This window comes from Desmodus rotundus, chromosome 3 (genome assembly GCF_022682495.2).
Source record: "Desmodus rotundus isolate HL8 chromosome 3, HLdesRot8A.1, whole genome shotgun sequence".
Classification (NCBI taxonomy): Eukaryota; Metazoa; Chordata; class Mammalia; order Chiroptera; family Phyllostomidae; genus Desmodus; species Desmodus rotundus.
The window spans coordinates 95,982,277-96,126,455 of record NC_071389.1 but is presented as its reverse complement, the minus strand read 5'-3'; the positions used below and the strand labels follow the sequence as shown (position 1 = coordinate 96,126,455).

The window sequence follows — 144,179 nt, the reverse complement described above, 5'->3', positions numbered from 1 at the left end:
CATTGTTCCTTTCCTGAGCCTTCTCTGGAAAAAGCCACAGATCTGGCAGATAGGCGCCGTATCTGAGACTACATCAACCTGGCTCACAATGTTTGCTCCACCCTGGTGATTCCCTGAGCCCCTGTTTCACTCAACTTTCAGGCCCACCCATGCTGTTTCCAGTGTCTTTTTTCATGTGAATGGCTTGTCTTGGCCCATGCCTCGGATTTTCCTGAATTCTCTCAAACAAGCAGCATCTGGCTTCAGCAAGAACCATACCTCTCACTAAGTTGCCTTAGGCTAGGCACTAGCAGCACTCAGCCTTGGTTCACAGCTTGGCCTCTCTTGGGCACCTCCAAACCCAGCACAAGAGGCAGTCATCAGCAGATTGCTTTGTAACTAATGTTCTGTGACCCCAGAGAGAACACAGGCAGTGACTGACCTTGGATATACCAACAGCTACCAAGGTCCAATTACAAAAGGAGGGTGTACACAGCCTTCCACAGTGGGCACACCTTGAGTACTCAGCTTGGGTAATAGGGGAAGCTGTGCCACTGCACCCTACAGGACACCTACTATATTAGGCCACTCTATCAAACATGGGAGATGTAACAGCTCTACCTAATATATAGAAACAAACACAGGGAGGATGCCAAAATGAGGAGACAAAGAAACATGGCCACAATTAAAGAACAGAACAAAACTTCAGAAAAGAAACTAAACAAAATGGAGAAAAGCAATCTATCAGATGCAGAATTCAAAACGGTGGTTATAAGGATGCTCCCAAGGAACTTAGAGAGGACCTCATAAACATAAGAAAGACCCAGTCAGAAATGAAGGATACACTAAATGAAATAAAGAACAACTTATAAGGAATCAACAGTGGAGTGGATGAAGGTGAGAATCAAATTAGAGATTTGGAATGTAAGGAAGCAAAAAACAACCAATCAGAACAGCAAGGAATCCAAAAAAAGAATTAAAAAAAAAATGAGGATAGTGTAAGGAGCCTGTGGGACAACCTCAAGCATATCAACACTGGCATCATAGGGGTGCCATCATAGAAGGAGAAGAGAAAGAGCAAGAAATTGGAAACCTATTTGAAAAACTAATGACAGAAAACTTCACTAACTGGATAAAGGAAATAGACATACAAGTCCAGGAAGCACAGAGTCCCAAAAAAGATGCTTGCAAAGAGGCCCATTCCAAGACACGTCATAATCAAAATGCCAAAGGTGAAAAACAAAGAGAGAATCTTAAAAGCAGTAAGAGAAAAGCAGTGAGTTACCTACAAGGGAGCCCCCACAAGGCTGTCAGCTAATTTCTTGAAAGAAACTTTGCAGGCTAGAAGATTTTGGCTAGCAATATTCAAAGTGGTAAAAGTAAGGAGATACAACCATGATCACTCTACACAGATAAGCTATCACGCAGAATCAAAGGATAGATAAAGAGCTTCCAAGCAAGTAAAAGCTAAAGGAGTTCATCATCACCCAACCAGTTTTATATGAAATGTTAGAGTGTCTTCTGTAAGGAGGAGGAGGAGGAAAAGGAAGAAGAAGGGAAAGAATAAAAATATGAACAATAAAATGGCAATAAATACATATGTATCAACAACTGAATTCTAAAACACAAAATAAACAAACAAGCAGAACCAAACAAAATCATAGGTATAGAGAACATTTTGCTGGTTCCCAGATGGGAGGGAGGTTGGGGGGATGAGTGAAAAATGTGAAAGGACTAATAAGTACAAATTGTTAGTTACAGAAAGTCACGGAGATGTAAAGTACAACATAGGGAATAGAATAGCCAAAGAACATATATGTAGGACCCATGAACATGGACAACATTGTGGGGATTGTCTGAAGGAGTGAGGGGTGCTTGGTGGAGGGGGCCAAAGGGGAAAATCTGGGACAAATGTAAGAGCATAAAAAATAAAATATACAGGAGTTCCAGCCAAGATACAGGCATAGGTAGAAACCCCTTGCTTCCTTGCCCAACCAAAAGCAGGATAACAACCAATCTAAAATCAATAAACAACCAGAAGAGCCAGAAAACTGCATAGAACTCTGACAACCACTGAATCAAACAGAACAACCAGACTGCAAGGTGGTGGACAGAGAGAACCCAAAGCGAGACTGTACAGGTGGGGCTGACTTAAGGGGAAACAGAGACTCAGAGCGGGTTGTGGACTATGGCGGTTGCTGTGGTGGGTGAAACTCCCAGTCTCACATGACAGTTTGTTGGAAAGTGAGCTAGAGACCAGCAGGGGAGCTGCATTGTTCCCTCTCTTGCCCCTTCCCAACAAGGAGCTTCACAGCACAGCAAGGAGGGTTGCCCTGCCCGAGTGAACACCAAAAGCCCCACCCTCTTACAACTGAACAGGTGCCCCGAACAAAGAAATAGGACCAAAATGAAAGAACAGAGCAAAACTTCAGAAAGAGAGCTAAGAGATGAGGACATAGCCAACCTATCTGATGGAGAATTTAAAGCCTTGGTAATCACAATGCTCACACAACTGATTGAGCTTGGTTGAAAAATGAAAGATACCCAAAATGAAATAAAGCAAAATATTCAGGGAACCAACAGTGATAGGAAGGGAACCAGGACTCAAATCAGTGATTTGGAACAAAAGGAAGAAATAAACATCCAACCAGAACCGAATGAAGAAACAAGAATTCAAAAAAATGAAGAGAGACTTTTGAACCTCTGGGACAACTTGAAACATTCTAATATCCAAATTATAGAGGTGCCAGAAGGGGAAGAACAACAGCAAGAAATTGAAAATTTCTTTGAACAAATAATGAAGGAAAACTTCCCCAATCTGGCAAAGGAAATAGACTTCCAGGAAGCCCAGAGAGTCCCAAAGAAGTTGGACCCAAGGAAGCACACACCAATACACATCATCATTAAGTTACCCAAAATTACAAAGAAAGAATCTTAAAAGCAGCAAGTGGAAAGGAAAGAGTTACCTACAAAGGAGTGCTCATAAGGCTATCAGCTGATTTCTCAAAAGAAAACATGTAGGCAAGAAGGGGCTGGAAAGAAGTATTCACAGTCCTGAGAGGCAAGGACCTAAAACCAAGAATACTCTATCCAGCAAAGCTATTATTTAGAATGGAAGGGCAGATAAAGTGCTTCCCAGATAAGGTCAAGTTAAAGGAGTTCATCATCACCAAGTCCTTATTATAGGGAATGTTAAAGGGACTTTATAAGAAAAGGAAGATAAAAAATATGAACAGAAATATGACAACAAATTTACAATTATCAACAAATGAACCTTATAAAAAAGAACGAGAAATGAAAACAAAAACTAAGCAAATAACTAGAACAGGAACAGAATCAGAGAAGTGGACATCACATGGAGGGTTTTCAGGGGGGAGGGGGAAAAGAGGAATAGGGTGGAAAAGTTACAGGGAAGAAGAAGCATAATGGGTAGGCATTAAATAGATGGGGAGAGGTCAAAAATGGTATAGGTAACAGAGAACTCAAATAATTCATATGTACAATCCATGGACATGAACTAAGGGGGGAGGAATGCTGGAGGGTTGGGAGGTGCAGGGTGGAGGGAGGATAAAGGGGGAAAATTGGGAAAACTGTAATAGCGTAATCAATAAAATATACTTTAAAAAATAGACAGGGGAAGGTTAAGAATGGTATGGGAAATGGAGAAGCCACAGAATTTATATGTACAACCCATGGATGTGAACTAAGGTGGGGGAGTGCTGGTGGGACTGTGAGTACAGGGCAGAGAAAAATAAAGGGGAGAAAAGAAATGGGACAACTGTAATAGTATAATCAATAAAATATATTGAAAAATATTAAAACACTGAATATGAAAACATCAAAAAATGAAGTATATTAAAAAAGAAGTGGAGATAGAAAAACATGAAGGAGATAAATTTTTATTATATGGGTTCTTGAAGAAGATAAAGAGGGGCAGATAACTTATTTAAAGAAATAATAGCTGAAAACTTCCTCAACCTGGGGAAAGAAACAGATGTCCAGATTCAGTAAGCCAGAGAGTTCTACACTAAGACACATTATAATTAAAATTTCAAAAGTTAAAAATAGGGGTTCTTGAAAGCAGCAACAGAAAAACAACTTGTTACATAGGAAGGAAACCCCATAAAGCCTCCAGCAGATTTTTTGAATAGAAGCTTTGGAGGCTAGAATGAAATGGCATGTCATATTTAAATTTTTAAAAGGTAAAAATTCCCAACTAAGATATTCTATCCAGCAAAGTCATCATTCAGAATTGAAGGAGTTTTTCAGTCAAGGAAACCTAAAGAATTCATCACCACTAATATGGCCTTATAAAAGATATTAGGGGCTTCCGGCCAAGATGGAGGCATAGGTGGACATACTGTGCCTCCTTGCACAACCAAAAGAAGGACAACAACAATTTAAAAACAAAAAAATGAAAGGATTTCTTAGGCTCTGCCAAGGAAGAAATGCCAATCAGCCAAAAAATTAGGCAGTACAGAGCTTTATTGAGGTTTGCGGACCCGGGCGAGATTCTCTGGTCCACAGAGTGGGCTGAGGAAGTCGAGCCCAAGCAGGGAATATGGTGGGGTTTCATGCACTAAATCCTGGTTGGCTCCCCTCGGGGGGTAGGGATTGGTCTCCTCGAAAAAAGTGGCAATCCATCATTGGTGGTTCCCCTCGGGCCGAGGTTGCCAGGCGGATATCCCTGCCCATACTGACAAAAACAACCAGAACTGACAGAAAATTGAACTGTATGGAAGTCTGACAATCAAGGAGATAAAGAAGAAACATTCATACAAAGTGGTAGGAGGGGTTGAGACAGACAGCTAGGGCAGAGAGGACTCAAAGGAAGGTGGCAGCTGTCGGACCCAGGGAGATGGTGGATTGTGGAGCTGGGTGGGCAAGGCCACAAGTAGCAGACCCCACAGCCCACATTCGCGCAGAGATAAACTGGGAGGAATGGCGGGGGACCGAAGCAGACCCCACAACCCAGGGCTCCAGCTCGGGGAAATAGTCTCAAACCTCTGATTGAAAACACCCATGGGGGTTGAGGCAGCAGTGGGAAAGACTCCCAGCCTCACAGGAGAGTTCGTTGGAGAGATGCACAGTGGCCTAGAGCGTGCACAAGCCCACCTGCTTAGGAATCAGCACTGGATGGCCCTAGTTTGACTGTGGGTAGCAGAGGGAGTGACTGAAATCCAGCAGAGAGTGGAGCAAGCGCCATTGCTCCCTCTCGGCCCCTCCCCCACTTACAGCGTCACAGTGCAGTGACCAGCATTACCCCACCCTAGTGAACACCTAAGGCTCCACCCCTTGACATAACAGGCACGCCAAGGCAAAAAAAGAAAAAAAAAAGGCACAAATGAAAGAACAGATCAAAGCCCCAGCAAAAATACAACTAAGCAAGGAAGAGATAGCCAACCTTTCGGATGCACAGTTCAAAACACTGGTAATCAGGAAGATTACAGAATTGGTTGAATTTGGTCGCAAATTAGATGAAAAAATGAAGGCTATGCTAAAGAGAAACAAAGGAAAATGTACAGGGAGCCAATAGTGATGGGAAGGAAACTGGGACTCAAATCAATGGTGTGGACCAGAAGGAAGAAAGAAACATCCAACCAGAAAAGAATGAAGAAACAAGAATTCAGGAAAATGAGGAGAGGCTTAGGAACCTCCAGGACATCTTGAAACATTCCAACATCTGAATTGTAGGGGTACCAGAAGGAGAAGAGGAAGAACAAAAAATTGAAAACTTATTTGAACAAATAATGGAGAACTTCCCTAATCTGGCTAAGGAAATAGACTCCCAGGAAGTCCAGGAAGCTCAGAGAGTACCAAAGAAGTTGGACCCGAGGAAGCACACACCAAGGCACATCATAATTACATTACCCAAGATTAAACAGAAGGAGAGAATCTTAAAAGCTACAAGAGAAAAGGAGACAATTACTGACAAAGGAGTTCCTATTAGACTGTCAGCTGATTTCTCCAAAGAGACGTTACAGGCAAGAAGGGGCTGCCAAGAAGTATTCCAAGTCATGAAAGGCAAGGACCTACATCCAAGATTACTGTATCCAGGAAAGCTATCATTTAGAATGGAAGGGCAGATAAAGTGCTTCTCAGATAAGGTCAAGTTAAAGGAGTTCATCATTACCAAGCCCTTATTATAGGAAATGTTAAAGGGATTTATCTAAGAAAAAGAAGATAAAAATATGAACAGTAAAAATGACAGCAAACTCACAGTTATTAACAACCACACTTAAACAAAAACAAAAGCAAACTAAGCAAACAACTAGAACAGGACAGAAGCACAGAAATGGAGATCACGTGGAGGGTTATCAACAGGGGAGTGGGAGGGGGAGAGAGGGGGAAAAGGCACACAGAATAAGTAGCATAAATGGTAGGTAGAAAATAGACAGAAGGAGGGTAATAATAGTATAGGAAATGAAGAAGCCAAAGAACTTATAAGTATGACACATGGACACAAACTATGGGGGGGGGGGGGGAATGTGGTAAGGAAGGGGTGGACAGGATGGAGTGGAGTGAAAGGGGGGAAATGAGACAACTGTAATTGTATAATCAATATATATGTATACATATGTATTTTTTATTTTTTAAAAATTTTTACTGTTATTCAATTACAGTTGTCTGCATTTTCTCCCCATCCCTCCACCCCACCCCATCCAAACCAACCTCCCTCCCCCACCTCCACGCTCCATCCTCTCCCTTGATTTTTCCCATGTGTCCTTATAGTAGCTCATGTAATCCCCTCTCCCCACTGTCCCCTTCCCACTCCCATCTGGCTATTGTTAGATTGTTCTTAACTTCAATGTCTCTGGTTATATTTTGTTTGCTTTTTTCTTCTGTTGATTACGTTCCAGTTAAAGGTGATATCATATGGTATTTGTCCCTCACCGTCTGGCTTATTTCACTTGGCATAATGATCTCCAGTTCCATCCATGCTGCAAAAAGGGTATAACCTCCTTCTTTCTCTCTGCTGCATAGAATTCCATTGTGTAAATGTACCCTAGATTTTGGAACCACTCATTTGCTGATGTGCACTTAGGTTCCTTCCAGTACTTGGCTATTGTAAACTGTGCTGCCATGAACGTTGGGGTGCATAGGTTCTTTTGGATTAGTGTTTCAGGATTCTTAGGGTATAATCCCAGCAGCAGAATTGCTGGGTCAAAGGGCAGTTCCATTTTTAGTTTTCTGAGGAAATTCCATACTGTTTTCCACAGTGGCCTCACCAGTCTACATTCCCACCAACAGTGCACTAGGGTTCCTTTTTCTCAGAATCCTCTCCAACATTTGTTTGTTGATTTGTTTATGTTGGCCACTCTGACTGGGGTGAGATGGTACCTCATTGTGGTTTTAATTTGCATCTCTCTGATGGCTAGAGATGCTGAGCATCTTTTCATATGTCTCTGGGCCCTCTGTATGTCTTCCTTGGAGAAGTGTCTGTTCAAGTCATTTGCCCATTTTTTAATTGGGTTGTTTGTCTTCCTTGAGTGCAGTCGTGTGAGTTCTTTATATATTTTGGAGTCAGGCCCTTGTCTCAGGTATCATTAGCAAATATGCTTTCCCGTATGTTTCCCATACTGTTGGTTTTCTTTTTATTTTAATGCTGTTTTCTTTAGCCATGCAGAAGCTTTTTATTTTGATGAGGTTCCATTTGTTTATTCTTTCCTTTATGTCCCTTGCTTTAGGGAACATGTCTGTGAGGATGTTGCTGTGTGAAATGTCTGAGATTTTCCTGCCAATGTTTTCCTCTAGGACTTTTATGGTGTTACTACTTATATTTAAGTCTTTCATCCACCTTGAATTTATTTTTCTGTATGGTTTAAGTTGGTGATTGAGTTTTATTTTTTTGCACGTAGCTGTCCAGATCACCCAAAACCATTTGTTGAAGAGGCTATTTTTGCTCCATTTTATGATCTTGCCTCCTTGGTCAAATGTTAATTGACTGTAGAGACTTGGGTTTATTTCTGGGTTTTCTGTTCTGCTCCATTGGTCTATGTGCCTGTTCTTATGTCAGTACCAGGCTGTTTTGATTACACTGACCTTTTAATACAGTTTGATATCAGGTATTGTGATCCCTCCTGCTTTGTTCTTCCTCCTCAAAATTGCTGTAGCTATTTGGGGTCGTTTATGGTTCCATATGAATTTCTGAAATGTTTGTTCTACATCTGTGAAATATGTCATGGGCACTTTAATAGGAATTTCATTGAAACTATAAATCAGTTTGAGTAATATAGCCATTTTGATGATGTTAATTCTTCCAATCCATGAGCATGTACATGCTTCCATTTGTTTTTTTCTTTAATTTCTTTCTTCAGTGTTGTGTAGTTTTCTGAGTACAGGTCTTTAACCTCCTTGGTTAGGTTTATTCCTAAGTAGTTTGTTTTTCTTGTTGCTATATGAAATGGGATCTTTTCCCTGATTTCTGTTTCTGCTGTTTCATTGTTGGTATACACAAATGCCTTTTATGTCTGATAATTGACTTTGTATCTGGCTGTTTTTCCAAATTTGTTTATTAGGTTGAATCGTTTTTTGGTGGAGTTTATAGGATTTTCCATGTACACTGTCATGTCATCTCTAAACAATGACAATTTCGTTTCATCCTTTCCAATTTGGATGCCTTTTCTTTCTTTTTCTTGTCTGATTGCTGTGGCTAGGACTTCCAATAGTATGTTGAATAGGAGTGGTGAGAGAGGGCATCTTTGTCTTCTTCCTGATCTTAGTGGGAAAGCTCTAAGTTTTTGTCCATTGAGTATGATGGTGGCTGTATGTCTCTCATATATGGCCTTTATTATGTTGAGGAATGCTCCCTCTACTCCCACTTTGCTGAATATTTTAATCATAAATGGGTGTTCTATCTTATCAAATGCTTTTTCTGCATCTATTGCTAGGATCATGTGATTTTTGTCTTTAGTTTTCTCTATGTCATCTATTGTGTTTATTGATTTGCAAATATTGTACCACGCATGACTCCCTGGAATGAATCTCACTGGATCACAATGTATGATATGTTTAATGTATTGTTGGATGGGGTTTGCGAATATTTTGTTGAGGATTTTAGCATTATGTTTATCAACGATATTGGTCTGAAGTTTTCTTTCTTTGTTATGTCTTTATCTGGTTTTGGGATTAGGATGATGTTGGCTTCATCAAACGAGTTTGGGAGTCTTCCATCTTCTTGAATTTTTTGAAATAATCTGTGGAGGATGGGGGTTAACTCTCCCTTAAGTGCTCTGTAGAATTCTCCTGTGAAACTGTGTGGTCCAGGGCTTTTGTGTGTTGGAAGCTTTTTCATTACTGTTTCAATTTATTGAGGTGTTATTGGTCTGTCCAGGCTTTCTTCTTCTACATTCAGTTTTGGAAGGTTATATTTTCTAGATATTTGTGCATTTCATCTAGGTTTTCAAATTTCTTGGCATATAATTTTTCGTAGTAATTTCTTACAATCCTCTGTATTTCTGTGTTATCAGTTGTAGTGTCTCCTCTTTCATTTCTGATTGTGTTTATTTGGGTCCTCTCTCTTTTTTCTTGATGGGCCTGCTTAAAGGCTTGTCAATTTTGCTCATCTTCTCAAAGAACCAGCTCCTGGATTTATTGATCCTTAAAATTGTGCTTTTAGTCTCTATGTCATTTAGTTCTGCTCTGATCTTGGTTATTTCCTTCCTTCTACTTGCTCTGGGTTGTCTTTGTTGTTGTTCTTCGAGTTCTTGTAGGTATACAATTAGGCTGTTTATTTCAGATGTTTCTATTCTTTTTAGGTAGGCCTGTATTGCTATGAACTTCCCTCTCAGGACTGCCCTTGCTTTGTCCCATAGGTGTTAGATTGCTGTGAGTTCATTTACATTTGTTTCCAGAAAGTTTTTGATTTCTTCCCTAATCTCATTCTTCACCCATGAATTTTTCAATAGCATGCTATTCAACCTCCATGTTTTTGAGTGTTTTGGGTTTTTTTCCTTGAGATTTCTTTCTAGTTTCAGTCCCTTGTGGTCGGAGAAAATGCTTGATATGATTTCAGCTTTCCTGAACTTGTTGAGGCTTGCTTTGTGTCCTATCATGTGGTCTCTTTTTGAAAATGTTCAATGTATATTTGGAAAGAATGTGTTTTTTGTTTCTTTGGGATGAAAAGCTCTCTATATATCAGTTAAGTCCATTTCATCTAGGGTATTGATAAGTGACACAATATTTTTGTGGATATTTTGTTTGGAAGATCTGTCCATTTTTGACAGTGGGGTGTTAAAATCCCCTACTATAATTGTGTTGCTGTCAATATCTTTCTTGAAGTCCTCCAAGATTGTCTTTATGTATTTGGGTGCTCCTATGTTGGGTGCATATATATTTACAATGTTTATGTCTTCTTGGTGCATTATTCCTTTGAGTATTATGAAGTGACCTTCTGGGTCTGTCTTTATGGCCCGTTTTTAAAGTCTATTTTGTCTGACATGAGTATTGCTACCCCTGCTTTTTTTCCTGTCCATTTGCTTGGAAAATTTGTTTCTAGCCCTTCATTTTCAGTCTGTGTAGGTCTTTTGTCCTGGGATGGGTCTCTTGTAGGCAGCATGTGTATGGGTCATACTTTCTTATCCATTCAGCTATTCTATTCTATGTCTTTTGATTGGAGCATTTAGTCCATTTACATTAAAGGTTATTATTGATAGGTACTTATTCATTGCCATTTTTTTGTACCTGTGTTCCTCTCTCTCTCTCTCTCTCTTTTCCTTCTTTTCCTTTAAACAATCCATTTGGCATCTCTTGGAGAGCTGGTTTGGTGGAAGAGTATTCTTTTAGACTTCTTTTGTCTGGGAACCTCCTTATTTGGCCTTCTATCTTGTTTGAGAGCCTTGCTGGGTGAAGTAGCCTTGGTTGCAGGCACCTGGTTCCCATTACTTGGAATATTTTTTGCTATTCTCTTCTGGCTTGGAACGTTTCCATTGAGAAGTCAGCTGCTAACCTTATTGGGGCTCCCTTTTATGTTACTTACTGTTTCTCCCTTGCTGCCTTTAAGATTCTCTCTTTTCCTTCGAATTTTGCCATTATAATTATGCTGTGTCTTGCAGCGGGCCTCTTTGGGTTCCTCTTGCTTGGGACTCTGTGTTTCCTGGATTTGTGTGACTTTTTCTCTCCTCAGATTTGGGAAGTTTTCCATCATTACTTTTTCAAGCAGGCTTTCTGTCCCTTGCTCTTCTTCTTCTCCTTCTGGTATCCCTATTATACGGATATTATTATGTTTCATGTTGTCCTGCATTTCCCTTAACCCGTCTTCATTCTTTCTGAGCCTATTTTCCTTTTCTTGCTCATTCTGGGTGTTTTTTGCTACCTCGTCCTCCAGTTCACTGATCCGATCCTCTGCTTCATCAAGCCTGCTTTTGATTCCTTCTACTGTGTTCTTCAGTTCAGAAATTGTATTCTTCATTTCCTCTTGGCCCTTGTTGATAGTTTCTATATCCTTTTTCATGTTGATATAGTTTGCAGTGAGTTCATTGTATTTTCCCTGTAGTTTCTGACAATTCTCTGTGAGCTCATTAAGCTTCCTTATAACCAATGCTTTGAACTCAATATCTGATAGTTGACTTGCCTCTTTTTCATTTAGCATTCTTTCTGAGACTTCCTCCTTTCCTTTCATTTGGGGATTGTTTCTTTGTCTTCCCATTGTTGGTGAGACTCTTCCTGTTAGCCTCTGCTTCTTAAGTTTCTCTGTCTCGCCCCCTGCATTGATGGTGTAAACTTCTGTGGTAGAATACCTGTGCGATTCAGTGGTATAGTCTCCCTGATCTACCAAGTTTGCTGATCTTGGGCTGTGGTTTATGTTGGCTCTGTGTATGTCTTTAGTTTTTGGTTGTTGTTGGGTCTGTCTTTGGTGTGTCCTTCCCACCAGCTGGTTTTTTGGGGGTCAGTCTGTCCCCCTTATCTTGTTTTCTGTTGTACAGGTGTGGTCAGGTTGTGTTGGAGCTGGTTCTTCCATGTGTACACAGTTTTCATGCTTTTGTCTTGCTCTTGTTCAGTTGTTTGTTCTGAGTAATTTCTGCACTATTTAGTTGTATTTTCAGATAGGTCCTCGGTTGAGTTACTGTGTCTTTCACTCCCTCCTTCACCTTCTTCTGTTCTTATCTCTTGGTGTTTCATTTGTTGGTCAATTCCCTCTTCTAGGAGGTATCATGGTGTTCACAGCTTCTACATACTCTTTTTGGGGTTTTTTTTTTGTGTGTGTGTGATAGGGTGTAAAGGGAAAGCGAAATGGTTTAAGACAGCAGGAGAGAGTTCTATGATATTTCAAGTACCAGCCCTTAGAGAAGAGATAGGAGATCCTTTGGATATGTATAATGTTAACCATAAGAATTCACCCACCTAGCCACTTTTTAGAAAGAGTGGAAAGAAGATAAGACTCTTGTTGTGCGGGGAAAGGATTGAGTTGGATCTAGAAAGCTGTGAGCTTGTGGGAGGTCAAATTATGAAGTAAAGTGAGAGTAAGGGTAGAAGATAGGTGTAATGTGTGAGAAAATAGAGTTAACCACACCAGAAATAAAGTTCAGGAAACAGTGAAGTGGACTGAGATCTGGGAGGGGTTCTATGTAGTATTTACAAATGTATGAAACAGCTATTATTTATAATAGTAATGGAGCAACAATCATATGACAGAATCTATGTGATCTGGATAATAAGAATATGAAGCGTAGGATGTAAAATAGTATGCTCGTGGAAACCAAGTGAAGTGAGGACAGTTAATTAACAACACACTATGAAAGAGAGAACAAGAGGAAACCAGTCAAACAATGCAAATTAACCCATGAAGCGAAGAAGACTAAACAGAAAGAAGAGATATACAAAAATACTAATAAAAAGAGTGATGTAAGAAAAATGAAAAGAATAATAATAGAAATATACAATAACTTGCATGTTCTCTGGAGTAACAAAGTGAAATTTGTTGCACTGTATCAGCTGTTGGGATGCCCCTCTTTGGGTCCAAATCTGGTCTTTTCACAGTTCCAGGTTTTATTGTCTCACTTGTGGGTATTTAAAAAAAAAGATGCAAGGAAGAAGAGATATAAAGGGAGAGAAAGAAGGAGTAGAACAAGAAAGAAGGAAAGAGAGGAAGAAGGTGTGAAAAGAAAGAAAAAAATAATAATAAAGAATTAGTTTAAAAAAGAGAGAGGAAAAAAACAAAAAAAACAAACAAACAAAAAATGAGCCTCCTGGCCTCAAACTGGTCAAGCCAGTTTTGCTGGTCTTTTTGGCTGCAGCCAACTCAGGGGGCCTAACCCAGCTCTTCTCCAGTCCTAACCAGCACTAGGGCAGCCTCAGGCCGAGCTCTCCAGCAGCCCCTGACCCACAAGTTCAGGCACTCACCCTCCTCCTGACTGTATGGGCGGGGCCTTCCATGATGTGCACTCCCCTCAGTGCCTGTGGTCTCAGGCCCACCTCCCCTCCGAGGTGTGCACTCTCCCTGGTGCTTCAGATTTGGCCTTGATACCCTGCACATCCCTGTAGGATTGCCCAGCGGCCGGGTGGAGAGAAGACTGGAGCTGTTGCTGCAAGAGAATTTCCCAAACTGCCCCCAAGTGTCTTTTTCTTTTTGAGAAAATCCTCCTGCTCAATCCTGCCACCCCATACAAGGAAGGGCCTGTCCTCTCACACAGCCCACCTCTCCAGCTAGACCAGGAACTGTCCAGGTCAGGGCCCCACAGGGCCCAACTGTCAACTCTCCCTAGCCAGCACCCACAGTCTCCGTGGGTTTACCACTTTGTCCTTATTCCCCTCCCTGCGACTTCAAGCTACCAGGTCTCTCTCGGTGCTGCTCAAGCCTTGTTTGGCAGGGGAGGGAGCCATTAACTGGGCTCAATCCCAGGAGTCCTGCAGCAGGCCCAGTGGCCGCGGTTCTGGGGCTTCAGTTGCCCTGGTCCCCAGGCTGGTCCCAGGGACCCTTTTGTCCTGAAGTGATCACCTGACTGTCTGTTTTTTCAGTGTCCTCTATACTTTTTGGTCTCCTATCTTCATAAACGCAGGGGTACTGTTGGCTGTTCGCTTTGTTCCTCTGTAGATCAGCTAGGTGTTTCACCCATGTGCAGGGGGAAGTGGACTCCCCTCCCACCTATCTCCCTGCCATCTAGCTACAGCAATCTTAATAAAGAAGAACAAAGCTGGAGGTGTCATGCTCTCAAATTATACTACAAAGATATAAGCAATCAAAACAGTACGATATTGACTTAAAAGCAGACACAAAAGTCATTGAAATATATTTAAGAGCCCAGAAATAAGCCCACTCATTTATATATACTGGATCTTAGCCAAAAGGCTGAGAAGTGATTCTCCACACATATATGTACAAATAATTTATGATAAAGATGCCAAGAATATACAATGGGGAAAGGACAATTTCTGCAGTAAATGGTATTGGGAAAACTGGACAGCTACATGCAAAAGAATAAAACTAGACCACTAACTTATATTATACAAAAAATTAACTAAAAATGGATTAAAAACTTGACTGTAAGACCTGAACCATAAAATTCTTAGAAAAAACATATGCAATAAGCTTGTAACATTAATCATAGCAATATTTTATCAGATGACTCCAAAGCAAGGGAAACAAAACATAAATAACCAAATGGAACTACAGCAAAATAAAAAGTTTCTGCACAGTGAAGAAAACCACCAACAAAATGAAAAGGCAACCTACTAATAGGATAAGATATTTGCAAATGATATATTTCATAAGGGGTTAATATCCAAAATATATAAAGATCACATACAACCAATTAACATAAAGACAAATAACACAGTTTAAAAAACAGGCAGAAGATCTGTAGTTGTAGCAAAGAAAGACAAACACTATTTGATTTCACCCATGAATGAAATCTGAAAAAAAACCTAAATAAAACATACAAACAGAACAAAACAAAAACAAACTCATAGATACAGAGAACAGTCTGGTGGTTACCCAGGGGAAGATGATTGGGGGAAGGGCAAAAGGGTTAAAGGGAGCAATTATATGATGATGGGTGGTGACTAGACGTACAATAATAAACACTATGCAGTGTACATAAATACCGAATTATAATGTAAACCTAAAATATATATAATCTTGTATACCAATATTATCACAATAAGAATGTCAATCCTAATAACAATAAAACAATCATTAAACACAACATACAACAAAATATTTAAGCCTATAGATTTAAAAAAATTATATAAGAATTGAGAAAGCTTAAAATATAAGAAATTTATAGACAGAAAAACAATTATTTTACATTTGTGTAAATTAAATTTTAATTTTGATTAGTAAACAGAATTCTAATTATTCATTTTTAAAAGTTTTGATTTTTAAAGAAGATGTAAAGAAATAGGAAAACATTCCATGTTCATGGATCAGAAGATTTAATTAACATTGTTAAGATGGCAATACTTGCTAAACTGATTTACGGGTTTAATGTGAATTTTTCACACTCTTAGCTGACTTCTTTGTAGAATTGACAAGCTGATTCTAGATAACATGTGGAATTGCAAGAGTCTTAGTATGTGAGGCTATCAGAAGTCTGTAACTTGGGAAAGGGCTTTTACCTGCTCATGCTGGCAGCCTGATCTTGGACTTCCATCCTCTAGAACCGTGAGAAATACATTTCTTTTTATAAACCACCCAGTCCATGGAATTTTGTTATAGCAACCCAAACAGACTAAGACAAAAATGTTCTAACATTGACTGTGGGTGATGGTTGCACAAACCTGTGAACTAAAAATCATTGAATTGCTTTCAGTTGATTAAGTGGTTGTTTGGTATGTGAATTATATCTCAATTAAGCTGTTAAAAGTTGGAAAGTGTGAGGAGAGAGTCTGTAGCTACATCCAGTTCTTCAATAGGTCTGGTGTTCAAAAAAGACCATTTCAGAAGGACTGACATAGGCAGATTTTCTGTGGGGTACCATGGGTTTCAAGGTCTTTGAGCAAAACTTCATTTGTTTCTCTCACTTGAAAGACATTTAGGTAGGTAAAAATTTGATATTTCAACCCTTAAGCTGGGAGGAAGAGGAAGAAACAAGCAGCTAGAAGAGCAGCTATTCTGAGGGACTAATGATTCATTACACCTGGCCAGAGTATAGCCCCTCACTGTGCACATTCACCTCCCAGCTTTGAGCCATCAAAAGTCAGCAGCCACTTGTGCTTGACATAAATTTTATTTGAACTTGATATTGACTTCAGAACCATTTGGCAAGATATTAAGCCACTTCATATTTCACCAATATGAAATACTGAATTCCTCCCCGCTAGTGGTTTTCAACTTGAGCTGTAGTTTAGAATCATCTGAGGAGCTTTGTAAAAGAGAGTAATGCCTGGCCTCCAGGCAAATTGAAATCAAATCACTTTTGGAGTAAGACCTGGGCATCTGACTCTTTTACAAACCCCACAGGTGATTCTAAAGCACCGTGAGGCCTGAGGATCACTCCACATAGGCAGGGAGATAATGCAGTTCCCCCACTAAACTGAAGATCTGTAAGAATTTGACATCTCAAATGTACATCCTCTATCCAGAGATCCAGACACTCAATAATGTCATTATTGTTTACAGTTTTGATGGGACATAAACTGTCATCTAATCCAATTGTCTTAGTCTTCAGATGTGTAAAGAACCCCAAAGATGTGAGGGTCTTGCCAAGGCTGTCTGATTTAGCCCTTGTCCCCAAAAGACTAGGAAATATTCTCAGGCTGGATTCTGAAGAGTAGTACTGTGCTCCATTCCCTTCAAAGAAGGTGGCTATTGCAGAACAGGTCAGGAATGCAGCTACCTTTCTAGCTATGCCTCTCTTCATCTAACTCTGAAGCCTTGTTCGAATTCGGTTACACCAGCAGATAACAGAGAGTGGCCTGGGAGGGCTAATGACACCACAGTGAGATTGCATGAAACATGCTACCCTGATCAAAATGTCAGCTCCCCACAACAAAATGGGGTGATCAAAACACTGGAATAAATGCATGAAATATTCATGAATTACTAAGAGCACCTGCATGAAGACTTTTGAGTGAACACTGTATAGTATTTAAAAGGAGTTTAAAATAGTTCCATGGAAACATAAACTTTCTTGGTTGTACTCACTTCAGCTTTTTCTTTTGTTGCCCCCTCCCAAAAAGGCAAAGTTGCACATGTTTGTTCAGCAGCTTAAAGCTGTCATACCAGAAATTCCATCCCATCAAGACTAATGGAATACGAAACGTGATTTGTTTTCAAAGCAGCAGATTCATAAAAGTAAAAACATGCTCAGTGTCTATAATGAATAATAAGAGTAAGGTTACCTCAACAAGCAGTAATTAGAGCAAAGATCCAATCACAGAATGACAATGCACCTTTTTCTAGTCTATTTTAGTCCCAGAGATAAAAACAAACAAACAAACAAAAACAAAACAGGATTGTCCAGCCACGTAGTTAGAAGTGGAACCAAGGTGCAGAAATAAAGTGCTGCTGTTTTTACCCAAATCCCATGTTTTCCTCACAAATATTAACCCACCTCAGTTTTATTATTAATCTGTTTCATTACATGGTTTACTTTATAATAAAATATATTCCCCTCAGTAATATGTGCTGGATGCCTGTTAGTGTCCCCTACTTATGGAGATACAACAGTCTCATGGATGCAGAAGGCATGGGCTGCTGGTAGAATTAAGAATCTCACTGCTCTGGTTCCTACCGAAGGAGACCACCAACTGGCTGGTCCCAAATTCAGCTCTTCTCTTAGGGATACCTTTCACCACAGAACCCATTCAAACTCAAGAACCCTGTGAAGCCAGCTAGCTCACTTAGTGATCTAGGCAACACATTTACTTTAGAGGAAATGCAAAGAAACTCTATTGCTCAAAGTCAAATGCTTTATAGCAGCTTTAGTGAGGGGCGTATGTGTATGAAGTGAACAGCAGATAAAGAAACCATTTGGTTAAACCAAATTTTAATGGTGGGTGAGCTGAGAAGTTTGTGGCCATGTGGTGAGATGCAGAATGTGAGGACCCTGTCTGTATCCTAGAGATTACTCAAAATAACTTTTTGGAGAAAATCTTAGTCCTCCTTGCTATATGCCTCCTCTCTCATAGAGGAGTTAATCTATGCCAAGGCCAGTTGGCTACATATCACATGCAGCCACGGACAGAACTTGGAACTGCCCTTTGACTCAGTGCTATTTATAGGGGAAAGGAGAGCACATGATCTACCAGCTCTCTCTCCCATCTCTGTTGCTAAGGTCCTACTGATCCTTTTCTTATTGGGTGTAGTCACTCTGTGCATGTGAGAGGTACAGGTCGAGGAGAACAGCCCCCTAGTACACAGGCCCTGCACGCTTTGTAAGAAGTCAAACTCCAAGAATATATTCTGTGCCCCAGCATTTATTTAAATCTAGGCCCTGGATTGAGCCAGCAGTGCACATGAAGCAAGATAAATGCTTGCTTCTCTCCCCAGCTCTTGGTGAGCTTCTTCCTGGAAGCTCTGAGGAAGCCAGCCTGCCTCCAGAAGAATCACGGTTGCCACAGAAGAACTACAAAGAGGGCTGTGTGGTCTTTACTTGGCAAGACTCCAAAAGGAAACAGGGCATAGTGTTATGCCAGGAAAGGCAGAAGGTTTTGGGTATCCCATCCCAAAAGGGGTCCATAGACTAAGGTAAGAAGAGAGAAGATGAGGCATGACCTTGGGGTGGGTGAGGGAATAATGAGAGCTGAGTGGGGAGGAAGAAAGGGCAAGGAAAGCCTAAGGATCCTTTGGTGGACCGCATCCGAGAACCAGACAGTCTGGACACCATGCACCCAACTCATTTACTCACTTAGTAAATACTTGTTGAGTGACTACCATGTGCAAGGTTCTGTTCTAAGCACTGGGGACTCGGCAGTGAACAAAAGAAACCAAACCTTTGGTTATCACAGGCTTACATTTCAGGGAGGTGAGGGGAAGACTAAGAATAAACAGGCAAGGTTTTTCTGTCATACCCACTTCCCTTGGTTAATAGACTTTCTGGAAGGCTTCCTATTCCTCACTCAGTAAGAGGAGGTGCTCCAACCTAAGTCCAGAGATATCTTGGGGTCCCGGTACAACCCCAGCATGTCTGTGAGCCCCACCTCCATTTCATAGAGTGAGGGTCTCAATGCCAGAAAGTGATGGCAGGTTGGAAGCAGAGGTGCCAGTGCCTGGTTTTGGCAGGGCCTGGACAGGGGACAAATCCACTGTCCTTGATATGATGCTTATTCACCCTGGGTACTCTTGACGATTATCCAAACTGCCCATTGGCACTATGCCAGCAACCTTCCTTTAAAGAGAAAATGAATACTCTCCCTGTGGGCTGGCTTTTCCTGCAGCATTCCTGTCATCTCTGAGGCTCTGTGAGAAGCACCATGGTATATTTAGTAGGAACCAAATATACTTACAAAATAAGGTGATCAAGTGAAGGAACTTGATCACCTTATTCTGTAATTTCTCTTTTCTTAGGAGAAAAGTCTCTGTTCTCAGCACCAGGAATGGCACTTCTGAGCACTGCTGGGCACATTATATATGGACATGGTGAGTCACAAAACTGAGGTCTAATCTTTACATTGTCCAGTAGAAAGCTCAGAGCCTAATTTTTGCACCAGAAAATGTACAGGACACCCAGCAAGTACTTTGTGAACCAATTTACTCCTGATTTATCTTTTTCTATTTATTTTCTTCATTCCACTGTTGTCATTCACCCACTTTAACTGTATCTTACCATGAAGATCCCTGCAAGATTCTGCTCAAGTACTGTCCTAGGAAGCCTTCTCTGAAAGTCCGAATATGACTGACCTCTCTCTGCTTGAGCGCCCACAGATCTCTGGACTGCACCTCCCCATCAGACCTCATGGAGCAGTCCAGCCTGGCCCCAGAAATGTGCCAAATGAATTCACAAGTGAACAAGCTCACAACTTTGTGAACCTTGAGAAAGGAGACACCTGCAAAGAAGGCTCCTGGTGGCTAACCAGGCTCAAATTAAAGAATAAACAAAACAAAACAAAAATGGAGCCAAGCAGCCATTTCTGCACAGGTTCCTCTCATGCAAACCACACTTCAGGGAGAAGCCAGCACTGAACTACCTGCCTCTGCACTGAACTGCTACTTGCACTGTTTCTGCCATCCTAGCCAGCCCTTATAAAGGAGTTCCTGGAATCCTATTTCAACCAATAGGACTAAGGCTTTTCCCATCCAATCAGAGCTGCACAGTTCTGACCAACCAGAGTGGCTCTATTCTGACCATCCAGGACAGTGTCTTTTGGACCAATCAAACTGCCAGGATTTAGAGTCCTCATGCAAATCAGGGCCAGACCAATCAGGGGCCTGGGTCAGGGACTTCTGTCCACATAAGCCACCTCCCCTTTGGCTGTGGAGCTTACTTCCACTTTCCACTTTCCACTGAAGACTGAAGAATGCATCTCCCTGGCTGAGCAGAAACACCAAAGATGTCTCCCAGGAGCAAAACAGACTAGTCTGACACAGAATGGGAGGAGCAGACCAGCATAGCACAAAGCAGACAGGCAGGAAATATAGCAGACCACTGAGGAGCAGAGCTGACCAGCTAGAGAGGGGCCTGGCCCCAGAGTACCCTCACAGCTGTTGGCACTGAATAAACTTCCTTCCTTCACTACACCTCACATTGGGGATTCCTACTGGCATTGAATTGGCATCAACAACTACCAATTAACACCTTAATATTGAATACATGGCAGGAAGTTCATCCCTGTAAATGAATACTTCACTTTCAAGTATAGTAATTATAAGATTAACACAGAAGGAGGGGAAGGAAGGGAATGAAGGGAAGGTAGTGAAGAAAGGAGCTCAAGGGCTGGACCAGCAGGTACAGTTTTTAACAAGAGCTGCAATCTATTCTATGCCAAACCCTGTGTTAAATTCTTGACTCACATGTGATTAAGCTTAATATCCATTGTACAGATGTGGAAACTGAGGTTAGGTAATTTTTGAGGAGTGTGCTTGAGATGTTAGATAGGAGGGATTCAGTGCAGTGGGTTGTGGAGGCAAGCTAATTCAGACCAACAACTACCTGTTTTTTGCAATGGCCACACACAGAGAAATGTTTTGGGGAGAAGCTGGAGAGGGAGGCAGGAGGCTTCTTGGGGTCACCATGAAGAGTAGGCATGGGAGCCAAAGGCAGTGTAGGGAGTACCTAAGGAATCCAGTGTTAGAAGGTAGCTCTGGCAGAGACAAAGACTGGTGGGTGGACAGGGCAACAAGCAGGTTAGAGGGAGCAGAGAGCCACCTGGGTGGGCCAGCCATCAAGTGGTGGACCAGGAGAGGCTGGCCACCATGCAGGTTTCAGGCCCATTCCAGGCACTTTTGGTTCAATGTGTGGCTTTTTCTCAGCAGGAAATTCAGAGCCCTGCCTGTCTCTGAGTGTGCCATCTCAGGGATGAACACAAAAGTCAACAAATAAAAAAACACCTGGCTTTGTTTCTGGTCAGGTCTCACGTCTGATGTGGGATAGGGAATTCCAGCTGTGGGGGCCGTGCCTGCCTGGGGGTAGCTGGAGTGGTACTGGATGTCAGCTGGTCAAGGGGCTGTCCAGCTGTCTCCAGGCTTGGTGTGTGGGGGCTGGGCCTGGTCATGGTCCTCTGGTGGCAAAGGAATCGCTATAGAGAGGTACCTGGTTGGAACCAGGATTGCATGCAACCAACCCTTTTGGTTTCCCAGCCACCCTATGCATTGGCCAGAAAGCTGCTAAGGGGGATCTCCCCTGTGCCCTGGGCCACCTGCCCCAGTCCACCAACTGGGAGCTATACCATGAGGCCATTGGCTTTTAGTGAGGGAATTGACATTTCCAGGCTGCTGGCAGTGATCAGATTTTGGATTTGGAGACATTGCTCATTTTTGCAATACACTCACTTTATTTTGGGAGAATCCCTAGGACGGACAATTTAATTACCAATAAAAGCGGGGAGGAATTAGAGATAAGTGCTCTGCCTTTGAAAGAAATGTAAGTCACCATGAATGTAAATGCAGTGGCTGCAGACAGAGGTGGTGAATTAGTCATGTGAATTGGGTGTCTTCCTAATCAGAGTGCTCTTGAAAAGTTGGCAAATGTTCTTCCTAAACATGTATTTCATTGGGCTCTGGGTAAACCCCATGGTGCTGAGATGTGATGTGTGTTGTGGACCATAGGACCCTTCTGGCTACACCCTGATGCTGTGGCTTTGGTCTACACAGAACAACATGGATGTCTGCTCTCAGTTATGTCAGGAAGATCAAACAGGATTTTCCTGGAGGGAAGGACACACTCTGGACAGAGGGACTGAAGACTTTCAGACTTCAATGGAACCAAGACATGTGGCAGGAAGAGGGGTCAACTGGCCCCAGCCTTTGGATAGGCCAGCATTGAAGCAGCAGCTCTATGCCTATGGGTGCCAGGTGTAGAGAGTAATGAAAGAGCCCTCTGCCCAAGCTTGGGGCACATAGGTATCATATGGAGGGCAGCAACATGAGGAAATGTGCCATGGCACAGGGGGACAGGCAGGGCCCAGCAGCAGCCAGTGTGGAAATTAGAGGTGGGCCCAGGGAGTGTGGAAACAGCAGATGTTCCCTCCAGGTGGGTTGGAGGGATCGGGGAGAGAGCCCCGGAAGCCAGGAGTTACTGTCCAGCTAGAAGGGTATTAGGGTTTGGTTAGTAAAAGAACTTTGGCTTCATCTTGTGGCCCAACTAGGAGGAGACATACCAGTCACAGTTCTTAGATCAAATTAACAACAGAGTAAAATTCACATTTCTGTGGCCTAGCAGAGTCTATGTAGTGCTCTCATAGTCTGCATCTCACTTAATCTTTTAAAAGAAGTCCAGGACAGAATAATGTAATGACACTAGGAAGATAAGTACAGCTTTCTGAGGTTGTGTTTTTTCTTTTGCAAAATGGGGCTGATGACAACCACCTTAAGGACACTTTTCTGAATTATGAGGGTTAGACAGGTATGGTTATTAACCACCTTTGTTACTAGGCTACTAACAAGTTTTATGACCATGGCAAACTACTAACTTTATTAATCCTTCCAAACAAGGAATCATTAAAGTTTTTATTTTATTTTTAAGTATATTTTATTGATTGTGCTATTATAGTTGTCCCATTTTTCCTCCCGCTTATTGCCCTCCACCTGGTACCCACATTCCCTCCAGCATTCCTCCCCACCATAGTTCATGTCTATGGGTCATACATATAAGTTCTTTGGCTTCTCCATTTCCTATACTATTGTTAACCTCCCCCTGTCTATTTTGTACCTACCAATTATGCTTATTATTCCCCGTACTTCACCCCCCCCATTTTCCGTCCTCCCCCTCCCCTCTTATAACCCTCCATGTGATCTCCACTTGTGATTCTATTCCTGCTTTAGTTGTTTGCTTAGTTTGTTTTTGTTTAGGTTCAGTTGTTGATAGTTGTGAGTTTGTTTTCATTTTACCGCTTATAGTTTTGAACTTCTTTTCTAAGATAAGTCCCTTTAACATTTCATAAAATAAGGGCTTGGTGATGATAAACTCCTTTAACTTACCTTATATGGGAAGCACTTTATTTATCCTTCCATTTTAAATGATAGCTTTGCTGGGTAGAGTAATCTTGGATGTAGGTCCTTGCCTTTCATGACTTTGAATACTTCTTTCCAGCCCCTTATTGCCTATAAGTTCTCTTTTGAGAAATCAGCTGATATTCTTATGGGAACTCCTTTGTAGGTAACTGTCTCTTTTCCTCTTGCTGCTTTTAAGATTCTCTCTTATTTTTAATCTTGGGTAATGTAATTATGATGTGTTTTGGTGTGTTCCTCTTTGGGTCCAACTTCTTTGGGATTTTCTGAGCTTCCTGAACTTGTATGTCCATTTGCTTCACCAGATTGAGGAAATTTGCCTTCATTATTTTTTCATTTAAGTTTTCAATTTCTTGCTCTTCCTCTTCTCCTTCTGGAGCCCCTATATGATTTGGATGCTGGAATATTTAAAGTTGTCCCAGAGGTTCCTAAGCCTCTCCTCATGTTTTTGAATTCTTGTTTCTTCATTCTGTTCTGCTTGAATGTTCATTTCTTCCTTCTGTTCCAAATTGTTGATTTGACTCTGTTTCCTTCCCTTCCCTGTTGGTTCCCTGCATATTTTTCTTTATTTTACTTTGTAAAGCCTTCACTTCTTCCTTTATTTTGGAGCAATAGTCAATCATTTTTCTGAGCATCCTGATTACCAGTGTTTTGAACTATGCATCTGATAGTTTGGCCATCTCCTCGTGGCTTAGTTCTTTTTCTGACATTTTGATCTACTCTTTCTTTTGGGCCATATATTTAAAAATATATTTATTGATAATGCTATTACAGTAGTCCCATTTCCCCCCTTTCACTCCACTCCATCCTGTCCACCCCTCCCTCCCACATTCCCCCCTATAGTTCATGTCCATGGGTCATACATATAAGTTCTTTGGCTTCTACATTTCCTACACCATTCTTACCCTCCCCCTGTCTATTTTCCACCTATCATCTATGCTACTTATTCTCTGTACCTTTCCCCCCCTCCCCCTCCCACTCCCCTGTTGATAACCCTCCATGTGAGCTCCTTTCTGTGGTTCCGTTCCTGTTCTAATTGTTTGCTTAGTTTGCTTTTGTTTTAGGTGTGGTTGTTAATAACTGTGAGTTTGCTGTCATTTTTACTGTTCCTATTTTTTATCTTCTTTTTATTAGATAAGTCCCTTTAACATTTCATATAGTAAAGGCTTGGTGATGATGAACTCCTTTAACTTGACATTGTCTGAGAAGCACTTTATCTTCCCTTCCATTCTAAATGATAGCTTTGCTGGATAGAGCAATCTTGGATGTAGGTCCTTGCCTTTCATGACTTGGAATACTTCTTTCCAGCCCCTTCTTGCCTGTAAGGTCTCTTTTGAGAAATCAGCTGACAGTCTTATGGGAACTCCTTTGTAGATAACTCTCTCCTTTTCCTTGCTGCTTTTAAGATTCTCTCCTTATCTTTAATCTTGGGTAATGTTATTATGATGTGCCTTGGTGTGTTCCTCTTTGGGTCCAACTTCTTTGGAACTCTCTGAGCTTCCTGGACTTCCTGGAAGTCTATTTCCTTTGCCAGATTGGGGGAGTTCTCCTTCATTATTGTTCAAATAAGTTTTCAATTTTTTCTTCTTCCTCTTCTCCTTGTGGTACCCCTATAATTCAGATGTTGGAACATTTAAAGATGTCCTAGAGGTTCCTAAGCCTCTCCTCATTTTTTTGAATTCTTGTTTCTTCATTCTTTTCTGGTTGGATGTTTCTTTCTTCCTTCTGGTCCACAGTGTTGATTTGAGTTCCAGTTTCCTTTACCTCACTATTGATTCCCTGTACATTTTCCTTTGTCTCTCTTAGCATAGCCTTCATTTTTTCATCTAGTTTTCGACCAAATTCAAGCAATTCTGTGAGCTTATTGATTACCAGTGTTTTGAGCTGTGCATCTGATAGGTTGGCAATCTGTTCACTGCTTAGTTTAATTATTTCTGGAGCTTTGAAGTGTTCTGTCATTTGGGCCATTTTTTTTTTTTTTTTGTCTTGGTGCTTCTGTTGCTTAAAGGGGTGGAGCTTTAGGTGTTCCCTGGGGCAGGGTAACGCTGGTTGCTGCGCTGTGACACTGTACGTGGGGGAGGGGCTGTGAGGGCGTAATGGCGCCTGCTTCACTCTCTGCGGGATTTCAGTCACTCCCTCTGCTACCCACAATCCAACTGGGCCCCTCTGGTGCTGGTTCCTGAGTGGGTGGGCCCGTGCATGCCCTAGGCTTCTGTGGGTCTCTCCAACGACCTCTCCTGTGAGGCTGGGAGTCTCTCCTGCTGCTGCCCCAACCCCCACGGGTGTTTTCAATCAGAGGTTTGAGGCTTTATTTCGCGCTGGAGCCCTGGGTCCCGCCGTTTGTCCCTGCTCTGTTTGCTGCTACCTAAACTCTCAGTTTCCTCATAGTTTTCTTTAAATCAACTTATATTTGTTTTCCATTAAAAAAAAACCAGCACTTATTTAATATATTACCAAAAACCTTTAAATATTAAAATGGAAAATGAAAACCTGCCTTCCAGGGTGGGGCAATCCTTGTCGTTGTGTTGTGGCCTTGTATGTGGGGGAGGGGTCACAGAAGGAACAATGCCACACTTGCTTGGCTCTCGTCCCATTTTCAGTGACTTCCCCTGCTTCCCACAAGCAAATTGTAACCTTTCAGGTGCTGCCCTGGTGCTGATTGCTGGATGGGAGGGCTTGTGCATGATCAAGGACCCCGTGGGCCCCTCCAATGGTCTCTTCTGTGAGACTGGCTGTTTCTCACATCACCATAACCCCCACAGGTTTGTACAGCAAGAGGTTTTGAGGGTTTATTTTTCTGTGCTGGAATGCTGGTTTGCATGGTCTCTCTCACTCCCCAATTATATGCACACAAATGTGGGACCACCCAGTCCACCAGCTGCTGCCTTGCTGCTCATCCTCTCCACCCTGGTTGCCCATCTCCACCCCTCCTACCAGTCTGGATGAATGTTTCTTCTTTAACCCTTTGGTTGTTGGTCCTCCTTACGGTTTGATTTCCAGGCAGTTCTGGTTGTTTTTTGTTTTTAAATTGGTTGTTATCCTTTCGTTGTGTAAGGTAATGAAGAATATCTACCTACACCTCCATCTTGGCTGGAAGTCCAGGAACTTTAAAAGTTTTACTTTTAAAATTTTCCCAAAGGCTTATGCTAGGAGAAAGTCCAGAACCAGGCTGAATGTACAAGTTGTTCTTGAGGGTGTGGAGCCAAATGCCTCTTCTCCATCTTAAAAAACCTGCCTTCCAAGAGGGAGATGTGACTGTAATGTCTGGCTCCAGGATTCTCAGGAGATCTCATTAGACAGAGAGACAAGGAAGAGACCTCACATTTGCTGAGTGCCTACTCCTTGTTTATCAGTAAACTCATGAGGTTATATTTGACTCCTGTCATGCATGAGGTCTGTGCTGAGCACTGGGACTATGATGATAACAGGCCAGGTGGAGTCCCTACTCTCAAGGAGCTTACAGTCTGGGGATGTGCACACCCAAGTGCTTCCCCAATGGCAAGTCCTCTGTATACCACCTTCACAGTCACTGCTCTGTTTGCTGCTACCTAAACTCTCAGTTTCCTCATAGTTTTCTTTAAATCAACTTATATTTGTTTTCCATTAAAAAAACCCAGCACTTATTTAATATATTACCAAAAACCTTTAAATATTAAAATGAAAAATGCTCTCCCTGGCTGGGATGGCTCAGTGGATTGAGTACTGGCCTGTGAACTGACAGGTTACTGGTTCAGTTCCCAGTCAGGGCACATACCTGGGTTGTGGGCCGATTCCCCACATAGGGACATGCAAGAGGCAATCAATCAATGTATCTCTTGCACATAGATGTTTCTCTCTCTTTCTCCCTGCCTTCTCCTCTCTCTAAAAGTAAATAAAATCTGTAAAAAAATGAAAAAATAATTTTAAAATGGTCATTATGGTCTACACCATAACTTATTTAATAATACCAGGGTCACAATAGCCTATGGGAAACAATGAAATTTATAATGGAATGCATGTGATAATTTTGTGAGATTGGGTTTATCTTTCCCATTTTACAAATGGGAAAATAAAGGCCAAGTCTTACATCAAGATCCTTAACCATTAAGTGACAAAATTGTGATTCTGAGTGAATTCGGGTGGCTCCAAATCTGTGTCCTTTATACTACCTCTGCTTCTCTAGGGACGTGTTAGTCCTAACACTGCCTCACACGGTACATTTTGCAAACGAGGGTGGGATGACTACTTTGCCTTCTGACAAACTCCCAGAACAACCGGAGGCTCAAGGCCCATTGGAGAGAACTGACACATCTTCAGAGAGCACATCTGACAATAGCCTGATAAAGAATGCCTCTTCTAATTTAGGGCTTAGTTTTTAATATCACTTGACTTTTCAGGCAAAATGATTAGTACAAATGTCTGACTACCCAGGAATTCTGTCTCACAATAAACTGTAAACACAACTTCTTTAGGAGGAACTGTGCTCTCAGAGAACTCATGGTGATAGGTCTGGATGACAGGAGGAGAAGCAAAGCCAGATGTGTGGAGATCTGATGCTCTCATGCAACAGAGTCTGGCACTCTGTATTTCTAATTCACAGTTTTCAAGTCCAATAAACATAACAAGCCTGCTGTGTGCATTGTACCTGGTCTTATTTAATGTTCAGAACAACCCCAGGAAGTAGATATTACTGTCCTCATTTTTACAAATAAGGAAACTAGGGTTCTACCGAGTTAAGTTTCTCAGTGTCCCACAGATAGCTGATTGGAACAAGGTTGCTAGGCATGCTGCTTGTTTGTTACCCAGGAAGTCCAACAACTGTACTTTCATAAAGGCAGCCTATAAACCTCAAAAGACATACCCTGCTAGTCCCAAGATTCCTTTTTTGATAGGAAGTTTTCTACATTTCTATTAATTAGAAAATATATTTTCATTTTTGTTCTTATTTATAAATAAATTTATTAGGGTAACATTGGTTAATAGGATCGTAAAGGTTTCAAGTGTACATTTCTATGATACATGATCTGTATATTGCATTGTGTTCATACCATTCCAAGTCAAGTCATCTCCCATCACCATATATTTGGCCCCCTTTATCCTTTATTACTCCTTCCCTCTAGTAACCACCATACTATTGTCCATGCCCATGAGTTTCAGTTTTATGTCCCATATATGAATGAAATCTTTTGGTTCTTAGCTTTTTCTTACTTATTTCACTTAGCACAATATTCTCAAGGTCCATCCATATTGTTGCAAATGACAGTATTTCATCTTTTCTTAAGACTGAGTAGTATTCCAGTGTATATGTGTACCACATCTTCTTTATCCAATCCTCTATTGAGGGACACTTGGTTGTCTCCATGTTTTGATCACTGTGAATAGTGCTGCAATGAATATACAGGTACATATATCTTTGCAAATAAATGTTTTTGAGTTTTTCAGGTAGATACCCAGAAGAGGAGTTGCTGGGTCATATGGTAATTCTATTGTTAATTTTTTGAGGAACCACCATATTGTTTTGCATAGTGGCTGTATCAGTCTACATTCCCACCAACAGTGAATGAAGGTTCCTTTTTCTCACAACCTCTCCAACACTTGTTATTACTTGTCTTGTTGATTATAGCCATTATAACAGATATGAATTGGTATCTCATTTAAGTTTTGATTTGCATTTTCCTAATAGCTAGAGTGAAGTTGAACATCTTTTCATATACCTATTGGCTATTTGTATGTCTTCTTGGGAGAGGTGTCTTTTCAAGTCCTCTGTTATTTTTTTAATTGGATTGTTTGTTTGGTGTTTAGTTGTATGAGTTCTTTATGTATTTTGGATATTAAACCCTTGTTGGAGCTGGGTTTCTTTTGAAAATATTATCTCCCATTCATTGTTTCATTGAAGGTTTCTTTTGCTGTGCAGAAACTTTTATAGTTTGATATAGTTCCATTCATTTATTTTTACCTTTACTTTCCTTGTCTTTGGGGTCTAATTCATAAAATGCTCTCTATGACCAAGCTCCATAAGATTACCTATGTTTTCTTTTCTTTCTTTTTGAAAAATAAATATTTAATGATGACATTTAATGGAAAAGGCATGCTGGCTTCAGATTTGTAGTAGAAAAAGATTTTAATCATCAGGGATTCTTCCAACAGCTAGAATTAATTCAGTTTTCTTCTATGTGATTTATTGTTTCAGATATTATATTTAGGTCTTTGTTCCATTTTGAATTATTTTTTGTACATGGGGACTAAATGTAATCTAGTTTCATTCTTTTGCATGTGGCTTTGCAGTTCTCCCAGCAGCATTTATCACAAAAGTTTTCTTTTCTTCATTGTTACGTTTTTGGTTCCTTTGTTAAAAATTATTTGCCCATATACATGTGGTTCTATTTCTGTGCTCTTAGTTCTGTTTCACTGGTATATGTGGCTGTTTTTCTGCCAAGGCCATGTTGGATTTTGTTTGCATGTTTTGCTTTTAAAAAATATCTTTATGTAGCAAAACAAAATACTGGGAACATTATAGAGGCTCAAATTTTTTAAACTTTATTTTTATTGTTTACAGTATTACAGATGTAATTCCTCCCTCCTTCTTTGTGCACCTCCACCTGCACCATCATCCCCTTTTCCCTGTAGCCATCACCAGACTGTTGTCTGTGTCTATGGGTTTTTCATATATGTTCTTTGGCTAATCCCTTCACCTTCTTTCAACTAGTCCCCACCAGCACCTCCTTTCTGACACTTGTCGGTCTGTTCCTTGTATCCATGCCTCTGATTTTATTTCATTCATTAGTTTATTTTGTTCATTAGTTACCACATATAAGTGAGATCATATGATATTTGCCTTTCATCAACTGGCTTGTTTCACTTAGCATAATAATCTCCAGGTCCATCCACACTGTCACAAAAGGAAAGATTTCCTTCTTTTTTATGGCTGTGTAGTATTCCATTGTATAAATGTATCACAGCCTTTTTTATCCACTCTTTTATTAGTGGTAATATGAGCTCTATCAAGGACTTGGCTATTATAAATAATGCTGCTATGAACATAGGGGTGTGTATATTCTTTTGATTGGTGTTTCAGGATTCTTGGAATACATTGCCAGAAGTGGGATCACTGGGTCAAAAGGCATTTCCATTTTTAATATTTTGAGGAAACTCTATGTTGATATCCACAGTGGTTGTATCAATCTGCATTTCCACCAACAGTACACTAGGATTCCTTTTTCTCACATCCTTGCCAGCACTTGTTCTTTGCTGATTTGTTGATAGACGTTCTGGCAGGTGTGAGGTAATATCTCATTGTGGTTTAAATTGGCATCTCCGTAATAATAAGTGCTGAACATTTTTTCATGTCTATCTGTCCTCTTTGGAGAAGTGTCTATTCAGTTCCTTTGCCCATTTTTTTTTTTACTTAGACTACTTGTATTTCTTGTGTTGATTTGTATAAGTTCTACATATATTTTGGAAATCAACCCCTTATCAGATATATTATTAGCAAATATGTTCTCCCATACAGTGGGTTCCCTTTTCATCTGTAGATGGTTTCCTTTGCTGTGCAAAAATTTCCTAGTTTGATTTATTCCTATTTGTTTGTTTTTTACTTTGTTTCCCTTGCCCTAAGAGATATATCAGCAAAAATATTGCTATGAGAGGTGTCTGAGATTTTACTGATTATGTTTTCTTCTGGGATTTTTTTTTGGCTTTGACTCTTTCCATTAAGTCTTTAAACCATTTTGAATTTATTCTTGGGTATGATATAAGAAGGTAGTCTAGTTTCATTGCTTTTCATGAACCCGTCCAATTTTCCAATGGAGGCTCTTGCCTCCGTTGTCAAATATTAATTGACCATGAAGGTGTCGGTTGAATTCTAGGCTCTCTGTTCTGTTCCATTGATCTACATGCCTGTCCTTATGCCAGTACCAGGCTGTTTTGATTACAGTGTTTTGTAGTATAGTTTGAGAACAGGTATAGTGATATCTCCCACTTTGTTCTTTCTCAGAATTACTGAGGCTATTTGGTATATTTTGGTTCTATATACATTTTTGGAATATTTGTTCTAGATCTGTAATTATGCCATTGGCATTTTAATAGGAATTGCTTTAAATCTATAGATTGCTTTGGGTAAACTGGATATTTTAATGATGTTAATTCTTCCAATCTAAGAACACAGTATATGCTTCCACTTATTTGTATCTTCCTCAATTTTATCCTTTAATTCCCTATAGTTTCTGAGGACAGGTTATATATACCTTCTTGTGTACATTTATTCCTAGGTACCTTATTGTTTTTCTGCAAGAGAAAAAGAAATTCTTTTCCTAGTTTCTCTTTCTGATAGTTCATTATTGGTGTATAAAAATTCATACACTGACCAAGGGAAATAAAGGAAAGACTAAACAAATTGGGCTACAACAAATTAAAAATCTTCTACATGGCTAAAAAAAACATCAGCAAAATGAAAATGGAAACAACTATACGGGAAAACATATTTGCTAATGATACCTTAGACAAAGGTTTGATCTCCAAAATATATAAAGAATTCACATGACTCCACTCCAGGAAGACAAACAATATAATAAAAAATTGGCAAAGGACATATTAGACACCTGTCCAAAGACAACATTCAGAGGGCCCCAAGGCATATGAAAAGATGCTCAACATCACTAACCATCAGAAAGATGCAAATTAAAGCCACAGTGAAATACCACCTAACAGCAGTCAGAATAGCCATGATTAACAAATCAACAAACAACAACTGCTGGCTAGGATGTGGAGAAAATGGAACTCTAGTGCACTGTTGGTGGAAATGCAGACTGGTGCAGCCACTGTGGAAAATAGCATGGAATTTCCACAAAAAACTAAAAGTAGAGCTGCCTTTTGTCCAGCAATTCCAGTGCTTGGATTACACCCTATGAATCCTGAAATACCAATTCAAAAGAACCTATGCACCCCTATGTTCATAGCAGCATTATTTACAATAGCCAAGTGCTGGAAACAATCTAATGCCCATCTGTAAATGAGTGGATCAGAAAACTGTGGTACATTTCTACAAGGGAATACTGTGCAGCAGAAAGAGAGAACTCTTACCTTTCTCAACAGCATGGATGGAACTGGAGAGTATTATGCTATGTGAAATAAGTGAGGCAGTGCAAGACAAATACCCTATGATATCACCTATAAGAAGAACCAAATGAACAAAACAAATGAGTAAAATAAAACCAGAGGCATGAAACAAGGAATAGACTGACAGTGACTAGAGGTGCAGGAGATAAGGGCGGAAAGAAGAGGAAGGGTCTAATCATCAAATAAGTATAAATGATCAATGGACATAAACAACACAGTTGGGATTGTCTCTGGGAGCAGGAAGAGGGGCATGGGGTGGAGCAGGTGAGAGTAATGGGGAAAATTGGAATAACTGTAATAGAACAACAATAAAAAAATTTTAAGAAACTTCCAGCCAAGATGGAGGCATAGGTAGACACACTTTGCTTCCTCACACAACCAAAAGAAAGACAACAACAAATTTAAAAACAAAAAATAACCAGAACTGCCAGAAAATCAAACTGTATGGAAGTCCAACAACCAGGGAGTTAAAGAAGAAACAATCATCCAGACTGGTAGGAGTGGTGGAGACAGGCAGCCAGGGCAGAGCGGACTTGTGGCAAGGCAGCACCTGGGCTGTGAGATGGTGGCTGGTGGACCTGGTGAGGCAGTGGCTGCCAGAGTGGGTGGTCCCACATTTGTGTGCATATAAACTGGGAGGAACAACTGGGGAGTGAGACAGACCACAACACCCAGGGTCCCAGCACAGGGAAATAAAGCCTCAAAACCTCTGACTGAAAATACCTGTAGGGGTTGAGGTGGAAGGAGAAACTGCCAGACTGACAGGACAGTTTGTTGGAGAGACCCACAGGATCCTAGAATGTACACAAACCCACCCACCTGGGACTCAGACAGAGAAGGGCCCAATTTGCTTGTGGGTAGTGGAGGAAGTGACTAAAAGCTGGCTAAGAGCCCAAGCAGGCAGCATTGTTCCCTCTCAGAACCCTCCCCCACATTCAGGACCACAACCAATGTCATGGGTTGTATTTACCCTGGTGAATACCTAAGTCTCCCTCCCCTGATAACACCACTCCTTGGTTTTCTCCACCTGTCCTTTATAGTTGTTCCTGAAAACCCTTCCCCCATTTATTTTCATTATCCCCTCCCACCTCCCCTCTGATTACTGTCAGATTGTTCTTAATTTCAATGTCTCTGGTTATATTTGGCTTGCTTGTTTGTTTTGTTGATTAGGTTCCAGTCAAAGGTGAGATCCTATGGTATTTGCTTTCCACCGCCTGCCTTATTCCACTTAACATAATGCTCTCCAGTTCCATCCATGCTGTCACAAAGGGTAAGAGTTCCTTCTCTCTTTCTGCTGAGTAGTATCCCATTGTGTAAATGCACCACGGCTTTTTCATCCATTCATTTACTGATGGGCACTTCGGTTGCTTCTAGCACTTGGCTGTTATACATTGTGCCCTATGAATATTGGTGTGCATAGGTTCTTTTGGATTGGTGTTTCAGAGTTCTTAAGATATAATCCCAGCAGTGGAATTGAAGGGTCAAAAGGTAGTTCCTTAAAGGGGTGGAGCCTTAGGTGTTCCAAGATTACTGTATCCAGCAAGGCTATCATTTAGAAAGGAAGGGCAGATAAAGTGCTTCTCAGGTAAGGTCAAGCTAAAGGAGTTCATCATCACCAAGCCCTTATTATATGAAATGTTAAAGGGAGTTACCTAAGAAAAAGAAGATAAAAAATATGAACAGTAGAAATGATAGCAAACTCACAGTTATTAACAACCACACCTAAAACCAAAACAAAAGAAAACTAGGCAAACAACTAGAACAGGAACATAACCACAGAAATGGAGATCACATGGAGGGTTATCAATAGGGGATTGGGAGGGGGAGAGAGTAGCATCTAAGTAGCATAGATGATAGGTGGAAAATAGACAGGGGGAGGGTAAGAATAGTGTAGGAAATGTAGGAGCCAAAGAACTTATAAGTATGACCCATGGACATGAACTATAGGGGGGGAATGTGGGAGGGAGGGGGTGGGCAGGATGGAGTTGCGTGAAGGGGCGGAAACGGGACAACTGTAATAGCATAATCAATAAATATATCAAAAATTTTAAAAAAGATTAAAAAAAAGGTAGTTCCATTTTTAGTTTTCTTGAGGAAATTCCATACTGTTTTCCACAGTGTCTGCACCAGTCTGCATTCCCACCAACAGTGCACTGGAGTTCCATTTTCTCCACATCCTAGCCAGCAGTTGTTGTTTGTTGACTTGTTAATCATGGCTATTCTGACTGCTGTTAGGTGGTATTTCATTGTGGTTTTAATTTGCATCTCTCTGATGGCTGGTAATGCTGAGCGTCTTTTAACATATCTCTGAGCCCTCTTTATGTCCTCCTTGGAGAAATGTCTGTTCAAGTCTTTTGCCCACTTTTTAATTGGGTCATTTGTCTTCCTGGAGTGGAGTCATGTGAGTTCTTTATATATTTTGGAGATCAAAACCTATTCTAAGGTATCATGGGCAAATATATTTTCCCATATAGTTGGTTCTCTTTTCATTTTCATGCTCTTTTCTTTAGCCATGCAGAAGCTTTTTAATTTGCTGAGGTCCAATTTGTCTATACCTTTATGTCCCTTGCTCTAGGGGACATATTGGTGAAAATATTGCTGCATGGAATATTGGAGATTTTTCTTCCTGTTGTCCTCTAGGACTTTTATTTGTGTCATGACGTCTATTTAAGTCTTTTTTCCACCTTGAATTTATTTTTGTGTATGGTGTAAGTTGGTGATCGAGTTTCATTTTTTTACATGTAGCTGTCCAGATCTCCCAATACCATTTGTTGAAGAGGCTATTTTTACTCCATTTTATGCTTCTTCCCTCTTTGTCAAATATTAATTGACTGTAAAGACTTGAGTTTATTTCTGGGTTCTCTGTTCTGTTCCATTGGTCTATGTGCCTGTTTTTATGCCAGTACCAGGCTGTTTTGATCACAGTGGCCTTGTAATACAGTTTGATATCAGGTATTGTATCCCTCCTACTTTGTTCTTCTTTCTCAAAATTGCTGCTGCTGTTTGGGTTCATTTATGGTTCCAATAAATTTTTGCAGTGTTTGTTCTATATCTGTGAAACATGTCATTGGTACTTTAATATGGATTGTGTTGAATCTATGAATTACTTTGGGTAGTATGGACATTTTGATGGTGTTAATTCTCCCAATCCTTGAGCATGGTACATGCTTCCATTTGTTTGTGTCTTCCTTAATTTCTTTCTTCAGTGTTGTGTAGTTATATGAGTACAGGTCTTTTACCTCTTTGGTTAGGTTTCTTGCTAGGTACTTTATATTTGTTGTTGCCATACCGAATGGGATTTTTTCCTGATTTCTCTTTCTGACATTTCATAGTTGGTGTACAAAAATGCCTTCGATTTGTGAATATTGACTTTGTATCCTGCTGTTTTGACAAATTCACTTATTAGGTCAAGTAGTTTTTTTGGTGGAGTCTATAGGATTTTCTCTTTACACTATCGTGTCATCTGCAAACAATGACAGTTTTGCTTCCTCCTTTCCAATTTGGATGCCTTTTATTTCTTTTTTTTTGTCTGATTGCTGTGGCTAGGACTTCCAATACTATGTTGAATAGGAGTGGTGAGAGAGGGCATCCTTGTCTTGTTCCTGATCTTAGTGGGAAAGCTCTAAGTTTTTGTCCATTGAGTATGATGTTGGCTGTAGGTCTCTCATATATGGCCTTTATTATGTTGAGGAATGCTACCTCTACTCTCACTTTGCTGAGTGTTCTTATCATAAGTGGGTGCTGTACTATATCAAATGCTTTTTCTGCATGTATTGATATCATCATGTGATTTTTGTCTTTTCCTTTTGTTTATGTGTGGTTATGTTTATTGATTTGTGAAAATTGTACCATCCTTGCATCCCTGGGATGAATCCCACTTGATCATGGTATATGATCTGTTTAATGAATATATTAAACATCATACACCATGCTGGGTGTGGTTAACATTTTGTTGAGAATTTTAGCATCTATGTTCATCAGCAATGTTAGTCTTAAGTTTTCTTTCTTTGTTATGTCTTTAGCTGGTTTGGGGGTTAAGATGATGCTGGCTTCATAAAATCAGTTTGGGAGTCTTCTGTCTTCTTGGATTTTTTGGAATACTGTGTGAAGGATAGGGATAAGCTCTTCCTTAAACGCTTTAAAAATCCTCCTGTGAAACCATCTGTTCCAGGGGTTTTGTGTGTTGGGAGCTTTTTCATTGCTCTGGGTCAGTAAGGTCCCTGGGATGAGCGCAGGGACCAGGGCAGCTGCAGCCCCAGGCCTGGTGTCTGCTGGGCCTGCTGCAGGAGTCTTGGAAGAAAGCCAGGTCAATGGCTCCCTCCCCTGCCAAACAGGAAGGATATAGCAGGACCAGGACAGACCTGGATGCTTGAAGTCACTGGGGGGGATAAAGAAGAAGTGGCAGACACACAGGGGCAGTGTTCACCTGCTGAGAACATGGACGCGGGCTGGGTCATTACCAGAGAAATTGGGGAGCTGGGTGACATGTGGAGAAGGGAGAAGATTTGGTCCATGATGGTCCCTGACCCAGATAGTCTCCCATCTGGTTGGAAAATTGGGCTGCGTGAGAGGCTGGGCAATTGTTGGGAGCAGCAGGCTTGAACAGAAGGGTCTTTTTCAAAAAAGAGGCTCTCGGTGGCTGATTAGGTAGGTACCTTTCCTGTAGAGGCTGCCCCACCACTCGGCTGCATGCCCCCAACAGCAGCAGCCTCATCAGTGCACCTGCCCCTCCCACCGCCCATGCAGCTGCGCCCCGACCCCTGATGCCTCAGCCAAGGCTGCACACCTGCCTTGGAAGAAGCAAGAGGTGCACTGCCCCCCTACCCCCTGCAGAGGAGAGCAGCACAGCTCAGGGAATTAGCAGTACCCAGAAAGACTTAACTCAGTGGGGGAGCTGAACTACTTTGAAAAGACTTTGACAGTGCCTAGTACCTAAGACAGCAAAAAGGGAGAAAGTGGTGTGTGAGTTGTCCCTAACTGGTGTACCTCAAGGACAGCACATCTGGTGGATTAAAGGTGCCAGCCTGGCACAGAAGGGCACTGGGGGCCTGGCAGCAAACTGAGGAACTGGGCTGGAGGCTGGGCAACTGTGAAGAGTGTGGCTCAGACCCGGCCACTTTAAAGTCAACAAGGCTTTTCTTTCTATATATTTTCTTCTTTTTATGTTTTAAATTTTTTTCCCCGAGTAAGACAATAAGACCTGGAGCTATGAAAGGACCAGAGTCAGACCCAAAGAGGGATCACAAGGCTAATCCCAACAATTCAGAAAGTAAGACAAATTTCACTTTGCTAAGGACTCCAGAGAACTTGCATGTTATTATTTATTTGTATTATTATTATTTTTTCATTATTTTCACTTCTTTTATTTTATTAGTATTTTTTTCTCTTCTTTCTGCTTAGTTTTCTTCATTGTATTTGTTTGTTTAGTTGCATTGTTTGCCTGGTTTTCCTTGTTCTCTGTTTCATAGTGTATTTTTAATTTTCTTCCTTTCACTTCACTAGTGTGTTCCAATAGCACACTACTCTAGGTCATGTACTTCCTATTCTTCTTATTCAGATCATATAGATTCTATCATATGATTGTGGTTCCAGTACTATTGTAAATAATTGTTGTTCCCTACACTTGTAAATACTACACAGCACTCCTCCCAGATCTTAGCCCACTTCACTGTCTTCCAGAACTTTATCACTGCTGTGGTCAACTCTATTCTCTCACACACTATGCCTATTTTCTATCCTTTACTCTCACTATATCTCATAATCTGACCTCCCACAAGCTCACTGTTTTCTGAATTCAACTCACAATCCTTCTCCCCTCTAACAAGTCTTATCTTTTTCTACCGTTTCTACAAAGTGGCTAGTTGGGTGAAATATCGTGGTTAACACTATACTTACCCAAAGGACCTCCTATCTCTTCTCTCCAGGTTGGTACTTTAACTCCCATAGAATACACTCCTGCTGTCTTAATCCATTTTGCATTCTCCATCCAAATGATCACATAAAAGACTAGGTAGGAGCTTTGAACACCAGCATACCGGCTGGAAGAGAGAACCCACCAACAGATAATAAAGGAAGACGGCGATGGACTGAGTGAAAGCCACATTAATGTCCACCCAGGACCAATAAAGAATTACAACTAAATGGTGGAGAAATTACCCAGAGTACACAACTGAACAACAGTGAGAGAGAAACCTGAAAACCTTGGACAGACAGAAGAACCAGCTTCGGCACAACCTGTCCACACCTGCACTACAGAATACAAGACGTGGTGGGTGGAGTGACCCTCAGTTAACCAGCTGGAGGGAAGGACCCACCAAAGAAAGAGCCAATCAAAACCCAAAGACATCCACAGAACCAACATAAAAAGACAGCCCAAGAGCAGCAAGTCCAGGAGATCAAGGAGACTGCACTACTGACTCTCACAGGTCTCCTACAATAGAAGTTCACTGTTGGGAACCACCCTGCCTGGTTTCAGAAGCTGTAACCCCCATGGCTAAGGCTGAGTCAGAGACCTTGGGACCATAAGCCATTAAGGAGACAAAGCTTCTCTCCATGGCAGGAGTGCCATCTCTGCCCACTTTACTTTACCCTGCTTGGCTCTGAGCCTGACCAGTTAGCCAATGACGGGTAAGATTCCTCAAGGGAGGAATGACCTAAGACAGTCACGGTCATGAAAAAGGCCCACAGGGAAGGACTCGGGGGGCTATAGAAAAAGGGGGTGATGGACCCTTGCCCCTAGGCTCTGACATAGCCTGAGTCCTCATTCTGTCTGCAAGAAGTCTCCTAATCTCTTGGCTGCCTTACTTCCCCTGCCTGACTTAAGCCTGCACAATGACAGAGGGTGATGCAGTCCTGTGCTAGAAAGGGTGGACTCCCCAGGGAGATCAGGCCTAAGAAAGAATGCATACAATCCTGTGAAACCTGCTTTGTTTATACCCTCAGCTTAAATGATAAGGGTCCAAGCCTGAAATGAGCTTCTTTCCCAAAGTTTTATAGCCCTATAACTAACTGACCCTAACTCAGAATAAGCCCTCAAAGTTCTGTATATGTTATCTATTGTTTGACCCTTACTGCCTGACAATGATTGATGAGCTTTACCTGTATTCCTGTACAAAATGAACCTAATAAAAGCCCATGGAGGAAAAGGCTCTTGGCCCTTGTCCTTTGAGAGACTGGCCACCTCTCCTCCCCAAGCAGATCACGTCTTGGTAGATTTATTTTCATCTGTGGCGGATGCGGAACTCTGCGGTAAAGCTCCCCCACAGTTCACACCATAAACCGAGGGAGTCAGAACAGATCAATTTAAGAAGCAGAGGCTAACAAGAAGAGTCTCACAAACAATGGGAAGACAAAAAAACAATCCCCAAATGAAAGGAAAGGGGGAAGCCTCAGAAAGAATCCTAAATGAAATAGAGGTGAGTCAACTGTCAGATACTGAGTTCAAAGCAATGGTCATCAGGAAGCTCACTGAGCTCTCTGAGCTCAAAGAGAACTACCAAAAACTACAGGGAAACTGCAATGAACCCACTGCAAACTATATCAATATGAAGAAGGAAATAGAAACTATCAACAAGTTCCAAGAGGAAATGAAGAATACAATTTCTGAAGTAAAGAACACAATAGAAGGAATCAAAAGAAGGCTCGATAGGGCAGAGGATCAAATCAGCAAGCTGGAGGACTAAGTAGAAAAAAACATCCAGAATGGACAAGAAAAGGAAAATAGGCTCAGAAAGAATGAAGAGGGGTTAAGGGAAATGCAGGACAACATGAAACATAATAATATCCATATAATAGGGATACCAGAAGGAAAAGGAGAAGAGCAAGGGATAGAAAACCTGTTTGAAAAAGTAATTATGAAAGATTTCCCTAATTTGATGAGAGAAAAAGCCACACAAATCCAGAAAACACAGATAGTCATAATCAAGAAGAACCCAAAGAGGCCCACTGCAAGACACATCATAATCAAAATGGCAAAATTCCAAGATAAAGAGAGAATCTTAAAGGCAGCAAGGGAGAAACAGGAAGTAACACACAAGGAAGCCCTGATAAGAATAGCAGCTGACGTCACAATGGAAACACTGATAGCCAGAAGTCAATTGGAAGGAATATCCCAAGTAATGAAAAACAAAGGCCTACAACAAAAGCTACTCTATCCAGCAATGCTCTCAATTAAAATGGAAGGCCAAATAAGGAGCTTCCTGGACAAAAGAATCCTCCAAGAATACAACGCCTCCAAACCACACTTTACTGTAAGCGATGCTAAAGGTTCTGCTCTAAGAACAGGAAGAAAAACAAGACAGAGAGAGGAACACAGGCACGAAAAAATGGCAATGAATAAGTACCTATCAACAATAACCTTACACATACATGGATTAAATGCTCCAATCAAAAGATATAGAATAGCTGAATGGATATCATGACCCTCACATATGCTGCCTACAAGAGACCCACCTGAGTACAAAAGACCTACACAGACTGAAAGTGAAGGGCTGGGAACAAAAATTCCAAGCAAATGGACAGGAAAAAAAGCCAGGGTAGCAATACTCATCTCAGACAAAATCGACTTCAAAAAAAGAGCCATTAAAAGAGACCCAGAAGGTCACTTCATAATACTCAAGGGAAGAATCCATCAAGAAGACATAAACATTGTAAATATATATGCACCCAACATAGGAGCACCCAAATGCATAAAGAATATCTTGGAAGACTTCAAGAAAGATATTGACAGCAACACAATTATACTAGGGGATTTTAACATGCCGTTATCAAAAATGAATAGATCTTCTAAATAAAATATCAACAAAGATATTGTGGCATTGAACAATGCCCTAGATCAAAAGGACTTAACTGATATATATAGGGCCTTTCATCCCAAAGAAACAAAATACACATTTTTTTTCAAGTGCATGTAGAATATTTTCAAAGATAGACCACATGATAGGACACAAAATGAGCCTTGACAAATTCAAAAAAATTGAAATCATATCAAGCATTTTCTCTGACCACAATGGACTGAAACGAGAAACCAATGTCAAGGAAAAAACTCAAAAACACTCAAACTCATGGAGATTGAACAGCATGTTATTAAACAATGAATGGGTCAAGAATGAGACTAAGGAAGACATCAGAAAGTTTCTGGAACCAAATGAGAATGAACTCACAACAATACAAAACATATGGGACACAGCAAAGGCAGCCCTGAGAGGGAAGTTCAGAGTGATACAGGCCTACCTAAGAAAGATAGAAACATTTCAAATAAGCAACTTGACCCTACACCTACAGGAACTCAAGGAACAATAACAAAGAGCCCAGAGCAAGTAGAAGGAAGGAAATAACCAAGATCAGAGCAGAATTAAATGACATAGAGACTAAAAGCACAATTCTAAGGATCAATGAATCCAGGAGCTGGTTCTTTGAAAAGATAAACAAAATTGACAAGCCTTTAAGCAGGCTCATCATGAAAAAAAGAGAGAGGATCCAAATAAATACAATTAGAAATGAAAGAGGAGAGATTACAACTGATACCACAGAAATACAAAGGATTGTAAGAAATTCCTACGAATAACTGTATGCCAAGAAATTTGAAAACCTAGGGGAAATGGACACATTTCTAGAAAAATATAATCTTCCAAAACTGAATGAAGAAGCAGAAAACCTGAACAGACCAATAACAGTATAGGAAATTGAAGCAGTCATCAAAAAACTCCCAACACACAAAGCCCTGGACCGGATGGTTTCACAGGAGAATTCTACAAAGCATTTAAGGAAGAGCTAACCCCTGATCCTTCACAGACTATCTGAAAAAATCCAAACTGATGGAAGACTCCCAAACTCTTTTTATGAAGCCAGCATCATCCTAATCCCAAAACCAGATAAAGACATAACAAAGAAAGAAAACTTCAGGCCAATATCACTGATGAACATAGATGCTAAAATCCTCAATAAAATATTGGCAATCTGGACTCATAAATACATTAAAAGAATGATACACCATGGATGTGCTGGAGAACATTATGGTAAGTGAAATAAGCCAGACGGTGAAAGACAAACACCATATGATCTCACCTATAAGTGGGATCTAATCAACAAACAAACAAGCAAGAAAATATACCCAGAGACATTGAAATAAAGAATACACTGACAGTAACCAGAGGGAAGAGGGAAGATGGATAATGGGGAAAAATATAGGAAGGGCCATCAAGGAACATGTGTAAAGGACAGATGGACAAAGCCTGGACAGATGGACAGATGGGTAAGTTCTAGGGTGGGAGGCATGGATGTGTGGGGAAGTGGGGCACAGTGTGGGGAAAATGGAGACAACTGTACTTGAACAACAATTTAAAAATATGTCATACACCATGATAAATTTTGATTCATCCCAGGGATGCAAGGATAGTACAATTTTTGCAAATCAATAAATGTAATCCATCACATAAACAAAATGAGGGACAAAAGTCACATGATCATATTGATAAATGCTGAAAAAGCATTTGATAACATAAAGCACCCATTTATAAGAACACTCAGCAAAGTCAGACTAGAGGGAGCATTACATCAACATAATAAAAGCCATATACCAGAAACCCACAGCTAACATTATTCCAAATGGGCAAAAACTAAAAACTTTTCCCTTAATGTCAGGAACAAGACAAGAGTGTCTGCTCTCACCATTCTTATTGAAAATAGTACTTGAAATTCTAGCCACAGTGATCAGACAAGAAAAAGAAATAAAAGGCATCCAAATTGTAAAGGAGGAAGTAAAACCGTCATTATTCACAGGTGATGTGATAATGTACATAGGAAACCCTACCGTCTCCACCCCAAAACTACTCAACCTAATAAGTGAATTTGGTAAAATAGAAGGATAAATAGTCAATATTTAGAAATCAATGGCATTTTTGTATACCAACAACAAAATATAAGAAAGAGAAATGAGGGGAAAAACCCCATTTACTACAGCAATAAGAATAATAAAGTTCTTAGGAATAAATTTAACCAAGGAGGTATAAGATCTGTACTCAGAAAACTATAGATCACTGAAAAAAGAAATTAAGGAAGATACAAATAAATTGAAGCATATACTATGTTCTTAGATTGGAAGAATTAACATCATTAAAATAATCATACTACCCAAAGCAATGTATAGATTCAGTGCAATTCCTATTAAAATACCAATGGTATATTTCACAGATCTAGAACAAATATCTCAAAACCTTATATGGAACCAAAACCAACCCTGAATAACCACAGCACTCTTAAAAAGAACAAAGTAGGAGGGATCACAATACCTGATATAAAACTATATTACAAGGCCATGGTAATCAAACAGTCTGGTACTGGCAGAAGAGCAGATACATAGTTCAGTGATTACATAATCTACACAGGAAAGGTATTCAATAAAATCCAGCACCCATTTATTATAAAACTCTCAGCAAACTGGGAAGAGAAGGATCATACCTTACCATGATAAAAGCCATATACAAGAAACCTACAGTCAGTATCATACTTAATGGATAAAAACTAAAAGCATTTCCTTCAAGACAAGATGGAGATATCCATTTTTACCACTCTTATTTGATGTAAAGTTGAAAATCCTAGCCACACTGATCAGACAAGAAGAAATAAAAGGCAACCAAATTTGAAAGAAGCAAAACTGTAGTTATTTGCAGAACCCTAAAGACTTTATTTTAAAGACTACTAAATATAATAAATGAATTTGCCATAGTAGCAGAATAAATAATTAATATTCAGAAATTGGTGGCATTTTTATAGATCAATAATGAAAATCAGAAAGAGAAACTAAGAAAACAATCCCATTTGCTATTGAAACAAAAAATAGTGCTTAGAAATGAATTTAACCAATGAGGTAAAAGATCTATACTTGGAAAACTATAGGACACTGAACAAAGAAATTGAGGAAGATACAAATAACTGGAAGCAAATGCCATGTTTATGAATTGGAAGATTAACACCATTAAATGTCCATACTACCCAAAGCAATCTATAGATTCAGCACAATTCCTATTAAAAAACAATAACATCTTTCACACATCTAAAGCAAATAATCCAAAAATATATATGAAGCCAAAAAGATTGCCTCAGCAATCCTGAGAAAGGAGAACAAAGTTGGAGGTACCACAATACCTGATTTCATACTATATTATACGACCATTGTTATCAAAACAGCCTGGTAATCACATAAGAACAGGCATATAGATCAATGGAAAAGAACAGATTGTCCAGAAATAAACCCACATCTTTATGGTCAATTAATATTTGACATGGGAGGCAAGAGCATGTAATGGAATAAAAACAGTTCTTCAACAAAAGGTGTTTGGGAAATTTGGACAAGTACATTAAAAAATGAAACTAGACTACCAATTTACACCATATACAATAAGCTCAACCATAAAAATCCTTAAAAAAAAAACAAACAAAAGACATAGGCGGTAAAATCACACATCACTCCTGTAGCAATTTCTCTTTTTACATTTTTAAAATACATTGTATTGATTATGCTATTATAGTTGTCACATTTTTTCCCCTCTGGCCTGCACCACCCTTCCCACCAGCATTCTGTTCCCCAAACTTAGTTCACATCAATGGGTCATACATGTAAGTTCTTCGGCTTCTCCATTTCCTATATCATTCTTAACCTCCCCTGTCTCTTTTGTACCTGCCATTTATGCTTCCTATTCCCTGTACATTTTCCCCATTCCACCTTCCCCTCCCCACTGAAAACCTCCCATGTGATCTCCATTTCTGTGATTCTGTTCTGTTCTAGTTGTTTGCTTAGTTTGGTTCTGTCTTAGGTTTTGTTTTTAGGTTCAGTTGTTGATAGTTGTGTTTGTTGTCATTTTATTGTTGTCATTTACTGTTTTGATCTTCTTTTTCCAGGTAAGTCTCTCTAACATTTCATACTATAAGGGCTTGGTGATGATGAACTCCTTGAACTTGACCTTATCTGAGAAGCACTTTATCTGCCCTTCCATTCTAAATGAAAGCTTTGCTGGATAGAGTAATCTTGGATGTAGGTCCTTGCTTTTCATGACTTGGAATACTTCTTTCCAGCCCCTTCTTGCCTGCAAGGTTTCTTTCGAGAAATCAGCTGACAGTCTTATGGGAACTCCTTTGTAGATAACTCTCTCCTTTTCTCTTGCTGCTTTTAAGATTCTCTCCTTGTCTTCAATCTTGCGTAATGTAATTATGATGTACCTTGCTGTGTTCCTCCTTGTGTCCAACTTCTTTGGGACTCTCAGCTTCCTGGACTTCCTGGAAGTCTATATCCTTTGCCAGATTGGGGGAGTTCTCCTTCATTATTTATTCAAATAAGTTTTCAATTTCTTGCTCTTCCTCTTCTCCTTCTGGTGCCCTTATAATTCAGATGTTGGAACATTTAAAGTTGTCCCAGAGGTTCCTAAGCCTCTCTTCATTTTTTTGAATTCTCGTTTCTTCATTCTGTTCTGACTGAATGTTTATTTCTTCCTTCTGTTCCAAATTGTTAATTTGCATCCTGGTTTCCATCCATTCACTGTTGGTTTCCTGGATATTTTTCTGTATTTCACTTTTCATAGCCTTCACTTTTTCCGTTCTTTTGAGACCATACTCAACCATTTCTGTGATCATCCTGATTGCCAGTGTTTTGAACTCTGCATCTGATAGGTTGGCTATCTCTTCATCACTTAGTTCTTTTTCCAGCATTTTGATCTGTTCTTTCATTTGGGCCATATTTCTTTGTCTCTGTGCACCAGTTACATTGTAAGGGGTGGAGCCTTAGTTATTCATCAGGGTGGGGCAACCCACATCACTGCATTGTGGTGTTGTATGTGGAGGAGGAGTCAGAGAGGGAACAATGCCACTTGCTTGGCTCTTGGCCAGCTTTCAGTCACTTTCCCCGCTACCCACAAATTGGGCCTTTCTGGTACTGATTCTGGTGGGTGGGTTTGTGTTCATTCTAGGACCCTGTGGGTCTCTCCAATGAAGCCTCCTGTGAGGTTGGGAGTTTTGTCAGCTGATGAAACCACCACATGTTTTTACAGCCAGAGCTTCAGAGGCTTTCTTTTCTGGTGCTTGAACCCTGTGTTGCGTGGTCAGTCTTCCTCCCCAGTTGTTCCTCCCGGTTTATCCCCACATAAATGTGGGACTGCAAGCTGTTGCTTGACCACCCAGTCCTCCAATTGCTACCTTGCCACATGTCCTCTCTGCCCTGGCTTCCCGTCTCCACCCCTCTTACCAATCTCGATGAATGTTTCTTCTTTAATTCCTTCGTTGTGAGACTTCCATGCCATTCAATTTTCTGGTATTTCTGGTTGTTATTTGTTTTTAAATTTATTGTTGTCCTTCTTTTGGTTGTGTAAGGAGGCAAAGTGCAACTACCTATGCCTCCATCTTGGCCAGATGTTCTCAGTAGCAGTTTCTTTTCTGATACATCTTCTAGGGCAAGGGAAATAAAATAAAAAAAATAACTTTTGAGACTGCATCAATCTAAAAACTCTTGCACAGAAAAAGAAACCATCGACAAAATGAAAAGATAATCCAATGTATGAGAGAATATATTTGCCAATGATATATCTGATAAGGGGTGAATTTCCAAAGTATTTTTAAAAACTTATACAACTTAACAACAGGAAGACAAACAATCCCATTAAAATTGGGAAAAGGACCTGAATAGACACTTCTCCAAAGATAATAAACTGATGATCAATAGACATATCAAAAAATGCTCAACTCGCTAGTCATCAGAGATATGCAAATTTAAACCACAATGAGATACCACCTGACACCTGCCAGAATGGCTACCATCAATAAATCAACAAATAGGTGCTGGTGAGGATGTGGAGAAAAGGGTACTGTGGAACACTATTGGTGGGAATGCAGACTGGTGTAACCACTGTAGAGAGTAGTATGGAGTTTCCTCCAAAAATTAAAAAGGAATGGCTTTCTGGCCTAGCAATCCCACTTCTAGGTATATGTTATAAAAATCTCAAAACATTAATCAGAAAGAATATATGCACAACTGTGTTCATAGCAGCATTATTTACAATAACTAAGGTCTGGAAACAGCCCAACTTCCCATCAGCATATGAGTGGATAAAAAAAATCTGTAGTACACTTATACAATGGAATTATACATGACTATAAAAAAGAAGAAACTCTTACTGTTTGCAACAGCATGCATGGACCTGGAGAATATTTTGCTAAGTGAATAAACCAGTCAGAGAAAGACAAATACCTTATTATCTCACTCATATGTGGAATCTAATGAAAAAAATAAACTGATGTACAATATAAAACCAGAGGCATGGACACATGGAACAGACTGATAGATCTCAGAAGGGATGGGATTGGGTTGGGGGGTCACTGGAAGATATTAGCCAAAGTATATATATGCATATATGCAAAGCCCATGGACACAGACAATATGGTAAAGCCTGGGGGGGACTTGGTGGAGGAGGATAAAGGGGGGAAATTTTGGACATCTATAGTAGTGTCAAAAATAAAAATTTTTTAAAGGTTATCAATCTTGTTTATCTTTTCAAAGAACTCACTTTTGATTTCAGTGCTTTTTAACTGCTTTTTAAGACTCTGTATTATTTATATCTGCTCTGATATTTATTATTTTCTTCCTTCTACTCACTTTGAGCTTTGTTGTTATTCTTTTCCATGTTCCATTAAGTGTAGAATAAGACTGTTTATTTGAGATTTATCTTGTTTTTTGAAGTGGGCCTGTAATGCTGTGAATTTCCTTTTAGGACTGCTTTTGTTGTGACCCATAAATACTGGGATGTATTTTTCTCATTTTCATTTGTGTCTTTTTTTCTCTTGAGTTACAGTTATCCCACCTTTTCCCCATTACTCACCCCTATCCCGCCCCCCACTCCCACATTCAATCATCCCCATATCTGTGTTCATGAGTCCTCATTTGTTTCAAGATATCATTTGCTTTCTTTCTTGATCTCATTTTTGTCATTCATTGTTTAATAACATGTTATTTAGCCCTCATGTCTTTTTATGTTTTTCATTTTCTTACTTAGTATTGATTTCTCATTTCATATGATTATGGTCAGAGAAGATGCTTAATATGATTTTGATCTTATTAAATTTATTGACACTTATGTCCTAACATATGATCTGTCTTAGAAAATGTTCCACATGCACTTGAAACAAAATGTATATTCTGCTGCTACAGGGTGAAATGCTCTGAAAATACTAATTAAATCTTTCTGCTCTGGATACTTCTGTCCAAGATGGAGGTGTAGGTAGACACACTGTGCCTCCTTGCACAACCAAAAGAAGGACAACAACAATTTAAAAACAAAAACCAACCACAAATGACAGAAAATTGAACTGTATGGAAGTTCGACAACCAACGACATAAAGAAGAAACATTTATCCAGACCTGTAGGAGGGGCGGAGATGGGCAGGTGGGCAGAGAGGACTCACAGCAAGGCGGCAGATGGCGGACCCAGCAAGGTGGTGGATTGTGGAGTAGGGTGGGCAAAGCTGCAGCTGGCCAGCGAGGCAGCAGCTGGTGGACCAGGTGACAGACCATGCAACCCAGAGTTCCAGCGGGGGGAAATAGCCTCAAACAACCAATTGAAAACACCTGTGGGGGGTGAGGCAGCAGTGGGAGAAATTCCCAGCCTCACAGGAGAGTTCCTTGGAGAGACCCACAGGATTCTAGAACATACACAAACCCACCCACTGGGGAAGCAGCACCAGAAGGGCCCAGTTTGATTGTGGGTAGTGGAGGGAGTGACTGGAATCCGGCAGACAGTGGAGCAAGCGCCATTGCTCCCTATCGGACCCCTCCCCCACATACAGCATCACAGTACAGCGACCAGTGTTACCCAACCCTGGTGATTGCCTAAGGCTCCACACCTGTATGTAACAAGTGCACCAATACAAAAAAAAAATGGCCCAAATGAAAGAACAGATCAAAGCCCCAGAAATACAACTAAGCAACAAAGAGATAGTCAACATATCAGATGCACAGTTCCAAACACTGGTAATCAGGAAGCTCACAGAATTGGTTGAATTTGGTCAAAAATTAGATGAAAAAATGAAGGCTATGTTAAGAGCAACAAAGGAAAATGTACAGGGAACCAATAGTGATGGGAAGGAAACTGGAACTCAGATCAACACTGTGGACCAGAAGGAAGAAAGAAACATCCACCCAGAAAAGAATGAAGAAACAAGAATTCAAAAAAATGAGGAGAGGCTTAGGAACCTCTAGGACATCTTTAAATGTTCCAACATCTGAATTATAGGGGTACCACAAGGAGAAGAGGAAGAAGAAAAAATTGAAAACTTATTTGAACAATAATGAAGGAGAACTCCCCCAATCTGGCAAAGGAAATAGACTTCCAGGAAGTCCAGGAAGCTCAGAGAGTTCCAAAGAAGTTGGACCCAAAGAGGAACACACCAAGGCACATCATAATAACATTACCCAAGATTAAAGATAAGGAGAGAATCTTAAAAGCAGCAAGGAAAAGGAGAGAGTTATCTACAAAGGAGTTCCCATAAGACTGTCAGCTGATTTCTCAAAAGAGACCTTACAGGCAAGAAGGGGCTGGAAAGAAGTATTCCAAGTCATGAAAAGCAAGGACCTACATCCAAGATGACTCTATCCAGCAAAGCTTTCATTTAGAATGGAAGGGCAGATAAAGTGCTTCTCAGATAAGGTCAAGTTCAAGGAGTTCATCATCACCAAGCCATTATTACATGAAATGTTAGAGGGACTTATCTAAGGAATAGAAGAAGATAAAAAATATGAACAGTATAAATGACAGCAAACTCACAGTTATTAACAACGACATGTAAAACAAAAACAGAACCAAACTAAGCAAACAGCTAGAACAGGACAAAAGCACAGAAATGGAGATCACATGGAGGGTTATCAACAGGGGAGTGTGAGGGGAAAAGAGGGGGGAAAAGCACAGAGAATAAGTAGCATAAATGGTAGGTAGAAAATAGACAGGGGGAGGGTAAGAATAGTATAGAAAATGTAGAAGTCAAAGAACTTATAAGTATGACCCATGGAGATGAACTATAGGGGAGGAATGTTGGGGGGAGGGGTGTGCAGGATAGAGTGGAGTGAAGGGGGGGAATGAGACAACTGTAACAGCATAATCAAAAAATATATTAAATAATAAATTTAAAATATCAATCAATCAATCAATCTCTCTGCTCTGGTGTGTCATTTAAGTCCACTGTTTCCTTGTTGATTTTCTGTATTAAAGATCTACCCATTCATGTCAATAGGGTGTTAAAATTTCCTACTATGACTGTTTTACTGTTGATCTATCCCTATATGTTCATCAAAATTTGCTTTATATATTTAGGTGCTCCAATGTTGGGTGCATATATATTTATAAGGATTATATCCTCAGGTTGGACTGCTCCTTCTATCGTTAAGTAATATCCTTCTTTGTCTCTTACTATAGTTATTGTTTTAAAGTCTGTTTTGTTTGATATAAGTATTGCTACTCCTGCTTTTTTTCTTTTTATTTGCATAAAATATCTTTCTCTATGTCTTTATTTTTAATCCGTGGGTATCATTTTTTCTGAGGTGGATCTTTTGTAGATAGTATACATATGGGTTATGTTTTCATGTCCATTCATCTACTATCTGTCTTTTGGGGATCATTTAAGCCATTTACATTTAAAGTGCTTATTGATATGTACATATTTATATCCACTTTATTCTTTTAACTATGTCCTTCTGTTTTTTTTCTTCTTCTTAAAGCAGGCCATTTAACACTTTCTTTTAAATGCCTGTTTCATGGTAATAACTTTTTGTTTGTTTGTTTGTTTGTTTTTGGTTTGTAGATCTTTTTCTCCCTTTCTTATTTTTAAAATTTTATTTATTTATTTTTATTCAGGTATAATTGTCTGCATTTTCTCCCCTTCCCTCCACCCCACCCCAGCCAACCCCACCTCCCTCCCCCGCTCTACCTTCCCCCTTGATTTTGTCCTTGTGTCCATTATAGTAGCTCCTATACACCCCTCTCGCCACTATCCCCTCCCCACTCCCCTGTGGCTATTGTTACAATGTTCTTAATTTCAATGTCTCTGGTTATATTTTGTTTGCTTTTTTCTTCTGTTGATTATATTCCAGTTAAAGGTGAAATCACATGGTATTTGTCCCTCACCACATGGCTTATTTCATTTAGCATAATGCTCTCCAGTTCCATCCATGCTATTGCAAAGGATTAAGCTCCTTCTTTCTCTCTGCTGCATAGAATTCCATTGTGTAAATGTACCATAATTTTTGATCCACTCATTTGCTGATGGGCACTTAGGTTGCTTCCAGTTCTTGGCTATTGTAAATTGTGCTGCTATGAACATTGGGAAGCATAGGTTCTTTTGGATAGGTGTTTCAGGGTTCTTAGGGTATAATCCCAGCAGTGGAATTGCTGGGTCAAAGGGCAGTTCCATTTTTAGTTTTCTGAGGAAATTCCATACTGTTTTCCACAGTGGCCTCACCAGTCTGCATTCCCACCAACAGTGCACGAGGGTTCCCTTTTCTCCGCATCCTCTCCAACATTTGTTTGTTGATTTGTTTATGTTGGCCACTCTGACTGGTATGAGATGATACCTCATTGTGGTTTTAATTTGCATCTCTCTGATGGCTAATGATGCTGAGCATCTTTTCATATGTCTCTGGGGCCTCCGTATGTCTTCCTTGGAGAAGTGTGAGTTCAAGTCCTTTGCCCATTTTTTTAATTGGGTTGTTTGTCCTCCTGGAGTGGAGTCCTGTGAGTTCTTTATATATTTTGGAGATCAGACCCTTGTCTGAGGTATCATTGGCAAATATGTTTTCCCATACTGTTGGTTCTCTTTTCATTTTAATGCTGTTTTCCTTAGCCATGCAGAAGCTTTTTATTTTGATGAGGTCCCATTTGTTTATTCTTTCCTTTATGTCCCTTCCTTTAGAGGGCATATCTGTGAGGATGTTGCTGCATTGCATATCTGAGATTTTCCAGGCAATGTTTTCCTCTAGGACGTTTATGGTGTTACAACTTATATTTAAGTCTTTTATCCACCTTGAATTTATTTTTGTGTATGGTGTAAGTTGGTGATCGAGTTTCATTTTTGTTTTGCATGTAGCTGTAGAGATCTCCCAACACCATTTGTTGAAGAGGCTATATTTGCTCCATATATGCTCCTGCCTCCTTTGTCATATATTAATTGACCATAAAGACTTGGGTTTATTTCTGGACTCTCTGTTCTGTTCTATTGGTCTATGTGCCTGTTTGGATGACAGTACCAGGCTGTTTTGATTACAGTGGACTTGTAATACAGTTTGATATCAGGTATTGTGATCCCTCCTGCTTTGTTCTTCTTTCTCAAAATTGCTGCAGCTATTCGGGGTCGTTTATGGTTCCATATAAATTTCTGAAATGTTCGTTCTATATCTGTGAAATATGTCATAGGTACTCTAATAGGGATTGCATTGAATCTATAAATCACTTTGGGTAGTATCTCAATATTGATGATGTTAATTCTTCCAATCCATGAGCATGGTACATGCTTCCATTTGTTTGTGTCTCCCTTAATTTCTTTCTTCAGTGTTGTGTAGTTTTCTGAGTACAGTTCTTTTACCTCCTTGGTTAGGTTTATTCCTAGGTAGTTTGTTTTTCTTGTTGTTATATCAAATGGGATTTTTTTTCCTGATTCTATTTCTACTGTTTCATTGTTGATATATACAAATGCCTTAGATGTCTGAGCATTGACTTTGTATCCAGCTGTTTTGCCAAACTCATTTATTAGGTTGAGTCGTTTTTTGGTGGAGTCTATAGGATTTTCCATGTACACTATCATGTCATCTGCACACAATGACAGTTTTATTTCCTCCTTTCCAATTTGGATGCCTTTTATTGCTTTTTCTTTTCTGATTGCTGTGGCTAGGACTTCCAATACTATGTTGAATAGGAGTGGTGAGAGAGGGCATCCTTGTCTTGTTCCTGATCTGAGTTGGAAAGCTCTAAGTTTTTGTCCATTGAGTATGATGTTGGCTGTAGGTCTCTCATATATGGCCTTTGTTATGTTGAGGAATGCTCCCTATATTCTCGCTTTGCTGAGTGTTCTTATCAGAAATGGGTGCTGTATCTTATCAAGTGCTTTTTCTGCATCTATTGATATGATCACGTGATTTTTGTCTTTTCTGTTTTTTATGTGGTGTATTATGTTTATTGATTTGCGTATATTGTACCGTCCTTGCATCCCTGGTATGAATCCTACTTGGTCATGGTGTATAATCTTTTTAATGTATTGCTGGATGCAGTTTGCCAATACATTGTTGAGAATTTTAGCATCTATGTTCATCAGTGATATTGGCCTGAAGTTTTCTTTCTTCATTGTGTCTTTATCTGGTTTTGGGATTAGGATGATGCTGGCTTCATAAAACGAGTTTGGGAGTCTTCCATCAGTTTGGATTTTTTTGAATAGTCTGTGAAGGATCAGGGGTTAGCCTTTCCTTAAATGCTTTGTAGAGTTCTCCTGTGAAACCATCTGGTCCAGGGCTTTTGTGTGTTGGGAGTTTTTTGATGACTGCTTCAATTTCGTCTGCTGTTATTGGCCTGTTCAGGTTTTCTGCTTCTTCTTCATTCAGTTTGGAAGATTATATTTTTCTAGAAATGTGTCCATTTCATCTAGGTTTTCAAATTTCTTGGCATACATTTCTTCATAGTAATTTCTTACAATCCTTTGTATTTCTGTGGTATCAGTTGTAATCTCTCCTCTTTCATTTCTAATTGTGTTTATTCGGATCCTCTGTCTTTTTTTCTTGATGCTCCTGGTTAAAGGCTTGTCAGTTTTGTTTATCTTTTCAAAGAACCAGCTCCTGGATTCATTGATCCTTAGAATTGTGCTTTTAGTCTCTATGTCATTTAACTCTGCTCTGATCTTGGTTATTACCTTCCTTCTACTTGTTTTGGGCTGTCTACTTGTTTGGGCTTTCTACTTGTTTTGGGTTGTTCCTCGAGTTCTTGTAAGCATAGGGTTAGGTTGTTTGTTTGAAATGTTTCTGTCTTTTAAGGTAGGCCTGTATTGCTATGAACTTTCCTCGCAGGACTGCCTTTGCTGTGTCCCGTAAGTTTAGGGTTGCTGTGAGTTCCTTTTCATTTGTTTCCAGAAAGTTTTTGATTTCTTCCCTAATCTCGCTCTTGACCCATTCATTGTTTAATAGCATGCTAAACAATCTCCATGATTTTGAGTGTTTTGGTTTTTTTCCTTTGGGGTTGGTTTCTAGTTTCAGGCCCTTGTGGTCAGAGAAAATGCTTGATATGATTTCAATTTCCTTGAATTTGTTGAGGCTTGCTTTGTGTTCTATCATGTGGTCTATCTTTGAAAATGTTCCATGTACACTTGAAAGGAATGTGTATTTTGCTTCTTTGGGGTGAAAAGCTCTCTGTATATATCAGTTAAGTCCATTTCCTCTAGGGTATTGTTCAGTGACACAATATCTTTGTTGATATTTTGTTTGGAAGATCTGTCCATTTTTGACAGTGAAAGGTTAAAATCCCCTGCTTAATTGTGTTGCTGTCAATATCTTTCTTGAAGTCCTGCAAGATTTACTTTATGTATTTGGGTGCTCCTTTGTTGGGTGCATATATCTTTACAATGTTTATGTCTTCTTGTGGACTCTTCCTTTGAGTATTATGAAGTGACCTTCTGGGTCTCTCTTTATGGCCCTTCTTTTGAAGTCTATTTTATCTGATATGAGTCTTGCTACCCCTGCTTTATTTTCCTGTCCGTTTGCTTGGAAAATTTGTTTCCAGCCCTTCACTTTCAGTCTGTGTAGGTCTTTTGTTCTAGGGTGGGTTTCTTGTAGGCAGCATATGTGTGGGTCATGCTTTCTTATCCATTAAGCTATTCTATGTCTTTTTATTGGAGCTTTTAATCCATTTATGTTTAAGGGTATTATTGATAGGTAGTTATTCATTGCCATTTTTTCATGCTTGTATTCCACTCTCTTTCTCTTTTCCTTCCTTCACTTAAAGCAGTCCCTTTATCATCTCTTGCAGAACTGGTTTGGTGGAGGTGTATTCCTTTAGACTTCTTTTGTATGGGAACCTCCTTATTTGGCTGCTGTGGAGAATTCTCTAAACAGCTGCTGAGTGGCTCTATTTTTTCTTTTTCTTTTCCAGAAATTTCTCCTATTCAAGCCCCTGGGTCCAAACAAGCACCTGGCTTCTCACACAGCCCAGCCTGGCTCTCTCCCAAGAATCTTGCAGCAGACCCTGTGGCCTGGCCTGGGGACTTCAGCCGCCCTGTTCCCCATGCTGGTCCCAAGGACCTTATTGTCCTTAAGCACAATACGGTGCTTCTTACTGTCTGATTTTTCAATGTCCTCTACAATTTTTGGTCTCCGATCTTCATATATGCTGGAATACCATTGGCTGTTCGCTCTGTTCCTCAGATCACCTAGGCCTCTCACTGGTGCCCAGGGGAAGTGCACTCCGCTCCCACCTATCTTGCCGCCATCTTCTCCATTTCCCTCAAAAAATTATGTTTTTCCATTTAAAGTTGTTTCTATTGTTACTCTTATTATTCATTTACAGATATTCATTAACAAATCCAAATTTATATTTTAGCTTCTCTGTAATAAGTCAAAAAGAAGTAAACTAAGATTTATTTAGCAGTTAATGTTCAGTATTTTATTTGGAAATGATCTGGATATTCAATGACTATTCATCACTTATTTAGCTGGCAAAACTTTAAAGTCTCAAGTTACTAAACAATTTGGGGAAACTATTTTTAAGTACAAATACTATAACACATATAATCATTACTAAAAAGTTATAGCTGAAAAACAGCCTTTTCATCTTACTTATATCCATCCAATTTACTAGATTTTAACAATTATTGATAGATTACTTATAAACATTTCTTCCTACCAAGTTATCAGGCTTGCTGCCAAAATTTTGGTACAGAGATGAATGAACATATTTAACTAATAAACCCAGGTAGAATAAAAGTATTATACTTAATGTTGATAAGTCCAAATACATGCCTATTTAACCAAACCAAACCCAAAGTGTCTCCAGTATCGAATACTTTTCCAAATTATGTGATGCTGTACAGCCTTAGGGTTAATTTCTATTGTATATATTTTTAAAAGCCTGAACCTTTTATTTTAATTAATTAATTTTGTTTTTTTTTTCTCACTGGAGAATATGTTTATTGATTTTTGAGGGGACTAGAGAGAGAGAGAAACACCAATTAAGTTGCCTCCATGACAGGAGATCAAACCCATAATCTACACATATTCCCTAACTGGAAATCAAACCCACAACCTTTTGGTCTATGGGACGAGGTTCCAACCAAGCCAGCTAAGCCACCCAGCCAGGGCAGTTTCTATTCTATAACTTTTACATAAGTGCTTAATTTCCTTAAGCCAATTAAAGAGAGCATTTTACGTATATACCAACTTTAGTAGTATCCTGCAGAGGTAGACATGTATACACAGACATAAAGACAGATATAACCAGAGATTTAATAGTTTCATTTAAAATTTTCAACCATAAGGGAAAGCCCCCAATAATTTATAGCAGTTGAAGTAAGTTAAGTATATTATTTCAGATGGCTAACGTTTTTTCTTATTAATGTTTGTGGAGAAGACAATTAAATTTGTATTTGTCCTTGGCAAGGAGGCTTGGAGACATATCAGCAAATTTACAATTTAATAAACTTTGAAGTACCTGCTCAAATGCCCAAATTTCTTTGGGAATCCTTTTAGAGCTCTTTTCTAAAAAGTCATTTTTGTGTGCGTGTGCCCTGTTGGTGGGAATGCAGATTGGTGCAGCCACTGTGGAAAGCAGTAAGGAGTTACCTCAAAAAATTAAAAATGGGCCCTGGCTGGTGAGGCTTAGTGGTTTGAGTGCTGGCCTGTGAACCAAAGAGTCATGGGTTCCATTCCCAGTTAGGACACATGCCTGGGTTGTGGGCCAGGTCTCCAGGTTTGGGGGTGTAAGAGGCAACTGATCAGTGCATCTCTTGTGCATTGTTTCTCTCCCTCTCTTTGTCCCTCCTTTCCCCTTTCTCTAAAAATAAATAAATAAAAATAAATAAATAAATAAATAAATACTTAAAAAACTAAAAATGGAACTGCCTTAAACACAGTGATTCCACTTCTGGGAATTTATCCAAAGAAACCCAGAAAACATTAGAAAGAATATATGCATCCCTATATTCATTGTAGCCTATTTACAATAGCCAGGATTTGGAAGCAGCCCAAGTGTCCACCAGTAGATGAGTAAATAAAAAAAACTATGGGACATTTACACAATGAAATACTCCTTGACTGTATAGAAGAAGAAAATTTTACTTTTTGTGACGGCGTGGATGGACCTGGAGAACATTATGCTAAGTGAAATAATCCTGTCAGAGAAAGACAAGTACCATATGATTTCATTGATATGTAGAATCTAATGAACAAACTGAACTAACAAGCAGAATAGAGACAGACTCATTGATAGAGAGCAGGCTGGCAGCTCCAGGAAGGCAGGGATGGGCTGGTAGGGGGCAGGTGGAGGGATCATGCTAAAAAGAAAAAAGAGAAAGAACTCTTGGAAACAGACAGCAGTGTGTTGATTGTGTGGGGGGGGATGTTGGGTGGAGGTGGAAGAGGGTATGGGGAATAAATGGTAATGGAAAAATACAATGAACAAAAAGAAAAATAAATAAAAAGTCATTCTGTCTTTTAGGAGCTTCTGCATATCAATCACATTGTCCCTAAGAAGTTTGGATTCCTCTTCTTTAGAGGGGTCGGCCTTCCAGGTGGACTTAGAACAAAGGTTTTTTTGAATGACTGTTACAGTTTTAATTTATTTTGACTTTGACTTTTAATTTATTTTATTAAAACAGCACAAGAGGAAGGACCAGTATGTTTGTACATATAACTAGTAAAGATTTTGAGGAAGGAACTTTTTGGGAACTTTTAGAGGGTGAAGTTCCTGTGTTAAAGATAAATTCCCCTGAAAGCTCTCATGGCCAGACAAAAAGGCAAAAGAGATGTTAAGTCTATCTTTGAATCATTTAATTACTTAGAGACCTCTAAATACTAATTGAAAATGCTTCTCATTCAGCTTGTTTAATATTTCTAAAATTTTCTAATTGTGTGTGTAAATACACTAATTTTGAAATTTCAAAAGGTCCTGAAGTGGCCACTGTCATTCTAAATTGTCTTTTGTAACAGAGGTCCATCAAAATAGATAATTAACAGAAGATTAACCATAATGTTTAAACATAAATCCAGCTAGTATTGCAGATGATGGGGGTTGTTGTTCTGTAGCAGCTGTAGACAAAGAATGCCCCATTATAAAAAACAGAACTCACTAGTAGAAACCTAGAAGACAAAGCACAAAGGGTTCAAGCAGCTACCTTGCTCAAATCCAGCAGTGTTGCTGAAATAAAACAGAGAGCTTGAATTTCACAATGCTGACACCGTAAGTGTCACTAGAGTACAAAAAGTCATGAGGCTTTGTCTAGAAATAAATGGTAAAGATTGATTCAAGTGTCTTAAAATTTGCAAACTGGAAATAGAGGTAGGCAAAAACCCAGAGTTGTTCCCAAGAAGAAAAAAGTTGAGATTTATAGTAACAGTTATATCTTTGAGAATATTCAGTCCTGCATTGTTAGCCCTTGGATTGGTCCAGGACTATTATTAGTTAGATGTCATGAGGTCTGGATGATGGGTGTCAGGAGCTTTGGTCGTGTCCTGAGTCCTTTCGGGAATTGTTTGAGGGTTATGAAACGATAGGTTTGAATAGGTTTAATGTATTTCCAGGCTTGACGCACAATGAACTGGTGTGTTTCAAGAGCTGCAAAGTTCAAAAGTTTAAGATCCCAGGGTAGTTTAGACAAGAAACAAATCATTTACTCAAGACTCAACATTCATAATGTTAATAATTTGTCAGCTTGGTTAAAATGAGAGCATTTTATGTTTTCCCTGTCTTTACTCTTTCCTCAGAACTTGTGCAGTAGGCATTCCTGCAGCAGGCTTTGTGCAGCAGGGCCCAGCCCCAACCACCACACTGTGTTCGGGGAAGCAGCCTTTCCCCCAGGGGCAACTTCCAGGAGGCTACCCTGGGGTAACAACTGCAACATGGCCACAGTCAATCCTATTGCCTTATGGGCGTTCAGGTGTCTTACTGGTAGTTACCCCAGCTGCCCTCACCGCTCAGCCCTAGCAAGGCAGTCCAGAAACCTGTAGTTCTGCATTTTGTAAGAATTTTCTTAGTAAATATTTTAAGGCTTGGGAGGAGGCATGACCCCAACCTCCCCTGACTATGCTCAGTGGTAGATCCCTAGCTACCCAGACCTGCTCAGGACAGGCTTGCAGAGTATGTGCCCTTTCATCATGCTTTGGGCAATGGGGACCCTTTAAACCTGTAGAGTGGGGACCTGGTCCCAACCACAAGAGAGTCTTCATTGACTATGTGGTCTACCTCTAAAAAATTGCCCTGAAACAGCAGCTACAAATTAAGGATGGTCAGTCCTTATGTGGACACTCAGCATGAGAAATCCTGGGATTTTCCATCAATCAGGGTCTCAGGTGTCTCTATTGAGATGATTCCCCAGTCAGCTAGACCTGCCCTACCCTGACAAATAGGCCAGTGCCCTCTAGTTCTGCTTTCAGGGAGAACATGCTCACTTGCATAATTTGGGGCCTAGAAAAAGGCAGCTGTCTTGTGTTACAAAGATTCTATTCCTGTGACCAGTCTTCTCCTGACCTATTCCTTAGCTTAGGCTCCTGGCTATCCTGTACAGTCAGGCCATATCTGTACAGTGTGAACTGCTTCAGCAGGCTTTGGGCAGCAGAAGTCTCCAGACCTGAGGAGCTGGGGTCTAGCCTCACCCACCTGCATACTCTCAGGTGTGGAGAGAGACCACCCTCTCAAAATCACCCTGGGGCAGCTGCTGCATTTGGAGACAGTCATTTGGACTTGCTGCCTCCTATTACTGAGAGCTTCTCCAGCTCCCAGGGTTTCCAGCCCCACCCAAGCAAGGCAGTCCAGTAACCTGGCACTCTGTGGTCAGTTTGAATATTGCCTATTGGGTATTTTAGGGCTTGCAAGGTGACATCCTGTGACTCGACCTCTCCCAATCTTGTCAGTTCCAGATCCCTGGCCATTACACAAATGCATGGACAGTAGGCATCCCATCAGCCAACCTGGGGCAGCAGGACCCTCCAGACTGTGGGCTGGGACCCAGCCTAACCACCTGAAAGTCTTTAGTCAGGAGGTGGCCCACCTTCTAAAAATAACCTGGAGGTGGCAGCTAAAATTGGTCACAGTCATTTAAAAAAAATTTTTTTAATCCTCACCTGAAGACATTTTCTTATTGCTTCTAGAGAGAGAGGAAGAGAGAGAGAAACATCAGCATGAGAGAGATTCATGGTTAGGTTGCCTCCTGTAGGTGCCCAGACTGAGAATTGTACACACCTGGACCAGGAATTAAAACCACAACCTTTTGGCTACGGAACAACTGAGCCATGCCGGCTAGGGCAACACCAGCCAGGACCATAGCCAGCCACCTGAGGGTCCTGGGCTGACTTCTCTGGCAACCATTGTGCCAGGTGTTTGTATTAAATGATTGCTCAGTCAGACGGTTTGGTCCCACCCTTGCAGGGCAGACCTGTGTCCTCCATCTCTGCTTTCAAGGGGAAATATCTGACTTTGTGTAGTTGAGGGATTGAATTGGCACAGATGCCTGTGTCCACAAGATCCTATTGTTGTGACTCGGCCCCTCCCAACCTGTGTGCTTTTCCAAGTCCCCAGCAACTCTGGGCTGGGCTTCTCACGAATACACAGTTTGCATTACTTCAATGGGCTTCAGCAGCTGGTCCTCCCGACCTGTCAATCTGGTGCCTGTTTTCAACCACCTGCATAGGTTCCAGTTTGGAGAAGTTCACCTCATGAAAATCACCCTCTGGCTGCAGCAGCAAATTGGCCATAGTTAGTCTTCTTTGTACTTGCTGCCTCATGAGATCCTGGGTTTCTGGAATCCTGCATTTAGTTTGAATATTGCTGGTTAGGTATTTTAAAGCTTGAGATGTGGCATAAAACTTGTCCCCCAAGAACCCATCCTGTGACTCAACCTCTTCTGACTCATTTCCATTCCAGACCCCTGGCTATTCTTCTTTTCTTTCTAAATTCTTGTTTATTCTATTGTGGTCATCCCAATTTTTCCCCCTTTGCCCTCCTCAGCCTAGCCCAACCCCGCCCCCCACTCCCACAGACAATTCCCACACTGTTGTTGTCCATGTCCATGGGTCATTCATATATGTTCTTTGACTACTCCCTTCCCCTTCTTTCCACCATTCCCTGCTTCCCCCCTTTCCTCTGGCAGCTGGCAGCCTGTTCCCTATTTCCATGTCTCTGGTTCTGTTTTACTCATTAGTTTATTGTGTTCATTAGATTCCTCTGATAAGTGAGGTTATATGGTATTTGTCTTTCACTTACTGGCTTATTTCATTGAGCATGATAGTCTCCAGTTCCATCTATGCTGTTGCAAAGGGTAGGAGCACCTTCTTCTTCTTTCTGCTGCATAGTATTCTGCTGTGTAAATGTACCACAGTTTTTTAATCCATTCATCTATTGATGGGCACTTAGGCTGTTTTCAAAACTTGGCTATTGTATATAGCACTGCTATGAACATAGGGGTGCATAAGTCCTTTTGAATTGGTGTTTTAGGATTCATAGGGTATATTCTCAGCAATAGAATTGCTGGGTTAGAAAGCAGTTCCATTTTTAGTTTTCTGAGGAAATTCCATACTGTTTTCCACAGTGGTTGCACCAGCGTGCATTCCCACCAGAAGTGCACTAGGGTTCCCTTTTCTCCACATCCTTGTCAGCACTTTTTATTGATTTATTAATGATAGCTGTTCTTTTAAAAAAGATTTTATTTATTTATTCTTAGAGAGAGGAGAAGGGAGGGAGAAAGAGGGAGAAAAACATTGATTTGTTGCTTCACTCACACCCCCAAGTAGGGACGTGGCCTGCAACCCAAGTATGTGCCCTGATGGGGAATCAAACCAGTGACCTTTCAGTTTGCAGGCTGGCACTCAATCCACTAAGCCACACCAGCCAGGGCATGATAGCCATTCTGGCCAGTGTGAAGTGATAATCTCATTGTGGCTTTAACTTGCATCGCACTGATGGCTAGTGATGTTGAGGATCTTTTCATATATCTAAGGGCCATCTCTATATGTCCTTCATGTCCATTACACATTTTTAATTGGATTGTTTGTCTTCCTGGTGTTGAGTCATTTGAATTCTTTATATATTTTGGAGATTAAACCTTTTTCCGATATATCGATGGCAAATATGTTCTCCCACACAGTTGTATTGGATGAGCCAGCACATGAGGTGTTGGGTCCCTCCTGCCATCTGCTTCTTATTCCAAGTGTCCGTTAGCCTAAACTACACTGGCCAGAGTATGGGCAGTACACACTCTGTCAGATGACTCTACATAGCTGGTGCCCTCAAAGCCAGGGGCTCTGGGTAGTCTCCAATCACCCTTGGCCTCCAGAGATAGAGGACCACCACCCCCTTTTGATGAGAGTCAGTTCCCACTTGGACATACTGCCCAGTGTTGTCCCAGCTTCCCCAGCAGTCATGATGTCCTTATGGAGGGAAGGCTTGGCCACCCAGCCCGGTGGTCCCTTCCTAGACAGGCATGAAGTCCTGCCTTTTGCAGCTCAGCCTTCAGAGTAAATATCCACATTTTGGTGGGTTAGGACCTTTAATTAGGTATCTGCTTTGTATGCCCAAAAGCTAGAGCTTGGTGGCTTTCCTTAAGGAGCTAAATTAGTCCTAGACTCGCTTGATTTCTTTGGGGTTCTCTTGCTAGGAGCCAAGCAATATCCTAAGTGGTACATGTCCCAGGCATTTCTATGTTTCTGCTTCTCCATCCTTAGTTTGTGGCTTTCCTTAAGACGTAAGGTGGCTACTGAGCCCCTGGGTGTTTGGGAAAAAAATCTCTCCATGAATGAGACATAGTTTTGCATGGTCCAGGCTTTCTGAGCAAAGGCATGTTTCAATAAAAAATCCTTGGAAACTGGAAATAGTGTTTCCCTTAAGCTAGAGACCTCCAGGGAGATTTGGAGACTTAAAACCCTCTCCTCCATCCTGGAGACATTTCTTACATTCCAAGTTTATAAACCTAGTGGTGCCTTCCTTTTCTTTCCTGAAGGAGATTTGATTAAAGAGTAATCTCAAGGGGCAAATCCAACGGAAGCTTATAAAACTCCTAATTTTGGGGTTCCTTTACTGTAACGCAGACCACATTGTATGTCAGGTAACATCTGGGCCTCACTGCATCCTCCTCTAGAGATTGGGAAACTGGTGCTAAGATGCTGCTCTGGCTGCTTTTGTCATGAGTAATCACCTGTTTCTCTGATCCAGAGCACCTCAGGTCTCCTGTCAGTATATATAGAGTATATAAACTGTGGTAGGCTAACTTGTTAGCTTACAGTTAGGGCACCATCTCAGACCCTTCAGTTTCCGATTTAACAAATCTGAGTCTTGGGTGCACTGGCTGAGTCTATTTCTTATATAAACAATGTTAGAACCTTTGTCTTATATAGTAGTCAGAACTTGGCGACTTAGCACTCCCAAAGACAAAGAAGTTCCTGGGTACATAAAGAGTGTTCTAGCTGCATGTCTTGCCATCCCAGGCTAGATTAGAGTTTGATACCAAGGAATAAATTGAGAATGGATGTTAGTGATGCATCTCATAGTGGTTGGTTTGTACCTGGAAGTTTGTTACACTGTTTTGTTACTACTGTTACACTGCCATCTTTCCCAGGTTTTCATAATGTCTTATCAGGAGAAAAATATTTTCCAAGTTCCAAACAATTCACAGTTATGATGGGAAATAAAATTAAATAGGGAATTGGTAGACCTATTTTGTGGTGTTTACTAATGGTATGCTCTTAGGAAGGTCATGATCTTGCTCAGTCTGAACTCCAAAAAATTGAAAATGATGATTAAAAATTTCAGACATGGCGAGTGGGAGGAAAAATGTGCCAATGTATGTGAAGATTTGTAGTAAACATGAATCTCAGCTGAGAGAGTGGAAGGTGAAGGGCAAGTCCAGGCAGCATGGAGCTGAGTCACCTTTCAGAGCAAAGCAAAAGTTGGCTGCAGTGATGTCACGTATCTGAATTCACATACGGTCAGCACAAGACCTCATATCCTGACAGCAACAATGCCTGTGACTGCTAAACTGTACAATCAACTTGCAGTTATCACCACTTTGTGTAAATAATGCAGAACACATAGCACCAGTCTGCACAATGGTCTCGAGATAATGGAACATGAGTCTAGGCTTTCACTTAATGCTGCTTTAGTGGAGATAATTGAGTAGTCACATTTTCCAATTTGCTTAAACAAAAGTATCTTTCAATTTGGCACAGATGCTTTCATGCGCACAGAGCAATGCTTAGCATGGATGAGGAGAAGGAAAAACATATGACTGAGAAATCAGCATCCAGTTCTTACCACAAACATCTCTTAAAAATACACACTCTGCTCAGATGGTAAAATTGCAGCCCCTGGGGTTATAGTAACTACAGAATTATTTGTACCTACTCAAATGTATTCTGTAGCTTTCTCAAAAGTTATTGAACAAAACAGGTATCAGAATGTTAAGAGGCATTGCTGATTTGTATTGATTATGTATCATTCACTGCTATTCCAATAAAGAGTGCATAATTAATACACATAAGAAAAAAGACCATAATACATATAAGAAGCTCCAGTGATGAAAGATGCTTGGTTGCTCTTTTCTGAGTTTTTATAAATGATTTCTAAAGTTGTTTATTGATGAATTAGATCATATCTGAATCAAAACCTTTATCTGATTGTTTTATACCCCAGTGAGAGGAGCCTGCTCCTCCCCAGGACTCAGACTGCCCCTCCAGGCCTTCAAAGCATTCCTCTCTGGGCAGCTTTTTGGATAATGTGACCTGACTCCTGGACAATCAGTTGTTCTATCTTTTCTTTTTTTTGCAATTAAAAAAATTACAACTTAATTTAAAGTGTACAATTAAATACCTTTAATATATTACAAATTTGTGCAACCATCAGCACTGACCCTGGAACATTTTAATTATCCACTAAAGAAACCCCATCCTCCTCAGCAGTGTCTTCTTATTTCTCTCTCATCTAGTTCCTTGCAACCACAAATATATTTTCTGTCTCCATAGATTTGCCTGTTCTGGAGATTTCATATAAATAGAATAATATGGTATGTGGGCTTTTGTGTCTGCCTTCTTTTACTCAGCATAATGTTTTCAAAGATCGTCTGGGTCATAGTATGTTCATCCGTGCTTCAACATTCCTGTTATGGCTGAATAATATTCCATTGCATAAACAGACCACATTTTGTTTATTCACTCTTTAGTTGATGGTCATTTGGTTTGTTTCCACTTTGGATATGTTATGGATATGGATATGTTGTTATGGATATGTTGCTATGAACATTTGTGTACAGGTTTTATATGAAGACATGTTTTCACTTCTTTGGGGGATGCACCTATGAACAGAATTGCTGTGTCATCTAGTAAAACTCTTAACATCTGAGGAACCAGCAAAGTGTCTTCCAAAGTGGCCACAGTAATTTACATTCCCACCAGCAATGAGTCCCAGTATGTATATGAGGGTTCCTTTTACTCCACATCCTCAATAACACTTGTTATCTGTCTTTTTTATTCTAGCCATCTAGTGTGTGTGAAGAGATATCTTGTGGTTTTGATTTGCATTTCCCTAATGACTAATGATATTGAGCTTCTTTTTAAGTGCTTATTGACCATTTGTGAAGTTTATTTGGAGATGTCTGTTTAAATCCTTTGTCCATTTTTAAACTAGATTGTCTTTTTATTATTGAGTTGTAGTAGTTTTTTATATATGCTAGATACTTGACTCTTATCAGGTTTATGATTTGCAAATATTTCCTTCCATTCTGTAGGTCACATTTTTACTTAATAGTGTACTTTGATGTGCAAAAGTTTATTTAATTTTTATAAAACACAAATTGTCCACTTTTTCTTTTGTTGCATGTGATTTTGATGTCGTATCTAAGAAACTATTGCCTGTCCAAGGTCACAAAGATTTATACCTATATTTTTTTCAAGCGTTTTATAGTTTTAGTTCTTACATTTAGGTCTTTGATCAATTTTGAGCTGATTTTTGCATATGGTGTGGGGTAGGATCCAAATTCACTCGTGCATGTGGATGTCCAGTTGTCCCATCGTCATTTATTGAAAGCCTATTCTTTTCCCATTGAATGATCTTGGCATACTTGTTAAAAATTGGTTGATCATATGTTTATTTCCAGACTCTCAATTCTACTCCATTGACATGTATGTCTGTTCTTACACCAGTACCACACTGTCTTGATTTGTATTTGCTTTATACTAGGTCTTCAACTCAGGAAGTGTAAGTCTTCCAACTTCTTTTTCAAGATTGATTTGGTTATTCTGAGTTCCCTGCATTTCTATATAAATTTTAGGATCAACTTGTCTGTTTTTGTAAAAAAGAAAAAAAAGTTAATGGCATTATACCAGTCAGTTTTTGCTTAATAATTAATTTGAGACTATTTATTAGAAACCTTTACTTACAGAGTCAGGAACTGAGTGATCTGAGGGTGATCCAGACTACTTGAGCTTAAATATTACCCCATCTATTCAACAACCACCATACACAGTAAGTGAAATGACCAGTATTCAATTTGGGAGGTCAAAATGCCTGGAGAGACGAAGCATGTCCTCACTCTGAATGTCATGTGCTATCCCATCTGCCTTGCTGTCCTTGCCAGTTTGGACTCTAGGAAAAGCCTGAGTTGTGGCCTGTGGTCTGCACAGATGGCTGGAGAACTTCTGACAGGTCACTTTCTTTTCCATCAGTGCAGGTCCTGGGTGCTATCACATGTTTAGGAAGGGCTCTGGTCCCTAACTCCTACATCCCAGTGCATGGAGACCTTATAAATCCTCTGCACACACAGTCTTGTAGAAGCCTCCCTTATGAGGGCTTTGCAGGGACAGCTCTTGAAAGACCAAGAGCTCTGATTTGAAGATCACTGGCTTCAAAGTCACAGACAGCTAAGCACTCTAGTCCATAAGGGCAGAAAGCAAAATAAATAAAAGCAATTTTTAATCTTATAAAAACTAGATGTTGATCCAAGTAGGAGTGTCATAGAACTCTACATTCCCACTGCTCCTGCTTGGGACTCAGAATTCTGTCTTCCTCGTGGGCCATGCAGAAGTTTTTATTTTCTGTAGCTGCACTGTTCTGAGAGTCCTAAGCAGGGATTCCCAGTGCATTAAACTTCTTGTTCCCTGAGCCTTTTGCTCCTATCCTTTCACAGGGAGTCAGAATACAATTCACAGAAGAGCTTCTGGCCTCCCCTGCTGCTCACAGAATCATGAAGAAGACCTGAAAGTGTCTGTGAATCTGTCAAGGGGCCTGGTGGGAGAGCTCTGTGGAAGGTACCTTTGTTCTTGTGATGGATTTTGAGGCTCCATCCTGGATGGTTATGAGCACTGTAGAAAACACTGCTGCAACTTATGGCCTTTTTTTTGTTGGGAGCCTCAGTTTCCCTAGCCTTTGAGTAATTAAGTACCTGATGCAGGGTATGGAAACCTTTTGAAAGTCCCTGACTGGCCTATGTCTCTTTCTGGGAATGGATGCCTTGGCTTCTGTGTGTCCTCCATGACTACAATTCATTAGCTGAACAGTGACCAGTCACATTCTCTCTTTCTGGAATCTGAGACCTACCCAACCTGGAGTCATTCAATGGTAGGTGCATGGGCTTGTGTCAATATGTCAAATAGACACTCTATGTGGGCCAAAGGTTGGAGAGCAGGCAACTTGAGTGATCCGAGAAAGTCATAAATACGAAGAAAGGAAAAGAACCAAAGAGCAGCCATCCATGACCACACTCCCCATAAGGCCCAGGTGGGCCTGCTAGAGTGACCAGGCCCAGCCCAAAGTCAAAACTAAACCTTAGAGGGCATCTGTCCTATCTAGCTCCATAAACTTTGCTATCTGGGTGGGTCAGGACCTAGGAGCATGAATGTGAATCCAGGGGCACCTGGGTGTATCTTGAGGACATTTTTTTAGGTGTCTTTCCTTTTTTTTTTCTTTAAAATTAATTGTGGAGCCCTGGTCAGTTTGGCTCAGTTGGTTGGAGCATCTTCCCATTAACCGTAAGGCTGCCAATTCGATTCCCAGTCAGGGCACGTGCCTAAGTTGCAGGTTCAGTCGCCTGTGGGGTCATGTATGAGAGGCATCCAATCAGTGTTTTTCTGCTCCCACTCCCCTTTTGTCCTCTCTAAAATCAATAAGCATGTCCTCAGGTGAAAATAAATTTTTAAAAATGTGTAAAATAAAATAAGCAGCCCTTTTACTCTAGAATAGATATATGCTTTTGAAAAGTGTTTTCCTACAAAGAATTTTTGAACTAAAATGGTGTCCTGTATGCCCTGGATTCTGAACTTCTGATTTACTAGCCCCACTCTGAGAAACAGGGAGTGCGCATTAAGAGCCGGATTTTGCAGGTGAGAGGATGAAACCAAAGACAAGGGCCTTTCTCTTCCCTCCTTGTCCTCAATTTTCTAATCTGAAAAATAAGATTATATGGTACTTCCAAGGCTGCAATGAAGATAGAGACTGAATAAAGCACTTAGAAAAGTGCCCTATAGACATGCAATGTGAGGTATAAATAGCTGTACTCTCATCATCATTCTCCTCAGCTTTCTCCTCCCCCTCTACCCCCTCCCCCACACCTTTCCTCCGCCCTCAGCCTCCCTCCCCCACACCTTTCCTCCGCCCTCAGCCTCCCTCCCCCGCAGCCCTTCTAAAGCTTCAACCGGAAGCCTGAGCCTGGTAGAGTGCAGTGCGCAGGTCAGTAGCTGGGCAGCACTACAGCCTCTGCGCAACTCTGACCGGTAACCGCGCGCGACCTGGCCCAGCAGACATCTGCCTGCAGGCCCAGGCCACCACCGATCCGTGCCGGGTTGGGGTCCCCACTCGCGGCAGAGACCACACCACACCACCACACCACTCCAGCCAGCCGGCACCCCAGCGGCCTTGTTCTCCTACGCCCAGGGTCCCCTCCTCACGTTCCTCCCTGCGGAGTGCGCATCGTCTTGGGAAAGTCCGTTTTATCGGTATTTCTAATTTCTTGAACTTCTTGAACTCTTTGAGGTTTCTTTTAACCCTGACTTCAGCAGGACTGTGTTGGCTCCCGCCCCTTTCTGTAACTAACCTCTGGTTCAGGCGCTGCAACTTGTGGGAACCAGGGAGGGTTGAGGGTTTCCTACTCTTTGCACCAAGAGCTGGGTTTCTGCGGTGTTTTCAGAGGCTGAGAGTGGAGCCCTAACCTGCAGACCTGTTCAGAACCTTCTTGGATCAGGGCCTGGTTAGCGACCAGTGACTCTAAAGAGGCAGATGCATGCCTGGGGCCTACAGGGGCCTCCACTCCCAGGGACACAGTCTGTGACCTGCCCACAGTGGTCAGGGGTTCTGCTGCTGGGGTCCAAGTCTCTGCCCCGCCCCACCCCTTCTCAGAAAAATCTCTCCACCTTTCAGGAGCCTTTCCTCAAAGGGTTCCCAGCCTTGGGGCAGTCTCCTGTTTCCTATGTTATTCATCAGGTTATTGGTCAGTGTTTCTGACCCATCCTATTCTGGAATAGGATGCAGAATGAGTCACAAGGGTAAATTACAAAATATTTCACAGGTCACTTAGTCCAGTCCCCATCAGACTGTGTGCTTGGAGTCCCCATACAACAGTCCAACAAAATTGCTTCATTTTCTTCCTCAACTTCACCTCCTATGGCAGCTACTTCTATTCCTGGGCTTCTGTGTTTAGTTTATCTTACACTGAACCCAACGAGTATATTCTATGTAGCTTTGCCCTGCTGGCCTGAGAGTGTTGGCCCTTAGGGTCACTGGACAGAACAGTAACAGTGTTTCCCAGGCAAAGATAGTCACTTGCATGTTTACCAGCCCATTTCTTGACACTGATGTGTGCAGAGCCTGCTGGCAGGCCCTCTCCTTTGCTCCTGGGTGTTTATCCACATCCTTCATGAAATGCAGAGCCCACAGCAGAGCCCAGTGGCCCAGGTATGATGTAGTCCAAGCTGTCAGGGAAGGGCATTCCACAGATACCTTCTGTCAGTCCTTATAGCTCTGTCCTCACCCCTGCCCCTGCCCCTGCCTTGGCCTGTGACAGCTTCTTTGGCAATTCAGTTGCATCCTTCCCTCTAGTCTGGTCCTATGAAGGGTCCGGGCAGGATCTCCCTCTTGTTACTCCAGGGTCTTGGGCAGTTGGCATTGACTTTAGCACTAGCCACAGAGTTTCAGAAATTCCTTCCCTTACTGAAGGTGCTGCTAGCCTCCAGAACCCCCACCCTGGTTCTGTTTTGTGAAACACTGGGCTTGCTTTGCTTCCCTGCTGCAGTTGACTTTCGGAGTTACCCTGATTCCACTTCTTTGACATGCATCCCCATACCATATGTCCCAGTTTGCCTGAGACAGTTTGGGCTTATACCCTTTGCCTCGGCATAATTATTAATAGTATCCACTTTCACTTTCAAAGGATTCATTATTTGGATGATTAAACTTGTCTCTGTCTCTAAGTTGGATTCATTTGAATTTGAAGGCAGTGGGTAGCACCCAGCAGCTCTCACAGGACTGGCACAAGGCTCAGAGGTAACATCCACAGTCCAGCAGCCTAGAGTTCCTCCAGGTCAATGCTAGCTCATACCTTTTCTTATGCATGGGAGGCTTCAGGCTTCTTTGCCCCTAGAGGGCAGGGGTTCCATTCCCCTCTGGCCCTGGCCCAGAAATGAGTCCAAGCTGGTCTTGAGAGCTGCAGTGCATCTAGTGAAATTCATTCCTGGAGGTTGTGTGGCTTTAAAATCAGAGCCTCCAAATTTATAGCCATGACCCAGAGCAAGATGTTCAGAGCTCAAGCCCAGCTTCTTGCATGGCTCCTGGAAGTCTAGCTGCTGTGGCACTATGACCCAAGTTAGGCCTGAGGGGCCCTGGGGTAGCCTCCAGCCTACCCCAGGCAGAGACCTCTGGGTACACACACAGGCCAGTCAGCATGGCTAAAGTGTGTTGAAGGCAGCATCTCAGCACTTCTAACTACTCTTGTAGGATTAGGCTAAGGCAAGGCACTGGTTTTCATCTAGGATGACCTATTCTCCCAGTTTGCCTGGTACTAAGGAGTTACCCAGAACATATATGACTTTCAGTTTTAAAGTTAGGAAAGTCCCAGGAAGAGTGGGATAGGTTAGCTACCCTATTCTTAACCCTGACTGACCATTAGCTTCACATAAGGAGCCTCTCATTTAGAGATTCTAATTTAATTGGCCCAGGTATGGTCCTAAGTAGACTTTTTTTTTTTTAAAGCTCCCAAGTGGATTCTAACAAACTTCTAGAGTTGCAAACCACTAGGTTATAAGCCACATGGCTAAATAACCACTGAAGTTGGTGATTTTTCAGCAGAAGTGGCACAAACTTCTCTCTAAAGTGTGTATGACCAAGTGTGGTGGTCTTCTCTTTATCCAATGGGTTATCAAAATGACAATTATTCTCATTGCTATTATCTTTCTCCACCCAAGGCCTTCCTCACCAGTGAGGACCAAGCTGTCTTTCCTGGCATGATCTGGTACCCCTTCTCCCAAGGTAATAAGTCAGTGAAATTGCTTCATTTTAACTGGATGGTTCTTGATTTGCGTAATCCCAGATGAAGCTGGCATGAGACTTGAGGCAGGGCTTCAGTATTCTAGTCTGGGACCCTCACCCCAGTGAGTGGTGATCCAAGAGCTAGCTGAGGGAGCTGTGTACACTTCAGCTTTGCCCATGGGGTGCTGGAGAAAGATACCAGGTGCCTCTGGACTGTCCACTCTGCAGGCTCTAAGAATTATGTGGTATGTCAGCACCAGGGGGATGGCCCCACGCGTTGACTTTGAGGGGGCCCTGTTCTCTGGCTATGCACCTGATGGGGGCCTCTTCATGCCTGAGAAACTCCCCCAGCTGGACAAGGAGACCCTGCGTCGGTGGAGTGCGCTCTCCTACCCCGGCCTGGTGACGGAGCTGTGTGCCCTCTTCATTGGTCCTGAGCTCATTCCCAGAGATGACTTAAGTGGTGAGCATCCATCCCAATGCCACTTTCCTACCCCTGCCAGCCCAGCCCCCAGAGAGTTGAAAATCTATCACTTCCTCCCTAGGAGATCTTTAGTCACACTTCCTAAAATTTAGTGGGTCTTTTTTTTCGGATGCTAGAATTCTAGAATTGGAAATATTCCAAAAGAATTCATCTATTCCAGCTCCTCCCACCAGCCAAAATGACCTGTGGAAAGTTTTTTTACATTTATGTATTTATTTATTTATTTTAATCCTCACCCAAGGATGTGTTTATTGATTTTAGAAAGAGAGGAAGGGAGGTAGAGAGAGAGAAACATCGATGTGAGAGAGGAACATCAGTTACTTTCCATACACACCCCGACCCAGGATTGAACCTGCAACCCTTTGGTGTACAGGATACCTCTCCAACCAACTGAGCCACCCAGCCAGGGCTACTTTAGTTTATTTTTAAAACACTTTTCCCAGCCTAATAGCTTGAACGTTGGGATTTTTCTTTCCTGTATATAAGGCACACAGATCCACAGATTGCTGTTTTATTTCCTTGAGTGGTGATTCCAGAAGGGATTTTGTATGTCCTGGACTTGCTATTCCCCAACTATAATGTGCCTATGGATTCCCCTCAGAGATCTCATTAAAATGCAGGCTCTGATTGGGCAGGTCTGGAGTGAGCCTGAGAATCCTGTGTTCCTAGCAAGTGTCCAGCTGAGCCAGTGCTGCTGTTCCAGGGACCAGATATGTGATGTCCATAATATAATGGTGAGAGTTTGGGGCTGGGAAGAGAAGAGGACCATTCAAAATGTTGTCTGGTGACCAGCACTGATGACATTGCCTGAACACTTATTAGCATTCTCAGATTCCCTTAGACCTACTGAACCAGAGTCTGCATTTTAAGATCCCAGGTGATTGGCTTGCCAATTAAAGTTTGAGCAGTGTTCCAAACTGCCTTGCCTTGGGTAGGGTTGTATGCAAACCCTCCAAAGGTTCTGTCATCACAGGTGTGAAATTAGTAATGCAACAAACAAACAGCATCCTGTCTTTAGGAGAAAAATTAGAAGAGAAGAGACAAACATTGATTTGTTTGTCACATAAGTTTAATTGAATCCTCTGTTGGAATACATCTCACAGGAAATCCAAATGATGAAGATATTTATAAAATAAAAAAAAATTAAAGTCTTACAGTACATTTCTGCTCTCTGGGGAATCACCATTGATAGAGGACTCTATCAACAGTTTGGTGCATGTCTTTCCAGAATTTCTGTAAGATTATACAATTATATTCATGTATGGTATCATGTAGTATAAAAACTTCTGCTCTTTTTATCCTGTAGCAGAGATAAAATCTTCAAATTCAAAAGTGTAAAGAGACTGAGAGAGAACTGGAGGGGAGACATAATAATGCCCTTCACCTGTTGTGCCCACAGACCTGATCCACCGAGCCTTCAGCAGATTCCGCCACAGAGAAGTGGTCCATTTGTCCAGGTTGAGAAACGGGCTGAATGTGTTGGAGCTGTGGCATGGGGTCACATATGCATTTAAGGACCTGTCCCTGTGCTGCACAGCACAGCTCCTGCAATACTTCCTAGAGAAGAGAGAGAAGCACGTCACCGTGGTTGTAGGTGGGCATCATGGGAGGGAGCACTGGAGCCCCTTAGTGCCCCAACTTCCTGGTGTGGACCCACAGCATGTCCTCTACTGATGTCTGTCTGGGAGTATGTTCCTGGTTATTCTAGAGCAGGGTTCTTAACCTCTCATGCTTTGGCCCTTTTAACAATCTGATGGAGGCTACAGAATCTTTTAAGAATATTTTTAACTATATAAAATAGATAAGACTATGTGGTTCCAAGTTCACAGATGCTCTGAATTTGATCCATGGGTCTCTTGGTGGTTCATGGGCCCAGATTAAGCACTAGATTCCTGCCCTCAAAGTATTTGATAGTAGATATTGCCTCACTTGGCAACAGTACTTTAGGGACCATTTTTTTCCCTTTTATATCTCCCTTGTTCTAAATGGGCGGTTCTTTTTTCTTCCCATCCAGGAACTTCTGGGGACACAGGGAGTGCTGCCATTGAAAGTGTTCAAGGGACAAAGAATGTGGACATTGTTGTTCTCCTGCCCAAGGGGCACTGCACAAAGATCCAGGAGCTCCAGATGACCACAGTGCTGAAGGAGAATGTCCGTGTGTTTGCAGGTGAGTGCCGGGACAGAGACTCCAGGGACAGCGTGCCCTGTTAGACAAGATGGGCTGGAACAAAACTGGATATTGACTAGCTGGCCATCCCTTCTTCCCTTCCTCCCTTCCTCCCTTCCTTGAACAGTCATATATTCAGGTTGGTAATATGCCTTGGCTTAGCTTTGGGCAGATTCTTGGCTACACAGTCTAATAAACTACTAGAGATGACAGATGCATAAACCAACATTGACAGTACAAACAAGGAAGTGCAAGTTTAGAAACATATGCTAAAGAACAACCTCCTCTGTGCAGTTCAACCTGCCAGTGCCATGTGTATATGCAGCAACCCACAGCCATACCCTGAACTAAGGGACTGAAGTTTAGAGGGCAAGAATGTGCTACATAATTATTTTAAAAGAATGGGTCATTACAGGTTGACAGCTAATGTCCTCCCTTATAGTATGGAAATAACTAAGCCTATAGTATGTAAAGAATTTGGTTAGCAGGTCTAAGTATTGAAAGTACGAAGCTCCTCAGCAGGCTCATCACTAGTGACACCCTTCTTGGGCCACATCATGATTCATAGCATTTTGGGAAAAGCAAAAAACCATCTCCTTTAATGTCAGGCCATCTATTCCAAATGAATTTAATCTTTATGGAGATTAAGAATGGAGAAAGAGGGAGTGACTTTTTGTTTTTATCTCTCATATCCTACAAGATTCCAGGTAGCCCCAAGGTAAGGGTCTAGGTGAGGTTTTCTGCACTGTGTCCTTGGGCAGGGTGTCCAGGCTGTCTTGGCTTGGTTAGGTGACGTATCTGTCAGGACAGCAAATGGGGGCAGAAGACATTCCTTCTACAGCTGGCCTGGCCTCCTGCTATAATCTTATAAAGGCTGTTTTTATATAATACTAAGTTGTTAAGGAGAAAAACTCAGTAAAAACAAACCTTACCCATGAGAATAGCATGAGTATCCTTTGTCTCTTTGTTCAAGATCAAGAAAAAAGGCCCCTGTGCTTTTTTCTTCAGCAAAAGCATACACATTTATGGTTTAACTAATATAGGTGTTGCAAAGTCTCACACGTTAGTCTGGTTAATTGCCTGTATTTGGCTGCATTTTCCTGCAGTCATTGGAAGGTTTTAATGCACAAGATTCAAGTTCCTGAGGGTCCCTGTTATACCCCAAGCTCCAAAATTGCTAATTGTAGAACAAGGACTGTCTTTTCCTAGAATCAAAGCAATGAATAATAGTTTTTTGTACCTCTGTCCTGCCACCTACTCCTCCTCACTTTGTACAGATATTGGAAGGATTTTACCTGAGGGTGTGCGTGGAAACTTCATTACTGACCGTGAGTTGGAGAACAGTGCCCATTTGCAAAATAAAGGCAGCAAAGTGGATGGTGGTGATGAGTGCAGTTTGTCAGAAATGTGTTACTGCTGGAGTCAAAGGGACATTTCTGTTTTGTACATGTTCAGAGCTTTAAGAAAGTAGAGCAACAGAGTTTACGTTAGTTTTTGTTTCTAGACATCCCTGTTTAAGTTCTTCCTTTCCTTTCTAGGGTTTTCTGATTTAGTTTCCAAGAGGATGTGTGTTAGTTTAGGAATTTTCACTTAGACTGGTGAGCTCAGGGTGTAGGGGTGGGTCACCTGAAATGTTATGTGTTGGACACTGTTTTATAAGTCATTAATTTCCATATACATTGTATGTGTATTGTTTTCTTAAGCACAGAATAATTGTCACATGCTAGTTATATACTATTTGGGATGGTTTTGGCTGGAAGTAACAGAAAATCTAACTCAAACCTGCTTGAGCAAGAATATTTTCCAGCTTATATAAGTGGAAGTCCAGAGGTGGGGTGGTCTGCTGATTGGTTGATTCAGTGACTTAGCAGTACCTTCAGGGACCCAGGTTCTTTGCATTCTCTGTTCTGCTTTCCCCAACCCTAAAGCCCATTCTTCTTGTGGGCTTTGATGGTTACTTGAGATAACCAAGTCTCTCTCCTCCTGTGACTTTCTCTTAAAAACAGTGAATCTTTTCCTGGAACCACAGAAAACATTCCCTTTGGCATGGTTCTAAAGTCATCCCCCAGACCTCATTGCTCTTGCACAGTGGTGGAAGTAGAATAGATAATAACCTCAATGTGGCACTTTTCCCAATAAATCTTACTCCTTCAAGTTAGGATCTAGAGGAAAAATAAACCCAGATTTCAGTTACGAGATCAATATTGGCTTGATTGCTGATTGAGCTGGGTTGGAGGATGCAGCTTGTACTAGTAGCCAATTCACTCATAAATTTACCTAGTTCATCTGCACATTAAACTATGTGCATACTTAGCTCAGGGAGGAGATGTCCTGCCCGTGCTAGCATACCTACCATGTAGGAGCAGAGAGCAGAACCTCCACCTTTGTGATCTAAATGAGTGAAGAAGGGCAGAGCACGTGGGACAGTGACTCTTCCCCCCAACTCCTGATAGAGGATGATGGAGTAAAGGATCAACCTCTCACTATCTCACCACGTGATAAGCCATTCCTTCTTCTTCCCAGAGAGTGAGGGAGGTGGGCATGGAGTAGAATTAGGAATTATTTTCCCAATATCCCAGAAAGTTGGCATTTTATATCTTATTTTATATAATAGTAAAAACATCATTACCTTTGGAAGAAACATGACCGCAAGAATATGAGACATGGTTTCTATAGTTGAAGAGCTTAACTTTGAGTATAGAAAGCCAGGCCAAGATACACCAGAGTAAAGAAACCAAGGCCAAGCCAAAGTCCCAGGTGGATAGGCTCAGCCTGGAGAGCCTTGCTATGGCAAGTGTTGACTGCCTGGGGTTCTTGGTGCTCCTAATAGCCGCCCTCTTCTCTCTCCCCTGACAGTGGAGGGAAACAGCGATGAACTTGACGAGCCAATCAAGGCTGTATTTGCGGACGTGGCTTTCGTCAAGAAGCATAATCTGATGAGTCTGAATTCAATCAACTGGTCCCGGATCCTCGTGCAAATTGCTCACCACTTCTTTGCTTACTTCCGGTGTGTGCCATCCCTAGATGTGCACCCACTGCCCCGTGTGGAAGTGGTTGTGCCAACAGGGGCCGCTGGTAACCTTGCAGGTAAGGAGACCCCTGGGCAGAAATGGGCTTTCCAGGAAAACATCTGTGGCCCTGGTTCTTGCAGCTGCTCCTTGCCTGCAACTGTGAGGAGAAAGATTGAGTTGTAGCTCTGAAGATGATGGGAAATTATGCAGAAGAAGCTCCCAAAAACTTCTCCCTAATACCCTTAGGGAACATCCAGCCTCTTGTTGCAGGAGGAGACATCCTCTGGCCAGCAGACCTGATGCTCTAGCTTAGCAGAATGTGGAGAGCTGAAGTAGAGGTTCAGCTGCTTTGCTTGACTGGCAGTACCCTCTTCCAGAAATAGGGACTTCACTCCTAGCCACAGCCAGCTGCCTGCAATGAGGGTAGCAGCACAGCAGGCAGTGTGTTTACACTCCTAGAACATGACTGAGGCCTGCACAGTGGAAGAAGCTCTGGACTTCGGGTCTTGTCCTGTTCTAGCCTCAAGTAGTGGAACAGTGTGGGTGCTCCCTGAGGCTCTGGCCTTCAGGTGTAAAGTGGCAGTGGGGCACTTATCATAGCTCTCAGGATTGCTGTGAGGTGCAGATAAGATTATTTTGTGTATGACCTTTGTATAGCTGCATGATATTACAATCATTTTCTATAATAATAATTAACATTTGTTAAGCACTAACTATACAGCAGGCATTGCTCTAAGTGCTTTTCTGTATTAACTCATTTAATTCTCCTATGTCCTATGAGAAGGACAATACTATTATTTCCATTTTAGAATGAGGAAACTGAGGCACGGAGAAGTTAGTTGGTCTGTCCCTATGTCCACACTGGTCAGTGGCAGAGCCAGAATTCCAGCCAGTGGGCTGCTCCAGAGCCTGTGTCCTCGCCGGCTTGCAAACCTGCCTCCTAAAGGGAATGCCTGGGGGTTCCCTGGGGGTTCTGTCATTGGGTATCAATGGGGTGGCTTAGGTGAGGCCGTGCAGGCATCTCAGTGGTCAGGAGTCTTCCTGAGTCCTTCCACAGTTAAGCAAGGATGACTCTGCCTTCTTCATCACCCATAGGGTGAAGCCCACCATGCTCCCCGTTTGCCATACCCTCCAGTGAACGATGCCATCTAGACCCATGTAGGCTGCACATGTCCCAGTGCTGACCACAGTGCCTGGCACAAAAGACACATTAGCAGAGGGGGATTCTAACTTTTCCTGCTCCATTAGGAACTAGCTGTTTGTCCTTAAGCCCCTTGACCCTCCTGAGCCTCCATTTCTCTTCTTTCATAGAAAGGTATCATGACATTTTCCTGAGGATCAAATGAAATAAGAATGTGAAAGCTTTGCAAATTTAAGAGTGATATTGGGGTGGTGTAGTTATCCTAATGTCTCTTAACTACTCACCAGAGCTAAACCATGGAAGTGTATGGGGTGGGCAAAAGTAAATTTACAGTTGGAATACAAATAAATAATATAATAATTAATAAATAGTAATGCAAAAATAAACTTTCAGACTCACAACTGTAAACCTAATTTTGCCCACCCTGTCTAAAATCTTCCTAAGCCTTGTTACTGTTCTGGGCTCTCCACCTCTCAGGTGAGGAGGAGCTCCTTGTTTGTCCAGTCTGAAGGTACTGTTCTAGGAGGCTGAGTCAGAGGGCCAGTGCATGTGTCTGGACTAAGATCTCCTTTGAAACTGCACTGTGCTTCTTAGATGGATCATTTAGACTTCCCAGAACTGCTGTTTTCTCTTTTGCAAATGGCAGCAGGCATGTGTGTCAGTACCTAGGGGGGCAGGGGCATGGAGGACAGTCGCAGGGCATGGTGACATTCTCCTCCTCTTCTTCCCTTCTCTGTTTTGGTAATAGCTTGTTGCTATTTGATTCCTATACTGTACAACTCATCAATTTAAAGTATGTAATTCTGTATTTTTTAGTATACTCAAAGATTTGTACAATAATTACTACAATCAGTTTTAGAGCATATTTATCGCCCTAAAAGGAAACCCTGTTCCCATTAGCAATCACCCACATCCCCTCATTCCCCCAGCTCTAGATTTTATCTAATCTGCCTTTACAGATTTGCCTATTCTGAAAATTTCACATAAATGGAATAATACAATATGTGGCCTTTTGTGTCTGGCTTCTTCTACTCAGTATAATGTCTCCAAGGTTCATCTGTGTTTTTACATTGATCAGTACTTCTTTCCCTTTTATGTCTAAATAATATTCCATTGTATGGATAGACCACAATTTGTTTATCCATTTATCAGTTAATGGACATTTGGATTGTTTCAGTTTTTAGATATTATGAATAATGCTGCTATGAACATTTGTGTATTTGTTTTTGTGTGAACCTGTTTTTAGTTATCTAGAGTGTACATACTTAGGAGTGAATTTCTGGGTCATATGGTAATTCAATGCTTAACTTTTTGAGAAACTGCCAGATTGTTTTCCAAAGTGCCTGCACCATTTCACATTCCCACCAACAGTGTATGAGGGTTCCAATTAATTCACATCCTGACTAAGATATGGTATTATCTGTCTTTTTATTCTAGCCATCCTACTGGGATGTCCCTACTGGGACAGACAATGACAAATTTGTCTGTCACTGGCTTGTTTGTATTTTCCTGATGACTGATGATGTTAGGTTACTTTTCATGTGTTCATTTGCCATTTATATATCTTTAGAGAGATGTCTACTTAAGTCCTTTGCCTATTTTTAAATTGGGTTATTTGTATTTGTATTGTTGGGTTGTAAGAGTTCTATATATATTCCAGATATAAATCTCTTATCAGATGTATGATTGGCAAATAGTTTTTCCCATTCTTTGGTTTTTTTTTTTAATTTTCTTGATGGTGTCCTTTGAAACACAAAATCTTCAAAAAAACAGGAGTTTTTTAATTTTCATGAAGTCCAATTTTTCTGTTTTTTTTTTTCTTTTGTCTATGCCTAAGAAACCATTTTTCTTCTCCTCTCTCATCTTAAGCTGGGTGCATTGCTCAGAGGATGGGCCTGCCCATCCACCTGGTTACAGCAGTGAATTGCAATGATATCATCCATAGGACTGTCCAGCAAGGAGACTTCTCTCTGTCTGAGACCATCAAACCAACTCTGGCATCAGCTATGGACATTCAGGTGGGACCTGTTGGGAGGCATGCAGTTCTGGCCAGCTGTTGGTTGGGTGGGGATGGACAAGGGCTGAGATCAGAGTACCCCCTGCCACTGGCTCCTGCCTTTCTATGCAGGTGCCCTACAACATGGAGAGGATTTTCTGGCTGCTATCTGACTGCAACAGTCTGGTGACAAGAGCCCTCATGGAGCAGTTTGAAAGGACCCAAAGTGTGTGTCTATCTAAGGAACTGCAAAGCAAGGTCAGTCACCACCCACACACCACAGAGAAAGAAAGATTGCAGCTCTAAGACTCAACCAGACTTTCGGTTTGAAAATCTGTTCAAGGGATGCAGACACCTGTTTCTTGAACATATGCTCTGAACCTGGAACTTTTGCAGTCACTTTGTTGAATGAGGAGAGGAAGTAGAGAGTACTTGGCTTAGAGTTAGATGGGACTCAATTCCAAGCTAGCTGTGAGACCTTGGACCAGTTTCTGAAACTTGGTGCCTCAATTCCCTTATCCATAAAATGAGGATAATAAGAATGCCTATCTCATAGCCTTGTTGAAGATTTATGTCAAACAATACCCATTAAGTACTTTGAATACTACCAGGCAACTATTGATATTATTATTTTAATTTTTATTGTTGATTTCCAATAATAGCAACAACTGGAAGTCACTTTGTCCATCTAGTATGAACAGAGACCATTGTCCTGTTAGGGTTTTTTTTTTGAAGGAGGTGAAATTTTGTCTTCTCAGAGTGGTATAAATCTAGTTGGGAGGGATTGCTTTCATTTTAACGTCACCTGGTGATGGTCACTTATGCAAAAATATAGAATTTTATGTCTTGAAGTTGCATTTAATTTTCTCTACCACAGTCCCACCAAGTGGTCATCCAGACTATGTATATTTCCAGGGACCAGAACCTCATGTCCTCATATCAGCTCTAATCATTACACAGTTCTTTATGTTGAGCTGTTCAGTGTTACACACTGGTTCAGTCCAATTCCCATATTTCAAGAGGATCTTTGTTTACCCACTAATCCTTCCTGGTTCCTTTAACTATGTCTTACATGACATAGTTTTGAGTGATTAGTTTCCAGAACTAGATACAGTTCTCTTGGCTTAGGTACTGACACAGAGCAGAGTGGTCTTTCTGTCCTCTGGAATATGTGCTGCATTAATGTAAACTTTTTTAACCAGCCTAGTCTGCTATAACAAAGTACCATAGACTGGGTGGCTTATAAACAACATGAATTCATTTCTCGCCATTATGTATAGAGGCTGGAAGTCTGAGATCAGGGTGTCAGCATGGATGGGTTCTAGTGATAGCCTTATGCCAGGTTGCAGATGGTGGCTTCTTGTATCCTCACACAGTAGAAAAGAGATTTAGCCAGCTGTCTGGCCTCTTTTTATAAAAACACTAATTCCATTCATGAAGGCTCCACCCTTGTGACCTAAATACATCCCAATGGCCCCACCTCCTGACATCATCACATTGGAATTATGGTTTCAAGACAGGAAATTTGGGGCAACACACACATTCAGACAATACCACAAGCAAAGATCAACTTAATTGGTTAATAGTTTGTTTTGACCTTCACTTTCTTTCTCTTCATGTGAATAAGGAATTCCATGAACAGACACAAAATCTCCCAGCTCTTTGTTCTCTTCCTGACAGTGCTTGTAGAAGACACTTCATCTATTAGAACAGCCTTCATTCAATCACTCATTCATTCATCACATAGATACTATGAGCCAGAAACTGTGCTAGGCACTGGAAATAATAATATAAGTAAAACACATTCATTGTCCTCCTTGAGCCCTAATGGGGCAGGTAGCTATATAAACAATTTTATAACACCCTCTGGTCTCTATTGATGTTGAATATATGAGGTCTTTCCAGAAGGTATCTGGCCATGTAATATGAAAAATGAGACATTTATTGAAGATACAAGATATAAGAAACATTGTACACAGGACAATGGCACCTCAGTCTTCTTCAAAGTAGGCACCTTGGGACTTCACACATCTCTCCCAATTACCATCAGCTGCCCTATCATATTTTCCTGAATCTCATCAATGATCTGAAATCTCTTCCCTTTCAAAGGTGATTTTAGTTTTGGGAAAAGCCAGAAGTCACAGGGTGCCAAATCTGGGCTGTAGTGAGGCTGAGTCACCTGGGTGATTTGATGTTTTGCCAAGAAACTCTGCACAAGACGAAGCTGCCAATCACTAGGTGCCCATAGCTGCAGTGTCCTGAATCATCTGAGTAGTTTCCACGGAGGAATGTTCAAGCTTAACACAAAACTTGATGCAAATTTATTGCTCTGCTCGCTCAGTCACATGTTCACTTAACAGCGTCTACCGCCCCCACTGACTGGTAGAGTGAAGTCGTCATTGTTCACACATGTGCATTCCAGTCCACTCTCCTTGGCTGCCAGGTTACGTCAATATTGTACAAACTGTTCTTGTTACATTAACAGTGGATGGACTTTTTCCAGACAGACCTGAAATGCAGGGTGTTTGGCATATTGTAGGCATGCAACAAATTTTCAGAGAATGATCAAATAAGCCATCTATACTGAGGGGACACAGAGAAAGGAGTTTTTCTGTCCAAGAGCAGTGAGGGGGTTTCCTAGAGGAGCTGCTGCACAAACTTGCTGGGAATTGACAGGAGGGGGTCTCACACCCACAGAAAGAGGGCACACCAATGACAAAGCACTGGGAATATTTGAATGCTCTTAACCTGTGGTTTTGAGGTTGTTGAACCAGACTCTGTATTTGCTGATTCATGAGCCAAATCCTAACTAGGTTTATTGACCTGAAAGTCAAATAAATTCTTCCCCCAAGTTAAGTGAATCAGCTTAACAACTGGGAAATGTGAGACTTGGCTGAATCTAAGCCATTCAATCTGAACATTCCCGTTGGGGGTTGTGTTGGCCTGGCAATGGTATGAAGTGGGTTTTATCCACCTTTCTTCCTGCTTTCCCCCAACTCTGATTCCACCCTTGTGGCCCTGGGACCTGTCAGCTTTCAGCAGCAATGACATCTGAGTCAGTGTCAGATGAGACCATCACCCAGACCATGGTCCGCTGCTGGGAAGAGAACCAGTACTTGCTGTGCCCTCACTCGGCAGTGGCTGTAAGCTACCATTACCAGAAGTTGCACGGGCAGGCACCCAGGTATGGCCATGGACACCTGGGTCACTGGGGGGTGGAACACTTTGATGTTCAGGGTCCCTCTTCTTCCTCAAGCAGGGGAGACAGGAATGTGAACAGATGACTTTAGTGAACATAATAGATGCTCTGTGAAACTGTGCCCCAAGAACCATAGTCCTAGAAGAGGGTGTGTGATAGATATCCCAGGGAGAGCCCACATGAGAGGCAGTGGCTAAGCTGGGCCTCCAGCAAGAAGCAATTTGCTTAGCAGTCAATGTAGAGATAAGTTTAAGGTACCACATCTGTCTCTCTCTTTCTCCTCTGTGCCCCACACTACCACTAACCTTCCCTGTTCCTTCTTCTCATCCCTCCTCCCCTTTCCCTTTCTGCGCCTGTCCCCCCATCTGTTATCTCTGACCCACTTTTCCACCTGCTCTACCCCACAGCACTCCCAGGTGTTGTCTGGCCCCAGCCTCTGCAGCCAAGTTCCAAGAAGCTGTCCTGGCTGCTGGGCTGACCCCAGAAATTCCCTCAGAGATCTTAGCCCTGGAGAGAAAGGAGACACGCTGTACCCTAATGAGGAAGCGTGACGACTGGATGCTGATGCTTCGGGACACGATTGAAGATATGGGCCGGCAGTGGAGGGATCGCTTCCTGAATGCTGCAGAATAGCCAGACTAGAATTGGCTTCCTTTAGACTTCAGACCCTGGGGTGGGATGGCGGTGCCCTCTGTGCTACCTTGAGCAACTTCTCCCTGTAAGTGGTGATATAGGAGGTTCCCAGGAGGCTGTGCAGGGGGGTCTGGAGCCAATGGCTTTGCTCCGTTCCATGGCTGCTTGCTCTGTGCTCTCACCTGGTGCTGTGGTACCTAGTCACCAGGGAGGCTGGACAGGGGTGTGTATGGTCACTGGAAGGGACCCCAACCGCTGGACAGTGCAGGGGGCATCACTGCTGCATGGGAAAGTTTCAGGACCTGCACATGAAGAGCCTTGGGCACAGAGTCAACCTTGGCTTTAGGGTTTAGGACCCCAGACCCTAAAACCTTTGCAGGTGGGGCCTGTACACTCCATTAGCACAGGTTTGGGGCTCACAATGCCTGAGCCTGTTTATCCAGAGGTCTGGGCCTATCTTGTAAGAGGCTGCCACCCTGTTGACATGTCAGAATCCCTAGAGTACAAGTGCACATCCAATATGATGGCGACTCTGTGGGCCGGGGACAGTGGCTGCTGAGGGGTGATGGTGATGCTGTGGTGTGTCCTGCATCTACCAGTTGTTTCAGATTGGCCCAGCATTGAGGGGGCAGCAGAGCAGGCAGTGGGGCACAGGTGGTGGTGGACAGAGTTGAGATGTGGTATCACCATGTCTAGCTATGTGGGAAAGTGTGCTCCTCAAGGTGCAAACTGAGTTAGGTTGCCCTGTTGCTCATATGTCGGTTTGCCTGCTCGTATATCAGTTCACCAGGGCGTGTGTCATACCAGCAAGAAGCAGTGATCTCTCTTGACTGCTAAATAAAGTCCAGATGCCTACGTTTCCATAGGTACTGTCAGAATCACAATGCCCCAAGAAATCAAATCATTCTTTTCTCTGAAAACATGGCTCATGCTCTCCCTTCTCTATGCCTCCAACCTTTCACTTGCCTAGGCCAAAGACCCACAGACTACTTGACTTTTGGTTCCTGTGTCTTGCTTGCTGTGGGCTCTCATCAGCCCAGCTGTAAATAATGATTTTTTTACTTGATTCTGAGGACTTTATTTACAAATAATTTTCTTCCACAGTGCAATATGCTTTATTTTCACAAAGGCATGCTTTATTGCTCCCAGCATTTTTATGTTCTAGCCCTGCATTGTCCAGTTTGGTGGCCACTAGCCATGTGTGACTATTGAGTACTTGAAATGTGAATAGTATAACTAAGGAACTGAATTTTAAATTTTATTTAATTTTAATTTACATTTAAATTTCAAAACTTACTTGATTGAGTTATTGGACAACTTTTAAGTGTGGCTGGGGAAATGCTGGTATGTAAATCTACCTATTCAACTGTAAATTTTATGAAGTACATAAAATACAGATAAGTATTCCCAATAAAAATAGAGTACTAACTTTGAACACTTAGATATTGCACAACTGAAAAATACATATGAAACATCAAAGACTTTGAATGAAAAAAATCTAACATCAATAATTTTATCTTGATTACTGATAAAGATAATATTTTGGTGTTTTGGGTTAAATAAAATATCAAGTCAATTTCATCAGTTTTTTTAAATTATTTTATTGTTGTTCAATTACAGTTGTCTGCATTTACCCCCTCCACTCCCCCCCACAACCCAGCCAAACTCACCTCCCTCTTGCTTCCACCGCCCCCTTGGTTTTGTCCATGTGTCCTTTATAGTTGTTCCTGAAAACCTTTCCTCCCGTTATCACCTCCCACCACCCCCACTGGTAAGATTGTTCTTAATTTCAGTGAGACATTCCATGCAGCAATATCTTCACTGATATGTTCCCTAAAGCAAAGGACATAAAGGAAAAAATAAACAAATGGGACTTCATCAAATTAATAAGCTTCTGCATGGCTAAAGAAAATAGCACTAACATGAAAAGAGAACCAACAGTATGGGAAAACATATTTGCCAATGATACCTCGGACTAGGGTTTGATCTCCAAAATATATAAAGAACTCACACGACTGCACTCCAGGAAGACAAACAACCTAATTAAAAAATGGGCAAAAGATTTGAACAGACACTTCTCCAAGGAGGACATATAGAGGGCCCAGAGGCATATGAAAATATGCTCCATCACTAGCTATCAGAGAGATGCAAATTAAAACCATAATGAGGTATCACGTCACACTGGTGAGAATGGCCATCGTAAACAAATCAACAAAAAAGTGTTGGAGAGGATGTGGAGAAAAGGGAACCCTAGTGCACTGTTGGTGGGAATGCAGACTGGTGAGGCCACTGTGGAAAACAGTATGGACTTTCCTCAGAAAACTAAAAATGGAACTGCCCTTTGACCCAGCAATTCCGCTGCTGGGATTATACCCTAAGAATCCTGAAACACCAATCCAAAAGAACCTGTGCACCCCAATGTTCATAACAGCACAATTTACAATAGCCAAGTAGTGGAAGCAACCGAAGTGCCCATCAGCAAATGAGTGGTTCAAAAAATTATGGTACATTTACCAAATGGAATACTACGCAGCAGAGAGAAAGAAGGAGCTCCTACCCTTTGCGACAGCATGGGTGAAATGAGAGCATTATGTTAAGTGAAATAAGCCAGGTGGTGAGGGACAAATTTCATCAGTTTTCATTTACAAGGACATTTAAAGTTATATATATATGGCTCACATTGTATTTCTATTAACAGCAGTGATCAGTGATCTAGAGATTAACCTTGTCTTTGTATACAAATAAACACACAGCACATAGTTGTGGGTTTAGTTATATTACTGGATTGAAATCCTGAGTGAACTGAGGGAAGTTTTACACAAACACAAATGTGTGAATGTCAAAACAAGCCTCATTCCTGCCCTGGACGTGGGGGGCCCCTCTGGAAGGCAGGTGAGGTGGGCACCATGTGAATAGAGATTTGGGGCTAGTAGAGGCCACTGTTGCTACCACTATGAGGGCTACTGTGGAAGACCCAGTAGGTATTTGGCCTCAAGAGCCCCTTTCCCATGACCTGAAGTCTAAAGGAGTTTGTCACCCAGGCTGTTCTCTGTAATATGTCCCCACATCAAAACATGCCAGTCCCACATCTCTGTGGTTCCCAGGGACCTAAGGGAGAAGCCAGAGGCCACCCTCTTACTAGAAAACTTGACCTTGCAGTATGACATTCAGTACAAATGTGATGGAAACACAGCGAGATGGAAAGAGCATTTCTAAAGGAAAGATTATGATCCTTACAGGCCACAGCACTTGACAATTGCTGAGATACTTCAACATCTGCAACAACATACATGATAAACCCATTAGGCACAATAAGGCCCAATGCTTTGGGGTCATGATACACTTAGACATCCATAAAAGTGTTTTAATTTCTTTTAAAAGAAACATACAAGTGCCCAGGACCCACAGAAGTCATAATGTGGCAGTGATAGCATCTACTCTATTAGTTGAAAATTACCTAATTTAATCCTGCCAGCAACCTGTGAAGCAGGTGTTAACTATTGTCTGCATTTTAGAGAAGAGGAAACAGGAGCTGAGGTGAGGTAACTTGCCAGGGTGGCAGCAGGAAGAAGCAGAGAGGGTGCTACTTGAACCTAGGCGTGTGACTTCAAATCCAGTGTGTAGCTTTTATCACATTCTGCTGTGGTCTGCCACTATCCGTCCTTCCCCAGGCCATGGCCTTGCCTCTGGGTCTCCTTCCCCCTCTCTTTTTTAGGGTGGATGTGGGAGCATGGCTGTGATTCTGGAGGAAGCCCACCAGGGGCTGCTGCAGCCTGCTTTCTGGGTCTCTCTAACCAGCACTAGTCCTGCACCCCAGGTCCTCTGTGGGCAGGCAGAGCCAGGGGTTCCTTCTCTGTGGTGTAGTTCTGAGGGCTTCAGAGGGCAGTGTTGGGGTCACAGGTCACAAAATCCCCTGTCCTCTGGATGGTTCAGAGTCTGAGTACCTCTGAGAGGCCATGACACCTGTGAAAGGGGGCCCAGAATAAAGCCACTGGACACAGAACAGACATGAAACATGAACTACAGGATATTCTGGCCATAAGCGTCTTGGGGCTGAGTGCAGGAACAGGACAAGAGTGAGATGAAGTCTGAAGAAGCATCATCCCTGTAAACGTACATAAGGGCGTGCACACACACACAGACCACTTAATGGGAAAAGCAAAGAGTGTCGTACCCAATGAAATCAGAATCAGGCGGAAGTTATCCTTTCTGGGTCACTCACTTACTGGTGCTGTGATCACAGACAAGCTGTCTCACCTCTGTGAACCTCAGTTGCCTCATTTGCTAATTACAATACTTACCATGCTGTTTGGGGGGTTACATGAGATAATGTATTTCCAAGTGTTGGTTAAATGCTAAAATGCTATAACAAATGGTTCTTATGATTAACAGAATACAGCCTGCACCAAACAATTTAGTACTTCTAAACTATCGTGTATTTTTTACTAACTGCTTAGACAATTTGTTCTATCTTTCCAGTGAATTTGCCTCTTCCCAGAGGACACAGTTCCATTGTGGCTGCACAGAGCTGGCACAGCTCTTGTGCAGGTTTTGTGGTTGCCATCACCTAGCTAGTATGCCCAGCAACAGGCTCTGTGACAGCCATTTAGGGAGCTGAATGTCATGGTTTAGTCAGTGGTGGCTATGCTAGCCAGTTAACAGTCTTGTTAATTTCCATTGATGATGATGGAACAATTCCCTTTCTTTTTTTAAAAAAATTTTTTATTGTTATTCAATTACAGTTGTGTGCCTTTTCTCCCCATCCCTCCACCCCACCCCAGCCGAACCCCCCTCCCTCCCCCATCTCCACCCTCCCCCTTGATTTGGTCCATGTGTCCTTTAAAGTACTTCCTGTAATCCCCTGTCCTCACTGTCCCCTCCCCACTCCCCCCTGCCCATTGTTAGATTGTTCTTAACTTCAATGTCTCTACACAATGGAATTCTACGCAGCAGAGAGAAAGAAGGAGCTTATACCCTTTGCAACAGCATGGATGGAACTGGAGAGCATTATGTTAAGTGAAATAAGCCAGATGGTGAGGGACAAATACTATATGATCTCACCTTTAACTGGAACATAATAAATAGAAGAAAAAAAGAAACAAAACAATTCCCTTTCTTAAGCACTAATGATGTGCTGAGCCCTTTGTAAAGCACTTTCCAGACATTGACTCCTTCAATCCTCGTGAGGACTATATGAAAAATACTGCTAGGATCTCTATTTTGGAGATGGGGAAATGAAGCTCAGAGAGGTTAAGTAACTTGCCCAAGGTCACCCATCCAGTAAGTGGTAGAAGAGAGATATGAGGCTGAGTGTAGGGTCTTTGAGCTCAATCACTATGCTAGACCAGGAGAGGTGCTTTGGGTTAGAAGGCCTCCAAGTTGTCTTCAAATTAGAGTCTGCAGGCTAGACAGGGAGATGGCTGTGTCTGAAGGTAGAGGGAAAGAGAAGAGGTCCCATCATTAGGAGAAGGACCAGATGCTCTGCGGAGGGGACCCAGAGCTGGTACATCTATGGGGAGCTTTTCTCTGGCTTAGACTCTTAATTGGAGCTGGATTCCTCACTGGGGATGGCTGGGAGCAGGTGTATGCTGAGTAGAGGGGGTGTTATAGTAGAGTACCCCTGGAGTTAGAGTAGTTCTGTGGGATTTCCAGCTTCTGTCAAGGAGGCTGAGTCTGGTTGGCCCCAACTGGGAAGACTCAGAGTGAAACTGGATGATGCCAGGGAGACTTTAGTACATTTTCCATGTCCCCAAATAAAGGGCAAGCAACATGGAGAGACTGGGCCATTGGACTCCTGAAAAGAGAAGAGGGCTTCCTGCTGACTTTCCCCCAAAAAGCATCTTCCCAGATCTTCCCTTTCCAGGCCATCAGTTCCACAATCTGCATGCCTCCTGGGTGCCAGTGCCTGGGGAAATGCTGAGGACCAGTGTGGTGACTTCCTACCATGTTCTGGGCACTGTGTTGGGTACCAAGGGATAGGTAAAAAGTAGGAAAAGATGTGGCTGAAGTTGACTAATATAGAAGGGTAAAAGTTTGTGACACCCTGGGGCTGCCCCAAGACTTTAAGCAAATGGTTCTCGAATGTAAGTACCTAGTAAGCCCTCCTTCAGGCCCTCTTTCCCATCCCACTTCAGCAATGACCCACTGTGTCCTAGTGATTGGTTTAGGGGTCTGCTTTCCCAGTACTTAAACATTTCTTAGTCTGCTGTCGAATACCCCTGAATCCAGGACCTAGCCAGAAAACCCAGCCCTCACTCAGTGTGGACTCTGTGGATGGTGGCTTGGGACAGACATAGCAGGAGGAGCTGCAGGGTCCAGAGGAGGAAAGCTGACTGGCCAAGAGAGGGAGGTGGTGGGGGGAAGAAGGCTGGGTTGGGTCTCCAAGGACCTGCTAGGTACTAAGGCGATCCTCCTAGATTCAGGACTGTTGCCTCAATGGTTTGGTCATCACAGAGGTCTTTTATAAACCTATACTCTGAAGACGGTATGGAACCTCCTGTCATAGCAGAAGAGTCTGTGAACTTAGGGAAGAGTTCCTTTCCTCTGAATGACAGCTCAGGACAAAGCCCTGTACCGGATACAAAGCTGAGAACTGAGGTAGTGTGCTGAGTCCTTCATGCCCACATGAAGCCCCTGGAACTTCTCCATGGTTTGGCCACTAGGAGCCCACTGGAATGTCATCTCTGTAGCCTCCCCTTCACCTCATCACTTTCTTCACTGTCTTCCTTCCACTAAGCCTTATTTAAGACCTAGCCCCAAGCAAGAAAGCACTTGTTTGTAAAATTGATTCAATTTAGGTTTTAAGGGTTGAGGAGGGTCGGGGCCCAGCTCTGTGCAACATTTCTGCAAATAAAGGTTACTTGGAGCTTTAATCACCCCACCTCCCTGCTGTCCCCACCACCTGTGGGCAAATGTATCCTTCCAAATTCTCCAAGCCCAGACAATGATTCACATGGCCAGCAGAGGACAGCAGAGCACACTCCCATACCTTCCTGACAAGCATGGTGGTCTGACTTTGTTTTCTGGGAATCAGAGCTGTTGAAGGTCAGAGGCAGGGACAGGAACCAAATATTTTTTCAGTTCACTGTTTCTCAAATTTAATATTAGGAACTCTCTTTTTAAAAAGTAAAAAATCATTCACATTTACTTACAATGTTTTAAATAGCTTTTCTGTTTTATAGTGATGCTACTCAGACATAAACAAACCTTTAAACCTCTTAATCTGATAACTGCCATACGAGGGTACACAGAAATTATTTTTTCTTGTTTTTACTGTTGACACTATTGCAGATGTTCCCTTTCCCTTCCCCTCTGCCCACTCCACCCACTTCAGATCCCCTTCCTTCTGGCCATCACTGATGTCTGTGTCTATGAGCTATGCATATATGTTCTTTGGCTAATCTCTGCACCTTCTTTCATCCAGCTCCCCCCCCCTCTCCTCTGACAACTGTCAGTGTGTTCCATGTGTCCTCTGTTAATAAAAAATTCCAATTAAATAAGAACAAATAGATAAACAAAATCAATAAAATTCAAAGCCATCTCATTAATATACCATCACATGCTGCACTCAAATCTCCTGTGCATATAACTATGGCACTTAATTCCTAAGGCATGATTTTTATTGTCATTACATGTTTAGCATATTTACTTTTCATTTGTGGAATAACTAAGCTCTTCCATCATTTTTTGTATTCTAACCACAGGGAAACACCCCAAGCACAGCACACTGTGATGTCACATGGTCTTACTTGGGACCAGCTTGTCATATATGTGTCACATATGTCTGCCTCTCCTTACTGGTTTGTGGCACTGGAGATAGTATTGTCGCTTGCAATTGTAAATACCAATGCAAATGCAGACACTGAAATATTTAAGATTTAGTTGTAAGGTGTCCAACTAATGGACAGACTGATGATCCAGAAAATGTCTTTAAAAAAAATTATCAAGATGAAATCACATACAGAGAGAAGCTCACCATTCATTGAAAATTCTTAAACACCAAGAATGCACACCTGGAGTCCATCTGAAAAACATCTTCTCCAACCCTTGCTTTTTATAGGTGAGCAAACAAGATGAAAGATGAACATTGGTCTAGCCAAGGTCACACAGCTAATCTGGTGGGACAGCTTGGGAAGTCTGGACTCCCACTTTGCAAGGCATTAGTCCTGTCAATACAGGTCTGGCGCAAGGTCTTGTGCAAGGAAAGGGATCCTGAAGATTCTCTTAGGGTTCAGCCCTTGCCTTGCAGTTGAGGTAGAGCTTCCTGCAGGTTCCAAGTAGCCATCTTGGCTTGGAACACGAAAGAGATTGGATATACACAGACACTTCCACAAATGGGAAGAACTTGTCTAAAGCCCTTCCAGACTCCAGGGTCTAAAAAGAAGGCTCAGTCTGCACCACACTGTGTGTGTTCTCATTTTCTGACATGTACACACACACACACACTTAATTAGTTCTTTCAGGTGTGGAGATCTTATTGGATATGATTTTTAGGGCCTGGGGGAAATAGACGATCTCTGACCCAACTCCAGGAGCAGGTCTTTAATTTGAGGTCTGTTAACTCCCAAACGGTCTATGAATAGAACTGGGGTAAGGGGTGAGGTGGTGTTGAGAACTTGACTAGGAAACATTGCATCTTTACTTTTCCTAGCCTGTGTCGGAATGTTAGCACTTTCTTAAAATGCAAATGTTGGTGACAAACCAATTAATACTAGCAGCACCTGGGACTTTATCAGCAATACAAGTGATAGACATTTTCACATGATGTTGTTGCAGGTATATTGAAATATCATGAACAATCACTAGTACTTTCAAATAACATTACATCTGACACTATATTGTTATTTAACAATAAGGAACATATCTTTCTATAGTATAAATATTTTAAATATTTTGATAACTTTCTTTTGATATAATTGATTTTCTTTCTTATCCCATGTATTTTATTTTATGCATTTGAAAATATTACTTGAGACTGTCAAAGTAGTTCACAGTACAAGAAAATCGCCCTTCATCTGGGGAAAGCAAATCCTTAAAGAGTTATCATTATTTGGGCATCAACTAGAAACTGGGAACATCCTCTGTGCTGTATGTACATTATCTCTAAATCTTGCAACAATAAAGTGGACATTATAACCGCTCTTTTGTATATAAAGAAATTGAGGCTCAAAAAGGTGCATACTGACATATATACCACAAAATATGATAACTATAGAGAGGTGATTAATGTCACATACTCCACAAAATATAAGTAAAGAAGTACTTGATATCATGTACTCCACAAAATATAATAAGTATACAGAGGTGCCTAATGTCATATACTTCACAAAATATAGTATGTGAAGTACTGCCATAGAAATGGAATAAAATAAAGGTAGCACTGTGTCTGATTTTGTTCACTACTGTCCCCCATGCCTGACACCTCCTAGATGCTCAGTGAGTGGTTGTTGAATGTCTAGATGAGAAGCAATCAAAAAGCCATGCCAATTTCCAAATTGGCGTCACCTGGCCCTGACCCATGAAATGCAAGGGGAAGCTCACCCAAGACTGGCTTTGCCTCTTGACATTTGTATAGGAGGTAGAGACACGTATAGCCACTGCAGCCCACTGTTCCCATGAGGACAGTAGAGCAGAGAGGGAGAGAGGCTCTCGGACCTCAGTGATGCTGTGAACCTCAGAACTGAACATTCCTGGAACTTCCCACCTCTGGACTTCTAGTTAGGGGAGGAAACAAGGTTAGTTATACTTAAATACATTTTAGTTGAGTTTTCTGTACCTTGCAGGTAAAGGTGTCTTAGTGAGAGATACGTGTGAAGAGAAAGGCAGGGCCATATCAGGAAAGCCTTCCATATGCTATTATTCTAGGGAGCTTGTGGTTTATCCCTAGAAGTAATGATGTGGCTGGTGTGGTGGGAGATTAAATGATTGGGAAAAGAAACTGAAATGGTGTGATTAATGCTTTAGAAAAAATACTTTGGTGGCAGTGTGGAGCATGGGATAGTGCAAAATGGTTAATAAATGAAATGGTAAAATAATGCAAATAGCGTAAATAAGCACATTGGGGTGGAGCCTGATTCTATTTTCAGCTTGATGAAAAGAGAAATGGAACATGTAAGCATCTTAAAATTGCAAGTTTATTATACAACTCTTTGGATATTAACCCCTTATCGGATGTATCAACAAATATGTTCTCCCATTCTGTGGGCTGTCTTTTTATTTTGTTGATGATATCCTTTGCTGTGCAAACTTTTTAGTTTGATGTAGTCCCACTTGTTTATTTTTTTTCTTTTCTTTCTCTTGCCTGGGAAGATACATATGATAAAAACTTTCTATAAGCAATATTCAAGATTTTGCTGCCTACATTTTCTTCTAGGATTTTTATGGCTTCAGGTCTAACATTTAAGTCTTTAACCCATTTTGAATTTATTCTTGTGTGTGATGTAAAAAAGTGGTCTAGTTTTTTTCTCTGCATGTATCTGTCCAATTTTCCCAACACCATTTACTGGAAAACTCTCTTTAGCCCATTCGATGTGCTTGCTTCCTCTATCTAATATAAATTGACCATAAAGGTATGCGTTTATTTCTAGGGTCTCTATTTTGTTCCATTGATTTATGGGTCTGTTTTTATGCCAGTACCATGCTGTTTTGATTACTATGGCCTTATAGTGTAGTTAGATATTAGGCATCACGATTCCTCCAACTTTGTTTTTCTTTCTCAGGATTACTGTTGCTATGTGGGGCTTATTGTAGTTCCATATGAATTTTTGAAATATTTGTTCTAGTTCCATGAAATATGTCATTGGAGTCTTAATAGGAATTGCATTGAATCTACAGCTTTCTTTGGATAGTATGGATATTTTAATGATGTTAGGTCTTCCTATCCATGAACACAGTACATGCTCCCACTTATTTGTGTCTTTCTTAAATTTCTTTCTTCAGTGTCTTATAATTTTCTGAGTATCCTTAGTTAGGTTTATTCCTAAGTACTTTATTCTTTTTGAAGCATTGTGAATAACATTGTTTTCTTACTTTTCCTTTCTCTTAGTTTATTATTGGCATATAAAAATGCAACGGATTTGTGGATATTAATTTTGTATCCTGCTACTTTGCTGAATTCATTTATCAGTTCTAGTAGTTTTCTTTGTGTGTGGAATCTTTAGAGTTTTTTTGTATACAGTATCATCTCATCTGCAAATAGACAGTTTTATTCCTTCCTTTCCAATTTGGATGCCTTTTATGTTTTTCTTCTTATCTGATTGCTGTGGCTAGGACTTCCAGTACTACACTGAACAGGAGAGGTGAAAGTGGACATCCATGTCTTGTTCTCAATCTGAAGGGGAACATTTGTAGTTTTTACCCATTGAGTATGATGCTGGCAGTGGTTTTGTCATATGTGGCCTTTATTATATTTAGGCATGTTCCTTCTAATCCCACTCTGGTAACAGTTTTGATCATAGATGGGTGCTGGATTGTTATTTTTTAAAATTTTATTGTTGTTCAAATACAGTTGTCTGCCTTTTTCTCCCAACCTCTCCCCCCTACCCCAGCCATCCCCACCTTCCCCCTCTAACTCCACCTCTCCCCTTGGTTTTGTCCATGTGTCCTTTATAGTTATTCCTGAAAACCCTTCACCCTTTTCCCCCCATTTTCCCCTCCCCTCTCCCCTCTGATTACTGTCTGTTTGTTCTTAACTTCTGTGTCTCTGGTTATATTTTTCTTGCTTTTTTGTTTTGTTGATTAGGTACCACTTAAAGGTGACATCATATGGTATTTGTCCTTCACCACCTGGCTTATTTCACTTAGCATAATGTTCTCCAGTTTCATCCATGCTGTTGCAAAGGGTAGGAGCTCCTTCTTTCTCTCTGCTGCGTAGTATTCCATTGTGTAAATGTACCACAGTTTTTTGATCCATTCATTTACTGATGGACACTTAGGTTGCTTCCAGCACTTGACTATTGTAAATTGTGCTGCTATGAACATTGGGATGCATAGGTTATTTTGGGTTGGTGTTTCAGGGTTCTTAGGATATAGTCCTAACAGTGGAATTGCTGGGTCAAAAGGCAGATCCATTTTTAGTTTTCTGAGGAAATTCCATACTAATTTCCATAGTGGCTGCACCAGTCTGCTATCCCACCAACAGTGCACTAGGGTTCCTTTTTCTCCACATCCTCTCCAACACTTGTTTCTCACTTTCTGTAGGATGGCCATTCTGACCGGTGTGAAGTGGTATCTCACAGTAGTTTTAATTTGCATCTCTCTGGTGGCTAGTGATGCTGAACATCTTTTCATATGTGTCTGGACTTTTTGTATGTCCTCCTCGGAGAAGTATCTGTTCAAGTCCTTTGCCCATTTGGATTTTATTAAAAGCCTTTTCTGCATCTATTGATATGATAATGTTATTTTTATCCTTAATTTTATTTATGTGGTGAATCACATTTATTGATTTGTGAATGTTGTACCAACCTTGCATTCCCAAAATAAATCCCATTTGTTTACGGTATATGATCTTTTTGATGTGTTGCTATATTCAGTTTGCTAATATTTTGTTGAGGATTTTAGCATCTATATTCATCAGAGATATTGGCCTATAACTTTCTTTCTTTGAGATGCCTTTACCTGGTTTTGGAATAGGATAATGCTGGCCTTGTAAAATGAGTTTGCGAGCATTCCTTCCTCTTGAACTTTATGAAATCTTTTGAGAGGGAGAGGTGTTAGTTCTTCTCATGATGTTTGGTAGAATTCACCTGTGAAGCCATCTGGTCCAGGGCATTTGTTCATTGGGAGGCTTTTTATTACTGCCTCAATTTAATTAGGTGTAATCTGTCTATTCAAATTCTCTGATTCTTTCTGATTTATTTTTGGAGGATTGTATGTTCCTAGGAATTTATCCATTTCACCCAGTTTGTCCAGTTTGTTGGCATATAATTGGTCATAAAATTTTCTTACAATCCTTTGTATTTCTTTGGAGTCAGTTGTTATTTCTCCTCTTTCATTCCTAATTTTATTTATTTTGGTTCTTTTTCTTTTTTTCTTGATGAGTCTGGTTAAAGATTTGTCAATCTTGTTTATCTTTGCAAAGAACCAGCTCTTGGATTCATTGATCTTTTGTATCATGTTTTTAGACTCTGTTTCATTTATTTCTTCTCTGATCTTTATTGATTTTTCTTTTCTTCCTTTTTTTTTAAGAGAGAGAGGGGAAAGGAGAGAGAAAGAGAGGGAGAGAAATGTCAATGTGTGAGAAATACATTGATTGGCTGCCACTCCCTGCATGCCCCCAACCAGGGAACCTGGCCAGTAACCCAAGCACATACCCTGACTGGGAATCAAACTGGCAACCTTTTGGATCACAGGCCAGTGCTCAATCCACTGAGCCACACCAGCCAGGGTGGTTTTCTTTTTTAATTGATTTATTTATCTTTATTATTTCCTTCCTTCTACTCACTTTGGGCTTTGTTTGCTGCTCTTTTTCAAATTCATTTAAGTGTGAAGTTAGATTGGTTATTTGAGCTTTTCTTTGTTTTTTTTTTTTTTGAAATAGGCATGTAATGCTATGAATTTCCCGCCTAAGATTGTTTTCCCAGTGTCACACAGATTTTGGATTGTTGTGTCCTCATTTTCATTTGTTTCAAGGTATATTTTGATTTCTTTCTGGATCTCATTGTTGACCCATTCATAGTTTAATAACATGTTATTTAGTTTCCATGTCTTTGTGTGTTTTTCAGTGTTCTTGTGATTGATTTCTAGTTTCATAGCATTGTGGTCAAAGAAGATGCCTAATATGATTTCAGTCTTCTTAAATTTATTGAGACTTGTTTTGTGCCCTAATATGTGGTCTATCCTAGAAAATGTTCCATGTGCACTTGAAAAGTATGTACATTCTGCTGCTTTTGAGGTGAAATACTCTGAAGATATCAATTAAATCCATTTGATCTATTGTGTCGTGTAAGGCTGCTGTCTCCTTGTTGATTTTCTGCCTGGAAGATCTATCCATTGAAGTCAATGGGGTGTTAATATCCCCATCTATGACTGTTTTTCCAACAATCTCTCCTTTTATGTCCATCAAGATTAGATTTTCATATTTATGTGTTCCTATGTTGAGTACATAAAGTACTTATAAAACTCAATACCATAAAGACAAACAACACAATTAAAAAATGGGCAAAGGACCTGAATAGACACTTCTCTAAAGAGGACATACAAGTAGCCAAGAAATGTATGAAAAGATGGTCAACATCACTAATCATCAGAGAAATGCAAATTAAAACCACAATGAGATACCACCTCACAACTGTCAGAATGGCTATCAACAATAAATCAACAAACAACAAGTGCTGGTGAGGATGTGGAGAAAGGGAACCCTTTTGCACTGTTGGTGGGAATGCAGACTGGTGTAGCCACTATGGAAGGAAGTATGGAGGTACTTCAAAAAATTTAATATGGATCTACCTTTTAACCCAGCAATCCCACTTCTGGGAATATATCCAAAGAACTTAAAACACTAATTTGAAAGAACATAAGAACCCCTATGTTTATTGCAGTATTGTTTATAGTCGCCAAGACGTGGAAGTAGCCCAAGTGTCCAACAATAGATAAGTGGATAAAACAACTATGGAATATTTACACAATGGAATTCTACTCACCGGTAAAAAAGAAGAAAATTGTACCCTTTGCAACAGTATGGATGGACCTGGAGAACATCATGCTAAGTGAAATAAGCCAGTGAGAGAAAGACAAATATCATATGATTTCACTCATATGTGGAATCAAATGAACAAACTGAATTAACAGCAAAACTGAGACAGACTCATAGATGGAGAGCAGATGACAGCTACTGGGGAGTTGGGGAAGGGCGAGGGGATGGAGGGATTGAGCCAAAAGGAAAAAGGACTCATGGACATGGACAACAGTTGGTGACTGCTAGGTGGAGAGGGGTATAAGAGGACTAAAGGGTAATGGGGAAAAATACAATAAAGATTAAAATTTTAAAAAAAATTTTAAAGGGAAACTTTAAAATTGTAAGAGAAACTTTTGAGTGGGTCCAACCTCACAGATCCCACAGAAGACAAGCTGCTGGAGACAACGCTCAAAATGGTGACGATGAGCCCTGCCAGCACCAGCCTCAGAAAGGATTAATCTGCCCGGTGCCATTTTATTACTAGCAATTTTCTCTTCCAATGGATAAAATTCTTTGAAAAATGATTATCTGTCTATGACTTATGTGGTTACTCTTTTTTAAAAAATATATTTATTGATTATGCTATTACAGTTGTCCCATTCCCCCCCACTCCACTCCATCCTGCCCACCCCCTCCCTCCCACATTCCCCCTCTATAGTTCATGTCCATGGGTCATACTTATAAGTTCTTTGGCTTCTACATTTCCTACACTATTCTTACCCTTCCCCTGTCTATTTTCCACCTATCTATGCTACTTATTCTCTGTACCTTTCCCCCCCTCTCCCCCTCCCACTCCCCTATTGACAACCCTCCATGTGATCTCCATCTCTATGGTTCTGTTCCTGTTCTAGTTGTTTCCCTAGTTTGCTCTTGTTTTTGTTTTAGGTGTGGTTGTTAATAACTGTGAGTTTGCTGTCATTTTTACTGTTCCTATTTTTTATCTTCTTTTTCTTAGGTAACTCCCTTTAACATTTCATACAATAAGGGCTTGGTGATGATGAACTTCTTTAACTTGACCTTATCTGAGAAGCACTTTATCTTCCCTTCCATTCTAAATGATAGCTTTGCTGGATACAGTAATCTTGGATGTAGGTCCTTGCGTTTAATCTTGGGTAATGTAATTATGATGTGCCTTGGTGTGTTCCTCCTTGGGTCCAGCTTCTTTGGGACTCTCTGAGCGTCCTGGACATCCTGGAAGTCTATTTCCTTTGCCAGATTAGGGAAGTTCTCCTTCATTATTTGTTCAAATAAGTTTTCAATTTTTTGTTCTTCCTCTTCTCCTTCTGGCACCCCTATAATTCGGATATTGGGATGTTTCAAGATGTCCTGGAGGTTCCTAGGCCTCTCCTCATTTTTCCAAATTCTTGTTTCTTCATTCTTTTCTGGTTGGATGTTTCTTTCTCCCTTCTGGTCCACACCATTGATTTGAGTCCCAGTTTCCTTCGTATCACTATTGGTTCCGTGTACATTTTCCTTTGTTTCTGTTAGCATAGGCTTCATTTTTTCATCTGGTTTTCAAACAGATTCAACCAATTCTGTGAGCATCTTGATAACCAGTGTTTTGAATTGTGCATCCGATAGGTTGGCTATCTCTTCGCTGCTTAGTTGTATTTTTTCTGGAGCTTTGAAGTGTTCTGTCATTTGGGCCTTTTTTTTTTTTTTTTTGTCTTGGCGCGACTGTTACTTTAAGGGGCGGAGCCTTAGGTGTTCCCTGGGCTGGGTAATGCTGGTCGCTGCGCTGTGACCCTGTACGTAGGGGAGGGGCCGAGAGGGAGCAGTGGTGCCCACCTCACTCTCCTCAGGATTCCAGTCTTCCACTCCGATACCCACAATCCAACTGGGCCCCTCTGGTGCTGGTTCCTGAGTGGGTGGGCTTGTGCACACTCTAGGCCCCTGTGGGTCTCTCCAAGACCTGTCCTGTGAGGCTGGGAGTCTCCCCCAAGGCCCGCCCCCACCCCCATGGGCATTTTCAATCAGAAGTTTGAGGCTTAACCTCCCCGAGCTGGAGCCCTGGGCTGCATGGTCTGCCTCGCTCCCCGCAGTTCGTCGGGTCTGGGTCCATCTATGCGCGAATGTGGGGTCGCGGGGTGCTACCCACTGCTTTGCCTGTCCCGCTCTCCGCCACTCCGAGTCTGGCCCTCTCAGTTTATCTGTGTGCGAATGTGGGGCCGCAGGGTCTGCTAGTGCTGGGACTGCCTGTGCCATTCGTCTCACACTCTGCCTGTCTGGGTCCCGCCACAGCCACGTGAGTGCTCTCCACCCTGTCTCCGCCCCTCCTACTGGTCTGGATGAATGTTTATTTTTTATTTCCTTGGTGTTGGACCCCCTTGCCATTCGATTCTCTGTCAGTTCTGGTTTTGCGAGGAGGCTCAGTGTGTCTACCTACGCTGCCATCTTGGTTCTCACCATGTGGTTACTCTTAATGAGCCAGAATGCCCATTTTTTAGGAACCTTGGGTATGAGAGTGTCTGTATCTGTGCTGTAATCAGCTCCAAGGGTTGGAACAGACGGTTCTGGGCATCGAGGACATTCTTGGGGACAGAGGAGTGGCCTGGGTGTCAGGAGGCTCCACTCCTGTGCCTGGTGCTCTCTAGCTGGGTACTCTCAGATATACTTGATATCTTCTTTGCTTCAGGGCCTCATTTTGTGACTAGTGGGGCTGACCCATGTTTTTTGCGTTCTTTCCTACTCCTCATACCCCTGGACTCTGACCACTGTCTGTTGGGCTGAATCTTGTTCTTCAGAAGGAGAGGATGGGATCACTCAGAATAAAGCATTTTGTTTTCAGTCTTATTTTTGGTGTCAGTGGTCAGTTAAACATTTAGTATTTATATTAAGCCCTACCCTGTGCTCAGTACCCTGTTGATGAAGGCAGTAACCCTGCTCTCCAATAACTGCCAGAAGACCTGTGTACACATACACGCACACCTGCAGACATGTGCACACACAGGCATGAAATGGGAACACTAGGTAACTTTCTGTGGTTGTTCTGAGAAAGGGGAATCCCTGGTGCCATGTTGGGGAGTTAATGAAAGCTTTCTAGAGGCAGTGACTCAAGTATATCAGCTGTTATGGACCATATAGTATGCTCCTCCCTCAAAATATTCCTATGTTGAAGTCCAAAACCCCAATACCTGAGATTGTAACTGTATTTGGATATAGGGTATTTTAAAAAGTAATTAAAACTGGTGTTGTTATGAGAAGGGGAGATTAGGATACTGCCAACATACAGCCGGAAGACAATGTGAGGGTATGGGGAGAAGATGGCCATCCACATGCCCTGCCGTTGCCGTGATCTCAGACCTTCAGAACTGTGAGACAGTACATTTCTGTCATTTAGGCCACCCAGTTTGTTATAGTTATGGCAGCCCCAGGAAACTAATGTATTCATTAAAGTACCTTTTTTGTCTTAGTAAATATAAATATAACATTTTTCCTTAAGTCTTCAAATAAAAATTATGTTCCTAGAAGATACACATGCTTAGTCTGTGGTCCAAAAGTACATCTTTAGCCCACTCCACATACATGGAAAGGCATAGACTTGGATTCATTCATTCAACAAATTTTTAGGGAGCAAATTTTTAGGGAACTATAAGTCAGGTATGGTTTTAAACCCAGAGATATAACAGATAAAGTACCCACTTCTCTGGAGCTTTCATTTTAGAAGACAAGGAGCAGGCAACAAAGAAATAAATAAATAAGCAAGGTAATTCCAAACTGTGATAACACTGTGGAGGAAAATAAACAGAGGATGAAATTGTGATGGAGATAGGGAGGGGTAGGACCAGCTGTAGGTGGGGTGGTCAGGGAAGGGTCTCTGAGGAGCTGCCAGCCAGCCCAAAGGTAAACAAGCTCAAGAGCATTCCAGGGGAAAGTCACAAGTGAGAACAAAAGCCGGGGTGGGATGTGCTTGGCTGTTTGAGAACCTCAGGGAGATAAATGTGGTTGTAGTAGGATGCACGAAGGAATAGTGGGATGAGATGAACAACCATCACGCAGACCTTTGAGGGCCCCAAGAGAGGCTTAGAACAAAATGGTTTAGCTTACATGTTTATAAAATCAGTCTATACCACATGATCAAGTAATTTCACTTCTAAGTTTATACCCCAAACAATAAAAAACAGGGACTTGAACAGATATTTGCACACCCATGTTCATAGCAGCATTATTCACACTAGCCAAAAGGTGTAAGTTACCCAAGTGTCTATGGACAGATGATTTGATAAACAAGATGTGGTCTATACATACAATGGAATATTAACCAGCTTTAAAAGGAAGGAAAATTTGATACACGCTACAATATGAATGAGCCTTGAAGATATTATGCTCAGTGAAAGAGCCAAATATCATAAGATTCCACTTTCATGAAGTGGGAATTCATAGGCCCAAAATGAGAATGGTGGTGGCCTATTGATTTGAGAGAAGAGGGAATGAGGAGTTAGCATTTAATGGTTCCAGAGTCTCAGTTTAAGATGATGGAAAATTCTGGAAATGGTTAGTGGTGAGGTTGTGAATGTATTTAATGCCACTGAATTTGTTTACCTGAAAATGGTTAAAATGGTAAATTTTATGTTATGTGTACTTTTCTACAATTAAAAAAAAAAAGAAGATCAGTCTCACTGTAGCTCAAGAAGGAAGGCAGGAACAGACTGGAAATGATTGAGCAGCCCAAACCGCTTCCATTCCTCTGTGCCCTTCCAGTCAGGCTCCAGATTTGCCAACCAGAGAACTTTGCCAAGTCCCAGTGCCATGGATATTGAACTTGCAGCAGAGGCCACAAGGGAATCCCACAAGGGAATCACATTGTGGTCTGGGGAACACATTATGTTGCTGAGGAAGAGGGGGGGGATGTGGGGTGGGGGCCTGGGGCCAACAGCTTCCCAGGCCCCTGGCAGCCTCCCCAGATGGAGCACCCAGAGGCAGTAGACAACTCCTGCAGGCTCCGTTCTGCACCAGGCCCCTGGCGCTGCCTGGGCAGGCCTGTGTGGGGGAATCACCTTGCCCCCGGGGGGGGGGGGTGAGAGAGGGAGAAAAGCAGCACAATTAAAATCTTAGTGTATGAATAATTACATTTTAAAAATCCCCACATTTTTTTACATCAAAAGGAAATCTGTAATCAGAGGTTTAATTTGCAGATTTAGTGGCATTTGGCAGGTTAAAAGTAGGTGCTGTGAAGTGAGTAAGCATGGGATTTGGGGCTGGAAGGAAAGAATAGGGGAATCTGTTCTGCCAGAAATCCTGGCTTTGAGCTGCCTCTAAGTTGTTCGGTCTCACTTCCTCTGCCCACAGCCACCCTCGGACTGTGCCTTGCTCACTTAGGAGAGGGAAAGAGAGAGAAGTAGAAGAATCAAGCCCACCAGCCCTGAATCTTAACTTTCTCCTTCTGCTTCAAAATAGCTTCATTGGTTTTTTAATTCCCTGGATGATTTGCTTATTGCAGGAAAAAACAAACAAACAAACAAACAAAAAATCCTTGAAAATACATGAAAGCAAAAAAAAAAAAAAAAAAAGGGAGCAAAGATAACTTGTAGTATCACTGCCTGAATGTAGGAGTAAATTTCCTCCTCTTTGAGATAATGTGGATAGAACCCCTTTGCCAACTGGACTGGAGTTTGCAAAGGTACAGGTTGATTATTCTTATTCTCCCTACCTTTCTCTTTCCCTCTTTTCTTTTGGGAGTCTCTTTCTCTTTTCTTCCCCACAAAACAAAAGAAACAAGACAGGAGCTTTGACATATGAAGATCAAAAAGAGAGACTTGGGCCCAAGAACTTTCCAAAAATGGTGCTGGCAGAGCAGACTCGTCGAAGGATCTCAGAGCAGGCAAATCCTGTTGGGGGAGGGAATGGGATGAGGAGGGTAACAGAAAAGAATAATTCCATGGTGGCCTTTCCAGTGGAAGGGAAGGTAAAGAAACAGGAGTAGGCACTGTTATCACCATATCAACCAGTCATTGGATGCAGTCTATCCCAGGAAGGGAGGACCTTGTGTGAGATGACTCTTCAGCTGAGAAAATTTTCACACAGGGTTAGGACTCAGGATTTAGGGCTTCCTTCACTTCTGCAGCAGAACTCCCAACAGTAGGTAGGATAGTGGAGGACAGGGAGGGGGCAGGAGCGGGGGAGGAAAGGGGTAGGGAAAGGGAGGAGGTGGCAGGGGAGGAGGGGTGCCCTTCAGTCCTGGAGCTAGAGAGAGAGAGATTAAGAAAGAGAGACAGAGAGAGAGAGGGGGAGAGAGAGAGAGAGAGATTGAGATTACTGGCAATCACAGAGGTAAAAATGTAAAATCAGTACAAGGCAGCTGTTTCTGGAGAAACTTGACCTGTTGCCAGGCAGTATGATGGTGCATCTTTGAAGACAAATGGAGGAAAGCAACAACAGCTGGGCTGTCCTGCAGCTCTCAGAGATAAGACCACAGGCAGTGGACTGGGACAACATGGCAGTTTGGGGAACAGGAGAAATAAGATGAATCCAGGCAAGACTTTCTGGAGGAGCTGAGGCCGTTGGCATCACAGCATCTCCATCACCACTCCTGGACAGTATCTTTCCTCTCACAGACTGCAGATACCTGGCAAATATTAATGGTTACCATTACTTCAGTATGACCATCTTATCCTGCAAGAAACTGGGGTTCTGCTCTTGTACTAAAGCTAGACAATTGGCACTAAGGTGGTCACTAAGTGAGGAACTTGCCCCAGATTCACAGAGAGAACTGGTTAAGCAAAATTCAAACCCAGGTGTCCTACACATATCCACCAGCTCTTATGACCCTGCTTCTCAACTGACATCATCATGAAATACTTTTTAAAAGTATAATGGATTGAAAGAACACCAAAATAATTAAAAGTCTTTAAGCTGCTTGGAAATCAGACAGTGCAACAGACAGTACAAAATATTACCTAATTGTAGCAAGAAATTACCAAAAGAAGATTGATATTTTAAATTTAAAATACAATTGGCAATTCTAGAACTTAAACCATCTTTATTTTGTTAATAATTAAATAGATCAAGATTTTAAATATATATTGATATGTTTTATTTTAAGTAGATACTTTAAATATTTTTAGAACAAAAATATTGCTAATAGAGCTTTGAATTATTTTTGTTTGTGAAACATCTATTACATCTCATGGTTCACAGGCTTCATCTTTGCCTCCATGATAAGTTGGTAAAATCATGCTAATTTGACCCAATGCCCAACAAAGTAGCAAATATTCTGGTTACCTTAATAAAAGACATGTGCTCTAGACATACATTCTAGAGAAAAAACGTATTCAGGGATTTGTTATCTTGATAAAATTTGCATACAGTGAGCTGAGGCATGGCCAGGATAAAAGTAAAAGACAGCTTATTGTTCCTTAAAACTCCTACTACTGAGAAAAAAACAACACTCAGTAGGCTTAGTTGGGTTTCGGAAGCTTACATATCCCACTCGTAGCAATCCCACTGTGACCCATTCATTGTGTAATGCAGAGAACCGCTAGCTTTAAGTGGAGTCCAGAGAAAAAGCAGGATCTGCAGCAGGTCCAGACTACTATACAAGCAGCCTGCTTCTTGGATGTACAGCCTGGGAGCTCATATGGCATTGGACTTGTCTGTGGTAGAGAAAGATGCCAGGTAAATCTTCTGCACATCCCAGTGAGGAAGAAAGAACACAACCCTTAGAGTTCTGAAATAAGGTAAAGACATTAGCAGCAGAGAATTATGTACCATTGTTGCCAAAACAGCTCCTGATGTTATTGGGTACTTACAGACAGTTAACCTCTGACTATGAAAAAGCAGGTGGCCATGAGGCCATGAGTTGGATACAGTTAGAGTCACCAAGTCATAAGGCTGGGGAGGGGACCTACAGAAATCTATAATAAAATGAAAGTGATACATTGGGAACTTGGCAGATCCGGGGGACAAGTGAGCTGCACAAACGGATGGTCTATACACCCATGGTGTTCATCATTATTGCTGTAACACATCTCCCTCAGCACTCTGTTATGCAGGGAAGAGGGTGCTCCCTATGACCAGCTGACAAAGCAGGCAAAGAGGATGGCTGTCGTGATGGGCTGGCTCAGTGGTAAGTGTGAGCCCAAAGTGGACTTCCAATACATCACAGCCTCTCTAAGGGATGGCTTTAAAAGGCAGCAGTAAATTGATCTACGAACAGACACTTGGTCATCCTTTTTGTACACACAGAGAAGTTGCCTAGGAAAGAGACAACATGTAATTGTGGGCTTTGGCAAATGGCTTGGCTGATGTTTCAGAGGTCTGAGAGGAGCAAAATAGAAAGATCAAAGGCAAAGAAGCTTGGAGAAGTGTTGGGAACCTCCCTGCCTGGTTTCAGAAGCTGCAACCTCCCATGGCTGAGGCTGAGTAAAACGACCTTGGGAACATAAGCCACTAAGGAGACAAAGCTTATCCTCCTGGCAGAGGCACAGCCTCTGCCCGCTTTATGTCACCCTGCTTGGCCCCAGGCAGATGACTGGTTAGCCAGTGACAGGTAAGATTCTTCAAGGGAGGAACGACCTAAGACAGGCACAGTCATGAAGGGGCCATCAGGGAAGGACTTGGGGGACTATAAAAAGGGGATGATGGACCGTTAGCCCTCAGCTTTGAAATACCCTGAGTCCTGATTCTATCTGTAAGGCATCTCCTAATCTCTTGGCTGCCTTACTTTCCCCGGCTGACTTAAGCCTGAAACAATGCTAGAGGCAGGTGTGGCCCTGTGCTGGAAAGGGCAGGTTTCTGAGGCAATCAGGCCTAAGAAAGAATGCATAAAATCCTGTGAACCCTGTTTTGCTAAGAATGCCCTCAATTTAAATGATAAGGGTCCAAGCATAAAGTGAGTTTGTTTCCCAAAGTTTCATGGCCCTTTGGCTATCTGACCTTGACTCAAAATAAGCCTTCATGGTTCTTGAAATGTTATCTATTGTTTGATCATTACTACCTGACAATGATTGATGAGCTTTACATGTATATGCCCTGCATTCTTATACAAATTAAACCTCATAAAAGCCCATTGAGGAACTGGCTCAAGGCCCTTCTCCTTTGAGAGATTGGCCATTTTTCCTCCCCAAGCAGATCATGTCTTAGTAGACTTATTCTCATCCATGGCAGATGGGGGCAGGGCTCTGTGGGCAGAGCCACCCCACCCCCCCTACAGAGAAGAGGTCTGTGGATAGATCTGTGGGAATAAGCACCTTGGGTGAGACTCTGTATTGATCTATTAATGCCCATTAGGGAGCATCTGCTGCAGAAGCGAGAACAAACAGCTGAGTGATGAAGATGATTCAGCCAGTTGGCTCAGCACACTTCTGTCCTCAACCAGCCAGTGTTTTCACCATGGCTTGTGAACAAAGGAATTCTGGTGGCAGAGATGAGATGGAGGTCATGCATGGTTCCAACCGGACTCATGGACTTATTCACACCAGGGCTGTTTCCTACTTTCCATAAATAGCTGCATGACCTAAATCTGATCAAAATACTAGCTCCAAATACTAATTTACAGGAAACAGAAAAGGCAGGAGAGAAGAAAACTTTAAGTCACATCAGAGGATTGCAATCAGCACACTGAGAGGAACTCCAATTTACAAATGTCTGAGTTTCCTTAACAAGTAAGCTGTAAAATCAGAGCAAGCATGGATTAAAAGATTATTCTAAAACTTAAAAAATTGCCAAGTGTGGTCCTTACTTGGATTGTAGTCTTTTAATGGAAAAAATTCTGACATTTATCAAACAATTGGAAATGTGAATGCCAAATAGACATTTTATGATATTAAATAATGATATTTTAATTTTCTGATATGATAATGGTATATATTGTATTTATGTTTTAAAAAGGGAGAGAGCAAAAAATCCCAACCTCTTAAAAATATATCCTGAAATATTTATGGATGAAATGATATAATGGCTGGTATTTGTTTCAAATAAAACCAAAGGAGGACATGAATGAGGTATAGATAAGACAGAACTACTCATAAACTGATGGTTATCAGGACTGGATAATAATGGATGCTTGAGGGTTTATCATACCCTTTCGTCTACTTTTATGTATTAGAAATTCTTTATTTCAAAAAAATAAAGCCGTGTGATTTAAACTTGTTTCCTTACCTATAAAATAGGATAAAAAAACACCCTTCAACTTACCTCAGGTAAGGTTGAGAGAGTAAACTAAGATAATATATATGAAAAAACACATTAAACACTTAAAATTACTAAGAATTTAAAATTAAATAATGTCATAGAAAAAACTCTAAATAGGGCTTTACTTGAGCCAGTGTGTAACAATCAGAAGAATTTCACATAATCCCAGAACTAGAAGGACTCTGGGTCTTTCAGCCTGGCTTCACCACTCTCCAGGGTCATCGTGTCCCTGCAGAGGCCTCAGGCAGGAGCCTGTGGGGAGAGGTTCCTTTCTCTAAGGCAGCTCTGCTTCACTCTGTCAAATGGGCTCAGGACCAGATGAAGGCTTTAAAGGCCCTAAATACTGAGAAGATTGTGGTGCCTCTATTCTTACCTATACATTGTTTGTAATGACTGATATTTAAGTAGCTCATTTTTAGTTTTGCTGCTAGAAAAATAGTAGCCGCTTATTTAAATAGAACTTTTCTCTCTCCCTCTTCCTACTTTACTGGTGTTCAGAGCATATGCTGAATATGCCTTTTGGTTAATCATAGCATTGACTGGGGTTCACAGAACATTTCATTTGAAAAGGAAGTTTCATTGTTTAAACTTTGATCAAATCTAATGTCTAATTAAATCCTCTCTCCAATAACTTACCAAGCATTTCTACAACTTTGGCTTAAACACTTCACATACCAGAGATTTACTATCTACTGAGTGACCGCAGCATATCTTCAGATTATTATTAGAAAATCTTATGTTGAGGCCAACCATGTTGTCTTCTAACTTCCACCATGGTTCTTCTGCTGCCCTCATTGACACACTGAAAAGTTGAGTTCCCTTCCACTGTCTGCCTCGGCTCAGCCAGGACCTTGAGTGGAGTTCAGGGAGTCATCTTTCTCCTCCTCCTCTCCAATCTTGATACCTCATATAGTTTCTCCAGATAGTAATAATAATCATAGCCACACTGATGAACTCACCATGTGCCTCATGCCAGTCACAGAGCTGAAAGATTTTAGAGCCAAATGCCAGTTTGTCTGATTCAGGGGTCTAGGTATTTAGCCTCTATATTATGATTTTAACCTCCCAACTAGTATGAAACAGCCTCAAAGTGCTATCTTTTCAGAACATTCAAGAACAACTAATATAGGAAAGAACTTTCTAGTAACCCTCAGACTTTGCCAATGAAGCATTATCCAGAATATGAAGTATTGAACCAAAGATTCTTCATTTGTCAATCAAAGATCCTGCCCTGAGGTGGCTAGATTAGTGAATATGCTCTCTTCTCCTTCATAAAGGTATCTCTTTGGTGCAGGGGCAGGGCATGACAGTGGCTTACTATGGCCTTGTAGCAGCATGGCAGAGTCCTTGAATCTGCTGAATGTTCTGGGGGTCACTACCGATATCTGCATTGATTTCCTATCCACCTGGGTGACATTTGCTCTACAGGAAGTTTATGACTGAGGTATGGGATCGTGTCATTGGCACTTCATTAAAACCAAAGAAGGTAGGGGCTTCTGGTTGGCTAGCTCTGGTGCTGTGTCAGTGTTCTGACTATAAGAAAGCCTGAGTGGGAAGTTTTGTGGGTTGCTGCTTTCTTAGTGTGACTTGGGCTTTTCTTCTCACCAAGAGGTGGGAAATTCTTCTAATTAGGAAGAGATGTTAAATGCAATGCTTTGAAAAGTGTCCATGCTTCCATAGTTATGAAATTCTTCAGGTCTTTTCATTTAATGAATCAACACACATTTATCAAGTTCAAGGACACTGTAAGGCACAGTGGCTGTCACATTTAGTTAAAACTCAGATCTTCAAAGAGATCAAGGTCTTTCAGTTCCTGCATGCACCAAGCCTTAACTGAGCTCTTTATTTACAAGACCAGATGTCAAATTGGGGAGTGATGAATGATTAAAGGAACTTACCTTATTCTCTCAGATTTAGAATATCCAGCTTAAAGGCCCAAATTCTCACCCTACGATCAGGCCTTACACAGGGCTGTCAAGGTGATATTCCTAAAACATATATAAAATTGTGTCACCTCTACAGCTCAGAAATCATTGATTAATCTCCATTACTCAGAGACTAACCCATTCATTCATTCACTCATTCATTCACTCACTCAAAGTGTATTGGTGCCTATGAAAATGAAAGCCATGGGCCCAGCCCCCAATGAGTTCAAGTTATAGCCAAGGAGAAGGATATGAGCATGTTTATATCTGGAGACATGGTAGCACATGCAACTCCTTTTCTCTTTGGTGCCTCTTGCTGGAATGTCCTCCCCAGCACAGCAGTACCCCCACCCTCTCTTATACCTGTGTCTTGTAACTCCTGTGTTTCCTTCAAATCTAACCTAGATGCCTTCTGGGAGATCTTAGATGTTTCTCTGTGTGCTCTGAATGCTGGAATCTCCTGGAGAGCATTACGGGGAGGAGAAAGTGGGGCCCACGGAATTTTTATTGTGTTTTCCCTGCAATGCCCTGCAGAACACACTCAGAGTATCTAAGAGAATGACTCCTCTGACTTCTCTTCCCCCCAAATCAGCATATGTTTGGTAATGCCTTTCAGGAAGATGAAAACATGTTTTCATTCTTCAGTACCTGAATGTGATGGGATTGCTCTCCAATCTCACATTTATCATGTGCCCTGCACTTTGGTAGGCACTCAGTAGGCACTGTGAGGACCATCTGTGGGGTTTGTTCAGAGGCTCAGCTCCCATCCCAGTTAGGCCTGTGCAGGGTGGGGCTCCTCACATGGGGGCTCCCTCAGCCAACCAGGGGCTCAGGGAGAGCCTTGCTATTTGGGGGGCCACTCCACCTCCATCAACTCTAGGTGAGGAACCTGGGCCCGGAAAGCTAAATGTTTTTCTGCCTGATGGGACTTGCTGCTTCTCAGATTGGCCAGTGAGCTTTGGTTTCTGGCCAAGTCCTCGGTGGGCTTCCCTGCTTTGATGTGGTTTTACAAGAAAAACATCTGTAAATGAGCAACAACCAACAGTCTTTTTTCTCTTTTAGTCCACCTTGAGTTTATTAAAAGCAGTGTTAATTAGCCGCTTGGAGTTGGTTGGGGCTGAGAGGCCATAGCCCCTCAAGAGGAGAGAATGGGTACAAGCTTCAAAGTCTAAATATCAGCATAAATTTATATAAAGCTAGGATTTCTAAAAAGTTACTCAAGTGAATGTCATTGGTGGAAAGGGGGAAGAGGAAAAATTGGAGTTAGAGACCTGGGTCTTAAATCACTCATGTTCTACCTGTTAGTTAAGGTACATACTTTTTATATCCAAACCCCAGTTTCTTACTCATAAAAGGGAGATACCAAAGCAATAGCTCAGTATAATAATTTCCAATGAAATGATGCCTGTGAAAGTTCTGTGTGATCTTTCACAGTCATCCAAGCTGTGAAGCAGTCTCCATGCTGAATATTATTCAGAGAGAAATACCAATCTTAAAATAAGGCAAAAGAATTCTTTATTAGTGTTAGAGGCAAAACGTGTTGCACAATTATTTTTGGAAAAGGCTTTTAGTTGAATTCAATGTGCTTTAATATCACATGGCAATAATAATATAGTCTATAGAAATAGATTTAATATTAAAATATTTTCACTTGTCTTTTTTTTCTAATGATGCAGAATGGTTTCTTAATTTTTATTTTGAAACAACTGTTGATCCAGAGGAAGATGGAAAAACAAAATGTGTAGGGAGATCTGTGGCCCTTCACTTAGCCTCCCTCAGTGTGAACATCTTGCATAACTGCAGTACACCATCAAAACCAGGACACTGACCTTGGCATAGCCCATAGAACTTGTTCAGACTTAACAAATTTTACATGCACTCATTTGTGTATGTGTGTATATAGTCCTGTCATATTTTATCACACATGTAGCTTTGTGTAACCATATCTACAATCAAAATCCAGAACTGCCCCATTACCACAGGGCTCCTTCCTGCTGCCCCGTTAGAGATTCACTCCCTCTCCTCCCTCCCCCTAGTCAATCCCCAACACCTGACAACCACTAATTTGTAATGTCTCCCTACAGTTTTGATATTTCAAGAATGTAACATAAATGAAATCAAACAGTAGATAAATTTTGGAAATTAGCTCTTTTCACTCAGCTTAATTCTTGTGAGGTCCACACATGTTGTGAGGCCAAGGAGGCTGCAGCAAAAGGAAACAGGGGTAGAAGTGGTCGAAGAAGCAGGCAGGGCCAGATCAGGAAGGGCCTGGGAGATACAGGGAGGAGTTTGGATTAAAGTCCAAGGATACCAAGCAGGGGGAAGCATGATGTCATTAACACTTTGGAAGATAAGTCTAGAGACAAACTCTATTTAAAGCCCCTGGGTATAACTTTACTGATTAATGGCTTATTTTTTTTATTCACAAACACTTGAACAAGAATTGAATGCTAGCAGCCTTGTTGCCACTTGCAGTCAAATGGGCATCCCTGGAGAATAGACAGCATCAAACATTTTCTGCAGCTTCAAAGCCAGAGGCTCAGCATGTATAGATTAATACAGAGGAAGAATCCTCAGATACTTTCTTCAGAGATACTGCACTGGACTTTACATGGACTCCAGGAGAACTTGCTGCCTTCTTCCCCCAACCCACCATGCACCAGGCCCCCACCCCCTATTCCTACTCAGTGGCAATCAGAGTAATCTAGGTTGTAGGTCCTTGCTTTTCATCACTTTGAATACTTCTTGCCAGTCCCTTCTAGCCTACAAAGTTTCTTTTAAGACATCATCTGACAATTTTATGGGAACTCCTTTGTAGGTAACTATCTGCTTTTCTCTTGCTGCCTTTAAGATTCTCTCCTTATCTTTAACCTTTGGCATTTTAATTACGGTGTGTCTTGTTGTGGTCCTCTTCGGGTTCACCTTCTTTGGGATTCTCCAGATGGAGTTCACCATCTTACTATTTGTCCTAAGTTTTTAAACTATCAGGTCTGCAGCCATTCAGGAATTTTTAGGAAACTTTTGTGCATGATCTTAATTCCTCATCCCTGGCTCTTTGTGGTCAGTGAAAAAAGGTCCAAACCATCAAAAAGGATGGTTCACTTGAAGTCAGATGAAAGACCCTGGCTCAGTCAGTCTGGTAGGAAGGAAACAGTGCTGCATCAGCTGGCTTCGCAGGAGGGGCCAGGGAAGGATCTCATCAACCACTCACTTAGACAACGCAGGTGGCAGATTGTGTGTACATGTATGCCAAGATCAAAATGTGTCCCCATAGAAAAATCTACCATGCAGAGCATATACTCTGGATCTTTTCTTCTGATCCATCTCATCCAGGGTCACAAACTCCTCTAGGCAGATGCTGTACAGGCCCATTCTGTAAGCTATCCTCATTTGTTCCTCTTCAGTCAGCTGAGTTGTTAGGTGATTCTGTGTAGGTATTGAATCACAGACCAGAAGTGGAACTTGCTCTGGATATGGCGGCTGCAGCTCCTCATTGGGCACCATCCCCTTGCCAAAACTAGCCCGGTAGTGGGACTGGGACTTGTGAAGCAGGGATATGTCATCCAAAGTGAGGGTCTGAGGCTGTTCCCCATCTTCTGGGGCTGGGGTGGGCCATCTGTGTACTGACAGTCTTCTTCTTGTGACTTACTTTGAACCAACAGAAACAGCAAAGGCTGTCACTCCCATGATTATTTTTCATAGGATTTTCACTTTCCTCGTATTAGCAGATTCTCTCCCTTTACAACTTTAACAAAACTAGTTGCTTTGTTATGCCCTACAGTGAGGTCCATGTAACAAGAAAATGGGGGTGGGCTCTGGACAATACCAGAAAGAAACCTCGGCCCTCAGTTGGACAACCTGCAAGGAACTGAATGCTATGAACCACCACCTGAGCTTGAAAAAGGGCCTCCCCTCACTAGAGCCTAAGAGCCTCAGCCTTGGCTGACACTTTGCTTGTAGCCCAGTGAGAGACCCCCAAGGAGACAGCCCACCTAAACCACGCTCAAACTCCTCACTGACAAAAACTGTGAGATAACAATTAATTGTTTTATTAATTGCTAAGTTTGTATACTATTTATTATTATTTTGCAGCAATAGATAATGTTGACCTTAAACAAATAGTCAGATATTTCTCTAAAAAAGTAGGTTGAATAAGAAACAATGAAGAATTATAATTTGGGACATGGTCTAATGGGGACATGGAGAACCACGCACAAGTCCAGAGAACAAAGGAGAGGAACAATCTTTTATCAAGGAAAAAGAGAGTTCAGAGAGGCTGTTATAAACAGAGTTCATTGGAGGAAATGAAGAATTGGAAGTGTAGTGGCTTCTCATAGGCTAAGTTGCCACAGTCTCAGTCTTTGCCAGACAAGGAGAACATGCTCCTCCTTCCTGCTGGGGTAGTAGTGTAGAAAAACAGCCTCCTGTTGGAGATGAAAGCATGTCTCTTCCTGTTTGGGGTAATTGACAATGAGGGGTAGGGCATAAGATCTCTCCTTACAGGCCCTCCCAACTCTAGTTTAAATGTGGGTTGTGTTTATTAGTCTTCACAAGAACTAGGAAATTGATTTTCAAATTTCCTCAAATATAGAGAGTTTAGTGGAATTCTTTTCACACAGACAGGATTTGTACACAGCTCCTCATGGGCAAAGCAGAGAAGTGAGGTGAGGCTATGGCAGTACTGGGTGTTGTTGGAGGACCAGATAGATGAAGATTCTTCACTAAAGATTATGTTCATCAGATACTAAGAAGAGATTCCTGAAGACAATCCCATTGAAATGGATTATTAAAAACTCAGTTCTAAGGGTGTTACTATGTGGGCAGGACTGGAACAATGTGAATTCCCTAGATATGCTTAGGGCCCCAGGGGACTGTGGCCCAGAGGCACACTGGCTGCTTGGATCTGAACTGCTACAAGGTCAAAGCCCTGTGATTTGGGTGGAACTCCCCTGAGACTTGAAGACCCCTGTGATCCATTACTTAAGTCTTAGGCTGGAGTAAGGATTATGCAGGATATACCACAGCTCCCCTCACCTATTATGCAGTGGTCATCCCCTGATCTCAAAGAAACCCCTCCCCACCCTATCCTGGATTAGACAGTCTCACCACCTCAGAAAGTAGAGCCTAGAGAAATTAAGAGGGCAAGAGGTGGGGAGCTCTGGCGTCTACCTAGAAGCTCATCTAGATAGGAACATCTAGATTCAAAGAATTATGTGATTGTGAAATGTAGGACAATAAAATTAAGATGCAGTAGATATATTTAAAGGAAAGGTTCAAAACCTCTCTTAGTCTTCAAATTAGTAAACATCATCATGAGATTTGGGGAAAGAGTTGTCATGGGGCCAAGCTGTGTTTGTTGGGTGGGTGGCTAGGTTCACCACTCAACAATGACTGCCCATGGGCTTCCCCTTCCAGGCTGTCCTCAAAGCTCTGGTCATTCACCCTCCAGCCATAGAAGAGAAGGAGGATCTGCCCCATGCAAGCAGAATCAGGAGGACTTCTCTGCCAGGATTTTTTGATAAATAAGGGAAATCGTGAAAGTTAATTTTTGGAAAATTGTGTCCTTCATTTTAAAAGTCCTGAAGTAGCATCACTAGGGCAAACCATCCTTATGATAAATGTTAGTTAGAATCTAAATAGTTTACATTCATTCCTTCAACAGATATTTACCAAAAATGTTCACTGAGCATATAATATGCACCAGATACTGCATTAAATTCTGGGGATATGAAAGTACACAAGATGGGCTTGTTTTGTGCACTAGCTGAGGCAGCCTCAGGGAGTTTCATATTACACAATGCCCATAATAATAGTTTTGTTACTTTATATCATTTATTATTATTGATATTTTAGATCCTCAATAACTGTGTTTTTTGTCCTGTCCTTAAAATTCAAACACCTATTAGAAAGAGTTCATCCCGAGCCCCTTTAACCATCAAGCCTAATGCGTTCCCACCTGCCATGTAATAAGATTATTTATGGATATAAGAGAGTCTTCTCTGTAAACTATAAACTGCTGTCCCTGAGGATGAGATAGATACCCCAATGATACACTTGACTGGAACTCTAAAATTTTCTTACTTTGAAATCAGATAAAACCATTTTGTAGCAATGGTTTGGGGAATATATATATTTTCAAATAAAAATGTAACTTTACACCCTGGTTGGTGTGCTTAGTGGTTGAGTGGTGGCCTGAGCATCAGAGTCACCAGTTTGATTCCCAGTCTAGGGCATGTGCCTGAGATGCAAGCCAGGTCCTCAGTAGGGGGTGTGTGAGAGGCATCCACACATTAATGTTTCTCTCCCTCTCTTTCTCCCTCCCTTCCCTTCTCTAAAAATTAAATAAATAAAATCTTTTAAAAAATGTATCTTTATTACAAAACAAAAATCTGTAATATAATGAGTAAAAGACTTCTGTTATCCTTTTAAGTTTTCTGCATTCATTTTTTAAAAAAGAAAAAACATTAGAGAAATACAAAGAGTAAACCTCCCCTTTCCTCAATAAGCACTTACCTTCCCCTTCCCCACCCACAAAACATAACCATGGTTGACAGCTGGTGTGGATCCTTTCAAGCTTTTATGACATCTAAACATACATATTTCTGAAGTAAAAATGGAACAATGTATCCACTTATAAAATGCTTTTCTCCCCACTCAATGCTACATGGCTCAACCAAATGCATCCATATTACTCTTGTGAGTACACATGAAGTCATCTACTCTATTTTGAAAGCTGTGTAGAATTCCATTACTGGCTGTTCACAATTTTTAACCAATTCTCCACTGATGGACAATCAGATTACACACAATCATTTGCCAACAATGTTATAGTGGTCACTCTTATGCACAAAACACAAATGTGTACATTCTTTTATGAATATTCCTGTAGGATACGTTCTTAGAAGTAGATTGTTTTGTAACTTATCAGTAGATTAGTTCTGATAATGAGCTGTAGTAGAAGGGGTACTAACCATGGATTTAGGTACCCCCAGTATAATGACACTGCCCAACACTCACTCTTGGAGATGTCAGTTGACCTCTCTGAGCCTTAGTTTCCCTATCCATGAAATGAAGATACGGGTCCCCATTTGTCTATTACTGTGGAGATAATTGAAATAACAAATGCAAGAGTGCTTTCAAGGAAATGAAGACCTACCCAGAGCGGGGAATGGATGGCTACATCATTAGCCCTCAGATGCATAAGCTTGGGAGAGGTTATGAAATCACCTATATGAATTAACTTTAATTTTTAAACTATCCCAGAATATTCTGAGAGTAAGGTGGTAGGTTAGAGGGACCAGAGCTTTGGACTCCAAACAAACGTGAGATTTTGTTGGCAAAGACTCCAGAGCTTGTCTACAAATATCCAGAGGACTCTTGGTTTAGACTTATACTCAGAGGCTGAGGCTGGTTCTGATGTATTCTACAGAAAAGTTTAATTATAATCACTCATTCAGCCTGCAAGAGTTTATCCTAAGAGGGGAGCTTTCATCACCGGAAGCCTTCAAGGACAGGCAGATAAACCCCTGTAGGGATCACACAGAGAGGTTTCCTGCAGGAAAACTTAGCTCCAGCATACTTGGGTGGACCCACTTCTTATCTGAGAGGTCATCAGTCTCCAGCCAAACGTGGCTGAGGTCTCTGGCTGGAACCTGTGCACTTGGAGTTCTTTTGTTATTTATCCCCCACATTGTGGCTTTGTTCCTCAAAGGTTCTGCCTACCACCAAATAAACTACATTTATTATGAAATAATGTAGCTCCACTCACTTTTATTTATCAAATCTGAGCCAATCAGAGCTTCTTCTTCCTATAAAAAAGCTAGGACTCCATTTTCAACATATGTGGTTACAAGCTCAAAGAACAATACCTAATTTGGAGAAGTTGATTGACTAGTCAAAGGACACACAGCTGGAAAGCTGCACAGACAAGATTGGAACCCAGGCCCTCTGCACTTGCAGCCTCCCTCCTGAAGCAGAGTGCTGACCCCTCAAGGAGGCCCCTTGTGAGGGCCCAATGACCTCATGACCTGCCTTTTTAGGAACTCTGGCTCTGAAGTAAAACCTACTGCACTTGTAGTTAGAAGATGGGGTGGGACGGAGCTCACATCCCAGTCCCACTGCTTTCTAGCTGTACCAACTTCTGGAAGACAGAAACAATGACACTGTGCTCTCAGAGCAGCTTTGAGGAGCAAATGAGACTGGAAGCACTCCCTAAGTACATAAAGGGGAGGTTTTCTTTCTGTGATTGAATATGTCAGGAAACAACATGTGAGGCCTAGAGAAACCCACCTGCACATTTAGCGTTAGCATCACTGCCTTTCCCGGGTCCCAGAACTGCTAAGTGTGAGGCAGCCCCTCACCCTGAAATGGATCTGTCCAGGAAGACATGATCAAGGGCTTCCTGCATTCAGCTGCCTTCTCGAGGAGCCTCAGGAGCAAAACTGCTGGGCAGGGAGAGCCAACTGATCCAGGGCCAAGCACACCTCTTCAGTTGGGAAACTTGCATTTTAATCAACCTGTATATCTGAAATGTTCCAGTAGGTAAGGGCATTTGGTGTCGTCTCTCTGTGATGTCATCCAGCCCTGGAACCATCTGTTTGTACCGGCACCCAGATAGCCAATGCAGCACCTCCCAGCAGAGAGCCCAGGAGTCACTGAACCAAGAGGGTAGAGGTTGAACACATTGGGCCCCTTCTTTTTCTAGGAAACTATGGCCCCAAAAAGGCAAATACTGAATCCAGTATCACAAAGCTAAACGAGGCACAAGCAGGGCCTTGAGCAGAGCCCACTGCAGGACACTGTTCCTCCCATGGTTCTGCTTCAGATCTCAGGCAGCTGGAGAGGCTCAGCTTGTTCATTCTCCTCTTAGAGCCCTGACCAGCCACACAATAACAGCCACCAGCTGTCACAGGCACAGCACTGAGCTCATGGCACTCAAACCTACAAGGTGGAGGCACAGTCATCTCATTTTACAGGTAAAGATCATAAGGCTCACACAAGGGGTGGACATGGCTGATGTCATACAGGTAGGAAGTGGTGGAGTCAGGATATGAACCCAGTGATTGTCGGAAAATGTCAGGAAAAAAAGAGGGCAATGATATGCATCATTCTTGTGAATAGCTAGGGATGGAGATGTGCCTGGTGAATGAAATGGGTCATGACACCTTGTTCAATGTCCTGCTATAGGGCATACGCTTGGCCCTTCAAGATGGGAGCCTCCACATGCATAACCAGGAAACCCAAGATCAGACCAAGAGAGTCATAGCCCTTTGGATTACTGGTTCTCAAACCTGAGCATACCTCAGAACCAACCGTAGGACTCTAATGTGGGAATGCCTGGGTCTCATTTCCAGAGTGTCTGATTCAGGAATTGTGAGGCAGGTCTGACAATCTGCATTTCTAACAAGGTCCCAGGTGATGCTGAGGCTGCCAATTGGACCATACTTTGAGAACCGCTGCACTGTGTCGTATTTCTGCCCCCACCCACAGCTCAGCCCCATCTGGTGGATTTAAACAAGCAACAGCCTCAGGGAGTGAGATAAGAAGGGATTTTGAAGTCAGACAAACTGGGTTTTGATTTTTCTGTTAAAAAATTGTATGACCTTCCTTAATTTACCTTCCTTCTCCAAGCCTCTAAGAATTCTCTAAAAAACGCAGATGCTAAAACCTACTTCATAGAGTAGCTGAGATTATAACCGTAAACCCCCGGTGCATAGTAGGAACTTGATTAATAACAGTTAGCCTGTGTCTGGCACATAGTAGTTTCTCTTTGATTTCTGCTTCTCCACCAGGCCTCTGGACTGCTGGGCCTGGATGCTTAAGACCCTGGAGCTGACTGTGTTCTTTAAAAATTAATCCTAAAAGCAGCATTAGCCTGATTAAAAGGCCTGCCTTCCAGCAACTGCCCCAATCCCAGAGAGGCAGCAGAGAAAATAGCTTGAGGAGGAGGGAAACTGCCTATAGTTTAAACGTTTAGTGATCCAAAGGAGCACCCTTAACCCTGACAGCTGGCAGCTCCTGGCTTTGTCATGTGGGAGAAAACAGCAGGCTTCTGGGACCTCTCTCCACCTAGCAGGGCCAGACCATCTGATTCACAGGTGCTGGAGCTGCATGGTTGATAAAGCACAGGACTGGCAGCTGGCCAGGTGGGGAGGGAGCCAGCATCTGCTCAGTGGACTGTGTGTTTGCCTGCTTCCATTACTAACTTCACCTATGCCATGTGCCCTCTCTCCTGATGGCTGGTGGAGGGTACACACTTGCTGTCTTCTGCCCAAATTCTGAGAGACATGCATGGGGCATGTTGTCAACATGCCCACATACTTAGGCAATGCATGTCCTTTAACACAGCTCAGAGTTTCAGTCCTACAGGGGCCACCCCATAGGCTAATGCAAGATCCTGCCCTCTTGGATCAGTCAGGCCTCAGTTGGAGATGTAGAACCCCAAGATTTGCTACAGGGGTTGATGAAATGAAATTGTGAGAGTTGCTTCAGCAGTCTCTGGAAGGCTTGTCTTCTCTGATGCTGGAACCTGAAGTCCACAGGGCATCCTCTTGGAAAAGAGGATGGATGCAAAGTGGGCCACACCTAGGACAGGCTGAGTGCCACATGCAAAGCTGGAAGCCAGGTCAGGCCCTGTATAGTTTGCTAGGGCTGACCTAACAAGATAGCACAGACTGGATGACTTAACAACAGAAATTTATCTTCTCAATAGCTCTGGAGGCTAAAAGTCTAAGATTAAAGTGTTGGTAGTTCTGGTTTCTCTTGAGGCCTCTCCTTAGCTTGAAGATTGCTACTCTCCCCTGGCTATGTCCTCACATAATCTCACCTCTGTGCACATGTATCCCTGCTTGTCTCTTCTTCATCTTTTAAGGACATCAGTAATAGTGGATTATGGCCCCAGTCTTGTGACCTCATCTAATCTTAATTTAAAGACCCTATCTCCAAACATATATGAATTAGTGATTTGGGGGGGGTACACATTTTAGTCCACAAGAAGCCCTTCTTGACTCCCACAACTACAATGTGCATGTCCTGCCAGAGAAGCCAGTGTCCTTTGTCATGAAGCTGAGCAAGACCTGTTCTAGAGCTGGAGAAGCCAGAGACAGAGGGAGGGAGGTGGAGCAGCTGCAGCTCAGGCTGCAGGCCCACACCAAGTGAGCAGAGAAGTGACCACATGTGTGAGTTGTAACAATGTCTGGTGCCTTTGCCATTCACACACATCATAACTGCTGCTTCATTCCAGCCCTTCAAAACTCATCCAAAATCTTTCTTGTGATCTACCCTCATCAAAAACGTAGGAAAGGGAATTTGGGGAAACATACTTATCCTAGCCAAGTTGACATATTACAAAGTCACTGTAGTCCACCTCTTGTCAATTTAGCACTTACATACATCTCTTTAAAGTGCACTTAACATGAAGCAATAGCAGAGCCACACTTTCATCTATCACAACACAGCTATTCCACACACAACTGGTCACATGTTAAGTTGTTTGTCCAGAGGAGGACACAGGATCCCTTTTCCATCATTAGATGATGTTCTTTCTTCTAGCTCATCTATATGCCCTCTTTGATATCCTATAAATTAAACACTGAGATATAAGGTTTGTTACTGTTAATGCATCTTATGATAGATGGTAGGAGAATAGGAAAGGGGTACAAAAATTAGTTAATATATGCACAAACATGTTCATATCCCAAAAAGGGAGAAATACAAATATTATATTTATTGTTTCTGAAATTGGTCTTGTGACAGCTATTTATAATTCTCTTCTGCAACAGCCCACCGCATATTCCATGTGTCCTCAGCACGCACCTTGGCTGGCCCAGGTTCCTTGCCTGGTGGTTGACCTGAACCTTTCTTCCTGAAGAGACTCAGCCATTAGCAAACCTGGTTGAATTGGGCTGTTGTAGCTTTCCACTGAATTTTATCATAGCATGCGGGAGTGCTGAGATACCCCCAGGAAGCCCCTGTGTCCCAGACATATTCATCCTGACCTCCACCGTGTGCTTGCAGCCCAATTTCTCCTGAGAGGCAGGATCAATCACTCCAAACAGTACAGTGACCCCTTTGCCTGGCGATTCACTGGAGAGAGGAGCCACGGGTGCCAGGTGGCAGTGCCAACTTCCAGTTCAGTGGAACCCTGCTGTGCTCCATGTGGTAGTGTTCCCACTTGGGGACTAAGACCTCTTGACCAGCAGGGCCCAAGGTTGGGGTGGGAAGCAAAATGCTGGCCAGGGATCCAGGGACAATAGTGAGAGGAGCTACTCTCAGGTCCTTTCCTTAATCCCCGGCCTGTGACAGCCTGGCCGAGGGAGGCACAGCAGCGTATGGGTCACTGACTAGAGCACATACATCCTGGAGGACACTGCCATTGCCACAGGGATTGAGACCAGCCCCTTCTCTGCCTTTCATCTCGGGGACATCTCTGTCTGTCTCTTCTTCTCTCTCTGGATAGACATGATCTTTAGTCAGACACTGGGTGAGTCTCCAGGTACACAGCAGCATCCCCTCTACACTACCCCTGAACACTACCTTCCAGCCTCAGTCCCTCCTCACTGGTCACTCTATGTCGGAGGAAAGGAACAAAAATCATTCCTGTTTTTCCTTTTGTTTTGTTTTCATTTGTTCGTTACTTTGTTTTATAAACAAAGGGGTAATCAGAACAACAATTTCCCTGATGTGCATGAGGCCACCTAACCAGCTTTGGAGGAATCTTGCCCTCAGGGTTTCTGATCCTGAATTTGGTGATAACTTTCTAGCAGGCAATAAACTTTTCTGCTTTTAAAGTTTTCAACAACAATAATGGCAATATTTACTGAGGACCAACTGAGTGTTGGACCCCAAGAGCCTCTGGTCACACAGCTTTGCACTAAGAGACATTTCCCATTCCTTCCTCAGCCTCGTTAAGTCAGCCTGTGGTACAGCGGGAGGAGCTGGGACTTGGAGCAGGAGCCCTCCACTTACTTTGGGGGGATATTTGGGAAACCCTTCAACTATATGAGATTGGAATTTTGTATATATAAGTGGCAGCGATGATGCTTCCCGAATTAAAGGGATCTGGAAAAAATTAAGGATGTGGTATATGAGGGAGTTTTTTAAAATTCTAACGTTTTGTTATCAACATGACCATTTATCATCAACATTAAATGCTTGTGTTGTCAGGGGCAGAAGTCTTTGATCTGTACTGTGTATGTGAGTTGCAGAAAGGAGTCATGTTGGTTGGCAGCCTCTTGGTAAAAAGGGCCTCCTTGGTGAGGTGATGGACAAGTTGTATGGGGCCAATGGGCTCCAAGTTCACCTGTTATGCCAATGATAGGACATAGGGAGCAGGGAAACATTAATGGAACACCAGTATTGTACCAGGCTCTTTCTGTGGTTTCCAATATTTTTCTTGTAACATGTCCCATTCAGATGTTTCTTCAACAAAACATGGTTTTGTCTGGCACCTGTTCAATGTGGAGGTCAGTGGCAATTCAAATACATCACAGATGCTGGAAATAAAGTGACACTATTCCAAATCTCAGGCAGTGTAAACTTTCATGAAAAGGTCAGGTATTACACACTGGGACACGGCTGACTCTGTCTTTTATTCAGGTCTCAGCCATTCTTGCTGCCTTTCAGACTCCTTGGGTGGCCACCTATTGTAAGGGTACCTAAGTCTTTTCCTCATTCTGCCCATTCTCCAGGACTGGTTCTTCTGCTGACCATTATTCCCCTCCATTTACTTATCATCATCTAAAATGATTTTATTTACTTGCTTAATGTCTTTACAGGCTTTAGTTTATCTCCCAGAACCTCCTGGAACACAAGCTCCCTGAAGGTGAGGATGTTGTTTGTCTTGTTTGATGATGCATTCTTTGGGCCTAGAACAATGTTTGCCCAATAACAGGTACTCAAAACCTAGTTTTTGAGTGAATGAGTGAATGACTGGATGAATGAATAAATGAATGACAGAAAAAGGAGGGCATGTCCCCACTTTCAGTGAAGCTCTGCTGTGTGCCCTGTGGAAGTACCCCTTGGCCAGTGGAGGAGACAGGTGAGTGCTGGAGGAGGCAGACATCGGTGACCTGGGCACACTGGGCCAGGTGGTGCAGAGGACAGCACCCAGGTGGGAGTTGTGTGCCCCATTGTGAAGGAGGTGTGTTAGTTTCCTAGGGCTACTATACTATAGCAAAATAACACAAACTTGAGTTGCTTAAAACAAGAGGACTGCATTTTCTCCCAGTTAGGGAGGCTAGAAGCCTGAAATCAAGGTGTCAGCAGGGACCTGCTCCTTCTGAGACTTTGAGTAGAGCCCTTCTTGGCTTCTTCCAGTTTCTCGTGGCTGCTGGCAAACCTTGCTGGTCTGTGGCTCGCAGCTGCATTCTTTTTATTTCTGCTTCTGTGGTCACATAGCCTTCTCCCTGTGTCTCTTATCTTCACATGGCATCTTCCTCTTGTTATAAATACACTGGTGGATTAGGGCCCATCCTAGTGACCTCATCTTAACTTGATTATCTCTGCAAAGACCCTGTTTCCAAATAAGGTCACATTCACAGGTACTGGGGGTACAACATATCTTTTCGGAAGACACCATTCAACCAATAAGAGGAGGTAAGCTTAGCTAGAGAGGATGCAGTAGAGCAGCCCATGCCATCCAAGAGACAGGGAGAACTATTAGGAAGCCCCTGCAAAAACCAAGGTAAGAAGCAAAGCACTGAGGGTGGGGAGTGGGAGGCAGGTGAAGTGGGTGGAATTACGTTGATTTACAGGGGAGGAAACTTAATCAGTGCAAATATGCTATCTTGTCTGAGGTTCTACTAGGCACAGATGTGAGCCTGCATCTGTGATTCTGTTTGCCCATATTACATGTCACTTCTAATAAGCTAGCTGTCCTCAGAAATGGTGAATGACCATGTGACTGAGGTCTTACCACTGGAGAAGAGGTGCAGGATAATTGCCGGGAAGTATCTCTCCCTCTTCAAAGCCTGTGCTACTGAGGTGGGACATATGATGGTGCAAAAACAAATAGGGAGCATTCAGTTTTGTACAAGATTTGTGGAAAATTTTGAGGTTTCTTTCTCATGCATTGTTTTTTTTCTTTTATGCTTCAGTTTTGACAATTTATATTTACATGCTTTTGAGTTTCTGATTCTGTAACTGTAGTTTACTGATTTCATAACTGTTTTAGAAAAGAAAAAGAGATTGCCAAGCTAAAATAGAGCACTTACAAGATGACGACAATGAAGGGCTTGGAAGACAAATTTGGACATGTAGTTAAGTTATTCTTTGCCTGAAAAGATGGATGTCAGCATCTTGGCCATTTCAATAGCCACTCCAAAACTTACAATAAGTGGTCTGGGAAAATGTTGATTTACAAAATGACGGCTGTTGTAATTGGTGAGAAAATTGTAATACTCCTCTCATTCTGCACATCTGGGAAATAGTAAAAATAACATTTTTTGCTGCATTACTAGGATTTTTGAGAAGAACAAATCATAACAACAATTATTATGTATATGCCAGGCACTGGGTTAGGCACTAAGTGTTCTCATCTTTAAAATGGGTTCAACCCACTCTTTTGGTCTAGATTCAGTGACACTAAGAGTGATATCTGTGTGAAAGTGCTTTGTGATGTGAGGCACTGTTAGAGACTGTGAGAGCTAGAAGACGCTAGAGAGATGATTGTACCCAAGTTCTCACTCCATTTACACATAAGAAAGTTCAGAAAGGTGAAAACACAATAGATAGTTAAGCTGAAACCATTTATTCATTATTTCTACAAATGTTTATTGAGTACCTACTATGTGCTAGAACTGAGTTTGGTGCTAGTATTGATGTCAGATTCTCTATCTGGTCTCTTACATTGCTGATGTAACTCTATGAACTTGACTGTTGACTCTATCAAGGGCTTAGCCTCAGGTTTACTTTAGTACACCTTTAGTACACTTGGCATTAATCATGGGCAGCCAGACTGACTTCTGAGCTCTATTCTTTTTTAAAGTTACTTGTGCATCCATCCAGAGTTTCAGTACCAAGGCACAGGACCAAGGTTCTCAGGTTCTCAACCAATCATTAAAGATTAGCAGTTACCATGCCCTGGCTGGTGTGGCTCAGTGGATTGAGTGTTGGCCTGCGAGCCAAAGTGTCGCTGGTTTAATTCCCAGTCAGGGCTCGTGCCTGGGTTATAGGCTAGGCCTCCAGTAGGGGGCAGGTGAGCTGCAACCACACACTGATGTTTCTCTCCCTCTCTTTCTTCCTCCTTTATCCTCTGTCTAAAAATAAATAAATACAATCTTTAAAAAAATTAGCAATTACCAAAATGTTTGCCTTCTTGTATACTTTTTATTTATGGACTTCTATTATGCAAGGTTCCAAGCTCAGAAAGAATGGTGTTCCCTAAAATCTAGAACCACAGAATTCATCTTGATGAATTAGTCTGTAAATGTCAACTAAATCTTGTGGACTGATGTTTTTTGTTCAGGAGTTCTACCAGTTGAGAAAGAAGTGCTAATGTCTCAACTATGATTATGGGTTTATCTATTCCTCTTTTTCGTTCTACCAGTTTTTGCCTCATATGTGTTTTTTTAAAATATATTTATTGATTATGGTATTACAGTTGTCCCATCCCCCCCCACTCCACTCCATCCTGCCCACCCCCTCCCCCCCACGTTCCCCCCCTATAGTTCATGTTCATGGGTCATACTTATAAGTTCTTTGGCTTCTACATTTCCTACACTATTCTTACCCTCCCCCTGTCTATTTTCCACCTATCATTTATGCTACTTATTCTCTGTACCTTCCCCCCCTCCCCCTCCTACTCCCCTGTTGATAACCCTCCTTGTGATCTCCACTTCTGTGATTCCGTTCCTGTTCTAGTTGTTTGCTTTTGTTTTTGTTATAGGTGTGGTTGTTAATAACTGTGAGTTTCCTGTCATTCTTACTGTTCATATTTTTTTATCTTCTTCTTCTTACATAAGTCCCTTCAACATTTCATATAGTAAAGGCTTGGTGATGATGAACTCCTTTAACTTGACCTTATCTGAGAAGCACTTTATCTGCCCTTCCATTCTAAATGATAGCTTTACTGTATAGAGCAATCTTGGATGTAGGTCCTTGCCTTTCATGACTTGGAATACTTCTTGCCAGCTCCTTCTTGCCTGTAAGGTCTCTTTTGAGAAATCAGCGGACAGTCTTATGGGAATGCCTTTGTAGGTAACTGTGTCCTTTTCTCTTGCTGCTTCTAAGATTCTTTCCTTCTGTTTCATCTTGGGTAATGTAACTATGATGTGCCTTGGTGTGTTCCTTCTTGGGTCCAGCTTCTTTGGGACTCTCTGAGCTTCCTGGACTTCCTGGAAGTCTATTTCCTTTGCCAGATTAGGGAAGTTCTCCTTCATTATTTGTTCAAGTAAGTTTTCAATTTTTTGTTCTTCCTCTTCTCCTTCTGGCACCCCTATAATTCGGATGTTGGAACATTTCAAGATGTCCTGGAGGTTCCTAAGCCTCTCCTCATTTTTCCGAATTCTTGTTTCTTCATTCTTTTCTGGTTGGATGTTTCTTTCTTCCTTCTGGTCCACACCGTTGATTTGAGTCCCAGTTTCCTTCACCTCACTATTGGTTCCCTGTACATTTTCCTTTGTCTCTCTTAGCATAGCCTTCATTTTTTCATCCAGTTTTTGACCAAATTCAACCAATTCTGTGAGCATCTTGATAACCAGTGTTTTGAATTGTGCATCCGATAGGTTGGCTATCTCTTCGCTGCTTAGTTGTATTTTTTCTGGAGCTTTGAAGTGTTCTGTCATTTGGGCCTTTTTTTTTTTTTTTTGTCTTGGTGCTTCTGTTACTTAAAGGGGCAGAGCTTTAGGTGTTCCCGGGGCGGGGTAAGGCTGGTTGCTGTGCTCTGACGCTGTACGTGGGGGAGGGGCCAAGAGGAAGTAATGGCGCCCGCTCCACACTCTGCCGGATTTTAGTCACTCCCTCTGCTACCCACAATCAAATTGGGCCCCTCTGGTGCTGGTTCCCGAGTGGGTGGGCTTGTGCATGCTCTAGGCTCCTGTGGGTCTCTCCAACAACCTCTCCTGTGAGGCTGGGAGTCTCTCCTGCTGCCGCCCCAACCCCCTCGGGTGTTTTCACTCAGTGGTTTGAGGATTTTGCCTCGCTGGAGCCCTGGGTTGTGCAGTTTGCTTCACTCCCCGCTGTTTGTCCTGGTTTATCTTGCACGAATGTGGGGCCTCATGGTGCTACCCTCCACACTGCCTGCCCTGTTCTCCGCCACTCTGAGTCCGGCCCTCTCGGTTTATCGGTGCATGAATGTAGGGCTGCAGGGTCTGCTAGTGGTCAGACTGCCTGCCCCGTTAGTCCCACACTCCGCCAGTCTCGGTCCCGCCACTGCAATGCGAGTCCTCTCCGCCCCGGCTGCCCATCTCCGTCCCTCCTACCGGTCTAGATGAATGTTTATTTTTTTATCTCCTTGGTGTCGGACTTCCTTGCTGTTCGATTTTCTGTCAGTTCTGGTTGTGCGAGGAGGTGCAGTGTGTCTACCTACGCCGCCATCTTGGTTCTCACCTCATATGTGTTGAAGCACTGTTCAAAGCATACACATTTAAGATTGTTACTTCTTCTTGGTGGATTGTCCCTTTAATTAGTATGTTATATTCCCCTTTGTCTCTGTAATTTTATTTATTCCAAAGACCACTTTATCTGTATGAATATAGCCACTCCTGCTTTCTTTAGATTAATGTTTGCTTGGTACTTTTTGTGTCTTCTCACACTCAACCTATCTATATCGTATTTGAAGTGAGTTTCTTGTAGACAGCATATAGTTGGGTCATACTATTTTATCCATTGGGCTAATCTCTGTCTTTTAACTAGTGTGTTCAGACCATTTACATTTGATGTAATTATTGATATGTTAGGGCTTAGGTCTGTCATTTTAATTTGATTTTTTGTCTAGTTCCTCTGTTTTCCATTCTTCTGTTTCCTTTATCCTGCCTCCCTGTGGATTACAGACCATTTTTTAGAGTTTCATTTTGACATATCAAGAGTGTTATGGGGGTGTATCTTTATATAGCTTTTAAAAACTTTTCTCTAGTTATTACGCATACATATATAACATCACATAATACTACCATAAACATTTTATTGTTTTGTGTGAAATCTAGAAGTCTTACCTTCATTTAGGTCTCTTTACTTTCCTACACTTATAATTATCTTAAATATTTACTGCACATACTCTGTACAAACAATTTAGAAAACTCAAGAGGAGAAGGAAAGCCTATTGTGTTTACTCACATTTTATATTTTCCATATTCTTTCTTCTTTCTTGAGGTTCTAAGATCCCGTCTTTTATAATTTCTTTTTTTGTTTAGAGAGCTTCCTTCAGCCATTCTCATAGGGCAGATAAGCAGGTGACAAATTCTGGGTTGACAGTTCTTTCAGCACTTGAAAAATGCTGCGCTATTTCCTTCTGGTTTCCATGTTTTTGGGTGAGTAATCTGCTATCCTTGATTTTTTTCTCCTTTATAGGTAAGGTGTTATTTCTCCCTTGTCACTTTCAAAATTTTATTTTGCCTTTATTTTTCCGAAATTTGACTATGATATGTCTTGACACAGGTTTCTTTGGGTTTATTCTATTTGGGATTTAGTTTCTTGAACCTGTTTATGTCTTTTGCCACATTTGGGACAATTTTAGCAATTACTTCATAGAATATTTTTTATCCCCACACTTTCCCTTCTCCTTGTGGGACTCCAAATGACATAAATGTTATTGTCCCACACATTCTTATATAAGTACCGTGCACTAACCGATTGACCCACTGGAGCTCCACATTCTTGATAATCTGTTCTTTTTTAGTCTATTTTGTCTCTGTTATTCACACTGGGTAATTTATTTTGAATTGTCTTCAAGATTACTAACTTTTTCCCCCTCTGTCATTGTCATTTTAGATTGTGTTAATCTAGTGAATTTTTCTTTTAGTTATTATATTTTTCAATTCTAAAATTTCCATCTGGTTCTTCTTTTATCTTTTAATTCTTTGCTGAGGCTTCCTACTTTTTCATTTACTTAAAGAGTGCTGTATATGGTTGTTAGAGCTCTTCAAAATCTTTGAAAGATTATTATAAAATCTATGCCATCTCTGTGTTGGTGTCTTTTGGTTATTTTTTTTTTCATTTGAGTTGAGATATTCCTGATTCTTGGTATAAGAGGTGTTTTCTAGTGTATACCAGACATATTGGATGTTATGTTATGAGACTCTGGATATTATTTAGAAATTCTATTCTAGCAGCAGGTCTCAGCTGACACAGTACCAGCAGGGGAAAGGGTGGGTGTCACCTCAATACTTCCAGGTAATACAGAAATCTAGACTTCCCATTTAGTCTTTGCTGACACTGCACATGGAGGAAGGCTGATAGAAGAGGAACCTTATTACCTCTGGGCAGGAATGAAAGCCTAGACTTGCACTTGACCTTAGTTAGTGACAGGTACCTTGCTTTTTCCCACAATGCTTGGTTAGAGTAGAGTATTTTCAAAAAGACTTTGGTCTGCTAGGCTGACACTTTTCTAATCTTTGGCTACAGATTTTTGGGTTTTTTAAAAATAATTTTTATTGATTATGCTATTACAGTTGTCCAATTTTTCCCCCTTTGCTCCCATCCACCTGGTAACTCCCATTCCCTCCATCAATCCTCACCCCTTAGTTAATGTCCATAGGTGATACATATAAGTTCTTTGGCTATAGTGTGCTTAACATCCTCCTGTCTATTCTGTACCTACCAATTTGTACTTCTTAATCCCTGTAACTTTTCCCTCATTCTCCCTCTTCCCCTTCCCAACTGATAACCCTCCAAATGATCTCCATATCTATGATTCTGTTCCTGTTTTGCTTGTTTGCTTAGTTTGATCTTTAGATTCAGCTGTTGATAGTTGTGAATTTATTGCCATTTTAATATTCATAGTTTTGATCTTCTTTTTCTTAACTAATTCCCTTTAACATTTCATATATTAATGGTTTGGTGATAATGAACTCCTCTACTTTTACCTTGTCTGGGAAACACTTTATCTGCCCTTCCAATCTAAATGACAGCCTTGCTGGATAGAGTAATCTAGGTTGTAAGTCCTTGCTTTTCATCACTTTGAATACTTGTTGCCAGTCCCTTCTACCCTGCAAAGTTTCTTTTGAGAAATCAGCTGACAGTCTTATGGGAACTCCCCTGTAGATAACGAACTGCTTTCTCTTGTTGCTTTTAAGATTCTCTCCTTATCTTTAACCTTTGGTATTTTAATTATGGTGTGTCTTGGTGTGATCCTCTTTGGGTCAAACTTGTTTGGGTTTCTCTGTGCTTCCTGGACTTGTATGTCTATTTCCTTCACCAAATTAGGGAAATTTTCTTTCATTATTTTTTCAAATTAGTTTTGAATTTCTTGCTCTTCTGCTTCTCCTTCTGGCACCCCTATGATTCAGATGTTGTTATATTTGAAGTTGTCCCAGATGTTCCTTAGCCTATCCTATTTTTATTTTTTAATTCTTTTTTCCTCTTTCTGTTCTGCTTGATTTTTTTTTCCCTTACGTTCCAAATTGTTGATCTGGTTCTCAGATTCATTCGCTTCACTGTTGGTTTTCTGTAGCTTTTCCTTTATTTCAGTTAATGTAACCTTTATTTCTTCCTGGGTCTTTTTTATACTATTGATGTCCCCAATGTGCTCCTTGAGCATCTTTATAACCAATGTTTTGAACTCTGCATCTAATAGATTGCTTATCTCAATCTCATTTAGCTCTTTTCTGGAGTTTTTTTTCTGTTCTTTCATTTGGGCCCTATTTCTTTACAGGTGTACTTTTCTACAATAGACCATACTACTAAGATGGGGAGTCAAAGCAGCTCTACCTAATGCACAGAAACAAATACAGGGAGGCTGCCAAAATGAGATAAATGCATTGTCTTGGAGATTATTTTATATGCAACTTCTGTTGTTTCCAAATTGAGTGAAGCCATAATAAATATAATAGAAGAAAATCTTGGAATTCATAGTCATGTCATTCCTCAAGTCTTAAGGTTCCTACCCACTTCTCTTTTCTCTACTTTTCAGTGTCTTCTTATATTTATCTTATGTATTATGTCCAAAATTTTTAGCTGTGTTTAGAGGGAGGGGTAGGAAGAAATGTGTCTATTCTATCTTGTCTGGAACCAGAAATCTTTATTTGTTAATGTCAAAAAAGTGTGTTTTTCCCCCCAATTTTTAAATTTATAATTGAATTCATTAGTTTTTCTTAAGTATAATAATGAGACAATGTTTTTAAACTTAGTCTTTTTAGAGGTAAGTGCTGAAATATTTACATACGAATTAATATGCTATCTGGAATTTATTGTAAAATAATTCAGTTGGGGTGGAGTGATATAAATGACTGGTAGTGATATAAATGAAATGTATGAGCTCAGAAGCTGGTAATTTTTAAAGCTAAGTTATTCATTCAAGGTTGGGATTCACTATTATATATCAGCTTGACTCAGAAATACAGGGTTGGGCAAAAGTAGATTTACAGTTATGAGTACACAGTTTATTCTTGTATTATTATTTATTAATTATTGTATTATTTTTCCATATTAACAACTGTAAACCTAATTTTTAAAAAGATTTTATTTTCACTTATTTTTAGAGAGCAGGGAAGGGACGAGAAAGAGAGGGAGAGAAACATCAATATGTGAGAGAAACATTGATCAGTTGCTTCTTGCATGCCCCCAACTGGGCACCTGGCCCAAAACCCAGGCATGTGCCTTGACAGAGAATCAAACCAGAAACATTTTGATTCTCAGGCTGGGGCTTAATCCACTGAGCCACAGCAGCCAGGGCTGTAAACCTACTTTTTCCCTACACTGTATGTGAGCCATACATGTACTTTAATTTTTTCTAGCCCTATTAGAAAGGAATAAAAGGTTAAATAATACAATTTATTTAACCCAACATACCCCAGATAATTAATATAAAATTATTAATCAGATATTTTATTTACACTAAGTCTCTGAAATTGGTGGGTTTTTTACATTTAAAGCATAGCTCAATTTAAACTAGTCATATTCCAAATGCTTAATAGCCACATGTGACTAGTGGCTACTAAATTAGACAACACAGTTTTATATTCTCTTCTTTCATAATATTTAAAATTTTCATAATAAAAATTTTATATTTAAAAAATCCAGATCTGATTTTAAACCCCATGCTCTTAATTCCTACCCTCTCCTATTTCTGCTGCCTTGCTCTGTGATAAGACACTCACTTAGACACTTCCTAGTAAAGGATGACACATGTGGATCTTGGGATAAGCATAGACCTCACCATCTTCTAATTTCTTTGCTGTTGCCCCTTGCCTGACTTATGATCTGGCTCTATTCCTGCTGTGGTTTTGAAGGACAGATAGGACAAATCCAGGTGCTGACTCTTTCTCAGTGCCTATGGAGCACTCAACACATGGTTCCTATTCCACATATATTCACTAAGTAAATCAATGTTAAGAAGAAGACAAGAGCTCCTACACATTGTAAAATTGATGACAGTAAAAGGAAATTAAACACATAGAATGTGCTAGGCATTTTTACACATGATGTCTTATTGAACCCTTGCTAAAAGTGTGTGCTTTAAGTTTTATCATTACCACCATACAGATAAGATAATAACTCAGAGCATCTACGTTACCAATCATTATTTATTAAGGCCAGGCTTCGAATCCAGATTTACCTGGCACCAAAGCTACATCATACCATCTCCCAGGAACCGGCCCAATAACTAGAATGAAATGCAGGGACTGACCAGTTTTCTACAATGATGCCCTCACTTTTGTCCAGGTTTACTTCTATCAACCTTCAGTGGACAGAAAATGTACCCTAAAGATGCTTGTGTTCTAATCCACAGAATTAGTAAATTATGTTAGATTAGAGAGCAAAGCAGAATTAAGTTTGAAAATCATCTTATTTTAATATTAGGAGATTTTCCTGGATTATCTAAGTTGGCCCAATGTAATCACAAAGGTCTTTAAAAGTAGAAGAGGGACTTGGAAGAGAGAACCAGAGCGATGGTAGAGTGAGAAGGACTTGGCTTGGCATTATTGAAAGTAGCCAAGGAATGTGAATGACCTCTAGATGAAGGAAAGAGCAAAGAAATGGATTCTCCCCTAGAGCCTCCACAAGGAACTCACAGATGACACCTTGATTTTAGCCTATTAAGACTCATTTTGGACTTCTGACCTCCAGGACTGTAGGATAATGTATCTTTATTTTGAAGACACTAAGTACACCATAACTTGTTATATCAGCAATAGGAAACTAATACATAGTCCTTGCCCTGGCCTGGCCCCACTTCAGTGTTCTGAGTGAGCTGCTGTTTCTATTTGCTACCCTGCTTCTCTGGGCAGGCAAGCTGAGCATTGGGTCAGGAGCCATGGAGATGTAGTATCTCTGATACCTACCAGGTCTTTTCTAGCCCCTCCTGCCCAAAGCTTTTGGGGTTTCCTGAGGTATTGTTAGCCCCCTTACAATCAGTAGAGTCCTGGTATGGTGAGTATCGTCTGGTACACCAACTTTGGTCAGCCTGGCATTTTGTTCCCATTTGCCCTATGTTTTCCAAAGAATAGATCCCATCCTGGCCTGTCCTTGGCACTGTTCAAGTACAAATCCTGCTATAACCTGGTATATATATCACACCTGTGTCCACTTGACACAGCACAGAACTGAACTGTCTCTTCCAGGGACAGAACCATTCTTTCCCCTGAAGAGCCGTGTAGGGTAAAAGAAAGGATCTGGTACCTAGTGTCCAAAGACGGGGCCTGTGTCCCTGATTAACATGGGCCAGACATCAATCCACTCAACTTCCTCATGGATAAAAAGGGGACAATAATAATAATAATACCTATCTCACAGGGTTCAAAATTCAATTTAACTCACAAATATTTAGAGTTAATATAATAATAACTAATCATTATTGAGTGATTTATGCTCTTCCCATCATGTTAAGCATTTTATGAGTTGTTTAATCTTCAAAATAAGCAAGAATTTTTTAGTCTACAGTATTGAAGACAAAAAAGCAATGAGTTTACTGTGTGCATACATCTGGTGTTCTTTGCTTCAATTTAAAAACAATGCAAAGAATCAATCTTTGGACAATTAATTTACAGTGATGATTACTGTTAGAACTTACCTGTTGAAATAATAACTAAGCTGCACTCTCCCTCTTGGGAACATACCTGTGCCTTTCCCTTTCCCCTCTTCTACCCAGGCACATTACCCAAGCTCCAAAGAACCTTTTCTTACTTCTGTAACTTGTTTCCTAAGCCCATTTCTTCCATGCTCACTTCATCTACCTCTGTGACTTTCTAAATAAACTTTCTCTTATAATTAAAAAAAATAACCAAGAAATAAATCTGACATAAACTAGAGTGCACAGTGAAATCTGAAAACTGAAGAATCACAGTAGAAGGAAAAACTCTGTTTTTCTCTACTACAACACTCTACTTACAGAAAATTTAATTCTGGTCACCAAGCATGTGGGTTTTCCACACCAAGCCAATTCTACAACTCCAGCTGGGTGTCCTATAATTCAATTTAATTCTGATACTAATTAGACCTAGTGCAGATGCCTCAGGTTAAGGGCTCAGTCTCACAAGACTGTCACCAAAACAATGTCAGATAACAATCACAAGGGATGGGTCCCCAGGTTACCCACAACTTGTCAAAGCTGGCTATAAAATGGAGATTCCCATGATCCCCTCCCTGGGTCTGATAATTTGCTAGAACAGATCATAAAACTCAGGAAAACACTTTACCTACTATATTACTGGTTTATTACAAAGGATATTAAAGTATAAGAATAAACAGCCAGATGAAGAAGTACAAGAGGTAAAGTCTGAAAGGGTCCCAGGCTAGGGAGCATGTGATGCACTATTGTTCACCAACCCAGAAGCTCTCCATCATTGGGGGGTTTTCTGGACACTTCATTACATAGGCATAGTTGATTAAATCATTGGCCACAGGTGATTAGTTCAACCTTCAGCCAGTTCTACTGCCCTGGACATGGGGATAGGGGCTAAAATTCCAACCCTGTGATCATAGGTCTCCATCCTGTGATTATCTAGGGGCTTTCTAAAAATTACCTCATTACCACAAACTCTGGTGTTGTTGAAAGAGGTTTGTTATGAATAATAAAAGACCTCTATTGACTTTTATCTCTCTAATCCTATTTTAAAACTGAGGACTAAATCCAAATATTATGACAAAAGATGGTCCCACTGCTTTAATAAACTTAGAATATTACAAAGCTAAAACTATGCATGAAACTAAAACATTTATTTTTTACTGTATCACAGTGTCACACACATTTTGTGGATAGTGTTAAAAAAAAATAAAACAGTCCCAAAATGGAGTCACTTGTGTTAAGCCCTACCAAGACATAATACCTAACCCAAGTGCAGTTTTAACCTCTCCCAGGAGTGGAATTTTAAACCAATCAGTCTGGAATTTCTTGGTCAGCCCCTAGGGAGATAATCTGCCTGATTAGACCTATGAATTTCCCTAAGGGAAGGTGACCTTTCCTAAAATCATCCACTCTTTTAACTTCTTTGTCCTACTTTCTGCCTATAAAAATCTCCCATTTTGTATAGCTCCTGGAACACCTCTCTATTTACTAGATAGGATACAACCTGATTAATGATCTTTAAATTTACTCAGTTGAAGTTTTTTTAACAATCATAACAAAATTGCAAAAATTTAATGCAAAAAAATGGACTGTGTGAAAATATTAACATATAATTAAGCTATCAACAGCTAAAGCTATATATGGTAACATTTGTTATGAATTAAAAATTAACAAGATAAATTTTCTTGGTAAAATTAAATATTTGAGGCTCTCACTAGAAAAATTAGACTTGTTAGAAACATAACCATGAATCCAAAATCACCATGTTAGAAGACATGATATTATTCAATTTGACAGAAATAAAGCCCTAATTGATACATGAATCTTTTCTTGTTAAATTGTACAGCAAAACAAGAAACAAAAACATGATTCTGATTAAAATTTTTTTAGTAAAATAAAAACAGGAATAAGGGGGAAACTGCAAAATTATGTTGTGTACAAAATTGATCTAGAAATTATATTAGCTTAGGATTCCACATGGAAGTGGAGTAGGTGGAAGCTACACTAACCTCCTCCCTGGACCAAACTGGAATTACAACTAAATTATAGAAAACTCATCCTGAATAACCAACTGAAGACTAGCTGGAGAGAAGCCTTATAACCAAGGGCTGAAGGAAGAAACCACATTATCACAATGAGACTGGTAGAAATTGTGGAAGTGCAAGAGGGCTGCCTGGGCTCCCACAGGTGGCAGCTGAAGTTCTGGTCAAGGTCAATGGGATCAAGGGGGCTCAAGGGGATTCCCCAAGATAAGTATGGGGTCTAAACCCCAAACTAGGCTCCCCAGCCTAGAGCACAAGAAGTAGGAAAGGGGCCCCCAAAACATCTGGGTGTAAAAAGCAGTGGGGTTTCTGTCTACCACAGAGAGATGGCTAGAGGTGCAAAGAGCCTCTTAAAGGGCAAACACACAAAATTCCATTTGCAGCCACTTACCCTGGGCACCAGCAAAGGGAGGGCAGAGTGGACTAGAGCCATGTGAAGAGAGTCTGGGGTTGGTGGCTGCCACCAGAATCCCTATGCTCAGGCATTCCCCCACACCACAGAAGCCAGCTTTGTCAGGCAGAGCACTCCCCTCCTGGTGGTATCATCCTGAGGGTAAGCAATAGCCTCATCTATAAGAATCCCTCTTGCCCTACCCTGTGGGCTTAAGCTGGGCTGCTGAGGAGTACAGTTTGGAGGCACTTTCACGGAAAAGACTAAAAGAAATCCTTAAGGCAAAAATGGATCTCTGGGAGCTTTGAGACTTTAGTTCACCATCCCTTGGACCTGGTTCTGGTAAAGCCAGCTTTGGTGCACAGCTTGCTTTTTTCTATACATACCCAGGCCCAGAAGAGGGAGCCACAAGCTTTGGATCACAGATAACAGCAAGCAGATTGCCCAGGACCAGTCACAAGCAGCATCTGACATAGGTCTACACCAGAGTCTTTGCAGGTCTACCTAATAAATAGAACCAAACACAAAGAGGTACCAAAATGGGAAGACAAAGAAACATGCCTCGAATGAAACAAGATAATTCTCCAGAAGAAGATCTAAATGTAATGGAGGCAAGAAATTTGTCAGATATAGAGTTTAGAGTAATACACTGGAAGGAATAAACAGTAGATAGATAAAGCTGAGGATCAAATCAGCAATTTGGAATACAAGGTAGAATAAACACACAAGTAGAGCAGCAAAAGTAAAAAAAAGAATTTTTTAAATGAGGAGAGATTAAGAAACCTTTGGGACAACATGAAGCATAACAACATTTGCATCATGAGGATACCAGAAGGAGAAGAGAGTGAACAAGGGATCAAGAACCTATTTGAAGAAATAATGTGCCAATAAAATGGCACTAAATATGTATCTATCAATAACACTTTAAATGTAAATGGTTTAAATGCGCCAATCAAAAGACATATAGTAGCTGAATGGATAAGAAAACAAGACACATATATATGTTAGTCTCCAAGTGACCCACCTCAAAATGAAAGATACACAGAAACTAAAAGTACAGCGATAAAAAAAGATATTTCATGCAAATGGAAAGGAAAAAAGCTGGGGTAGCAATACTTATAGCTGACAAAATCGACTTTAATCCAAAGGCTATAGTAAGAGACAAAGAAGTACACTACATAATGTTAAAGGAAATAATGCAACAAGAGGATATACACCCATGTATGCACCCATAAGAGTGCCTAAATATGTAAAGCAAATGAACATAAAGAGGGAGATTAATAGAAATATAGCCATAGAAGTGGATTTGAACACCACATTGACTTCAGTAGATAGGTCTTGAAGGCAGAAAATCAACAAGGAGACAGCAGCCTTAAATGATACACTAGATTAAATGGATTTAGTTGATATCTACTCAACATTTCATCCCAAAGTAGGAGAATACACATTCTTTTCAACTGCAAATGGAACATTTTCTAGGATAGACCACATATTAGGACACAAAATAACTCAGTAAATTTAAAAAGTTTGATATCATATCATATCTTCTCTGAACATAATGCTATGAAACTAGAAATCAGTCACAAGAACACTGGAAACTATACAAAGACATGGAAGCTACATAACACGTTATTAAACAATGAATGGGTCAAAAATGAGACCAAGGAAGAATCAAAAGATACCTTGAAACAAATGAAGATGAGAGCAAAACAGCCCAAAATCTGTGGGACACTGGGAAAGCAGTCCTAAGAGGGAAATTCATAGCATTACAGGCCTACATCAAGAAAAAGAAAAAGCTAAAATAAACAATATAACTTCACACTTAAATGAACTTGAAAAAGAACAAACAAAGCCCAAAGTGAGTAGAAGTAAGGAAATAACATAGATTTTTAAAAAATAATAATAATAAAAAAACAAAACACTGCCTGGTGTGCCTCAGTGGATTGAGCACTGGCCTGCAATCCAAAAGGTCATCAGTTCAATTCCCAGTCAGGATACATTCTTGGGTTCTGGGCCAGGTTCCCTGGTTGGGGGCATGCAGGGGGTGGCCAATCAATGTGTTTTTCTCAATCAATTGATGTTTCTCTCCCTCTCTTTCTCCTTCCTTTCCCCTCTCTTAAAAAAAAGGAAAATCAAAAAAGTTCAGAGCAGAAATAAATGAAATAGTCTAAAAACATGATACAAAAGATCAAAGAATCCAAGAGCTGGTTCTTTGCAAAGATAAACAAGATTGACAAATCTTTAATCACACTCATCAAAAAAACAAAGAGAGGACCCAAATAAAATAAGAAATGAAAGGGAGAAATAACTGACATCAAAGAACTACAAAGGATTGTAAGAAAATATTGCAAACAACTGTATGCCAACACACTGGACAATCTGGACTAAATAGATAAATTCCTAGAAACATACAATCCTCCAAAACTAAATCAGGAAGAATCAGAGAATCTCAATAGACAGATTATACCTAGTGAAATTGAAGCAGTAATCAAAAAACTCCCAATAAACAAAAACCCTGGACCATATAGCTTTACAGGTGAATTTTATCAAACATTCTGGAAGAACTAACACCTCTTCTCAAACTATTCCAAAAAATTCAAGGGGAGGGAAGACTCCCAAACTCCTTTTATGAGACCAGAGTTATCCTAATTCCAAAATCAGATAAAGACACTACAAAAAAATTATAGGCCAATATCCCTGATGAACATAGATGCTTAATAAAATCCTCAAAAAATATTAGCACTAAATACAGCAGCACACCAAAAAGATCATACACAATGATCAAATTGGATATGTTCTGGGAATGCAAGGTTTTTAACATTCAAAGATCACTAAATCTGATACACCACATTAAAAAAAGAAGACTAAAAACCACATGATCATATCAATAGATGCAAAAAGAAAAAAACACCATTTGATAAAATCCAGTATTCATTTATAAGCAAAAACTCTAAGTGGGAATAGAGGTAACATACCTAAACATAATAAAAGTCATATATGACAAATCCACGGCCGGCATCATACTCAATGGGCTAAAACTACAAGAGTTCCTCTTAAGATCAGAATAATACAAGGATGTGCATTTCCATCTCTCTTATTCAACATAGTACTGGAAGTTCTAACCAAATCAGTTAGACAAGAAGAAGAAATAAAAGGTGTGCAGATTGGAAAAGAAAGATTAAAGCTGTCTTTATTTGCAGATGACATGATAATGCACATCGAGAACCTTGAAGACTCCACCAAGAAACTATTAGACTGATAAATGAATTCAGCGAAGTAGCAGGATACAAAATTAATATCCGGATAAGCTGCATTTTTATATGCTAATAATGAATTATCAGAAAGGCAAATGAAGAAAACAATTCCTTTAAAATTGCTTCCAAAGAACAAAATATGTAGGAATAGATCTAACCAAGAATGTAAAACACCTGTAACATGGAATATTATAAGACACATAGAAAGAAACTGAAGAAGATACAAATAAGTGGAAATTTATACTGTGTTCATGCATAGGAAGAAGTAACATCATTAAACTACCCAAAGCAATCTATAGATTTAACACAATTCCTATCAAGATCCCAATGACATATTTTTTAGAACTAGAACACATATTTCAAAATTTATATGGCACCACAAAAAGTCCTTAATAGTAACAGTGATGTTGAGAAAGAAGAACAAAGTGGGAGGAATCATCATACCTAATATCAAACTATAGTGTAAGGCCATAGTAATTAAAACAGCATAGAACCAGTATTAAAACAGACACATAGATCAATGGAACATAATAGAACAGAATAGAGAGCCCAGAAATAAACCCACACCTTTATAGTCAATTAATGTTTGACAGAGGAAGTAAGCACATACAATGGGCTAAAGAGAGATTATTCAATAAATGGGGTTGAAACAATTGGACATATATGTACAGAAAAATGAAACGAGATGATCTTCTTACACCACAAAGAAGAATAAATTCAAAATGGATCAAAGACTTACATGTTAGGCTCATAACCATAAAAATCCTAGAGAACAACATAAGCAGCAAAATCCTTCTATTGATCATAGCAACATTTTATAGGATACATCTCCCCAGGCAATGGAAACAAAGAAAAAATAAACAACTTGGACTTCAACAAACTTTGCACAGCAAAAGAAATCATCAATAAAATAAAAAGACAACCCACAGAATGGGAGAACATATTTGCTGATACATATGATAAGGGGTATCAGATTCAAAATTTATAATCCATATTTATATCCAAAATTTAAATCTAAAATGTATGAAGAACTTACAAAACTCAACACCAAAAAATACAATTAAAAAATGGGCAAATGATCTGAATAGACACTTCTCCAAAGAGGACATACAGATGGCCAATAAGCATATAAAAAAATACTTGACATCATTAATCATCAGAGAAATGCAATTAAAAGCACAATGAGATGTCACCTCATACCTGTCAGAATGGCTAACATCAATAAATCAACAAACAAGTGCTGGTGTTGATGTGGAGAAAGGGGAACCCTGTGCACTCTTCTTTGGAATGTAGTTTTGTGCAGCCAACTGTGGAAAACAGTGTGAAGATACCTCAAAAAATTAAAAATGAAACCTCGTTATGCCCAGAGATTCTACTTCTGGGAATGTATCTAAAGAAACCTGAAACACTAATTCAAAAGAATATAAGCAACTCTATGTTAATTGCAGTTTTATATACAATTGCGAAGAATGGAAGTAGCCCGAGTGTCCATCAGTACATAAATGGATAATACAACTGTGGTAGAGGCAAATGCCATGGTAGAGTTCCAGCCAAGATGGCGGTGTAGGTAGAAACCCTTCACTTCCTTGCACAACCAAAAAAGAGTATAACAACCAATCTAAAATCAATAAACAACCAAAAGAGCCAG

The 144,179-nt window shown here is 41.1% G+C and overlaps 1 protein-coding gene and 1 pseudogene across 10 annotated transcripts; one reads left to right on the top strand and one right to left on the bottom strand.

The window, feature by feature from the left end:
* Positions 1 to 69,510: 69,510 nt before the first annotated feature.
* On the top strand, positions 69,511 to 133,599 carry THNSL2 (threonine synthase like 2). Of its 10 annotated transcripts, none has more exons than XM_024552343.3 (10): positions 69,726 to 69,800; positions 72,261 to 72,324; positions 72,553 to 72,787; positions 74,208 to 74,402; positions 74,823 to 74,975; positions 77,832 to 78,062; positions 80,997 to 81,145; positions 81,256 to 81,381; positions 84,156 to 84,307; positions 84,730 to 86,536. In XM_024552343.3, exons 3-10 carry the CDS (start codon positions 72,565 to 72,567, stop codon positions 84,953 to 84,955), a joined length of 1,455 nt encoding a protein of 484 aa, XP_024408111.2. In that variant the 5' UTR covers positions 69,726 to 69,800; positions 72,261 to 72,324; positions 72,553 to 72,564; the 3' UTR covers positions 84,956 to 86,536. The 10 variants fall into 10 exon arrangements, with proteins under 10 accessions (XP_045045066.2, XP_045045063.2, XP_024408116.2 ...); XM_024552344.4 differs by having other exon boundaries at positions 69,732 to 69,800; positions 72,579 to 72,787; XM_045189129.2 differs by having other exon boundaries at positions 69,766 to 69,787.
* On the bottom strand, positions 114,813 to 117,163 carry LOC112297624 (RING finger protein 11 pseudogene; annotated as a pseudogene).
* Positions 133,600 to 144,179: the final 10,580 nt, after the last annotated feature.

Coding starts and splice junctions, on each gene's coding strand:
- THNSL2 (XM_024552341.4), top strand. CDS start 72,502: ATGGGGTGCTGGAGAAAGATACCAGGTGCCTCTGGACTGTCCACTCTG. Junction 72,788..74,207: donor TCCCAGAGATGACTTAAGTG/GTGAGCATCCAT, acceptor TTGTGCCCACAG/ACCTGATCCACCGAGCCTTC. Junction 81,146..81,255: donor CATCAGCTATGGACATTCAG/GTGGGACCTGTT, acceptor CTTTCTATGCAG/GTGCCCTACAACATGGAGAG.